Genomic DNA, 144,179 nt, shown 5'->3' on the forward strand with positions numbered 1-144,179 from the left:
TCCTGACGATGCTCTCCTGGCCAAAGAACATCTAAATAACCTTATGTTAGCCATGAATCTTAATGGAGTTGCACATTAAGATGTTGTAATTAGACTCTTCCCTTATACTTTCCAAGGATCTGCTGGATCTTGGTATTTTTCCCTTCTGACAGGTTCAATAAGGGACTGGGATACTTTTCAAGAAGTATTTCTTGCAAAATTTGGTTATGACAGGACCATAGCATCCTTGATCAATGATCTTTCTAACTTAAAAGATAATTCAGATGAAAAGATCAAAGAGTTCAAGTCCAGATTTAATAATTTGTTAAATAAAATCCCACCTGCCTCAAAACCTGTCGTAGATGTACAAATAGAATGGTACATATCGTGTCTTCGTTATAATATTGCAACCTTTGTAGATAGATCCAATAAGGCTACCCTTGTAGAAAACATGAAAGAAACCCTATCTGAAGAAAGAAGGATTATAACTTTGGAAAAGATATCACCAACAGAGAAAAGGAAGTCAAAGAAAGTAACATTTAAAGATGATTCCAAAAATAAAGATTCAAAGGACCCTTTCGATTTGGAAGGCCTTCAGAAAGTGTTAAAAACAATGTCTAATGAAATGCTCGAAATCAAGAAGCAAGTCACAGAATCCTTTTCCCCTAAGGAACCTTTTCGCTCATTTAAAAGAAATCCTCCTTCTGCATCTCAACCCTAGAACAACATTTCAAATGCCGAGTCTGATTAAGAAACATAAGAAGAATTGCCAGCCGAAGAGGAATCCAAAATAGAAGAAGAAGTTGAATTAAATGGAATGTGGGATTTCATCCTCCCAAACGAAGAAGAGGCACAAGCTATGCCAGTGACTACTAGAAGTAAAAACTCTTCTGACATGTCTATCATAAATTAGAAACAAAAAATTGATGCTCCTGTAAAGGAGAAAAAAGTAACTAAGAAATCTAAGACTAGTCAAACAGATTCTATTCCTCCACATCCCCTAAATACTTCCAAAACGTTAGTAATTTCACATACAATGGAATACAACATAGTTGAAGACACGAAAAATACTAGAGCAAACATCTCATTGCATAACTCACTAAACTCAAACAACAACAATTTTTTTTATGAAGAGAGTTAAAATAAGTTCCTGTATCTCCTCTTCCATCTGTTGTAGTTACTCAAGCTGTCTACGATATGGGAAATCCCCCATAATCTTCCAACAAATTAGATCCTTTAGATTTAGTTCTAATTGGTGATAGGTCTATTTATCATATTCCTCTATTTCTGCTCACTTACGAAATTTTTAATAGGAATGTTCATAATTGTCTGGTTGATTCAGGAGCCTCTTCAAATATTATGCCAAGGGTTGTGAGCACCAAATTGAATATTACACCTAAAAAATCTGTAGTAAACATAGTTCAATTAGACAAGATGAAAGTACAGGTACTTGGAGAATAACATAATTTTCAATTAGGCTTTCCTCTAATCCAAAAGTTTCCCAAATAATTGATATTTAGTGGTTGATATCTCTGAATTTTATGGTTTAATCCTATGTACGGATTGGTCTGAAAAGCTGCATGGTTACTTCACAACTAAATGGTCTCACATGTGGTTGCCACATAATAGTAAACCAAACCAAATCAGGGTAGACCAAGAAACGTTCATGAAATATACAGTCACTAAAATTGAGGGAAGTAATGAACCTGTTGCCTTCACCAATAACATCATTGGAAATTACTCGGCTGAGTCATTTTTGGGATCCTTTAATGCTCAAAGGTATCCCTTTCTAGATAATTTTGTAGTGTCTCAAATGGAAAAATTTTCACAAACAGATGCTTCCAAGAGTGTAAATTTAGTAGATAAAATTTCAAATAATTCTTTGTTCTAGACTCTCTATTTTGACGGTTCCAAATCTGAAGACAGATCAAGCACAAGATTCATTTTGATCAATCCACAAGGAGTGAAAACCATGTTAGCCTGCCGACTCGAATTTCAGTGCACTTATAATATCTTTGAATATGAAGCATTTATCCAAGGACTATATAAATCCATTGCTCTTAAGGTCAAATATCTCCAAGTCTATGGCGATTCTAAAATAATTGTGAAGCAAGCTAGAAATACGATTCATTGTGTCTGTGGGCACCTTAAACACTATCAATCATGAGCCCAGAACCTAACTTCTAATTTCTATGCTTTTAACATTTCTTCAGTTGCAAGACTACAAAATGCAAGCACTAACTTACTTTCTAATGTGGCAACCAAGCTTATACCGTCAGAAGATTTCAATCCAAACAAATTCTCAATAGAGTTAATATTTAGGCAATCTATTCCTAATAATGTAACGAATTGGAGAATATTCAATAATGATGCAAATATAGTTAATTTCCTTACATCTAAAGGGTGATATCAAGAACAAATCATAGATTAACAAGAGCATGATCTTCAAATAAAAAGTGATCAAATTCAAAACCCAATCCCAAAGTCTATAGTTAATATGGAAGATCTTTATGATCTAAAGGCTAGATTTAAGAAAGTTACTAACTCCAAAACTCAAAGTTCTACTTTGAGATTTGAAGTAGTAAACTTAGGATCAACCGAAAAACCTCAAAATGTCAATCTTGGTCTTGGCCTATCATCAGAAGAAAGAATATCATTCATTAGACTGTTGAAAACATACAAAGGTGTCTTTTCCTGGGATTATGCAGAGCTAAAAACCTATGATACCTCTATAATTCAACACACCATACCTATGACTTCGAACGAAAAGCTAGTCGAACAGAAGCTTCGCAAAATTCATCGAAACCTTTAGAGTCAAATCAAATATGAATTGAACAAGCTTTTGAAGGCAAAAACAATCTTCCCTGTTAGACACTCTAAGTGGGTATTGAATATGGTACATGTAAGGAAAAAGAACGGTGATATTAGGATTTGTATTGACTTTAGGAACTTGAATAAAGCTTGTCAAAAGGATAACTTTCCTTTGCCTACCATGGAACAGATATTGCAATCAGTTGCAGGTTCTAAATTAATGTCCTTTCTAGATGGATTCTCAAGATATAATCAAATTCTTATGCATCCATATGACAGATTAAAAACAACATTCAGGACCAAGTGGGGAACATACCACTATCAAAAGATTCCTTTTGGAATCATTAACGTAGGTGCCACATCTCAACGTGCTATGGACATTTATTTTAAAGGTCTAATTAATAAATTAGTTGCTATTTACATAGATGACATTATAGTCTTTTCTAAGGATGGGAACAATCATTTGAGTGTGTTATGAAACCAGCTCAAGAAAAGATAGAAAAGATAGATCAACGCCTTAGAATTCATCCTCTTTGAGGGGCAACCTCCTTTACATTACAGAAATGAACAATCATTGGATGATTCAAATGACAAAACCTCCTTTCTATATATAGGAGTCTAAGGAGTTAAAATATAACCCAACCGCCCTAACAATAATAATATAAAGCCACAAAAATAACAATAGAGGGATTCTATGGGGCACAATAATAAAAATATGGGGACAATAGGGGCACAACAATATTAATAAGGGATACAACTACAATAGTAATGGGTTAATCACTAGTATTATAGGGACCTATCATGCCCCTCTCCTTTAAAAAAAAGTGTTTTCCTAAACAATTGAGTAGTTCTGGATGCTTCTGTATAAAATTCTCATCCTCCCATGTGGAATCTTCAGTGGATAAGTTTTTCCACCTGATGAGATACTCTAAGATTGATCGATTTCATAGCTGTCGAGTTCTTGTTACTGTGACTGCTTCCAGTTTCAATATAATTTTTCCTTCTTCGTCAAGTTCTAGCAATATTGTTTGAACTGGGAGCTTGTCACCTATAACCTTCTTTAAACATGAAACATGGAAAACTAGGTGCACTCGATACATTGCAGGAAGCTCCAATTTGTATGCCATAGTACCAATCTTTTACAACACCTTGTACGGACCATAATACTTTGGTGATAATTTATTATCCTTATTAGCTTGCTTGAGGGACATTTGTTTATATGGTGTAGCTGTAGGAATACCCAATCCCCTACATCAAAACTTCTTTCACTGTGATGTTGATTGGCCTATTGTTTCATTCTATTCTATGCCAACACGAAGTTATACTTTAAGAGTTGGAGAACTTGTTGTCGATGTTCAATGTGATGTTCCACTGCTTGAACCTTAGAATTTTCTCTTAAATATGATGTGATGGATGGTGGCTGATATCCATAAAGTGCCATAAATGGGGTAATTTTTGTTGCTGTATGGAAGGAAGTGTTATACCACCATTTAGCCAGAGGCAACCATTTGACCCATTGTGTCTATTTATCAGATACAAAGAAATGAAGATATCCTTCCAAACATTTGTTTACTATCTCAGTTTGCCCATACTATTGAGGATGATAAGATGAGCTATCAGCTAACTGAGTACCAAGACAAGAAAATAATTCTGTCCAAAAATTTCCAGTGAAAACGGGATCTCTGTCACTTACAATAATCTTTGGGTTTCCATGTAGCTTTTGAATTGTTTCCATAAATGCAGTAGAAACTGTACTGGATTTTAATGGACGTGATAATGCACAAAAGTGTGCATACTTGGTAAGTATGTCAACTACCACCATGATGACACTCTTTCCCTCAGACTTGGGTAAACCTGTGATAAAATCCATTGAAACATCCTCCCAATGTTGGCTTGGAATGGATAAAGGTTGTAATAGACCCGGGGTCTTAATTGTTTCAACTTTATTTTGTTGGCAAACCAAACATTCCGCCACAAACTTTTGAATATCTGATTTAAGGCCATCCCAAAAAAATTCCTTCTTAACCTTGTGTATGTTTTTAAAAATCCTGAGTGCCTTCCTAAGGGAGAAGTGTGCAATTCCATAAGAATCTTTTGTTTGAGTTGCGAATTCTTACAGAGGTATAAGCGATCTTTGTACCATAATGAATCATTTTGCCAGCTAAATGTATCAGATGTATTGGAATCTTGTTGTAATTTTCGAATAGGTACCCACACTTCTTCATCATTCCTCCACTCCTCCCTTGCTTCATTTATCCAATCTGGTTGGATAATAGAAATGGCACACAACAACGCTTCCACATCCTCATCCTTTCTTGAGAGTGCATCTTCCACCACGTTTTGCTTCCCTTTTTTGTAGATGATTTCAAAGTCATAACCCAACATCTTTGTGACCCACTTTTGTTTCTCTTCAGAGGATAATCTTTGTTCTAAAAAGTATTTAAGGCTATCATGATCTGTTTTTACCTTGAAGTGTCTTCCCATTAGGTAGGGTCGCCATTTCTTAAGTGCATGTAGTATTGCCAACATTTCCTTCTCATAAATAGCTTTGTGTAAAAACTTTCCCTTGATTGGATGGCTTTCAAAAGCAATGGGTCTTTCATCTTGCATTAAAAGAACACCAATTCCATTTCTTGAAGCATCACATTCCACAATAAAGGTTTTTGTGAAGTCTAGTGTAGCTAAGACCGGTGCTTGGCACATTGCCTCTTTAAGATGTTCGAAGGCCTTTGTTGCTTTTGGAGTCCATGAAAATGCATCTTTCTTCAAAATATTGTTAGAGGTATTGCTATTCTCCCATAATTCTTAACAAACTTGTGATAATACCCTGTCAACCCGAGAAATCCTTGCAGATGCTTTATGGATGTGGGGATTTTCCATTCTTTAATGGCTTTAATTTTGCTAGGGTCTACCTTAACTCCTTCATGAGATACAATATGACCCAAATATTCCAGCTCTTGTACTCCAAAGAAACATTTGGATCTTTTTGCATATAATTGTTTCTCCTCCAATAGTTGTAGCACCCTGTCAACATGTTCAACATGATCCTTCCAAGACTTGTTGTAGATTAATATATCATCAAAAAATACTAACACAAAATTTCTAAGGAAGGGTTTGAAAATGGAATTCATCAAACCTTGAAATGTAGAAGGTGCATTGGTAAGGCCAAAAGGCATGACCAAAATTCATAATGACCCTCATGAGTTCTAACTGTTGTTTTTGGAATGTCTTCAGGCTTAATTCTGATTTGATGAACAAAGATCCAACTTGGTGAAGTAAATTAATCCATGCAATTCATCCAATAATTCATGAATGACAAGAATGGGAAACTTATCTTTAATAGTGAGCTTGTTGAGCTCCCTATAATCCAGACACATGCACCATGATCCATCCTTCTTGTGCACCAATACTACTAGAGTAGAGAAAGAACTTTGACTAGGTTGAATTATACTAGCCTCTAGCATTTCTGCAACCATATGTTCAATTTCACTCTTTTGGGCATAGGGATATCTGTACGGCCTGATCTTTGGAGGAACACTTCTTGGAATCAGATGAATAGCATGATCATGATCACAAATAGGTGGTAGGCCTTTGGGAGTCTCAAATACCTTGGAATGATTGTCCAAGAATTTTTGGAGATCTGGAGAAATAGATGATTCCGATGTGGAAACATCTAGCGAACATAATTGTGCAATTACACCTCTTTTTTCCTTTTTTAGAAGCTTTTTCATACCGTTAGAGCTAATTATGTTTCCCGGTTTCCTTGCAATACCCCTTAATTCAACTTGCTTTCCTTCCGCAGAAAATTTCATGAAGAGTTCTTGAAAATTAAAAGCTATTGTACCCAAGGATTGTAGCCATTGGACTCCTAGTACAACATCAACACCTCCCATTGGAATGGAAAGCATTGGGCTAGTCAATACATATTCTCCCATCGATAGCTTGATATTATGGCACTTTCCAGAGAAATATATCATTCCTCCATTTGCAATCATCACTTGACACTCTGGTGCTGGATATAGGAAGCAATTCAATTCCTTTGCTACCTTATAATGAATAAAATTGTGGGTGCTTCATGAATCAATCAACACTATTACCTTTTTCTTCTTGATTTGCCCTTCTATCTTGATGGTTTCAGGAGTGGTAATTCCAACCAATGCATTACAAGATATGGTCAGATTCATTTCTTCTTTATCTAGGCTTTGTTCCTGGAGTATATCCTCTTCCTTTGACCTTTCTTGCTCCTTTTCTTCTTCCTCTTCACAATCTATGCAGAATAATTTCTTCTCAGCACACTTATGACCTTTAGTGTATTTGCTATCACAACTATAACAAAGCCCTTTTGCTCTTTTTTTCTTCCAATTTTTGTGGTGTCAACCTTATAGGTTGTGGAAGGCTAGGGGTAACAACACTTCCATATTTATAGTTGTGACTGGTATGCTTCCTGGTTGCCATAATTTTTCTTTCCATTTTTCTTGCTAACCTGAATGCCTTTTCTAATGAATCAGGTTCCCAAAGGCGAACATCATGTTGGATATTATCCTTTAAAGTCCCTATGAATACATCAATCCTATGCTCCTCTAGGATATTTTTTACCCTTATGTTCAATTTTTGGAACTCCTCAATGTGCTCCATTATTGAACCATTTTGTTTGAGACTTATCAATTGGATAAAAAAAGTGTTGCTTTTTGTATCCTCATAATGCGCTGTCAATTCTTCTGTAAAAACTGCCCAAGTGATAATTTGTTTATGAGAGAAAAGCCATTGACACCATACAAATTGATTTGGTTTCAAATATAAAGTTGCAATACGTACCTTTTGTGTGTTTTGCACATTATTGAGATCGAAAAATTGCTCCATCTGTAATATCCATGTTGCGGGATCCTTGCCATCAAACTTCCTCATATCGATTTTTGGAATATGGTGGATCCTCAATCCAACATTAGGGTCTATGTAATCATGATTAACATTTCTTTTGTTCTCATCATTCATTTACTTTACTACCCTTTCACCATTAGCGACCGTTTCTTATAGCAACTTATTCATATTTATCTTCAATTCTTCCATGTCTGTCTTCAAATCTATCTTCAAATCGTCCATCTTAGCTTCCACATCATTCATCTTAGCTTCTATGTCTTTCTTTAAACAATCCATCTTAGCTTCTATGCCTTTCTTTAAACCATCCATCTTAGCTTCTACATCTTTCTTTAAACCATCCATCTTAGATTCTGTTCCTTTTTGTGCAAGTGACAATTGTTGCACTTGGTCTCGTAATTTTGATATATCATGCTGCATTTCTTCCTCTTCTTCATGAGTCATGCTAGAGATTTCAGGTTGCCTACTAGGTGTTTGCATTTTCCTTCCTCGGGGCATCAATTACTAATAATAATGCTTTAATATTCCCTTTGAATTCCTTCAACTAATTTTTCAAACCAAGCTTATGCAAAAATTTAAAAAACAACTACACACCTTTTTTTTACTTTGTAGGAGCCTGATATTGAATCTGATGTATCTATGTAATTTCACATCATCCAATTCTGAAATTGCGATCTGTAGTATCCCTTTGTGTCCTCTCTCCAAGGCCACCAGTCTGATCCAAATTGAATTCTCCAAGAAAGAGTTATGCACAATCTCCCACAGTGACATGATTATAGACTAGTTCAGTAGAGCGAACTTGTATGACAGGCCGCAAGTCACTGTTTTGACTTTTGGCTCTGAAAAAATATCTACAAAAAACTACAGTCCGTCCTCTTTCTGTACCCTCTTACGAAATTTCAATCCAATGCTCAGAAAGAAAGTTATGACGATTTTCCCCAGGTCACCTGTTTGGAATGTAATTCAGGAGTCTACAAAAAGACCAACTTCTTGAGATTCAACGTGATTTATTCTCAAATGGGTTTTTTTTTAGCTTCTGAAACATCGTAGAAAAAAATTTATAGCAAAAATGCCACGATGACCTATTTGGAGCAACGAAACCCTAGAATCCAAAGCTCTGATACCAAATGTTATGAAACCAACTCAAGAAAAGATAGAAAATATAGATCAATGCCTTAGAATTTAGCCTCTTCGAGCGGGCAACCTCCTTTACATTACATAAATGAACAATTCTTGGATGATTCAAATGAAAAAACCTCCTTTCTATATATAGGAGTCTAAGGAGTCACACTATAACCCAGCTAACCTAACAATAATAATAATATAAAGCCACAAAAATAACAATAGAGGGATTCTATGGGGCACAGTAATAAAAATATGGGGACAATAGGGGCACAACAATATTAATAAGGGATACAACTACAATAGTAATGGGGTAATCACTAGTACTATAGGGACTTATCAGAGCGACCTGAAGAACATTTTTGAAAGATGCAAGAAATATGGCATTTCATTAAATCCACAAAAATCTTATTTTTCTTTACAAGAAGGCAAACTCCTTGGGTTTATAGTGTCCAAGAAAGGGATTTACATTGATCTTGATAGAGTCTAGGAGAGTGAAAAAATCCCTCTCCTGCATAAAAAAAAAAAAAAGACAATGTAATTGTTCCTAGGCCAAATTAATTTTGTAAGGATATTTGTTCCATACTTTTCATAGATCGTCCTACCCCTTCAAACAGTGATATGAAAAAACATAGTTTTCAAATGGGGAAACAATGAAAGGGAGTCATTTGAGTTAATTAAAAAATCCATTGTTTAGTAATCTTCGGCAAAATCACATAATCAATCTTATGTCGACGCGTTTCGAACCAACCAGTGTGGTTCATTGTCAGGACAAGTTGAGGAACTAATCTGGCTTAGCTTGAATAAATAGAGTGTGCAGAGACTCCAACAGCTATATTGCAATATAGCCGTTGGAGTCTCTGCACACTCTATTTATTCAAGCTAAGCCAGATTAGTTCCTCAACTTGTCCTGACGATGAACCACACTGGTTGGTTCGAAACGCGTCGACATAAGATTGATTATGTGATTTTGCCGAAGATTACTAAACAATGTTATGGATCACAGAAGTCTAAATTCCTTAAAAAAGCCATTATTAATGCTCCTTCACTAACAACTCATGACTTTCTCAAGCCTTTTGTATTATAGACTTTTTCATTCAATACATCATATGCAACAGTTTTAACACAGCTAAACGATGAAAATATCGAGGCACCCATCTCTTTTTTCAGTTATAACTTGCAAGGTGCTGAGTCAAATTATTCAGCTATCGAAAAACAAGCATTTGTTGTCTTTGAAAATTTGAAACATTTCAGATCTTTTCTTATTAAAGCCCATACAAAGATAGTAGTACCTACCCTGCAATAAGACAATTACTAATCCAAAGAGAAGTAGGGGAGAAAAGATCCAATTGGGTTACTGCACTTCAAGAATATGATGTAGAAATTCGGCCAACTAAAATTGTCAGGGGCCAAGGTTTTTGCAGGATGTTAATGCAAGCTTCTGAGTTACCACCAAAAGAAGATCAAGGTAATGAAGTACAAATATCAGAGGTAATCCTCAATGATACACAATCACAATATGCTGATTTGAAATTTTATTTGAAAAATGGATATGCTCCTATGCATCTTAGTTATAAAATGAAACGTGCCTTAAGGTTGAAATCAAATCAATATGAAATAGTCAATGATGTATTGTTTAAAAAAAAATGATTCAGTATTGCTAAGATTTTTGGAGAAACCTGAAGCTGAAAAGCTCATGCAAGAATTACATGATGGACTAGCTGGAGGACATTTCAGAGGAAATACCACAGCTCACAAAATCCCACATGCAAGATATTATTGGCCAGCGATATATGGATGCACATGAATATGCTAGAGAGTGTCCAACTTGTCAAACCATAACTGGAAGAGAAAGGAAGCTAGCATTCCCTTTACAACCAGTAAACATCCAACAACCATTCGAGAAATGGGGACTAGACATAATTGCTGAGATTGTTCCTAAATATTCCAAACTACATAGATTCATCCTTACAACTACTGATTATTTTACCAAATGGGTAGAAGCTATCCCCTTAAAGGTAGCCAATATAGAAACCATTACGAAGTTCATTGATTAGTACATAATTAATAGATTTGGCTTACCCTCAACTTTTATATTTGATAATGCATCTTACTTTTCTAGAAATGCAATGGTAGAATTTTCCCTAAAGAGAGGTTTTAAGTTAAAATATTCAACCAACTATTATCCACAAGGCAACAAATTAGCATAATCAACAAATAGAAACCTCATCAAAATGATCAAAAGTACTATTGACCAAAATCATAGGAATTGGCAGAAAGCATTGACATTTTCTCTATGGGTAGATAGAATTACATAGAAGGCCTCTAACATTTCTTCTCCTTTTTCTCTAGTTTACGGAAAAGAAGTTATTCTTCCCACAAACGTAGTAATTCCATCTCTTGCCCTAGTTCAATTCATCAATGAAAACCCTTCCTCTTCTCTCCAATCTAGACAGTTTTAGATTCTCAATCTTGAAGAAGATCAAGATAAGTCCAGAGCAACCCATTTCCATCATCAATAATTAGTCAAAGCCTCTTTTGATACAACCTCTGCTAGTCAGAAAACTTTTGAGGTAGGTGATTTAGTTTTGAAATGGGGCAAAGCACATGAGGAAAAAGGTAAACATACCAAATTTCAAAGATTATGGCTTGCCCTTTTCAAATCATTAAGAAAATTGGACAATCAATGTTTCTTTTACAAGACTTATCAAAGCAAGAAGGATTCTTTGCCCGTTAATGGGAAAATTTTGAAAAAATACTTTTCTTAGAAGATAACCTCTTCCAATTTTGTAACATATTTCTTTTAAGAATGTTAGGAAAATAAAGGTTAAGTATTATTTACTTTTGGCTTTTCAAAATAATATATTTGATAATATTTCTTTCTTTTCACTTCTATAAGTAAGAAAGAGTTAAAAGAAATAATTCGGACATTTGAGTACCAAAGTAAACCTGATTTCTTTGGAAAATTTTGATCTTGCTAAAAAACATTTATTCTATGAACAAACTCTTATCTATTTAAAATATGAATATTTTGTTATCAGTCAAGAAAAGAATCTTTAACCTAGTAAGGAATTTCTACGGATGGGTATCTTAAAAACTCTATCATTATCATCCAAAACTCTCAAAAGAGCCAATGATTCACCCCATCTGATAAAATTTTCCTTTTTAGAGTGTAATTATAAAATACACAAAACTTAGAAGATAAAAATTCTTTTTACGAATTTGTTTACCATGGTCATAGGGAAATAATTAAACTGATATTACTAATATTTCATATCAAAACAGGGTAATAGCTAATGATCTCCTCGATCAGAAGATAAGGGGTCTCATCAAGAGCTAGCTTGTTCAGTTTAGTTACAACCAATGAATGGCATTATCATTGTTAGTTTACCAAGCCTAGACAATGTCTTTCAAGAGACCTAAAACAAAAGATTATATTAAAAAGGAAAAATGGACAAGATCCGAGATTCAAAGCAAGTGAATATCATTTTGAAATTTGAAAATCGCTTCAGATGGGACAATGAATCATTGTTGGTTAAAAGATAACCCTGTCGAGGCTATGAACACTTGCTGGCAGTAGAGGCTCTATCTATGATAAATGAGTAAACACCAAAAAACTAATCTGCAAAAAATACCTGCTATATCACTTATATAAATCTTATTATTGGCTGATGAGAACATTTATATTTTTATCATTACAAGAGTAAAGTAATTCAATAAGTAGACTGAGTAAGTAATGATGATTCTAGAAAAATATTGTTTACTTTATAACTCATGTAGTTATTATTCCTATAAATCTAATTACTTTGAAAGTTTTAGAAATTTCAGAAAACTACTTAGAGATAACTAGTTCTCCCAAGTGAATTGCCAATTGTTGTACTACAAAACAACCCCCCCATTTAAGAATAACAATAACTAAGGATAGAGATATTAATGGGGAACCTTTTATATTTTAAGGCTTATGATAATAATACCTAACTCTAAGAAAATACCTAGAGAAACCTTGCAAAATGACCTAAGGATGAAATTCTCATCGCAAATTGCAAATCTCACTTTTCCATGTGAATATCATAAAACACCTTTAATGAATTGCGATGAGTGATCAAATCTCCCGATGTGATATCCTGATCAACGACACCTTGTCATTTTGCAAGTCGCACTTTGCACTTTGCAAATTTCGCAAGTAATATAGCTATGCCTTTACGATGTCCATTAGAGATTTGCGAAATGCGATATTGCGATTTTCGCAATCACATTTCTCTTTATAGATTTGGTAACACTATATTTCATCCATTTAATGATTGAGACATGCGATTAAGAGTAGTAAAGCGTGTGAAATAATTACGTTTTAATATCAAAATGAAAAAATTGACAAGTTAATAAATATTTAGTGGCCCAAGGAAAGATAATCATTTTCCGAGTTATGGGTAGTCAACGTTTAGTATCTGATTAAACCTTTCTCATGATTCAAAGTAATTTCAAGGAATATTTCACTCTTAATTACCCAATACCATCTGTGCTGATATATCTTGTCTATTTCAAGCAAGCTACAAAAGACATGTCACTAAGGAAGGTGATGCAGAAATAGAGCAAGCAAAGAATTGTTGAATCCAAGTTTATAGAGATGGCTCCTATTTTCTCTTATATAGTCTGCAATGCTGCCAAAGGCACAAAAACTTAGTGGGTCATATACAATAGGCTTGAGGATGAACGTCCTAAAATCACTGTCACGAGAGCAACAACTGACTCAACAGTGCCTTCGGGACTTGAATTCAGGGATGCTTCCTATTCTTTCCTTCATAGGATAGGAGAAGGAGCTAAAATATTCCCATACCCGGATATGATCAAGTGGGTGATCAAAAACCTCATCATTGAAGATAGGAAATTCAAGAATTCAAGAATGAAGCTCATAGGGTTGTTCAGAGTAGATGACTTGAAGAAAATGTACCACATACCTGACCCTCAATATATCTATGACAAGACATTTGTGGCCAACTTCGCAAAGAAGAACCCGAACCCATTCAAGTTGATTTAGGGTTGGAGAGTATTGAACAACAAATTCAAATATGACAAATCAAGTATCTATGTTATAACCTCTTTGGCAAACCCCTACAACTATGCAACAGCTATGTTATGTAGATTAAATGGGTTACCCAATAATACTGATCTGATAATGAGATCTAAGACAATTAATAAGGTATTACAGACTCATGTGCATGGATTTTTCTATGTTATTTTATGCAATGGATCAATAATATTGTGAAATACACGGATAATGAAGCAGTAAAGAAGTATAATAGACAACACACATAAACACAACAAGTTTAATAAGAAGTTAATCGATTACTCTTGGGCTACATCTCCTGGTCCAGCCTTCAGTGGTGGCCTCTCTATTATGTCTTCAGAACAAAGTTTTACAATAGTGTGAGCTCAACTTGAGTCTCAACACACAACAGATACAACAATAGTTTGCTTAAACCTCTCAAGATGCTCTGAGTACATAGACTCTCTCCATCACTCTCTGTCTCTGTCTTTGCTCTCTTTCTTGGCACTGCCTTCAATACTTCCTGCTTCTGTTTGCTCTCTGTCTATGGCTTTAATGCCAATATGGGCTCCCTGTTCATTTCTCCCCCTCATCCTTCTGTCTCCTGACCTCTATCCACTGTTTCTTCATAATTTTGGCTACCGATAGTGTTTTCCCTATTTTTGAATGTTCTTCTCATGTGATTGTTTTGGTTTTAAATAATTTTAAGAAGATTTCAAGGCTTAGAGAGTATTCTGGGATCCATTTGGATCACGCCTTCCCACTGAAAAGGCTTTTGGGCCACCAAAAGTTGGTTTTCAAGCATCGCTCAAGTGAGGATACACCTCCCTCACTTGCCCAATATCTATCCATTTTGCACTGTTGGGTTTTGAACCTTTAAGTCCAATTCTTAGGTACTCAACATCCCCTCTGTGTGTGGTTCTTACCTTCCTATGTAGAATTGTTCTTCCTGCAACTCATTGAGATATTCAGGCAACAAATCATCAACAGAAGGTAATTGACATTGCTCTTCGGGATCTTCAATTAATGAAGGTTCAAACAATCTTAAATTTTCTGCATTTACCATTGAATAGATGTGCATGTAAGCTGGCAAATCAAGGCAGAAAGCATTCTCACCAATTTTCTCAAGTATATTGAAATGCCCATACCTTATTGGCTTCAGCTTCTTTCCTTCACCTTGCATTCTGTCTTTGCTGATATACAACCAGACTTGATCACTAACTTGGAAGCTATGCTCCATCTGATGCTTATCATGCCTTGCCTTGTACTTGGCTTGGCTCTTTCCATCTTTTCCTACACTGCTTGGTCAATTTCTTGGATCTATTCAATGAGCCTAGTTTCTTTGTCCACATCGCTATGTCCATCAACCGCTATGTCTTTTTCAAAGAAAAAATCCAAGGTAGACCTTGGTATAAAACCAAAACAAGTCGCAAAAGGAGATCTTTGTGTAGAAGAATGCTTAGCACGGTTGTAAGCATGTTGCACATAACATAAATCTTCATTCCAAAGCTTGGGATGCTTGCTGCAATAACCCCTAACCAAATGGATCATTGTCCTGTTGACCACCTCTGTTTGTCCATCTGTTTGTGGATGAAAGGATGTGCTCTTCTTCAATCTGGTGTCCATCAATCTCGACAGACTTGACCAAAACTTCCCAACAAATCGGGAATCTCAATTAGATACTATGGAAGTGGGTAACCCAAAATGCACCTAGACATGCTGAAAGAACAATTTCGTTGTTTATTCAGCTGTAATTTGTTTGTTACAAGGTATTAAAATCAAGGATAATTTTAGGGGCGAATGTTCGCCCTTTGGCGAAATTAAGGGGTTTTAAATTTTTAGTGGGCGAATATTTTGTATCATAGTACATTTTTACAAATCACCTCAAATAGCCCACCTTATTTTAAGGGAGAGGGTAAAAAAGGTAAATTTAGCCCTTGAAATTAGGACTTACAACCTTCCATTCACCCATTTTCAAGAATAGGTTTTATTTAAGTGAATCCTATGGGCCAAATACCATATTTATAAAAGAAGTATGGTAAATTAATAAAAATATAAATAAATGAGAGGTATGGTAAATAAATAAAACATTTTTTATATTTACTCCATAAGTCACCTTATATACATGTAAGGGTGTAAACAAATAAAAATATAAGTAAAGTGGAGGTATGGTAAATAAATAAAACGTCTTTTTATACTTACTCAAAAGGTATGGTAGATAAATAAAAATATAAATAAACTAGACGTATCGTAAATAAATAAAACCTCTTTTTATATTTTCCATAACCCTCGTTCTATTTATGAAGGCTTAAGAAAGAGGTTTTATTTAAGTGAATCCTATGGGCCAAATACCATATTTGTAAAAGAGGTATGGTAAATTAATAAAAATATAAATAAACGAGAGGTATGGTAAACAAATAAAACATTTTTTTATATTTACTCCATAAGTCACCTTATATTTACGAACACTCAAAAATGGGTTATATTTAGGTGAAACCTATGGCCAAAATACTATGGGACAAATACCATGGACTAGATTGTTATTAATACCATGCAAAAAACCATTATTAACCCTAATATTAGAATTAATAAAAATAAAAATGGCACATGGTATTGACCCATGGTATTCACCAAAACGGCAGACCCATGGTATTCACCTGGAATGTAGCCTATTTAAATGGGGGAATTAAACCAGCATGTAGCCTATGCTAAGATTCACTAGGACTTTACAAAGTTTTATTATTTAGTGAAAGACTCGCCAAGATCTTACAAGATTTTATAATTGAGTAAAATATTCGCCATGCCTGGTGAGAGATTCGCCAAAAAATTATATATACATATTATATTATTGATAAAATCGCCTTCCATTTTTCCTATATACCATGGAGATTCACCCATTTATTATATTTATAAATTTAGGGGGGGTTCTTAAAATTTTCCTTGATTAAAATACACATTTTGCTAAACCTGTCCACAATAACATAGAAATAGTCATGACCTTTTCTAGATTTTGGCAATCCCCCAACAAAATCCATGGAAACACTTTCCCAAGGATGAGAAGGATCTGCAAGTGGAGTGTACAAGCCTAGCTTTCTATTTCTAGGCTTTCTTTTAGCACACATGGTACACCCTTTTATATACCTAGAAATTGTTTCATGCATTTTTGGCCAATAGCAGAATCTTTGCAGCTGTGCAACTGTTTTACTTACACCAAAATGACGTGATATCAGAGAGTATGTGCTTCCCTAATTATGTTGACTCTTTCACTTTGTGGAATGCATAGCTTTCCCAAGTGATATAAGAGTTGTTCCTTAACACAATAGTCCAATTCTTCTACTTCTTTGCCATGACATAAAGTTGCATATACATCTTCAAAATCTACATCTTGAGCATACTGTTCAATGTAGCTTTCATGCAATACTGATTTTATGCTTTGATGCATTTATAATTGGTCTAGACAACATATCTGCAACTTTATTGTGTGCGCCCTTTTTATATCTAATGACTAGATGAAACTGTTGTAGGAAACCCATCCACCTATAGTGTCTTGATTGCTGCAATTTAGTTTGTGAGTGAAAATACTAAAGTGGTTGATGATCAGTATGTATAACTGTTTCTTTGCCCATTAAGTAATGTTTCCACTTTTTTACACTCTGTATTAATGCATACAATTCTTTATCATATGTCGGATAATTAACTAATGCAAAATTAAATGTCTGAGAATGATAAAATATGGGTTTACCATGTTGCATCAACACTGCTCCCATGGCATAGTCACTGGCATCTGTTTCGATCTCAAATGGTATTTGAAGATCTAGCAATACTAGTACTGGTGTTGTACTAATTTTTTTTTCAAGGTGTCGAAGGATTTCTGCTATTTGCCTCCCCACTGAGACACCTTGTTCAATCCTGTTAAAGCATGTAAGGGAGTTGTAATTAAGGAAAAGTTAGCAATAAACTTTCTCCAATACTGTGTTGCTCCTAGGAAGCTTCTAACTTTTGTAAAAGATTTGGGTTTAGGCAAATTTACAATGACTTCAACCTTAGAGGGATCTATCTTCAATTTACCACCCCCTATTATATGACCCAAATAATTCAAAGATGTTTTGCCAAATTCACACTTGATAATTTAACATAGAGATTTTATTTTTTCAAAACATCTAGAGTTTGCTTTACATGCTTCAAATGTTCTTCCCATGTTTTACTGAAAACAAGAATTTCATCCAAATATACAATTACAAAATCATCAATAAAAGGCCTGAGTGCACCATTCATAACTCTCAATGAAAGTGGCAGGAGCATTAGTTAAGCCAAAAGGTATAACTAGCCATTCATACAGCCCTTGCTTTGTTTTGAAAGCAGTATTCCATGCATCTTGCTCTGCTACTCTGACTTGATGGTAACCACTACACAAGTCCATCTTGGAAAAGTAAATATCTTCTTTCAACTGATCCAATAGATCATCAATGCGAGGAAGGGGATAATGATTCTTGATCGTTATTTTATTCAATGCTCGGTAATCAATGCACATCCTCCACAAACCATCTTTCTTTCTCACCAACATGATTGGAGATTAGCATGGTGATGTGCTTGGCCTTATGAACCCTTTTCGAGAAGCTCCTATACCTACTTCTTGATCTTTGCATTCTCTAAAGTGGATAAAATTTTATTCTTGTGGTTGTGATTGTTGTTTCATCACCTGATTCTGACCCCAAATCTTTCTGTATAGCAGTAGCAATCTTCTTCTTCTTGCCATCGAACTTCTTGGGTTTCATCTCTGGATGGAAAGACCAGCAATGTTCATCATCATTTCCATCATTCTTGCAGTGAGTGCATGAAGGTTTGGCCTTTTGTACAGTATTTGCCTTCCTCTCTTTCCATTTCTGCTTCCTCTTTTCCTTCTTCTTGCTTGCAGTGGGTTTGGATGATCCCCCAATCTCTAGGTTCACATTCTTGCCTCTAGCCTCTCGATGTGTAGCTTGAACAAATACCTCATCTATGCTAGTAGGGTTAAACATTAGAATGGTGTGCCTCAAATAGCTGTGTAGACCACCTATATACTTCAGAAAATTTTCAAGTGAGTCTAAAGAAATGCCTAGAATTAAAGATCTTTTTCTAAATTCTTGGGTATAGCTTTGTACACTTTTCCCTTTTAATTCGTGAAGATTTTTCCAACTCATAATAGCTTGTTGCATATAAGCTAGCGAATAGAATTGTTTTTTAATGGCAGAAACAAATTCACTCAAGACAGAAAGAATTTTACCATGCTTCCTCAAGTCAACTTGTGTCCTGCCTTCCCACCATACCAAGGTAGTTCCTCCAAGGCGTAGGCTATCCAGTTGAACTTTACTCCTGTCTGAATCAATATTCTGCACTCTGCAATACACATCAATCTGTATAATCAAGTTATCTAGCTTATCTACATTTAATTCTCCATCATATATTGGCAAATCAAATTTAACATCTAATTTAATCAAAGATGTTTTCTTCTTTTTATTTTCAAGGCTATCAGGAGGTGTGGATAGAGGAGCCTCTTTTCCTTTCCCTTTGCCTTCAAAATGGCCATCTAGAAGAGATTCCTCTATTCATTTGTCTTGTTTGGAGGTTGAATAATCTTCACTTCAACCTTTCTTAAATTCTTGATACATCTCTTCTACCATGGCTCTCATGGTCATGAAACTATCCATGAACTCAAAGTCTGATTCCAAGGGATTTTCTTCTGCCATTTTCCTCCTAGGATATAGTCTTCCTATTTCTGGGTTAGCTTCAACTAGTTATCCTTCTCCTAATTTGAGCTTTAACCTAGTTATCATTCACCAATCTAGAACAAGCTTGTCTAACCTTACTAAACCTAAAGCTCTGATACCACTTGATCTGATAAAGAGATATAACACAATTAATAAGGTATTACAGACTCATGTGCATGGATTTTCCTATGTTATTTTATGCAATGGATCGATAATATTGCGAAATACACAGACAATGAAGTAGTAAAGAAGCATAATAGAAAACACACATAAACATAGCAAATTTAATAAGGAGTTCACCCAATACTCCTGGGCTACATCTCCTGGTCCAACCTTCAATGGTGGCCTCTCTATTATGTCTTCAAAATAGAGTTTTACAACAGTGTGAGCTCAACTTGAGTCTCAACGCACAACATATACAACAACAATAGTTTTCTTGAACCTCTCAAACTTCTCTAAGTACACAGACTCTCTCCATCACTCTCTGTCTCTATCCTTGCTCTCTGTCTTGGCACTGCCTTCAATACTTCCTGCTTTTGCTTACTCTCTATTTGTAGCTTTAAAGCCAATCTGGGTTTCCTGTTTGTTTCTCCTTCTCATCTTTCTATATTTCAGCCTCTGTTCGCTCAAATCCCTCTTGTAGCATTACACAATCATTACATAACGCATTAAGGGGAGGTGGCCACCTATTCTGCAATGTAAGAGTGCCTTGGGCCTTTGTAACCCCTGAAACAGCCTCTCTCTATTAACATAGAGAAATGTATTCAAAACTGAGAAAATCTACCAAAACACTATGTATCAGACTTCAAAAGTCCTCAAATCCAGTCTATACTCCTATCGGGTCACCCACAAGTCACTGTTGCATATTGCAATGGCATGTTCCTTTGTATTTAAAAAAATACGTTAAAACTATGAAAATAACGTAAAATTGGCTTCCCCCGAACTTCAAACAATATACATTTTCATTCCCGAACCCCTTCGGGTCCAAGTTTTATCGCATCAACGTTGTTTCTTTGTATTTCAAAATACATGGAATTACATTAAAATTGGCAATCAACGAATCCGAAACATTATAGCATATCATGTTTTAATACTATTTGGTCTACATGTCGCCTATAAATATGTCTGCCCTTCTGTATGGCTCCAATGCAACTTTGCGACATGACTTGTCATAGTCGCAAGTCGCATGGGCCGTGGGTCGTGGTCAACGCTGCTATTGAAATCCGCCAATGCGATATGGTGGTGCAACGTGGGTCGTCGATCTGTGCACTTGATCAATAGTCCTTGTTGACCCCAGCGTATCGCTATCACAACATACATATGGTCTCCACCAATTGCCACTACCAATTGTGATTCTTTGATCAGATCTAGACCGTTGATCGACCAGATTTGATGGCTACTGTGCAAAGTTGCTGATAACCCATTTTTTCCACTATTTCTTCATAATTTTGGCTGTTGATAGTGTTTTCCATATTTTTGAAGGCTCCACTCATGCGATTGTTTTGGTTTTAAATGATTTTAAGAAGATTTCAAGGCTTAGAGAGTATTCTGGGATCCATTTGGATCAAATACTAAGTTTTCCATAGAATCGATCCGTATCATTAATGCCTGCATTAATTCCCACATCATGAATTGGGCCTCCATCCTAATTGATAACCTAGCCACCATGATTACTGAATATCGAAAGAAGAGAGCCTCCTCTCCAAACAACCTTCCTCCATTCTATTTTAGTGCCTACATTATGGACGCCATCTGGTTTTACACGAAATTTTAAACCATGTGTTGGAAATGGACCTTATAGGACCCCTACCCAATTCATCTTAGTCATAAGCAAATATGGGAATCAAATTATATACCCCACTTCTATAAAATAAGTCATGTTGTTGTTTCCCCCTTGCATCAAATAATTTTCAATAAGAAAGCCCCAGGCTTTCCCAAGAAGCCACAAAAAATGTGCTAGCTGTAAGAAAATATTTTATTGAAGAATGGTTCATCTACATTAGGGTTTTTGGTAGCACATCTGACCCACATGTCCTTCCTTTATATGTTTATGATAAATTATTGGCAAGAGAGATTGCCTACCAGACTGTGGGAAAAGGGCTAACTAAAGTTATGAAAGACAACAAGAAGTTATTATGGCCCTCTTTTCCTATCAAGTGCGGTTATTTTTCTTTAGCAAATTTTTTTCATGCTACTGAGGAGTCAGCAAACATGGAAGCCCTTAGGCTTCATACATTTCCAAAAAGGAAATTTGATCCAGATAAGGTGGCATATAACATCACTACTACAGTAAAGCTCAAGCCATACAACCATGATGATAACGATTTTGAAGATTTATTACAGTCGGCCCAATCCTTCGGACAAACATTCGAATGGGCTAAAGCAAACCTAAGTCCTGAAGGTTTTTATAAATTTAGGGAATTTAGAAATAAAAGGATTGAAGTAATCCCAATGCACTTATTAAAAGTTGAAGATAATCCCACACCCAGTGTGACTGTTAATAGTGAAGGACCTAGTTCTTGGGTATATTCTCAGATAAATATTGATAAAACACTAGATACAAAGAAGGCCCAAGACACAAAAAAAATAGTTGAGTCCAATAGGAAGTCAGTTGAGAAACAAGTTATGAGCACCCCGACTACAAAAATCAATTCAGAGGTGAAAGGCAGTCGTATGGAGCAGGAGTGGGATCATTTTAATCAGAAACTACAAGACACTCCCAAAATGACAAATACCCAAGAAACAGCGGAGTGTAAAACTCCTCTGCATGTTCAGGAGAATACAAAGCCCAATTCTTTGGATGAGCAGTCCAAATCCATGGATGAGTAGTCCAAGCCTATGGATGAGTAGGCAACAACATCCTAGCAGATTGTGATTATCCTTGCTTTGTCTACATCATAGGTTGTCTTTAAGGTGACCGAAATTCCACCACTTGATGTGTTCTATAGCTCGCTCCACAAGGCTATGGTTAGAAGAAAAAGGAAAAAGAAAATGGTAGAAACACCCGAGCTCCCACCTAGAAACAAGCCAATGGACATTGTTTGGAGGGAAATTCCTTTCAACCTAGTTGAGAACTTGAATAGATTGCCATAGTTCACAGGAGCATATGCAATAGCCACCATGGGCAAAGCTATTGAAGTCTCTACTTTGTTAAGGGAAAAGGAGGAGAGGATGGCATAGCTTGAGCAACAACTCAAAGTAGAGAAGAAAAGTGAGAACAGACAAGCAGCTGAGTAGCTTGCCCAATTACAACAGAGTATGGAGTTCCTCAAAATAAGCTATGAAGCTGATATATCAGATAAAACATGCAACTCCAAGAATTACAGCAAGCCATGGAAAGATATAAGGATGTCCCTACAACTGAGGAGTTCGTTAAAGTGGCACTGGAACTAAATTCCCTCCTGATGAAACAACAAGAACACTTCTACCAAAAGATGTAATGTATTACTTTTTATCTAGCTACTAGTGATCAGCTAACAAACAAGGCAATTGACGAGAGAATCAATTTCACTGATCTAAACACCAGAATATCCGAGTTCATTGAATGGTAGGAGATAGAGGATGGAAGGAAATCCAATCTGCCTGAGATAGAGGAGACACACAAAGACATTCTCTTCATGGATTAGGATGAAAGAATCAAGCAAGTTGAGCTATCAGTGGCAGGGGCAGCCAACGTGTCAAAGAATATAATCAAGGAAGTGAGCCATACTCTACTTTCCACCAACCTATTAAAGGAAGGAAATCTAAAAGAAATTCCCGATTTAGGCGCTTTGCATAAAAGTAGGCAGGAAAAGGAAGAGGCTCAAAAACAGGCAATCGCAAAATTGACCATGAGTGATTGGGATTCATATTGGCAATACCTTGAGAAGCCGCATAACCAAATAATGACCCTTAACTTCTCAATTCATTCAACTCAGTGAATGTTCCACCTCTCATCAATGCGATTTCGCAGGACAGCTCAGGACACATTTTGTGGCACCTCCTTAACTCAAACCAATGACTGATATATGTGATTTGAAGGAAAAGCTGGTAGACATCAAACCATTTTCTTAGCTCCGATCATCAAACCACTGTTTATTTTTAGAGTTAGTTATCTAGTAGGGAGGAAGGTTGTTTGAAACCTCCTCAAATTTTGTATAATCTATTTTTGCACATTAGTTAGAATAGTATTTATACCCTTCTCATGAATTTCGAGAAGGGTCCAGAAAAAATGTAGTATTGTAAGTTTGTTAATGCTTTGGTGAAATTATGGAACATGATCATTTATTTTAGATATCAAACTACTTTCCTTTGTTGAAGCACTATTGTGTTCTTGGGATATAATTTGATTTCATGAAAGGATTTGATCCATGTCATTACTCAAATGTGCATAACATCGCACATATGGTACTATTATCTTGTATGATTACTTCTGCTTTTATTTAATTAGTGAAAACACTTTATTCTCATGAATTGTATGTGAGATTTATCCTTTTCGTTAATCGTTAATTGCACTATTGTATGATGCCTAGCTGAAATTGTTGATTTTCATATACAATTCATCATATATGCGATATATTTTATAAATTTCTTTGACTAACTATTTAGTCAAAGAAATTATCTTATACGTTATCACCTCTATTTATGTGTGATTGATCTTTATTATCACATGTTAAGCATATATGTTTGTAGATCGCATACCATACGGAAATACCGGGCTTTATATTAGAATAAGTTAGTTAAAGATTTGCATAATAGAATATATCATTTAGATTATCATTATTCTATTGCAATCACTCATGAACCACCCACTCTCATTTTAAAACCCACATTGGGAAACTGATCCCATTATCTCCAGTCAGAGCCACCACTTTAAACGAAAAAGGGGTTGTCTTAGGGTTCGGACTGGGTGGTTATCACCCATATTGGGGCAACCGAAATATGAAGCCACAGCATGTTCCTAAGTTGTTTTGAATATTTTGTTTCAGTTTTTGAATTCCTCGGATAGAGATGATAGAGGTATTCCCATATAAAATCATAATCACTCCAATACAAAATTTCCATTCAAATTATAGATGCAGAGAATTTACATTCTCTTCATAACTATTTTCTACCATTGTTGAACTCTTTGCAATAGAGTCTACATAAATTTGGGCATTTTATCTATAAGCAATTTACAGTTCACGGGAAATAATAAGGCCACAATATTGGGGTGATACACAGAGTAGCTAATCGACAATTTTCTTTTGATTTCGTATGCACAATGTGGAGCTTATAATAGATGGTGAGCATGCATATGAAATGTCATGGTGTCCACAATATTCTAAATGGCTTCGCATGCTGATAAAGGCGAAGATGATACCAAAAAAAATGTTAAAACAAACCCTATGCAACATTTATCTTCAAAAATTCATATTCTGAGTCAATTAATAATTATCAAGACTTCTAAGGTAGCAATCAATTTCAAACTAAAACCCAATAGAAAAACCCATTACCCTGCCCTGCAATTAAAGAGAAACCTTCAAAGGTACCTACTTGCATGGGTATGCATGGCGTAAATCTAGAAAAATCTCTAGTAGTGATCACATTATGATTATCCCAAACAAGAATAAGTTAAATGGTTTTTATAACCACAAGCTAGCACTACTTTGTTTTTGTTGGTGAGAGGAGAATAGATCGACGTTGTTGTTAGTGTGAAACTCTTTTCAATAGAGTCTACACACTTTTGGGCATTTTTTTTATAACCAATTTACAATTCACAAAAAATAAAAAGGCCACATTATTGGGGTCATACACAAAATAGCTAACATACATTTCTGTTTTTGTTTGCATATGCATAATCTGGGGCTTCTAATGCATGGTGAGCCTGCATGTGAATTGTCATGGTGTCCACAATATTTAAACTTGTTGGGTGAATTTATACAGAAACATTTCTGGGAAAATTTTGATGAGATTTGTAAAGGTGGAATTTAATACTTTCTCAACCTCTATCCTTTTTGAAAATTATTTATATTACTTAAAATTTTCAGTATTTGATGAAATTAATTCTAAATTTTATATTAAAACTAAAGTTATAATTAAATTTGGAATTTGAAATTCATATACAAATAAATCGATCATATATATTGTATTTAACTAAAAATTTATTTAAAAAATAATTATAATTCCAAACTAAAGAAAACGAAATTGAAATGATAAAATTGAAAGTATTCAAATTTAATTTCTCCTAATAGATGACACTTAAAACACAAATTCTAGGAGAAAGACAAAGAAACGTTCATATAAAAATTACAAAAGTTTTTGTGTGGTGAGAATTCATGTTATCGCACAAGAGAATATAATATCACACATCACAAAAATACTAAATTAAATGATTTAGTATTTAGATGATTCTTTTGACAATATAAAGAATAATAAAAAACAAAAACAATGCATTAATGAAAAAGACATTGGAAAGTGGTATAAAAAATAATTTAAAAATGGTGAAGATGTACATTTCAACAAAAACAAAGCATTGATAAAGATGGAGTAGGTTATGTGAGAATGGGATTTTTAATGTGAACATACACCAATGTGAATATAAGATGAAGTATATCCATATCAAAGAAGATAGAGGTAAACCAAACCTCTACCTGAACCAATTAACAAGGTCAAGGTGAACATCAACTATAATTAAACCAACGAACATGATGGTCAAGATGGGCACAACTTCAACTTTGATGGGATATGCGTTACCTAGAATCCACATTCCACAAAAAAGAAATAAACATTAGAAACACCAATTGTATATAAAAATATACATCAATATGTTTTATAGTCTCATTCATAAGGCATGCATTAGTCGCAACCTATATTTTAGAGACTATAAATCAAAAGTAGAAAAACTAAGGATATGCTAAAATGTAAATGGATTTAATGTGTTTTATAGTCTCTCATTTATACAGGTATTTGTCTTAAATACTATATTAGTGTAAACACACACACACACACATATCAAAAGGAATTGACAAAAACTTCCAATATTTTCCTTGATGTTTTAAACATTAAACTCGTCCATTATCTGCAGAGTCAAAAGTTAACATAAATTTATTTGTATAAAAAAAATAACAATCAGGATGCATCTCCATCTAATTTGACTTAAACTAACTTGTCTTGGATTAAAAACTCACTAGGATAAAATATTTTGCACTTTTAAATAATTCAAATGGAATCTAAAAAGTCTCGTACTCTTAACTAATTCTCAAAGTTAACAAGGAATCTTTCCTTGTGGAATGTGACTAGATATACTACTACTACTTTGAATGGGGTCAACATGAATCCATTGTCCCTATAAATTTTCCAATTGCATGTCTACTTGACTTCTTATAAGGAGATATTTGTATTCAATTAATATCATTACTTTTGGTGAGAGATCAACATGAATCAAATGTTGACAAATTCCCCGCAACTAATTCCACTATTGGAGAGAGATGGTAACAAATCAAATGTCAACAAATTCCCAGGAGGAACAAAAGAATATGTTGAATATTTGTAAACAACATGAAAAATATAACTATAAAATACCACATTTCAATAAAATATGTACTTTATAGGCACAATTTGTTGCTTTGATTTACAAGAAATTATATGTGCATATGGAATGATTTAGATAAATTCCATTATTTGAGAGAGGTTGATACAAATCAGATGTCAACAAATTCCCCAAAGGAACATAAGCTTATTTTGAATATTTGTAAACAGGTGGAAAAATATAACTATTAAATACCAAATTTCAATATAAATATCTAATTTATAGGCAAAATTTGTGGCATTGATTTACAATAAATTGTATGTGCATATGGACCAATTGAAAGAATAAATCATCAATATGTTTATACTAAATTAAAACACCTTAACTAAGCATGGAATAGCGATATATTGTGTTGAAATATGCACTTTCACCCATTTCCTCAAACATTTATCAAACCTTTTTAAAACCAAAGAGATCAAATAAACATCCATACAACTTGTATACACTCATGGAACATTTCAACCACTCCGTGGAATATATATCAAGGCTTTTAAAGTAGATATATCTGATAAAAATCCATATAACTTGGATACACTCATGGAACATGGAGGGATTGTCTTGAAACCTGCAATTTCCACCATTCCCTCAAGATTTATGAAACCTTCCAAAACAAAGGTTAGAGGTCATATAAACATATATAGTTTGATCACATTCAACATGTGGATAGGTTTAGTCATAGATAACCAATATCACTAAGTCAAATGTTCAATCTTGGAACAAAATCACATCAAGGCTCCATGTAGATAGTATCTACAGTTTCTGAATAACATAGTTGACATTTCATGGGCCATCCAAAAAAGGTGTGAAATCTTCCCGTGGAAACTTTGAAATAACATGAAAGATATTTTGATTCCATGAGATATGCAATTACCATGAATTGAGGCAACAAATAGCCTAACTCTTTGTAACACTATCGTTATTCATTGTACAATTTGGTTGTACATTCATTTGAACCTGAACTAGAGGTAGCACAATTGATGATTGATGTCACACCAACATTGTTGTCCAATACCAATCTCCGCAAGTGAAAGGCATAACAAAATATGGGAAAATATCTCCCTCTGATCTAGATTAAAATGTTTGAACCCATCATAACACACGAGTAAAATTTAGCCTCCTCAGAATAAATCTCACCTATAACGTAGAGACAAGTGAGGACTATATGATTTTGGATTTTTTCACCAACAAAAAGATTTTTTGGCCAAATATTTGATTTTGTTATTTAAAATGTGTTTTTAACAGCATGTATGGATTCAATAGCATGAAAAACCCTTGGATCACTCTAACTTGTGATTCCAACAAATACTTGTGATTCTGGGAAAATTAAACCGAAAAATCCACTAAAAAACCCTCTGAAACATATAATGACATACCTATCACTCTCATTTACCATAAAATTAGTTTTTAAGTTATGAATATAAATTCACAATCACTCAAATACAATCATTCTATTCAAATTATAAATGAAAATACTTTATATTCTCTTCATAAACATTTATTTCCATTGTTGAACTCTTTGCAATATAGAGTCTGCACAAATTTGGGTGTTTCCTCTATAAGAAATTTACAGTTCAGAGGAAATAAGAAGACCACATTATTTGGGTCATACATAGAGTAGCTAACAAATTATTTTTTTTATTTTTTTTTTTTTTGCATATGCAGAATGTGGATCTTATAATGGATGGTAAGCCTGCATATGAAATCTCATGGTTTCCACAATCTTCTAAATAGCTCAACATGGTGATAAAGGTGAAGAGAGAACCAAAACAAACAAAAAATTAAAACAAACCCTATGAAACATTTATCTTCAATAATCGATATTCTCAGCCGATTGATAATTCTCAAGACTTCTGAGGAAACAATAAATTTCAAACTAAAACCCAACATAAAAACCTAGCTATTCCTGCACTGCTATTAAAAGGAAACCATGAAAGGTACCCACTGGAATCGATAAGCGTGGCGTAAATATCAATAAAATTCTTGTAGTTATCACAATATGATTATCTCAAATATGAATAAATTAAATGGTGTGTTTAACCACAATCTAGTACTACTTTGTATTATTGGTCAGAGGAGAATAAATCAGAAGTACTACCATTTTTGAACTCTTTGCAATAGAATGGGAAAAAATTTGGGTGTTTTATGTATAACCAATTTATAGTTCACACAAAATAAAAATTCCATTGTAACACCCCCTCCTCCCAGGTCTACTCAAGAAACCGACCAGCCGAGTTAAACATGTGATGAGAGAGGTCATTATAAGGGATTCAACCTCCTTAGTGACCTTAAGAAAATGGAATCGATGGAACATATCAAACAAACCCATCCACATCAGCAACAACACCCTTAGGAGACATGTTAATCACTCATACATCCTGCTCCTCAGTCCCACTAATGTTTTAAGCCTTTTAACCAATGGTCGCTCTCATGCTATATGCATTACAGCATCCAAAACCCAAATCCACTCTCACAGGCCTATTAGCGTACATCCCTGCACTCCTTTTAGTAGACCTGTGTCAGCACCCCCAATATTTGAGCCACTTCTCTATCCCAGAATCCCGACCTCTGCCTAGAGCTCGTTAATACTTCTAGAATCTATCAAAGACATGATAACAAGATAAAAAAATTAAAATTCAACCTCAATACTAGGTCTAATCATCCCGAACTGGAACTGACATTTTGTCAAACACTTCGCATCAATGAAACCTACTGGTCTAGGATACAAGACAAAGCATAAATGAATGAAACTACTTATTAAACATAACTAGAAGGATCACCACCTTCTCCATTGAACTGTTATAACATTAATTAGGTCTTTCATCCATCCATTTAATATTTACAAGTAAATACATGAAATAACCATGACATGAAATAGTCATATAACCATGCTTACAACCGACATAAAACAATATAAATATCAGAGATATGACAACCATTAAATCCACATATAAACGAGTGCAAAAGTAAGATAACTTAGCTTTTATTAATCATAATCAAATCTGACTGGATTCGGGAGTTCCACATACCACCTGACCATAGTCATGGCTGAACCAAATGTCTCTTTCATCTAGTCACCCTCATGCCATATTCCAAGCATGAATGTGGGATCTCATAGACCAACCAATCCAAGAAAAACCAAGACAATCCAGAGGTTAAACCACCTCCATCCTTGTCAAACCATGATCACACCAAAACCCGGTGCTCCGATCACAACTGAACGAAACTTGGAATGCCATGCAAAATCCATCACTATCATTGAGGAATTTTTCGTGTCCTTGTCTCTTTGGATTTACCGCAATCCAATCTTGGATCACTATGACCTAATCGTAGACCAGTCCCTTAAGCTTTATTGCAATCCAAACCTAGATCACTAGGCCCTAAACTAAGACTTCTCCCTTAGTATTTACTGTGTATGCCGCCAAAATCGGTCAAGGGATTCCTAGGCATTTGTGAATAAACCTTCATAGCACCTTTGCCCTGGATTAAAAAGTCCATCTGGCAAACCAAAGATAACAAAATGAGATAAACATCCCAACATACCATGGCATCCAGAAGAATTAAAGGCTAGGCTAAAAACCACTTTCATAACCTGGCAAAACCATGCCACCGACAACAAGAGAACCATACACCAACATGTGAAGCCATGCATGTCCAAACGAACTAGGAAATCAGACATGCAAAATTTATCTACAATTATTCTTGGTGAAGCTACTTGATCCTGATTTTCTTCCTTGATCCTTTATTTCCTACCTTTCCCTTTGCTTGTTTTTCCTTCCTTGATCCAATGTGAGAGTGCTCCAAGAAAACTCTAAGTGACCAAGAGTGAGAGACAGAGAGAGACAGAACAATGAGAGAGCTCCAAACTTGAACTGAAAAAAGGTTAGCTAAAGCTTTCAAACTCATCCTCAAAAGAATTTTTATTAATGAGGCCCCTATTCTCTTCATTTTCAATTATTTTCCTTCATTTCCTTCTCACATGCAACCTATGACCTTTCACCTTACTTTTCTCCTAATTTCCTTTATTTTCATAATTAAATTTGCCAAAAATTCCTTTTTTCCTTTAAATTCCTTTTCCTTAGAATTTTCCAATTTTCCTTAGCCAAAACACACATTGAGTCATGCCTACTATGATATCTTTGCCCAACATTCGGCTTGGAATAAGTTTCCCTTAATGATGGTCTTGTTTTTCCTTTATTAACTTTTATTACATGGAATTTTCACCAGGGTTGTTAAAGAACCCTCCACCTTGGGGAACACTGTCCTCATTGTTAAACCACACCATGAATTCAACAAAACTGATGAAAATAAAACATACTACCCATAGCACTTTATAACTTATCTCATTCTAGTATTTACAATGAAAGACCTCCTCAAAAGAAAAACATCATGACAACATGACAAGATAACAACCATAATAACATGACACCCATACCTCTTATTGGAGCTTTATAACTTCACTCATGGTGGTATTTACATCCATATACACATACATGCATATACCAAAACAACAATACAACATATGGCAAACATAAACCAACATCAAACCAAAACTACTTTTCCTCAACCAGAAAATAATGAAGGATATAGGGCCTGCATGTGATCTAGCATCTCCCGTGTAGCTTCTTCAGGCCCAAAGTGCTTCCACTGCACTTTAACTTTCTCTATAGCTCGATTCTTGAGCATGTGATGCTTCTGATGTAATATGTACTAAGGCTCTAACTAAAACTCTCCTTCTTGATCCACCTGCAATACAGACCAATCAATAACATGATCAACATCATTTATATACTTCTTAAGCAATGAGATATGGAAAACACCATGGAATTTCACTGTTGTAGGTAGTGCAAGTTGATATGCCACTGGTCCAATCCTCTCAAGGATCTCAAAAGGCCCGCAATACCATGGTGCCAACGTGGGACATGATCCAATACTCAAAGAATTTTTCTTGGGCTTGATGCACAAACACACATGCTCCCCAACATGAATATCCTTGAATACCCTATGCTGATCCACATAACTCTTTTTTCTATCTTGTTCTTCCTTTATTTTCTTCTTTATAACCTACATTTCCTGCTCCATATCTACCGAAATATTAGGTCCAATAAGTACCATGTTCATTGGATCACTCTAGCTAATGGGAGTTTTACAGATCCGCCCATACAATGCCTCAAAAGGAATCATCCTCAATGAATCCTAATAACCATTATTGTATGTGAACTCAACCAATGGAATATACTCCTCCCATTTCCTTTACTGGTGCATCACGTACGTCCTCAACATATCCTCTAAGATCATGTTGAGCCTCTCTGTTTGTCCATATGTATGTGGATGATAAGTTGTACTAGAGGCCAACTCTATAGCCAAACTTGAAAATAGCTCCTTCGAAAACTTGGAAGTTACCTTTGCATCCCTATCTGACACAATCTTATTTGGAGCACCATGCAGTCTCACTATCTCTCTGATGAACACCTATGCTACCTCACTAGTTGAATATGTAGTCTTCACTGGAATGAAATGAGCTAGTTTTCTCAACCTGTCACGGGGGATTCACTACATTAACCTTTGACATATCACATGTGTTCATGGCATACTAAACAATACCCATAATTTGACTACATATTCGAAAATACCTATAAAAATCACATTGTTTAAGTCCCTACTAATACGAACCCAATACACCTTCCCAATTTAAAAAACCGCTACTTTCACTAGATATTGTAGGTATCCATTTTTTAAACCCTTTTATACTTTTTCATTAACTTTAAGCTCCATATTTTATGCCTAACGATATAAAAACCCTTTACCCCCTATTATATGCTCATAATATTATGTCACTTTTCCCTCAATATATATCCCCCAATATGAACCCACGTGGTATGTTGTTGCTTCCCCCCAGTGAAGGCCCCATGCAACCTGTCAACCACGACCATAATAGAATCATGCTAACTCACTTTCCTCGGAAGACCTGTAATGAAATCCATGGAAATTACCTCCCATTTCCATTCAGGAATTAGTATTGGTTGTGGTAAACAACCACGATGCTTACATTCCACCTTTACCTACTAATGTTCTAAACATCTAGATACAAACTTTTCCACTTCCTTCTTTAGATTCTGCCAATAGTAGAACTTCTTTACCACCATCAACGTCTTCTGATCCTCGGGATGACTCGAGTATGGCTTTGCATGAAATTCCCTCAAGATAAGCTTCTTGAGCTCACTAAAATTAGACACATAGATCCTGTCTCTAAACCTCACCAAACCATCTATCGTGAGACAATGGTATGCATCCTAATCACCTGTACCTATGCTCTTATGTAACTTGTGCATGATCTCCATGTATTTTTCATCCCGTTGTCTTGCCTACAAGATCCTATCCTATAAATTTGTTCCATAAGAGCTCATAGTTTCTCTGTAATTAACATGTACCTTCCTGCTAAGAGCATATGTAACCCAATTATCCTTCCCTTTGATGTAACTTAACTCGAAATTGAACTTACTAAGGGTAGCCAACCATCTAGCTTGCCTGGCATTTAGCCATCTAGCATTGCTTCTATGGTAGCCAACCATCACTCATCAATGTAAACTTCCTACCCAGAAGATAGTGCCTCCACATCTTCAATGGATGTATAATCACTGGTAGCTCAAGATCATGCGTCAAATAGTTCTACTTTTTCTCATTTAGTTTTCGTGACTCATAGCTCATTACCTATCCTTTTTGCATGAGAACTCTACTAAGTCCTCTCTTACAAGCATCTATAGACACTACAAACCCCTTGTATGGATATGCAATATTTAGCACTGGTGCATGTGTGAACAACTTCTTAAGCTACTCAAAACTAGCCTCACATTCTTCTATCCATTTGAACTTCTTACCTTTCATCTGCAATGATGTGATAGGATATGGAATGTGTGAGAAGTTCCTGATGAACCTCCTATAGTAACCTGCCCATCCGATAAACGATATCACCTCATCCACATTCTTAGGAGCTGTCCACTCCATGATAGCCCTTATCTTTTCTGGATCGACTTCTATGCCATCCTTGGAGACAACATGCCCCAACTAATGTACCTTAGTCTAAAATAAGCTTCACTTGCTAAGTTTAACATGTCAGTGATGCTCTCTTAGCAGTCTTAACATTATCGCTAAATTCTTGACATGTTCTTCCTCATTCTCAGAATATACCAATATGTCATCAATGAATACAATAACAAACTTGTCCAGATAAGGACACAACACACTATTCATAAAACACATAAATGTATATGGAGCATTAGTCAAACCAAATGGAACAACAACAAACTCATAATGCCCATACCTAGTCCTGAATGAAGTCTTAAAGATATCCTTTTCCTTGATGCATATGTGATGGTATCCCGATCTCAAGTCGATCTTAAAGAACACTGTTTCTCCCTTCAACTGATCAAACAAATCATCAATCCTCAGCAAAGGGTACATGTTCTTTATCATTACTTTGTTCAACTACATGTATTCAATGCACAATATAAGAGTACCATATTTCTTCTTTACAAGTAACACTGGTGCGCCCCAAGGTGATACACTTAGCCTATTGTACCCCTTGTCCAACACTTCCTTCAGCTACAACTTTAACTCAACCAATTCATGAATGCTCATCTCGTAAGGTGCTTTTCATTCCAGAGCTACCCCCAAACCATCTCAATAGAAATTTCTACCTCCCTGTGAGGTGGAAAATCTTTAATGTCCTCAGGAAATACATCCTGAAACTACTACAAAATTGGTTACCTTCTTAAAACATCTACATCCTCAACTTCCTTACCCTTGTCACTAGAAATGTGTATTGCAAACATCACATAGCCTTTTTTGCAACTATCCTTAGTCTGCATAGCGATAACCATTCTCACTAATGTAGGCTTCTTCTTCCCTTGCAAAATCCTCTTTTCCCCACTATCATCCACACACTCAATGGCCCCATAGAAGCAATGAACTTTGGTTTTGTGAAGGTATAGCCAATCCATACCCAAAAGCATATTATAAGATCCCAATGGAGATACATTCAAGTGTGTTGCTGTAGGCATACCATTTAACTCAAATGCACAACATCTTAGCCAATGGTGAACTCGCTTCTTTTTACATGTGGCCAACTATACCAACGAAGATTTTGCATGCACTTCTTTTATGAAAAGTCTTTTGGTAGAAATCACATAACATAATTTTTTGGCTGACATGTTTTGAGCCAACCAATGTGATTCATCATCAAGACCAGATGAAGAGGCAAACCATGGCAACGACTTAAATAGAGAGCAATGTAGAGACCATCATTTCAAATAACAAATTAAAAAAAAAAAAAAATTATGATATTAACAAATATTATTAAGAAACAACTGTATTAAATGGCTAGTTTTTGAAAACTAATATTTATATTAATTTATTAAAATCAAATATTATTAAAAAATCTATTAATGAGAAATAATCGAAAAATATAACTAACAAAAATAAAAAAGTCAATAATATTTAAATTGTGATATTAATTTATTTGCCTCGAAGAAATTTGGAAAATAAATCAGTCCAAGAAGTTCAGTAAGCTCTTGAACAAATTGATATTGAAGCCTAATGAGTGTAGCTTCTTTCGTGGTCTTTCTACGAGAATAATTAATTCTAATCAAACCTCTTCTCTCAGATCATGGGTTGATTGTGTTTCTCACCCTTCTGCCATTGAGGGTGAAGCTAGAATTTTCTCGTGTTTCGGCTATAATAACTCTGCAAATTCACCAGGTCAGATTCCCTCAAGTTCGTTGTCCATTCATTCTTCTTTGGTTTCTGTTGGTTTCAAAAATAGTGGAAGTGGTTCTATTAATAATAATTTTTGTAGTATCCAATTGAATAATAATAATAATAATGACAATGACTATATTTTCAATTCAGATAGGAATAATAATATTAGGAATAGAAATAATACTTTATGTTTGGATAATAATAATAATAATATAATTGGGCTTAATATTATTATTATTATTATTATTATTAATGAGGTTAGTGACTCTATTTTCAATTATGATAATAATAATAATATTAGGATTAGTAATAATACTCTAGGTTTCGATAATAATGTTTGCTCCAGTTTTTCTTCCTCTTCTAGTAATATAGTTTTCAATCTCTCTAGATTTTCTTTTGATCCCCCTATCTTTAGTCTTTTGGAGAAAGGTTTAAATTTTTCTCTTCATCCTAGAAAGATTGGAGTCAATGATATCATATGTGACATTGAATATGGTATTAAAGACTTACCAGATGTCACTAAAGATATCATTCATCAAGACTATGTTGTTGTCCTTAGAAAGGAAAAGCCACCCAAGAACAACATCATCAAACCTGAGTTTGATGCTCTTAAATTGTTGAAAAATAATAAGAATATTGTTTTTCTCAAAGCCGACAAAGGCGGTGTTGTGGTTATTATTGATAAGGATGATTATTGTAGGAAGATGTTGGACCACCTCCATAATAACGGGAGCTACATGAAACTCAACAAGGAACCCGTAAAGAAGATTTCCAAAAGTGTGGCTCTTGTTATAAAGGTCGGTACCTCAATCATCTCGTTCAATCATAAGCTTATAGAGATTTTCCCTCTTACCCCTAGAATCTATGGCCTGCCAAAGATTCATAAGGAAGGGGCCCCTGTAAGACCCATTGTCAACATGATAGGAGGGCCAACTTATCTTCTTGATAAATATTTAGCCCAGAAGATTAATCCCCTTGTTGGCCATACAAAATCCTTCATTAAGGACTCTGCATCGTTTGTGAATGAGTTAAACAGTTTCAAGCTTGATCTGGATGACAAGCTTGTGAGCTTCGATGTGGTATCCCTCTACACTAATATCCCTATCAATGAGGCCATCGAAGTTATCAAGCACATGATGGATCTTGATATGGATAATTTAGTTGGTATTTGTCTTACTTCTACTTTCTTTTCATTCGATGGGGAATTCTATGAGAAAACTAGTGGTGTTTCCATGGGTTCCCCCTTCTGCCCTGTGCTAGCTAATCTATTCATGGATGATTTTGAATCAAAGACCTTATTTTCTTCTCATCTTATGCCTAAGATGTGGAAGAGGGTTATGGATGACACTTGTGTCATCTAGTCCCGTGGTAAGGAAGAGTTGGAACTATTTTTCCTCCATCTTAACAATCAATATAGTTCCATAAAGTTCACCATGGAATTTGAAAGTAATGGTAGTCTTCCCTTTCTTAACATCCTCCTCTCAAGGAATGATGATGGCTCTTTTTCTCATCAGGTATTTCGTAAGAAAACTCATACGGAACAATATCTTCATGCTAATTCTCGTCATTTCCCAGCTCAAAATATTAGTGGTCTCAACAGCATAGTGACTAGAGATTTAAGAGTTTCTAATGACAACCATCTAAATGAAGAGAAAGCACATCTCCTTAGTGTTTTCTTTAATAATCGGTGTAGTAAACACCAATGTACTAAGGCTTTCCTCATAGCTCAAAAATGTCTGAGGGCTAAGAAAGATACCAAGGATCAATTTTCTGGTGCTCATATTCCTTTTATCCTAGGGGCCACTAGCAAGATTGCGAAGATTCTAAGGAAGCATAAGCTGGCTTCAACCTTTTGGCCTTCAAATACTATCCAGAGCTCCCTTAGATCTGTAAAATACCCAATGGACCCCAAAAATATGAAGGGTGTTTACGTTATCCCATGCTCGTGTGAGAATCCCTACATTGGTGAGATTGGTCGCTCGATTAATCAGAAGATTCGTGAACATACCACTAACATCAAGCATGGTAGGACTTGCTCCTCTTCTTTGGCAGAGCATGCAGATAAATCTAAGCATCACATCTGCATTAAGGAGGCCCAAGTCTTTGCTATGGTTAGCAATTTCCATCATCGTAAATTGAGGGAGGCCCTAGAAATCGAAAAAACACCCAATAATTTGAATAGAGATGATGTTTGATTATTAGTAGAAGTTGGGTCCCTATCCTATCCTCCTAGTTTGTTAGGTTTCTTTCTTTTTGAGTTTATTTTGTTTGTTTATTTATCTATGCAGGTATTGGTGTCCTTTTCATAGTATTTGTTCTTGGTTTATTCTTCATTAGAGTTTATATTCTTATTCCTTCATGTCTTCTTAAGTATTTTATTCGTTCTTAACTCCTTTAGTATTTTTGTTATTTGTTTAATGGACATCAACCTTGTATTTTATTGTTGAATATATATATATATATATATATATATATATATATATATATATATATATATATATATATATATATATATATATATATATATATATATAATTTTATTTTACTTGTGTATATTTTTGTTTTATTTTATTTATTTTCTATTAATTATTAATGGGAAATAATCGAAAAATATAACTAATAAGAAAAAAACAAAGTCAAATTCCAAACAAGGAGGGAAGTCAAAAATTATAAAAAGGAGTCAAGACCCTAATCAAGATAAGATCATATAACAAATAAACTTATTATTGACTTTTTAAACTAATTTATTTATTTATTCTTGTTATATTTATTGATTATTTCCCATTAATAAACTTTTTTAATAATATTTCATTTTAATAAATTAATTATAATATTAATTTTCAAAAACTAACCATTTAATATAGTCATTAGTTAATAATATTTGTTTTTAATAAATTAATATCATAATTTAAATATTATTGACTTTGCCTTTTTTATTCTTGTTAATTATATTTTTTGATTATTTCCCATTAATAGAATTTTTAATAATACTTTATTTTAATAAATTAATTTAAATGTTATTTTTCAAAAACTAGTCATTTAATATAGCCGTTAATAAAATTTGTTAATATCATAGTTTAAATATTATTTCAAAATAGTCGTTATTTGAAATTTTGGTCTCTACATTGCTCTCTATTTAAGCTCTTGCCATGATCTGTCTCTTCATTTGGTCTTGATGATGAACCACAAAAGTTGGTTCGAAACACGTCAGCCAAAAATTATGTTATGTGATTTCTACTCAAATACTTTTCGTAATTCATTATGGATCACAGAAGCCTGAATTCAAAATACACACTTCTTTTCTCAAACCACAATTATCTAGCAAGTCAAGATTAATATAACAATAGTTAGATCCAGGATCAATCAAAGTAGAAAGAACTTCACCACAAAGCTTACCATCCATCTCAATGATCGATGCCTAATGATTTTCTTGCTTATTATTTAGAACTACATAGATCCGAGGAATGTTATGACCAACATCATCAACTATATGTGCCTCCTGAGCACTATAAATCTAGGTTCTACCACAACTCTGATATTGTGGAAAATCCTTCTTACAATGATCCTGACCACATATCCAACACTGCAATGGTTCCCTACCACCGCCTCTAGCCCACTACTTTGCATGTCCTTTCTTAGTTGTATTGAACTTCTTGCAAGGAATTGAATTTTCTTTCTCACTTGCATCTTGAGGTCTTCCTCCCTTTGGTGTCCATTTTCCTTTAGCTTTCTCATTTCTTTTCAAGTCATTATTTGGCTCCAGTTTGCATTTTGAATACTCATAACAATGCTTTAACTCTCGAATGGCCTCCTCCAACGATCTAGTCTCATTGAACTCAATCCCATCTTTATATACCACTAGAAATCCATTGATGAATCTCTCAACCTTGGCCTTCTCCTCCCTAAGATAAGGCACATATCTCAACAACTCCAAAATGCTAGGATACTCATCATCTATCATAGAAGCCATCCGCAACTCATAAAAATCCTTAGCACTGTCATCATTGTACCTCTCTAACATGTACTTATTCTTGAAGAGCCTTTCAAACACATGCCAAGTCAAATACTCCTCATATATACGTTTGACATTCTTCATGTATTCCCACCAAATATCTAGTTTACCTTTGATACTAAAAGTGGCTATCTTTTCTTTCATGTTAATGAATAGTCATGTGATCAGAAGAATTTCTTTATACCAAGAAACCATGCCTCTACATCCTGTGATTTCTTCACGTCTCCATCAAAGGTAGGTGGCTTCTCTTTCTTAAACTCATCCAGAAAGTATCCCCTATCACTCCTTCTATAAGGATCATAACGATGCCGATCATTCTGCCTGTCAGAACTAGAACTAGAATAGTACCTGTGTATATCATCTCTCCTATCCACAGTGTCCAAAAACCTACCATCTCTAATCATTTCAGATCTATTTTACCTATGTCTACTACGAGACCTACTTCAATATGCCCCATTAGTTTTGTCCTCATTTCCATGGCTGATCCGAAGTGGCCCTTGTCAGCGCAATTATGAAAACTCTAAAGAAGTATTGAATTTAGCTCTTCTTGTTTCTCTTGTGACTCCATGATTTTTCATTTTCTTATTTGGAACTCCTTATTTCTTCCTTCAAGCTTCTCAATCTGTCTGCCAAATCAAAAGAGTGTGCCACACCATGCTACCCATCTGATGCATATGGAGATTCTATGTAGTCTACGACCTTGCTAGCCATATGATATCTTTCCTACAAGGCATAATATGTCAGCTAAACCAAATCACAATAAACCAACGTGCCTTAGCATAATTCAGGGGGGATACCTTATCTGCAAGATCATCAAATAAACATGATACATGTATAACATAAACATTACAACATATAGACATATATCGAATAAGTGCATAAATGCATAAACATCGTTCTAGCTAGGGTCTGGTAATTAATGCAAGGCAATATCAACAATGCATGCCATGAACTCATGCAGGAAAATAACCATTACTCTAATGTCCACATTTGCACATGCAACTATAACATGCATAATCAATTCCTAATCAACTACACATACATATGAATACATGTAAGCATAAGCAATCAATTATTTTAACAAACCTACAAGGCTGATACATGTAATAAAACAACTAATAATACAACCTAACATAAAAGGATGTAATCAAGATGTATATAATCATATAACTAGGCATATACTTTTGACAATGCATTCCACAAAATTGACATCAATTTCCTCATGACAAACTTACTACAATCATGATCAACATGATGCAATGCAACAAGCACATGGAATGCAAGTGTAAGAATCACACATGCAATTGGCATGCATGCAGGACTAGCACATACACCCAAGGAGATCACAACCAGGCTTTGATACTGATATGTAATAGGCCCTCCTCCCAAGTCTACCCAAGCAATCGACCAGCCGAGGTAAACATGTGACAATAGAGGTCACTATAAAGGATTAAACCTCCTTGGTGACCTTAAGGAAATGGAATTGATGGAACATATCAAACAAAACAATACACATCAACAACAACACCCTCAAGAGACATGCCATCCACTCAGACTTCCTATTTCTTAGCCCCACAAATGGTTTATATCTTTTAACCCCTAGTCGCTCTCATGTTATAAGCATGACAATGTCCTAAACCCAAAGTCGCTCTCACAGGCCTATGCACTAGTGTCCCTTAACTCTTTTTAGAAAACCTATGCAAGAGTCCTCAAGATTTGAGCCAATTTTCTAGCCCAAAGTCCCGGCCTCTGCCTAGAACTTGTTACAACCTCCAAAATACATCAAAAACAGGATAACAAGATAAATAAATCAAAATTTAACCTTGGGACTAGGCCTGAACATCCCCAATAGGGACTGACATTCTATCAAACACTTGGCATCAATGCAATCTATAGGTCTAGGATACAAGACATGGCATAAATGACTGAAAGCACTTATTAAACAAAACTAGAAGGATCACCACTTTCTCCATTGAATTTTAATAACCATTCTTATAACTAGCAAATAACCATATAAATATCATTGATATTAGATACATTAAATCCACATATAAACTAGTGAAAAAGTAGGAGAACTTAGCTTCTATTAACCATAGGAAAATTCAACTAGGTTTGGGACTTCCACGTACCACCTGACCATATACATGGTTGAACCAAATCTCTCTTTTAGCCAATCACCCCCTTGCCATATTCCAAGCATGAATGTGGGATCTCATAGAACAACCAATCCAAGAACAACCAAGGGAATCCGGAGGTTAAACCACCTCCACCCTGATGAAACCATGATCATAGCAAACCTGGTGCTCTGATCACAATTGAACTGAACTTGGAATGCCATCTGGAATCGATCATTATCCTTGACAAATTTTCCATCTCCTTGTCTCTCAAGCTTTACTGCAATTCAATCCTAGATCACTAGGCCCTAATCTAAGACCAGTCTCTCAGGCTTTACTGCAATCCAAACCCAGATCACTTGGACCTAAATCGAGACTACCCCCTTAGGCTTTACAATGTATCCCACCAAAATAGGTCAATGGTCCTAAGCCTTTGGGAATGAACCTTTAGACCACCTCCAACTAGTTTTTGAAATCTATCTGGCAAACCAAAGCTCAAAAATGAGATAAACATCCCAACATACCATGGCATCCAAAAAAAGGCAAGGCTAGAATTAAAATCACTGTCATAACCCAGAAAAACCATGCCATCGATAAGAAGAGAACCATACACCAAGATGCGAAACCATGCATGTCCAAACTAGCTAGGAAATCACAGATGCAAAAGGTTACCTACAAGTATTTCTTCTGAAGCTACTTGATCCTTCTTTTCTTCCTTGATCCTTGATTTCATTCCTTTCCCTTTGCTACTTTTCCTTCCTTTATCCAAAGCTATAGTGCTCCTAGAAACTCTAAGTGACCAAGTGTGGGAGAGAGAGAGAGAGAATAATGAGAGCTCCAAAATTGAATTGAAAAAAGGTTAGAAAAATCTTGCCAACTGATCCTTAGAAGCCTTTTTATTAATGAGGACTCTATTTTCTTCACTTTCCATTATTTTCCTTCATTTCCTCCTCACATGCAACGTATCACCTTTCACCTTACTTTTCTCCTAATTTCCTTTATTTTGATAATTAAATGTGCCAAAAATGACTTTTTTCTTTTTAGTGCCTTGGTCTTAGACTTTGCCAATTTTCCTTAGACAAAACACGCATCAAGTGATTCCCATTAGGATATCTTTGCCCAAAATTAAGCTTGGAATAAGTGTCCATTAACCATGGTCTTATTTTTCCTTTATTAACTTTTGTTACATGAAATTTTCACCAAGGTTGTTATGGCCACATTATTGGGGTCATACATATAGTAGCGAAGAGACAATTCTCCTTCTATTTTCATATGCAGAATGTGGGGCTTCTAATTGATGGTGAGTCTACATATGAAATCTCATAGTGTCCAAAATATGCTAAATGGTTCCGCATGTTGATAATTGAAGACGGTATGTAACATTTATCTTCAATAATCGATATTCTTGGTCGATTGATAATTCTCAAGACTTCTGAGGCGACAATGTGGCCAACATCCTTGGTTACTATGCCTTGTGAGGACTATACTATTCTTCTCATTATCCTAGGCAACATTACTATCAAGTTCCAAATATTAGCAGCAAGATATTCAAAAACAACGATGAGGTACACCAGAGCACCAGACCCGACACACTCTACATACTTTCAGCCTAAAGGAACCTAATGATTCTTCGTACCAGGAATTACAAGCTATCCTTCTGTGACCTAGACATGAACTTTGTAGACTTGGCCTTCCCATGACTTCCTCTTGTAGAAAAATAGCTCATTTTTCCATAGATTTAGACTCAGGATCCAAACCTCATATTTTGTGTTTCCTTGTTAGATTGGCACTAATCTCTGTTTCTTTCCATCACCTCTTGGATATCCTAAAATATTAAAAAAATTGTTTCACTAAAGCTACATTAACATCACCTTATGCCTCATTGGCAATCCTACTAAGGATAACCTTATTGAGCCATCAAAGAGTTAGTCAGTGAAGGTATGTTTCTTAAGTGACAATGGTGATTTTCGTAGTAGTTCTCTATGGGTTTGTGCCTTGTGGATTAGATATTTTATCATCCAATACAATTTGAAGTGTAATATGCGTGAATGAATATGAAGAATGCATACCACATGGAGAAATAACCTATGTGTAATAGTTTGACATTGTGATAAAATATAAAAAAGGAACCACAAAACAATTTATAGATTTCTTAAGGTACCTTGAAATAAAATGATTTTGAATGTAGGCTATGTAATTATTCTTAGATAGAGTTTTGCATCCAAATTCATCTTCCAAAAATCATCTATAACCAAAATAATATTTTTTTCTACTACTTTTGGAAATTGTTATGAAATTGGTTTATACCAAACAAAAGGAAGTATTTCCTTCCATTCACAAGATAATGGATCAATTGAGGTATAAAATTTCACTATGATTCAATCATTCTATATATTCAATTAGAAACATTGAAAAATATAGAATGCCAACATCCCATGTCTACAACATAATTACAATCATTAAATATACAATGATATACACAATGTGATAAGCACTTCACCTTTTGAAGCATGTCTTGGATTCTTGTTCAATAATGCATTATCTATTTTGAATCTTGGGGTTCATATTGGATGTGAAAAGGATGAGTGAAGTCATTACAAAATAAAATGTAATAAAGTCCCTTGCCCAAATCTAAGAGATTCATAATCAAAATAAAAAATCTTAATATAATAAATGATAATTTACACAAAAAAATAAGCTACTCGCCTCCTCAACTAAGAGTCACATTAGAAATTAATAAAATAATGACCCATGATGATGTAATTATTTTCCCTGTGATCTCCTTGAATGATGAATCAATTTTCTAACCTAATATTGTTTCTAAAATTATGATTATATACACTTATTATTACAATATCATATATTTTTGAAAATAAAGTTTTTCACTTCAAAAGCAAAAGCATGAACTTAAATCAGGTAAAAGCATCATAACCCTATGGATTTTGATAACTTTTCCATTAGTTTTCTCGTACATCTCAAGCATGCAAAATTAAATATAACTAATAAATATGAATACATGAAGTTTTTGTTGTGGTAATTTTATACAAAGAACAATGATAAGATTATTAAAGGAGAGGGGCCCGTACCTGGGCTACAAAGGATAAAGTGTCTATTTTGTTCTTCCTCATGCACATTTTGACAAAATAATTCTATGGAAATCCTAGAATTCTAACAAAATTTGGAGAAATTTTGGAGAAATTTTCAACTTGAATTAACTTTGTAAGGTGCCACTTTCCTGTTATTTGTCATTCTGATAGCGTGTGTTCTCTGAAAGTTCTCATTAATTCATATGAGAGTTGGAAAATCTATTTGATCATGGAAAATGAACCAGGGTAGAGTCTATTTATCCTTTCAATGTGAAATTTGGAGGACATAATACGCTTTTGGGACTTCCTCCTTCGGCAAACAAAATCATTCAACACTCCAAAGTGCTAAAATTAGAAAACCAGACATGGTATATCAGATAGATATGCCTATTTCCCACCCAAAAGAAGCTTTCATGGCCACATATGTGTGTTGTCACAGTGCTAGATTCTGCATGTGGGAAAAACACATCTAGTTATGAATCTTGAAAGCAATTCAATTGATCTCTGAAAATTTTGGGCTCCACAATGTTTACAAGAAAACATTAGTCTGAGAGTTTGATGGGATGGCAATGAGGTTAGCTCTCATAATTACTTAGAACAGAGAGGATCACTCAAATAAGTTTGGAAACCAACAACCATATGAGTGGTGGTATTTCCTTCATGAAACCGTATTAGGAGGCAATAATTGATCGAACCCGCACTGCTACACTCAAGCTAAATCTACACTTTTCGCTTCCAAAAATGACAACAATGGGTGGGGTGAGAGTGACCCCCGGCTTTCATAATTGATCACTTACATTTTACAAATCAACAAGCAAGAAAATGATTCATAGATGTAATTTAAAGAATGAACAAATCAAACATACACATCATCGTAGGGATCAACGAGATTCATTTCATATCCATTAGAAATAAATTCAGCGAATCCATTATTCACCCCAAGAAAAGGCTAAGCCAATATATTTGTGTAGTTATTAAGAAAGGCATTCACTCATGGGAACAATTACTACTTACATAGCATATGAAAAGCTCCATTGGTTCCCTTTCAACGAGGGGTTTAGATATGATGTCTACCTGGTTGAAGCTTGCGGGGGAAACCTTGAAGGATTTATGAATAGATATTTATGATGTGAACTGGGGACTAAGAAGACTTCCTGAGAACCCCAAGAAGGATGCTAGTATAGTGAAAATCACACTTGTCAATTGTGATTCCATATACCAAAATCTAGATACAACAATGCACACAAAACAACTAACCTTGGAAATATGGTAACATTACCTCTTGAAAGGGATCCCCTTATGCGGTGCATGGCTACGTTCATCCTCTCTCTATAGTTAGGCTCCCTGAATAACAACAACTCCTTTGTTAGCTTCTATGTGGGCACAAATGATATGGGAAAATTTAATATATCCATGTGTAAAGCGACAAATTCTGAAATTCAAAAGCCCGAGGAGTTGGTTCCAAGCATACCTAAACTTGTTGTTGAAGAAAAAATGGAAACCAAGACTGTTGAAGAAGTTGAAGAGCTGGAGCAGCACCAAGTCGGTTTATAATGGTTTAACTCAAGTGGTCACTTGGTAACACCTGAACATAAGCATTCGGTTCATAATTCAAATAGGATTTGGTGGTGGTATCCAACGGCCAACAATTTTTCAATAGTCTAAAGTTGGATCCAACACTGCAAACTAGTACATAGTGGCAACTGGGTGAGTTCTTCTCAAAGGGGAATGCTTTACGGTGTAAATAATAATAACAATAATAATACCAAAATTAATAAAATAAATCACTTAGATTATTACTATGAGATTTTTTTTTCCCCAAATAAAATGCAATAAAATGAAATGGAACAAGTATATCAATTAAGAAAAATGCAGACTAAGGTGTTATTATAGTTTTTCATCAAAATCCGTTTAAAATTTTTACATCAAAATCCATTTAAAGGCATTCCAACACTGGACTACAACATTTTAATTATATATATATCTGAATTTGACATATTTATATAATTGTAGGTGAGAAAACCTGACGTTGAATTCTAAATTTTTTTATCTAAATTGGGCCAAAAAACATAGTCAATCTACCTTTACATATGGAAGGGAAGGAATCATCCCCACTTCATCTCTAGCAACAAATCATTTATATAAATAATTATTTTTTAATTTCATGTATAAAATTAGCATCTCTTTCATCTATATAAGTAATTATATTTTTTTATTCCATGCAAAAACTTAGTATCTCTTTCATCTCTATAAATAATTATATTTTTTGATTCCATGCACAGACTTAGTATCTCTCATAATGTTTTTTTTGTCTAATTATTATTCTTTTTATCTATATATGTTTGTTGATTATAAATTTTTAATTCTATACACAAAATTTTACCAAAAAACTACAACATGTGACCAATAGAATGTTTCTAAACAGTGGGGAAAACTTATATCTGCAACCTATTGTGCAAAACGTTTTAATATTTAGGAGTTTTGTTATATACCTTAAACATGAATAAGATTTTAAAGGAACATATAAAATGGTTACACTCAAGCAAAAAGCAAAGGTGGATGTAAAATCAAAGGAATTTGATCCATGTGGATATTGGTGGCCACCCACCTATTCCACTTGGACCTCGACCACCATTTCTTTTAGTTTTTTACTTTCCTTAATTATAGCACAGTTTATTATTTTTGGCATTTTTTCGGGTCCTATACTTCCAAAGCCATTTTGAGGCCTTAACGATTTATTTTTGGAAATTGGGAAAACATTAGCCTTTCACTAATGTTTGTAGTCGAAAGTTGTAGTCCTTGAATAGATCTTTATAATGAGGTATTGTTCACGTCAAATAGAGATCATACGACAAAATTACGACCCCATGAAGTTGTTGTACCAATTTACCCAAGTTGGGCCCATAGTTTTGGTGCTTCATCTCCTAAGGTTATGTTTTAGGATATCTATGGTTTTCCATTTTTTCTCAATAATAAATAGGCCTTCAAGCCTCATTGTAACATAGTTCAGAAGCATGTAGCCACCACATCTCTTCTCGGGGATGAGCTACCATCACCCGAGCTAGTTTATTTACATTCTGTATGTAAGCATATTTCAATTATTCGATATTAATGAAATGAAGTTTTATTCTGCTGCATCTCTCTATTTAAGTTTATATCTGTATTCTATTACATTCTTACATAAGTTTGGATCAATGGTATTAGAGCAGTCTGCTCTTTCTTTGTCTTTGTTTTCATGTCCCCATCGAGGTCAGGGTATAAGGAGTTAGGGATCGAACTAGTTGAACAATTGTAAGACCAGCCTCACTAACCTTGAAAGCCTCCCATGGCAGAAGAAAATAAAGACGAGGGGGTAGGAGATCCGTTGAAAATATTGCTTGAAGAAGCCCTCTAGTGACGAAGGAATGCGATGATGGACAAATTTGCCCAGATCCCTTGGCGAATGACCACAGGAGATGCATCTCCATCCGGCAACCACTCTGGAGGCACCACACCCTTCAAGGTATAAGTCAACTTTGATATTCCCATATTTAAAGGCTAGATAGATGTAGATGTTGTAGATAGATAGTTAAATCTATTGGAAGGGTATTTTTTAGTTCGTTAATTTTTCAATAGGGAAAATATTACTTTTTCTCTCCTCAAAGTTGCCCCCCACATCAAGGACTAGTGGGAAACCCACTGTGAGCAGAAAGATGAGAGGAAACCTTCATTGCTTTTAGTTTCACCCACTTGGAAATATTTCTGAGACACCATCAAGGAGTAGTATTACCCTATCAGGAGATACAAAGTTAAGTACATAAAGTGGACCACAGTACGGCAGGGAAGGGACAAAGACGTGTTGAAGTTCACAAATATTTTTCATACCCTTCACACAAAGTTGTGTATCAAAGATTCTGAGCAACATCTGGTACTTAAGTACCATGGTTGTCTACACAAATACATTGAATAAAAGATGGACTTCCTAGACATATCCTTGCTTGGTGTCACCTATCGATACCCTATCAAGATGAAGAAAATGTTTAAGAAGAAGAAGTGAGACTTTGGATCTGTGAATCTAAAGTAAGGGAAAGGTGCCCCAAAACTGTAGAAGAAAGGACAAAGCCAAGGCAGGCTGACCCAGGACAACCTGTCAAAGCCGTAAGAATAGTAAAACACCATGAATACAAGGAAGGACATAGTAAAGTGGTGAGAGTTCCATAAGAGCCCCACTCACAACACAAGTGAGTGCTGAGCCAAGCAGTCACTGGTGGCCTGGCTCAAGGCTTCAAAATCAGATGCATGTTCTGACCCTGAGTCAGAACTCGATAAGGGGAATGACAAAGGGAAGAATATTATTTATGCGGAGCCGGGTGCCATTTTTTCCACCACCAAGATCCACAATATTAAGGTCGAAGATCTAGAGGAGGGGGAGCATATCTTGCACTCATAGATGTGGGTGAAGCATTTTCCGTTGCAATTAATTGTCGACAACAAGAGCCAAAAGAACCTAATTTTAGGATAGATCATGAAGCAGTTATGATTACTATCCACATCACACCCAAAACCATACACCATCGGGTGGCTTCACCAAGGAAGAGATCTTCACGTCAACCAGCAGTGTCACCTTCCCTACAACATTAGACCCTTCACAGATGAGGTATTGTGTGATGTTTCTCCTCTTGAAGTTTGTGATGTATTACTAGGAAAACCATACTTGTGGAAGTGTCATATTGTATATGAGTCGAGGCCTCAAACTGTTTTTATTTATTTGGGTAATACGTTATGCAAGATACCATAGGTATCCCCGTCTAAAGTTATCTCTTTGATCTCTACTAAGATATGCAGTAAGATCATCTCCTAGAATGGGAAATTTGTTTTCTTTCTGATTCACTCTCAAAGTAAGATGAAGATCATGGCTGCATCCATGTCCCTTGAGAAGGCTTCCTCCATGTAGCATAAGAAGGTGGATAAGGTCGTAGAAGAATACAGGGACATCTTCTCCTCACCAACAGGGGTAACCTTGCACTATCAGGTCAAGAATTCGATCGATCTGACTCCTAAAGCATATATACCCAATGGGATAATATATCAAAGGTCCATTCTAGAAAATGAAGATATCAAGAAACAAATCTAGTAGTTTATACAAAAAGGGCACATTCGACCAAGTTCCTTGCCTTGTGGGAGCCCGATTGTACTTTTACAGAATAAGGATGGGACCTTGAGACGCTGCATTGATTATCTAGAACTAAATAAAATCACTCTCAAGAACAAGTATCCAATCCCATGGATTGATGACCTTATGGACCAACTCAAGGGGGGGAATTATTTTAGCAAGATCGATCTTAATTATGGCTATCACCGAGTTCGAATAGGTCACATAGATGTATGGAAGATCACCTTCAAATCCAAGAAGGGTCTTTTCGAATGGTTGGTTATGCCCTTCAGATTGAATAATTCCCCTTATACGTTTATGAAGCTAACAGATGACATTTTGTGTCCCTTCAACAACTCATTCATGGTTTTTTATCTAGATGACATCATCATCTTCAACAAGAGTTTGGAATAACACTTGCAACACATTCAACAAGTCCTTCAAAACCTGTGCCAATGGAAATTATGTGCCAACTTAGAGAAATGAACCTTTGGAATGAGTCAGGTCCAATATCTGGGTTACATCATACATGAGCAAGACGTGCATGTGGATCCAACTAAGATCTAAGTCATTCGGGATTGGTTAGCCCCGACCACTCTAGCAGAGCTTCAAAGCTTTTTGGGCCTTGTAAATTTTTATCGGAGCTTCATGTTGGGATTTTCCCATATCACTTGGTATTTTAGTTAGATTACTAAGGGTGGAGTGAATGAAATGTTTTCCTAGTCTAAGTCCCAACATAAGGTGTTTTTTGAGTTGAAACATTGCCTATGCTCTGCACTAGTACTCACATTGCTAGAGTTGCAACAACCATTTGAAATTGAGACAGATGCTTCCAAATATGCTATTGGTGTAGTCCTCACCCAACATGGGAATCGAGTGGCCTATCATAGTGAGAAAATTTCCGATACAATTCAAAAGTACCCCCCCCATGGTAAATATATGTATTCCATCATGTAGGCTTGCTTGAAAACAGAAGCACTACATTTCGGGGAAGGATATGGTCATCAATACCAATCTCCAACCTCTTCATTTTATACAGACATAAGGGAAGTTGGAGAATGATCAGCATGAGAAGTGGTCTACATATCTGCAACAATTTCGCTTGAACATTAAATACAAAAAGGGTAGCACTAACCATGTTACAGACTGCTTGAGCTGGCACCGAGTTGCAACACTAACTACTATTCTCAACTCTTATGGCCACGAGACCTCTAGATGTCTGCAACTTTATAAAAATTATCTAGAGTTCACCTCCACATACCAAATGATAGTAAATGGAAAGAAATTTCCTAATTTCCACCTCTAGAATGCATTATTATGCTACTTGGGCCATCTTTGTGTTCCTTCAAGAGAGCATGCCAAGGTGATTTGGGAGATGCACTACAGTTGGGTCGCAAGACACTTTGGTGTGATGAAAAATGTAGTCATAGTACAAAAGTACTTTTATTGTCCAAGACTCCAATAGGGTGTTGGGAAATATATCAAATCCTAGACTACCTCTGTCATCACCAAGACAACCATCAAGAAGCAAGGCTTGTACACTCTTCTACATACTCCCAGCTAGACTTGGGAATCCATCACTATGGACTATCCTCTTGGCCTCCCTTCTACTAAGCATGGTAATGACTTTGTATTTTCCATTGTGAACAAATTTTCTAATATGGCTATATTGGATGTCTGCAAGAAGAGTCTCATAAGAGAAGATACTAGAAAATTCTTCTTTGGACAAGTATGGGTACATTTTGGGATCCCATAGACCATTATATCAAATTGGGATAACAGGTTCCCGAGCACATTTTTTCCGAGCCTGTGGACACTATTGGATAACAAGCTCACCAAGTCAACTCCATTCCATCCCCAAACTAATGGCCAGATATAGATCGCTGAATTTAGGCTTCTGTGATCCATATCAATTTTATGAGAAAATTTTCAGAGTAAATCACATGAAATTTCATTTGTCGACACGTTTCGAACCAACAAGTGTGGTTCATTGTCAGGACAGGTTAAAGAGATAGATCTAGCTTTTCCTATTAAATAGTTTGAGCAGGACCTCCAACGACTATATTTCTTGACCAAGCAATGGCTATATGGACTAACGGCTAAATTTGACCGATAAATGGTTAGTTGAATAGGATTAAGGGCATGAACTCTATTTTTATAATTCCAATGAATATTAAATTGATAGTTAGTTATATAAAGGTTAAAAGGACTACAAATAATTATAACTATAACTTAAAATAAATAATTTTTAAAATAAATTGATCAATAGTTAGTTAAAAAATTATTAAATATATAAATAATAATGTAATTACTTAATAAGAGATGTTAAAATATAGTTAGTTATATTTTTATTAAAAAGTTAAAGGGACATATTTTATTAACTTATAATTTGAAATATATATTAAAATAAATTAATTATAGAATAAATCTATCTTTAATTAGTAGTTATTTACAAACATTATAGAAATTTTAGGGGGTTATACAAATAATTATAACTATAACTTAAAATAAATAATTTTTAAAATAAATAAATTAATAGTTAGTTAAAAAATTATTAAATATATAAATAATAGTGTAATTAATTATTAAGAGATGTTAAAATATAGTTAGTTATATTTTTATTAAAAAGTTAAAGGGGCATATTTTATTAACTTATAATTCAAAATATATATTAAAATAAATAAATTATAAAATAAATTTATTTTAAATTAGTAGTTATTTACAAATATTATAGAAATTTTAGGGGGTTAGAAAGAATATTTTAAAATTATTATATATCTATATATATATATAGATATATATATAAACATATTATCCTAGATTGATTTCAATAAATAAAATTATTATTAGAGTTTTGAAAGGAATAATTGTATTGTTACTATCAATATAATAGTGTTACCATAATACCCCGGATGCGGGTGGTCGCTAGACACATGGCGCATAAGGCTCGTCCAAAGGGCAGGTGTCCGCCCGGACGAGCCACGCATGACAGGAGGACACACCATAAATTCATCAACCCGCTGCATTTAAGGAAGGGAGTTAAGGGAGTTGACAGAGGCGTCCTGTCGACATTCATGGCGAGTCTTGAGAAGCGTAACATGGCGCTTCATAACCGCATTCTCTCGGACATTCTCCCGCAATTCCTATCTGCAACTGTTCTGATCTTGCCGGAGGTGACGGAGGTTCAGCCCTTCGACTCTCAGTCTGGCCCTGAATGTGATTGTGAGTGTTTAGCTGCTGCAGAGTGGGGCAATTGGCAGGCTCACAAGCAAGCCAGTGGTGACTCTGAGAATTTGGCAGTGCTTACTTACCCGCGTCTCTCGTTGGCTCTTGTTCTGGTTTCGATAGAAGTTGTGGAGGTTCAGAGTCTCGGCTCTCATTCAAGCTTTGAGAGCGAGGGTCAAGGCTCTGCAGCCACAGCTTTGGGCAATTGGGAGGCAAGGATCCGGTCTGGCAATAAACCTGTGCCATCAGTGGTGTTGCGTTGCGGAATTGAGCGCTCTGTTCAGAGGACCAGAATGCAGCGCAATCGTGGAAGGGGCAACAGTGGTAGGGGAGGTCACAGTGGTAGAGCCCCCTCGACTTCTTCCTCAATTGAGGAAACCTCTGAGTGCAGAAGGCCGAGGGGAAGGCCCCCGGGCAGAGGTAGAATGGGGGAACCTCCAGCGCGCATGGACTGTGGGCATACGGAACACCCAATGGTGAGATACCGCATCCCCTGCACCTTAGCCAATTCTACTTTCTTCGTGACTGTCTCTGTGGAGCACTGCAACAATCCCTGGGAAGATGAGGATGGTAATCCCCGGGCCAACCCTCTGCGTGTTCCTGGGATTGTTCCTACGATGGAAATGGAATTCCCTGCTGTTGAGATGATGCGGCCCATACATGACCCGGGAGCAAGCCTGAGAGAACCTATTTGTAACTATGGCGCTGGCCCAAGTGACCTTGGAACGCGCAACTCTGGTAAAGCCATCCTCCAGCCTCCCTGCTGCAAGGCGGAAGATGAACCGCAGACTACTGATGAAGATTAACATGCCCAGCTCGCGCTCCAGGTTCTACAGCAAGAATTTTTCTCTGTCAGCTCCCTATGCGGTTATATATGAGTCTGTCACTCTGTCTCTATGTAATTGTGTCGGTTTTATGTTATCTCTGTTCTGTGTCGATGTTCTTCAAGTGTTTTTGTCCATGTGTCAGCTACATGAGTGTGGCTCTAAGTCTTTGTCCATGTGTCCTATGTAATACTGGCATGAATACTCAGGTGTCTACTGTCTGTCCTCGGACAAATCTTACAGGGCCGCGGCCCAGTTGTAATTTTGATAATGTAACTTTGCTCTTGCTGTAATATAATAGTTTAGCTTTACTTAGAAAAAAAAAAATAGTGTTACCATAATAATATTAAATTAATTTATTAATGAAGTTGTATACGTATCACCTAAATAAAAGTAAAATAACCCTGAAAAGTGACTAAGAGGCGAGGGTCGGGACCCAACAACTCAAGATTATCCAAAACTAATGAAGGCCAAAGAGAGAAGGAAATGGGAAATCAAGGGGAAACTAGGACCAAGAACAAGCTAAAAAAAAATGGAGGGAGGGAAGAAAACGACTAGGAAGAGAGGGCTGGGATCCAACAACTACTTGTCTTCCATCTGTCCTCTCTATTGAGATTGTTTAGTTGACAAATGAAATTTCATGTGATTTATGTCGAAAATTTTCTTATAAAATAGATAAAGATCGTCAACATGATGATAGTATAGATACTCTGCATGTTCAAGTGCAAGTATCCATGAACCTGGGATGATAGACTTCCCTCAATGAAACATAATTATAATAGAGCTCTCCATAACTTGACTAGTCTCAATCCCTTTCAAGTTGGTCTACGATTTCAACCATTGTTTTTTATTGATGTTGTCATGCCTCATGCGACTATAGAGACAAAATCCACACATATATTGTCCAAGGTTGATAAAGAAACCAAATTTATTGAATGCATCCAACACATCTACTAGAAAGTTCACAACATCTTGGAGAAGTCCAATGCCAAGTACAAGAAGTGACATGATCAACATCGGGTGCCACACAAGTTTCGGGTGGGCAACAAAGTGTGGTTGCATTTGGAGAAAGAACGCCTTACTAGAGCCCATCGGAAGCTCAAACCACTTGAGTATAGCCCTTACACAATTACCTAGGTTGTTTGAAACAATTCTTTTGAGCTCAACATTCCCCAATTTCTTGGCTTGTACCTAGTGTTCAATGTGGACCTCCTTCAACCATACCTTCCACCATTACTAAACACCTCCGACATTACAAAACAAATCACTCCAACAGAGTTAAACCAAAAATACATGGAACAAACCACAACTGATTGGATCATGGAAATACATGTCAATAATAATCGCCAACAGAAGATCCAAGTGTCTCAGGTTGTCAAAATTGCCCAACTCCTACACCAAGGTAAGTGGCTCACCAGGGACCAAGTTCAACCGATGTTTCGCCATCTCATGGAGGCACTTAATGGAATGGGGACCATTGCTTCCTAGGGGGGGAAGGGCTGATCTAGGTGGATATTGGTGGCCACCCACCTATTCCACTTGGACCCCCACCACTTTTTCTTTCATTTTTTCAATTTCCTTAATTGTAGCATAGTTTACTATTTTTGGCAGGCTTTTCGGTCCTAAATTTCTAAAGTTGTTTTGAGTCCCTAAACAACGTTTTCTTTGGAAAATGAACAAGCATGTGGATTTTATTGATGTTTTCAACTTAAATTTGTAGTCCTTGGATAAATATTTCTAACGGGGTATTCTGCACGTCAAAAAAAGATCTTATGCCAAAGTTACAACCTTGTGAAGTTGATGTACCAATTTACCCAAACGGGGCCCATAGTTTTGGAACTTCATCTCGTAGGGTTAGGTTTTTGGATTTGTAGGGTTTTCCATTGTTTCTAAATAATAAATAGTCCTCCAACCCTCATTATAACACATTTTAGTGGTATGTAGCTTCCACATCTCTTCTCAAAGAAAATCTACCATCACTCGAGCTAGTTTATTTCCATTTTGTATGTAAGCATATTTTAGTTATTTGATATTAATGAAATGAAATTTTATTTCTGCTACATCTTTGTGTTTAATTTTATATCTGTATTTTGTTGCATTCCTACATAAGTCGAGATCAAATTTAGAGATTATTATTTCTGAAGGTGATTTCAAACCTTTAAAGTTCAATGAAAATGATTTAATGTGAATCTCAATATGTAGAAACTAACATTATTTTAGCATTTTTAAAAGTACTATGGTAGGTAAAAGGGAGACAATACAAGTTAGAAGTTTTTATATGTACATTGGAATATAGATCCACCACCTTCACTGTCATCATGTATAGGTAATTGAATTAGAAAGGAGAGATTGCTACAATTATGAGAACAATCACCCTTTCATGATATGTGGTGAATCAAACCCTTTAAATGTCCCAAAGTGTCCATGTTAAATGAATTTATGAAATCCAACAATAATCTTCAATGGAATATTATTTTATTGATTCTTGAACAATTTTTTACAGCTTTGATGGTGAATGCAATAGCATCTTAAATTAAATCTATCTTACAACTAGAGTATTTTAGGTTTATTAAATCAACTCCCTCTTTCATATAGAGGGATAAATGATTTAGTATATGAAACAACTTTTCAATCTAGACATGTAAAAATATAAGAAGATGGCATATCATCTACTATTTATATAAGTCTTTATTAATAGTCTCTACTATTAAAATAAGAAAAAAAATACAATAGCTTATCAAGGTAAAAAATAAAAGAAAAAGTAAAATTTTAATAATCATGTTCATATTTTTATGTCAGATAGTTTCTTCATTTGAACATTTAAAGAACATGGATGTGGGTGAATACTTACCAGATTAAAACATAGATAGTCGAATAATTATGGTCACTAAATGTCAAATAAACATGGAAGAATTGACAAATTGATCACTCCATTGCAATGGTTGTTTAAATAGTGGTGGAATGGATTTCATATCAACACCCAATTCCTATAAACTCATGATTCCATGTTCCATGAAGTTTCAGATACATTTTACTAGAGAAAAAAACAAATTCCAATAATTTTGGGTTAAGAGAAAAATATAATATAGTGAAAATAAATTCCACGAGGAGAAAAAAATCCAAATAGTTGGTATTTCCATAAAAATTGGATGAAATATACCTTGATACTTTCCATTACCATAAAAATTAGGGCGAATGGGAGAACGTAGTTTGAATTTTGGAAGGTGAAATAACTTTTTAAAGTCTCCGCATCAAATTCCCACGAGCTAACAGTTTACAACTATTTTTTTTTTTAAATAAATATTGGGAAATGCATATTCAAATCACTATTTGTAAAAAAATTACCCAACCAAAATAAATAACCCCCTAATTTCACCCACGAGTGAAATTTCTCCCTTAAAATTTTCTGTGAAGAAGTGGCTATTGATTTGTGTTTGAAAATGGATGAAAGATGGATCAGAGATGTTAGCAAGTGGTAGCTTGCATTCCAGGGGTAAGAGTTCTTTTTAGAAGTGTTTGATAAACAAGAAAGGGAAAGAGTTCCTTTTACTAGTGGTCGATAAATTAGTAGGGGCAGAAGTCACGTTTAGCAGTAGTTGATATGTAAAAAAGCAAGGGAAAGAGTCCCTTTGAGCAATGGTTGATAAACGAGAAGGGGCAAGAGTCTCTTTGAATGAAAAATGATAAATGAGCAAGGATAAGAGTTCCTTTTAGTATTAATTGATAAACCTAGAAGTAGAAGTTTGTGGGGAAATGATGTAATCAAGTTGATGCTTGTATTTTCCAAAGAAATAAAAAGAATATTGATGTCTTATGTATATGATGCACATGTGCTTGATTATGATAATGATATTAGGTTTTACATGATTGAGTTGTGTTGTTGATTCATGAGTGATTTCTAAATCGATTGAAAATTGTAATTTGTGAAGAGTTGTATAATTTTGTCACGCTATTGATTCACCGTCTCCCCACCCACCCCCCCAGTAGTGTCCTGGTTTCCATTGTTTCTAACAATTGGTGTGATAGCAACCAGATTCCTTCAAGATGAGTTTAACAATTGGAAGAAAGAGGTCAAGGATCATAAAGAACCAGATTTGGATTACCTCTGATGGACTTCCATTTTTAGATTTTTTAAATTATACAAATTGAAAGGTAAGAATGAGGATCTACTTTCAAGCTCTTGATTTGGATTTATGGCTATATATGGAGAATGTATTAACAAAATATGTGGTTGATGATCGAGCTAGGGAGGAAATATTTAGAGGGTCATTGATCCAAATGGAAAGTGCCATCCACCCATGGTATTGTAAGTGGCCTCAATCGATGGTATTCATTCATCCATGCTATTTATCCACCCATGGTATTCATCCACCCATGGAATTTACCCATGGTATTGTAAGTGGCATCAACCCATGGTATTCATCCACCTATGGTAATCTCCCATGGTATTGTAAGTTACATCTACCCATGGTACTCATTCACCCAAAGTATTTACCCATCCATGGAATTTACCTCTGGTATTACAACTGAAAAAGGATATAAGTAACAAGACGCATTTTGTAAAAGGGCAAATAGTCCACCACAATGTAGCTTTTACAGTTATCCTCTATTTTAATAAATAGTTTCTTTAGGGTTTTTTTTTTTTTTTTAATGTGTCTTCTCCTTTTTTCTTCTTGCATTTCATTTTTTTAGATCTTGGAGTCCTTCCCCAAATATTTCGTTCAGTGGTATAAGATTCAGGTTATGGCTCCATGGGAATGAGGAATAATGTAAACGTTGAAACTGGAACTATAAACTCAAAATGGGAACTCTGGCCAAAAAACCCCATAAAAATATCAAAAACAGTGCTAAAAACGAAAAGTGTTAATGCTGGAATAACGCCTTTTTTTCTAGGGTAAATTTTCTACATGTTTTAAAAGTGGCGGTGAAAAACAATTTTTTGTGCAAAAATTGTCCAAAAAACACCCTCAAAATGAAAAGTGTTGATGTTCGAATAACACTTTTTTTTTTCAATGGTAAATTTTGTGCAAAAAACACCCTTAAAATGAAAAGTGTCAATGATGGGATAACACTTTTTTTTAAGGGTAAAATTTCAACATTTTGAAATAATGGCATAAAATATTTTATCATCACCCCGAAAAACATTAAAATTTCAAAAAAATAATGAAAACATAAAATAAAATAAAAAGTAAAAAGATTATAACAAAGAAAAAATACAAAACAAAAAAAAGTTTTTAAAAAAATAACAAAACATAAATTAAAATATATACTAAAAACAAAACATAAAATAAAAATAAAAAACAAAAAAAAAATCAAATATATAAAAAAAAGACAAAGAAATTCAAACATCAAAAAACAAAAAAATCAATCACAAAAATATAAGAAAAACAAAATTAACCTATAAAAGATCAGAATTAAAAAAAAAAAAAAAAAAGAGTAAAACAAACTAAAAGATTATAAACAAATAGATAGTAAAAAAACCATATCTAAAAAAAATATATATATATATATATATATCTTGTAAACCATAAAAAAAATGGCAAAAGGGAAAAAAAACAAAAAACAAAAATATGGAAAAGAAAAAAAATTAAAATAAACTATAAAATTAAGTGGGTTAAAATAGAAAAATTTAAAAAACATTAACAAAAAACTAAAAAAATAAAATGAAAATTAAAACCAAACTAGATAAAAATAAATAAGTAAATAAATAAATAAAATACAAATAAAAAACTACTAAAATTAAGATTAAAATGTTGATTACTTAAAAATAAAAATAAAAATATATAGATAACATACAAAAAAAAAAAACTTATCTCGTAAACCATAAAAGAATTTGGAAAAGGAAAACCAAATTTTATATATATATATATATATATATATATATATATATATATATATATATATATATAACTAAGTAAGTAAAAATAGGAAAATTAAAAAATCATCAACAAAAATTTATTAAAAATTTTAATTTTTTTTTAAACAACCTTTTTTTATTAAAAAAAATTTTATTTTTTTTTAACAATTTTTTTTTATTATTTAAAAAAATAATATTAAATGTTTTAAAATGTTTTTTTAAACAATTTTTTTATTTATTAAAAAAAAAAAATCCATCGACCTCCCGTGGTGGCACAGGCCTGGGCTCTGCTGAGGGCTATGCCACAACAGGCGACCAGAGCAATTTCTTTTTTTATTTTATTTTAAATTGTTTAAAAAAAAATAAAATTAAAATTTTGTAATAATCTTTTTTAATTAAAAAAAATGTTTAAAAAAAATTATAAATTTTTTCTTAAATAAAACAAAAAATTGTTTATATATATATATATTAAATTTAATAATTTTTAATTTTTAATTTTCTTGTTTTTAAATAAAAAATGTAAGCTTAATAAATTTTTATTTTTTATTTATTTATTTTTTTAAGTCAAAAAACATATTTCTTTATAAAATTTAAATATTTAATTTTTTTTTGAAAAGATATATAGATATATATATATATATATTTCTGGTTTTTCATTTTTCATTTGAGTTTATTTTTGTTATTTTTCTTTTCAAGTTTTTAATATTAATTTTACTAGTTTTTTATTTTTATTTTTTTTTAATTTTCTCTTTTTTTAATCTAGTTTGTTTGTTTTTTTTTTTTTTTTTTCTAGTTTTTGTTAATTTTTTTTTTATTTTTCTATTTTACTTAATTTTATATATATATTTTTAAAATTTTTGTTTTTTTTTTTGCAATTTCTTTTATGGTTTATGAGATAATTTTTTTTTAGCATTTTGTTTTGTCTTTATATATATATATATATATATATATATATATATATATATGTATATATGTATATACGTATATATGTATATATATATATATATATATATATATATATATATATTTATATATATATATTTGTCTTTTTAGTAATCAACATTTAAAAAAAGAAAAATATAAGTGATCATAATTTTAAAAAAAATGGACATAATAAATTTTAAATTGTGAAAAGTAAGTCCTCTAAAAACAAGGTATGTTGTATCGACACGTTTCAAAATTAGCATAAAAATCAGTAACATTTAAAAACAAATATTTATATTCCATACATAAGAAAATTTAAATTGTCAAAATATGCTCCCAAAAAAAAGAATTGTATTTTGCATCACCACTTTTCAAAGTCGGGTCACGTTTTTACTAGCCCTATGAAACGGGTAATCATATCAGTTATTTAAAGTGCCAAAAACTATGTTCTAAAAAAACTATGTGTGTTCTACATCATCCCTTTTCAAAATCAGGTCAATTTGCTGCTATCTCTATGAAACGGGTAATAGTATCAGTTCCCATTTCAAAGTTTACGTTGTTGAGGGTTTGAAGCATATTTCAATTTCAAAGTTTTGCAACAATATTCAAAAAAAATTATTCAAGTTATAAGTCCTCCACAAAGTATTTTAGAAGGTAAAAAATAACTCAGTTTAAAGCATTTTCTATTAGATAAAATGTGTTTTTTATGGAATTTGATTTCTTTTCTATGCTTGAAAGATATGAGCAATTGAAGTTACACATGTCTAGAATGTTGCACAACCACATGTACCATGAGTTTTTGGAATCATTTTCTCACTCCATGGGTTATAAATTTCAAGTTTCTTATATCAATAGAAATATTTCTTAAATACCTCAAATGGGTCTTTGACAAAATTTAGTTTCGTCACATGTAGTAGAAGTTATCAATAAAGTTGCAGCAAAAGGTCTATAATGTGAAAGAAGTCATTCCAACATCTCATTATATAGGAGAATCTACCAGAAAAACCACCATGCTTTTACCAAGTAGACTGAGAAGTATCATGGTTATGGGTTGCCCATGAACACAAAGTTATGGATCAACAACACAGAGCCCTTGTCATTGAAGTCCATTTTCTAGGTGGCACACTGTTAGTATCACAATTGGTCACAAGCATTATAGGGTATCTCTATCTTTGAATCTTCATTTGTCATGGTTAAAGGTCATCCACAAGCCCACACTTCACCAATGTTTATAAGTATGCCACACAGTCCCAGTATCACAATTGGTCATAAGCATTATAGGGTATCTAAATCCTCGAATTTTCATTCATCACGGTTATGGGTTAACCACACAAAACCCTCCTCTTCAGTGGCTATTCATATTCAACAAAGGCTTCTCAAGAGTGTAATTCATGCACTGGAGGCCATTTCTTCTTAAGGGGGGAGGAATGATCCGAATGGAAAGTGGCATCCACCCATGGTATTCATCCACCCATGGAATTTAGCCATGGTATTGTAAGTGGCATCCACCCATGGTATTGTAAGTGACATCTACCCATGATTTTCATTCACCCATGGAATTTAAACATGGTATTATAACTAAAAAATGTTATAAGTAACAGGTCACATTTTGTAAAAGGACAAATTGTTGAGAACAATGTAGCTTTTATAGTTATTCTGAGTTTTAATAAATAAAATATATGTGGTTTTGTTTATTGTCCATTCTCCCTTTTTCTTTGGGGATTTCAACTTTTCAGATCTTGGGGGCCTCCCCCAAAGATCCAGATGAGTTGTCCAACTCATATATTGAGAAATAAATATGGCATAATATAGCTAAATATATATGTCATGAGTTTTTGTCCATCCGTGATATAGACATACAAGTTCCATGTGATGTGAAGAGACTTTCCCTGGAGGATGGAGTAGTCAAAGGTTGAGAGAGTATTGAAGATCATGAATCAAAGGTATGATTCTTTTGTATCAATATGTCAAGTTTTTTATCAACACACAAAGGATTTAGAGGAGTTGTAACCTATAAGAAATTTATTCTTCTGTTCTTATTTTAGAAAAATAGGCCATTTATTTTCAAGTTACTCACCTACAACTTCTCGTGAAGGAGAGAGTTTCTCATCTTGTTGTCATCAAGAAGAAGATACCTTGATAGAAATAATAGGTCTAGATATTGTTCAAGAATTTAATCTGTGCACCTATGGGAGAGGAAGATAGGAAGTTTCATGTGTCATCAGAAGAATCCCAAGAGTCAGCAAGAGAAAAATTTCTTGAATAGGTTATTGGTGAAATAGACACATGTTTTGAATCTAGTAGCTCCTCTATTGAGTTAGAATATCTTGAAGAAAATATATGTTTGAAAAGGAAGATCATAAAATCCCTTTATGATATTAAGAATATTAGCCATCAATCTTGAGATGGAAATAAAGAATAGAACATTAAAGGAACAATTGACAAGGTTTCATAATTTTGAGGTTTTGGAAGAGATTCAAACCAACCAAAGTTCCCATCAGGTTGAGAGAATATTGGAAGTTGAAAGTGACTTAACAACAACATCAATGGGACCCACCATCTCTATTAAGGAAACACCCAACAACACTGAATTAGAAAAGAAGATAACACTATGACAAGGAGACAAAAGGACTTCCAGGAATCCATACAAAGGTATGCAACCCCTCATCTTATTTTATTGTATTAACGTAGGTCACTTTGCCTCCAAGTGTCTAGAGAGTAAGAAGAAGCTTCAACAACATAGGTGGAATGCTTTATTTTAGAAAAAACCACGAGATTCCCATATCAATTAAAATAACCATGCACAAAGAGCATTTTCCTTGAAAGGAAAAATTATCTGAGGCTCAAGAACAACATGAGAGTGAGTATCAGTCTAAGAAATTGGAAGAGTATAAGCTTCCATAAGAATAATTCCTTTTCCCCCTTCAATAATATTGGATGATATAGGTGTACAAATTTTGGGCCCAAAGTAGTTGCATGCAAACTCGGAAAGAATTCACCTCCTTTCAAAAACATTGCAAACAGAGCAATGGATAATGTCAAGAGCCAGCAAGGAGAATTGTGCAGGAGTGATTTCAACACTAATAATAGAAGCAGGTCGTATGGTGAATAGAGGAAACAAAAATATGTATTTGGATTTAAATATAATTGGTATAGAATTACTAGATCATAGCATAAAATTCCTACGGTTGATCTCTGTTATATAACCTGCAATAAGAAGAGACTCCAATTAGACAAAAGAAGTAACAATTTCACTAGTTCTTCATTGCAGAAGGGAGGAACAAAAAATTAGAGAGAAGGGAAGAAAGTAACTTGAATTTTGTCTTTAATTGGAACAAATAAGAGGAATGATTAGTGGATTTTTTGCTAAGGCTATGTTAGGAAGTCACTCAGAAATGTAAGAGTACTAGATCAACACATGAAATCAACTCATGATGTTGACGAAGTAAAAAATCAGCATACCCATGTGTGGAAGAAAATGGGAGATAATTTACTCGAGGGAGTAGATTCCTTGTTCCTTTTCACTAAAAATAAGGGGCTAACTTCAAGAGAAGTCTAAAAGGATAGATGCAAGGATCAGAAATAAAAATGCCAAGTAATGCATGCGAAGGATAAGAGATGTTTTCCCCTTTTCCTTAGTTTATAAATTTTTGAAGAAGAACAATGTTGTTGATTATTGTGGTTGATTTAATATTGTTTTTAAATTATATTGATAGTTTAAGAATGTATAGATGTTGATGATAGAACAGGGATGATGAATTGTTTACTGTCAAATTTTCCTTGTCTTGTGTAAGTACATTTATAGATTTCTAATGCAAAGAGGGAGCATAACCATAGCGGGATTATATTCAAGTTAACATTTGAGTATCAGTTTATTCCACTAACAATTCGTATCATAAATTGATATCAATTGTTTTCTTCTTAAGGAAAAGCATGGACGAGAGAAGTCACTGATGTTTGTTGCGTTGTAAGATTATTTCAATGATCAAAGGTTTGTGTTGAAGATATGACAAATGGTATGATTGTTGTGATGCTTCCAAACTATTATATTAGTAATTGGTATTAGACATCATAATATTGGTTAAAAGAGCATGATCATAGGGAACGGACAATCATCTATTAAGTCTTAAACAATTGGTATTAGTTCAGCTATTTCTATCATTGATATCAAAGGTATTAACAATTGGTATTACTTGTCATTAAGTTTTGTCATAGTATGGTATTCATGTTGTTAGTATGAGATTGTTTGTCTCGGTGTTGGTGAAAGAGTCCTTATTTGAATGCTCCTATTGTTCATGATGATTCAAATTTATCATGGTGAGTCTGTTGTCCTCATAATTCTATCATGTATATTATATACCAAGCTAGTGATTTAAGCATGCATTATCACTACTATGTATGACTTTCTGGCTCTTACTGGACTAGCACCGGCTGGCAATGATCAACCTTAGCAATGACAAGAGAGTAGCACTGACTGAGTAGCTTCCACATGTGACTAGAGCTTCACGCACTGAGTATAGGTTTGATGAGTAGGGAATTGTTCTAGATTGATTGACCAGAGTTCTTTCTCTAACTTACTAGCTATTATATTGTTGCCTATGGGGCTATGTGATTATCACTGAAACCTAGGATCACCTCTTGGATCGACGAAGACTCTTGGATTGACTGATCGAGTAGCACATGAAGTATAGCAGCATCGACTCTTGTCTCTCCTATTGGTGGTTGTTCCAGGTATTTATCTAATGGATCAATTCGATCAACTGGCTATGTTGTTGCTTACCTTGCTACTGGTGATGCTTATATACATGATTATGCTGCTACCTATGCTACTGATGGCTTAGATGTTGGTCCTAGATTTTATGCTTTTGCTCTTTTCTTTTCTACTCGTGCTATCAAGGGCTAATATAGAGATCTCCCCATCGAGATACAATCTATTATCCCCATTGAGGAGGTCTAATCTAACTCCTCCCAAATACACATCCACCCAACACAGGAAGAACTACAGAGCGGTACACAGGGAAGGGGCCACCCCACATAGCCAACATAGCCCCACTAAATGAGCATAAACACAGCCCAACATACAAGCTGAACATCCCCACATAGCACACCTCATATTGAAAAACAACCAATAGCCCCTCATTCCCCACCGGTCACTGACAGTTGATACCCATTGAACCTCATTGTCGTATATCATTGACGAGAGTTGAGAAGAGCCCATACATTGGTCACTACCAAGCAGCCGAGAGCCCATCAGTCCCACAAGGTGCCTGTCAGCTGAGAGAACCTAAGTCATAGGAGGTGTTGATAGAAACATGAAGGAGGTCCCAAGAGATAGGAAGGAGGCCTTCCCGAGAAAATAACCTCATTCCCCAATGGTCATTCCCAGTAGGTTGGTTGGTTGCCATAGGGGAGGGAATTTCTTGTGGTCACCCAAAAGGAGGTGGTACTTGATAGGAGGTGGTCACAGATAAACAGTCTCATTCACAAGGGGTGGTCGCCCATAAGGAGGTAGTACTTTTCAATAGCCCCTCAGTGCCAATCAGTTCCATATAAGCAGCTAGACTTATACCCTATACCCTTGACCTCGAACTAGACCTCACTTACCCCTAAGGAACCTTAGTTACTACAGCATACGCCCATAAACAACAGATATTAACAGGAGCTCAGGCATTGCCAGAAAGTAACCCAATAACCGGTGGTCGATGATAAGGAGGTGGGATGATGCTTTATAGTTCTTGATTGATAAATATTCTCTATAGATGGGCGCACCACAGGATGGCCATTGATTGATTCGATTGATTGCCAACAGATACAGAGGTGGAGTAGTCCAACGGATGGTATAGATGGTACAGGCCGAGTGAGTTAGTCTCAGTCATAGGGTTCCAATTGCTGCCACTACTCGATTCAGGCTTCAACGCAATCAATACAATAGTTGGTAGTCGATGCTGGTACTTGATCATCGATTGACAAGTTGATGGTGTTAGTCATGCATAGGATGGATTGTTGTTATTTTTGCTAGAAGTGAGGTGTATTTTTTCAGGGAGGAACTATTATGAATGTAAGCCTAACTAGGACTTAGACCAACACACATTATTTTTCTCACATCTCAGTTGTATAAGCATGTGTTGTTTTAGCAAGAGATCACTCTTGACTACTTGAGGTAAATATTGGGAGTAATTACACCTCTCCTTTCATCTCAATATTCTCCACATGATAGAAATAAAGTTGCTCAAACCATATCATATATATCTAATGTTTTCAGCATAAGAACAAGCAGTTGATAGGTCCACAAGATCAGGAAGATAGAGGGAGATAGTCTACAAGGGGAGTATGTTGGTATCTTTTCTATTGATTTCAAAGGGGGAGATGTATATAAAAAAAAACAAATACAAAAGAGGGATATTTATTGATAATCAAATGAGATAACTATTGGTGATCAATTTAGAGAAGAAGTCCACCAACTGAACTATACCAAAGAAACTGTTCATAAAGAACAAGAGACAAAGAAGATAAGTACACTTATATTTCCTTGTTTCTTTATGATGTTTTCTTATTTGTCATGGTGTTTCTATCAATGCCAAAGAGGGAGATTGTTGGAAATATGTTTTCATTGATGGCAAAGACAACACAAATGATGAGAGGTATCCATATTTTGTTGATGTCTCAAGTGTTAATGGTGTTGTATCTAGATAAAATGTACTACAATGGAACAAGTAGAGAAAACTACAAGAATAAGGCCCGATAAGGACATGTATGGCATAGGTGTTGCAAATCTCATATGTTTCAAAGAAAATTAGTGAACAATAGTTGTGGATCTATTTCGTAAAGGTACGGGACATGTGCAGCCATTTCTTGTATGAAAAATAACGTCAAATTTAGTTGATACCCACTTAGATGGAAAGTTATCTCAAAGATATTTCTAGTGGTATATGGAAGACCAAGAATGACCTCTTCGATTGAAAGGTATGGCTAGTCAAAGGCAGGACCCATAGAAGTCAATCACTGTAGAGCTAAAATAGTTGGAGGACTATTAGAGTTAAGTTTATCACATTTCCAAACATGGAGGAGTCTTTAGCAAAGAAACCAAACCAAAGACTGGGAAAAGGTGGAATACAAAAACGCAAACAACAAAGCCTTTTATTGGCCATGGAAAAGCCCATTTAACATCTCATCTTGGCAGAGTGTAGCCCAGAAAGATTGAAAAGGGTACAATAAAGGAACACTTGAATGATGTTAGCACAAGCGTAAGTGGACTAGCAACAGTAGTGAAAAGGGAGTTTATTCAAATATTTTTAAAACTAGAGGTCCCCACTTGATAGGTATGCCCGCGAAGGCTTCCCTAGAATAAATTTAAGTGTGCATAAGGGAGCACTATGGATTATGTTAGTATGGTAAAACATGGCTCTAAAAACAGTGGTGAGAACCGTTTCTTATTGACCCACAATGGAGCCCACTTTATAGATCATCCGAACAAGTGTTTCTCTCGAGGATTCAAAAGAGTGTATAAAGGTTAAGGAGGGGATGGCATATTTGTAGGAAACGTGGAACGATGAGAGTTGCAGCAAAAATGGTTGAGACCTTTATATAATTTACAGAGGGAATGATCACAGAAAAAAATCTTAGGACCCTTTTTCTCTCCTCTCTAACATATATGTGATGTAATTTTAGTCGATGACGACATCAGCATGAGGTTAATACGTAGGAAACGTGTCACTCATATTCAGTGTTTTAAGTTACCCTAGTGGGATAAATATGGGTGGCATGTGTCACACTTCGAAGGTGCAACATGCAAGAGATAACATAAGCATGATGTCATCCCATAAGTTTTACCTTGGAAGGATTTGAAGGTGCACAAGAAAAAATAATTGGGATGATCGAGCGAACGTGGTAGTTTTCATTGACAAGTTTATCTTGACCTGTTATTATTTTACTGTTGAAAGGAGAAGGTGAACCCACGAGGACACATTATCCTGAACCTTTGACCCCAGAAGGATTATAAGATCACAAAGGAGTAACCTTAGGGCTCATAAAGAATCAAGATGAGTCAATGACTTTGTGTCAGAGAAATGACCAATGAGAAGGGGCACAGGGCAGCCCCACACAATACGTAATCCTGAAAGGAAAATCTTGGAGGGAAAAGAAAGTGCATAAAGGAAAATGAATGGGATGATAGGACTAAGAGATGGAAATATTGCCAACAATGATGTTCCGTCAAGTAATGGAGAGTGTGTCGAGACATGATTTTATGGTAGTTCGATGTTTATTATGATCAACGGCCTTCAGGCTAATTTCAATGAAAAATGTCACATGCACGTTAAAAAGGCTTAGCACCTTAAGATGGAATAGGTTAGAAACATGCATTTTGGTGTTATTCACCACATTTCAATGGATGAGTTGGCAAATTGATTTTTTTCATTTAGTGGAGTGTTGTGGAGTTAATGATATATATATATATATATATATATATATATATATATATATATATATATGTATATATATATCTATATATATATATATATATATATATATATATATATATATATATGTATATATATATATATATACATATATATATATATATATATATATATATACATATATATATATATATATATATATACATATATATATATATATATATATATATATACATATATATATATATATATATATATATACATATATATATATATATATATATATATATATATATATATATATATATATATATATATATATATATATAGATATGGCAGTGTTTTTGCATTATATTCCATATTTTAATGTTGAAAATTATTCCAAACATAACAAGAGTACTAAAAATCCTAATAACGACTCATGAATGAGTTGGAAGTGAAATAGTGACATGAACAAATTTAGTGGTAGATTTAACAGTTTCTCGAAATTTGGAGCTACATAAAAATAGAAGACCTATGCTAAATCCTATAAAAAATTCTAGAATAGAAAAATTTAGTAGTTAAACTCATTAGTACAAAGACAAAAATAGAATATTCATTTAAGAATTCAAGAGAAAATTAAGAATCATGTAAGCATTCAACAGAAAATTAACTAAGGATTCAATTTAAAAAATATATGTCCAAATTCCTTTATAGGCATAATCAAATTTGCAAAGTGGACTGTGAAAGTGGTGTGCAAGGGAGAAACCATGTTGCTTGGAAGAGGTGTGTGAAAGGTTGTTGGTGCAACCTGATGCATAATGTGAGTATGCATCAGGGGTGAATTAGAGATTAGATTTTCTAGCTAAGAGGTGAAGAATGAATCAGTGATTGATGTTTTGGTATATATTTTTTCTTTTTGACATAATCGGATGCTGTATTATATTTCAGAAAAAAAAAGAGAGGAGGTTGAACTCTTGTGGTACAAAAAGTTATGCCAGGAAAGGAAAAGAGAGCAAATGTTACAAAATGGGCAAAATTCCTCTTTGTTCATGCCTTTTGGACTTTTGAAAAAAACTAGACAAGAGTAGATCCTAACAAATTGGATCAACAGAAAGAAACATTTACAAAACATGATCAATCTATGTTGATGTGGCTAATTTTCCGAGCAATAGATTCCTTAGGCTTGTTATCAATGTCAGCTTGCTTGATGCTTAACGAACCTGTGTGAACTGCATTTCCATTTTCCATCATATATTTAAGAATTTCAATGGATTCCTCTGCATGATTGCATTGGTTGGAGAGTTGATTGAATTGTTCTTGCAGCGAAGAATTTCTGTGGTGGAACAAGTGAAGGTCAGCCTCATATTTTTCACTTATGAAACAGTTGTGGTTGTCTATCTTGGCATCCAAGATCTTTTGGTGGGCACGAATTTGCTCCAACTCGGACTGAAGTTCGGCGCAGTGGAGATAATCCTTGCCATTGCTGCAGAAAGGAGGTGATATTTGGAGCACTGAAATTACCAAGGAACTGATAAAGGACTCTGCACTTGGAAGCGCGCTGCGGGCACAAGAGAAAACATGATACAAAGAAGAAAGGCCAAAAATTCAGGGGCTGCTCAGAGTCTTTAGTGCATGAAAGAGGAGAGAGCGAATGCAGGAAGGAGGACTCAAAACAAGGGCTCAGGGTGAAAGGAGGAGAAGATAGCAGGATGCGAGAAATGGAGGGAGAAGGGGAGTATAAGAAGAGGGAAGAGCGCAAAGGGCTCATCAATGGAATGAAGGGAGGAGCAGAGATGAAGTGTGAGATATCACGGATGAGGGAATGTCGAGGTAGGAAGGGGAGGGCGAAAGGAGGTAAGGCGGCTAGATGAATGATTGCGAGCAGATTTGTGAGGTATTCTAAGAGCTGCCGGATCTCAAGGCAGATTTTGGTAGATAAGTGGATCTGATGGATCTTTGACCAATCACATATGTCAGAATTCTCTGAGTTTCTGCAAGTCTGATTGAAACATAAATATTTTTTTGTTATGGTAAATGGTGCTGGGTTTCTAGTGCGTTGCAGAGGAGGCTACCCAATGGTCTGGTACAAGCTCTGTTGGCATGGAAGTCGGCTTCCTTGTTGAGGGTGTGGAGGACGTGGATGAAATGCAGCTCTGTCATTGTTTGGCCCATAATTTGACATTGACTAATGGTCTGTTGGAGGAAAACATTGGTAGATTTTCTGTTATGAGCCATTAGGCTGATGACTAGAGCCGAATCACCGAATATCAAAGCTATACTTATGCCAATTTTACTGAGCTCGACAAGTACTTGATATAGAGCCAGGGCTTCGTTCCTATTGTTGGAGATGGGTGCAAGTCCCCATTCATAAGTGAATATGCATTCCCCATTGGTGTTGAAAATGACTCCTCCTGCTCCTGCAATTCCAATATTTGATTTTGAAGCTCCATCAAAAAAGAGATAATTGTTGTTGCAGTTTTTGAGCCATGTTGAAAAATCTTCCTCCTTTAATCTTATTTTCCAATTATGACTTCTATTGTTGTGCCTGTTGCTAGTGATGTTGTAATTCTGGTTACTATTATTTTTGTCTAACAGGTAACCAATGAAGTTGCGCTCTTCAATGTTGAGATCAGTGATATCAATATTCCTTTTATTTTTGGTAGAGATGGCTTCTAGAGTGAGGCTTCTTTCCTTGTTGCAAATTTTTCTTGTGGTCAATTCCTTATCTATGAAAAATTTGCAGTTTCTAGCCAGCCAGATGTTCCACAACATAGTATAAGGAAGGGTATCCCAAACCCTTTTAACTATGTTATTCTTCTTATGATGCCAAGGATAATTATTTTTGCGTTGATGCAAAACTTCTCCTATGGTGTTCTGTTTATTCCAAGGAATATGTTCGGTGTAAGATAAATCTCTTTAGTAGGTGGTAGCAAAGGGACAAGCAATGAAGAGATGTTGAATGGATTCTTCAGCAGCTTGACAATTGGGGCAGCGTGAAGGGCCACTAATGCCCGCTTTTGCAAATTTTCTCCAGTAAGGATTCTCCCCTTAAGAAAAGTCCAAAGAAAGAATTTAATTTTAGGAAGGGCCTCAGATTTCCAGATAGTTTTCTAGTGAGTCCAGATGGGCGTGGGATGGTTACTGTTGCAAATGTACTAATTGGTGGCTTGGATAGTATAATTAGATCCAGATAGTATAATTAGATGGAGAATAGAGAAGCTTTCCTTGTGATCATTAGGGATGGGTGGAAAGGACCACCCTAACCATAATTGGGACTGAGGATCCCACTGGGAAATCTGATCCAAATGTTGGATGCCTATGTTGTCAAGAAAAGAGAGAATTGGATTGACTTCGACATGACTGTTCATAGGTGGCTAGCCCATAATTTTATCAGACCCAATTTTAATATTAGCACCTCCCTTGGGGACTTTAGAAGTATTCTGAACCATGAAGGGAATTTCTTTTTTACACAATCTCCAAATTTTGGATCAATCTCTATTATGAATGTTGTGGTCAAGAAGATGCTACCTTGGGAAGTTTAAATATTTAACTTCCAACACCCTTTTCCACCAACCAGAAAGGTCGGTGATAAATCTCCAAGCAATCTTTCCTCCAAAAGCTAGATTGAAGAATTTGGGATATTTAATTCTAAGACCTCCTCGGTCTTGGGACTGAATGAACTTCTTCCAATTAACCAAATTGAACTTTTTTTTGTTATTTTTCCCTCCTTGCCAAAGAAATCGGTAGAGGATGGCTTCCATTTTATGATGAAAAGAGGCCGGAGCTTGGAGGAGAGTAAATTGGTATAAGGGCAGAGAGGAAATACCCGATTTCAAAAGGATGAGGTGACCAACTAGGTTGAGCCAAATGGAACCCCATTGCTACACTTTTCTTTTCATCTTGTCAATTTTGGTATTCCAAACTTTTGCCTTTAATGGACCTGCACTCACTGGCATGCCCAAATAAGTGAAATATGTCCAATCATAATTGCAAGAAACTCCAAAGATATTGGCTATATTGTGAAGAACTTGAGTTGTAGCATTCCATCCATAAATGCAGCTTTTCAGCTAGTTGACCATTCCTCCAGTGTATTGCATATATTTATCTAAAATAACTTTGAAGCACCAAGCTATTATGGTGGAAGCTCCTCCAATTAGCAAAGTGTCATTAGAAAAATGTGAGTGATTTATATTATTGACCCCATTTCCAAATTTAATGCCTGTGATGAGGCCAACCCTCCGATTAAAATCCAAAGCTTTGCTAAAAGATTCAACGATCAAAATAAAAAGATAAGGTGAGACAAGGCATCCTTGTCTTAGACCTCGAGATGATTGGAAAGCATTTCCAGGTCTTCCATTGACAAGAGGGGAGATCCAGGGCCCAGAGATGTAAGCTTTGATGAGGTTTAAGAAGACCTCATCAAACCCCATCTTCTTTAGAACAACCAGGAGGAAAGAGTGCCTGACTCTGTCAAATGCATTAGCCAAATCAAGTTTAAGAATAAACCCTTTCTCATTTCTAGATTGACTTGAATGAATAGTTTCTTGGACGAGGAGGATAGAATCAGAGATTTGTCTATTGGCCAAGAAACACCCTTTGTTTTCAGAAATGAGTGAAGGGAGGAGGGATTTGAGGTAGGAAGCAAGGATTTTGGTAAGGATTTTGTTAGATGAGTTACAAAGGGAGATGGGCCAAAATCGAACAAAGGATGAGGGTCAATTTTCTTTGGGAATGAGAGCAAGGTGAGTGGCATTGGTGAAGCCCCCAATTTTACCCTTGCGTTGTACCCATCTGAGCATTTTGGTTAAATATTTTTTAATAATTCCCCAATGAGCTCGAAAGAAGCAGATGGGGAAGCCATCTGGGCCTGGAGCTTTGTCAAGTTGGAGGGTCCAAATCATTCTTCTTATTTCTTCCTCATCAATCTCCTTGTTCAAATTGTCATTCATTTCCTTGCTGATCCCACTGGGAAGATATTGTAGCAGATCTAAATAGTCCTCTTCTTCTTTTATTTCAGTTAGGAGAGCTCTGTAGTGATCTGTGGCTACCTTTCATATGGCAGCTTCTGTGCTCTGTTGATTGCCCTCAGCATCCAAAATGGAGCTTACATTATTCCTTATTTTTCGAGTGGTGGTCTTCTTATGAAAAAAGGTTTAATTCTTATCTCCTCCTTGTAGCCAAAACTGCCTTGACTTTATCCTCCATTTAAGTTCCTCTTCTCTGTTTATGCGACACAGTTGTAAATAAAGATCGCTTTCTTGTTCTTTGCTCTCCTGGGAGAGGCCGTGCTCTTCTATTATTCTATGAATACAGTCTAGTTTTATCTTGATCTCCTTTTTTATCTTCTGAGGCTCCTTATAACAATTTTTTTCCCATTCCTTTAGGGCTTGCTTGGTTTTTCTTAGCTTGGTTTCCGAAATGAAACTAGGGGACCCTTCAACATGTTGGCACCAAGTGTTTTGAATGATTTCTTTCACAACTGAAATGCAGTTCCACAGGGAACTGTACTTGAAAGGAATGGGTCCGAGAGAACAGTGGGTTTCCAGAGTAAGAGTTATTGGATAATGGTTAGAGGCTGAGAAAGGAAGGATGGTGGCATACGCCATTGAGAAGGAGGAGAGGAGCCTAACATTGATTAAGATTTTGTCAAACCTTTCAATATTGTTGCCTTTTCCTAACCTGCGATTGCTCCAAGTATATCTTTAGTTTTTTGTAGCTACATCAATGAGATCATGATCTTGTATAATGTTTTCTAAGTGATTTTTGTAGGGATCGGGGGAGAAACTACCCCCTCATTTCTCATTGGAGTGGAGAATAAGGTTGAAGTCTCCCCCTAAAATGATGTTATAAATTCCTTCTTCATCTATGCTGGCTTTGAGATCATCCCAACAATGCTCCTTGTCTCTGTAGTGATTAGGGGCATAGACATTATAGATATCTATGATTTGATTGTCTGCTTTGTTTCCTAGTACAGTTTTGATCCAATGTTGATTAGTAGTTTCTGATATGTAATTCCATGTGCTGTGGTTCCAAAGAGTTGTGATTCCTCTGGAGGCTCCTCTTGATTCACTAATGCTGCCATTATATTGCCTTTGTCATTCAATAATTCCAATCATTTCCTGTTGGCTCTGTTTTGTTTCCTGTAACATAAAAATTTCTGGTTTCTTGCAATGAATAAGATCTCTTAGGGCTGCAACTTTGGAGGGGTGCCCTAGTCCCCTACTATTCCAAGACAGAAACTTCGTCATTGATTATGTGGAGTACGGGGAGGTGCTCGCCCCCCTTGGTCCTTATGGACTGTCTCTTTGCCATATTGCCCTAGAATATAAGATTCTATAGGGTTCTCAATTCCCATTGCTATATCTTTTTAAGCGTTCTCATCTCTATGTTGCTTAGCAGATTTCCTACCCAGCCTAGGTTTTTTATAAGAATCACTGGCAGCTCCATGATCTTTGGAGGAACTCCTTGTTATCCTAATAAGAGGAGGATCAAGGGAAGTCTAAGAGGAGATAACCAGAGGAAGAGAGGATTCAATGGCTTTTATTTGGATCAAAGGAGGGGGGAGGAATCCGGGGGAGGGATTTTGAGAGGAGATAGAACAGAGAAGGGATTGGATGAAGATGGAGGTGAGGGATGAGATAGAGGTGGGAGGGTCGAAAAGGCAGGGGAGGAAGAGGAAGTGCGAGCTGCATTGGAGACTGAAGGGCCTACTTCGGGGGGAGCTTTGGCCATGGGGGCAGACTTCATTTTTCTTAACTATTTCCCATTGTTCATCTTGTGAGCCATTCTCAAAATCAACGCATTTAGTACAACAATTGGTAAAATGGCCATATTCATGACATACCTTACACTTGAATGGGATCTGCTCGTAGTCCAGCTGCTGAATATGGCTCCAGTCGTCCACTTTGATTCTGATGGCTTCGGGAAGGCCTTTTCCTAGGTCCACTTCCACACAAATACGCACACAGGCTTGCATATTATCTTTTGGCTCATTGCGATCAATGAATCTGCCAACTGCATTTCCGATTGCTCGAACCGATTTGTCTCCCCAACAATGAAGAGGGAGGTGAGCGAGACGAACCCAAGCTGGAACAACACTAGGGACGTCCAGTTCAAGGTCGAAATTAGGGGTCCATTTATTGAGATACAAACCTTTGGAATCCATGAAATAAGGCCCATTCCTGAAGATTAAGTCCTTCTCTTCTTTGGATTCGAAATTAAAGGTAAAGTACCCCTTCCCACAAAATCTAATGGATATTTTTTGTTGAATTTTATCGGTCCAGTTTCCTTCAACCCATCTTTGCACAATCTTTGGAGATGCCCAGAGGCCCATGAATTGACCAATGAGTCCTTTTTTTTCTAGAGAAAGGGTAGCCATGCGGGGAAGGGCTAGAGGTAGATTAACTTCCTATAACACATCCAACATTTTTACGAACATGGAAATGGCTGGACGAGGGCATTGTGGAGGCAAAGATTTAACCATATCAGAGAAAGCTTGTTGAGCATCAGCCACCTCCAGTGTAGCGTCTGGAGGGGCCATGGCATAGAGCCAAAGGCCAAGGCAAACACGCGGCTGGATAACCTAGCGGAGGCAGAGCAGGGTGCACGTAGTAGGACCTAATATTATATTTTGTCCTTGATTGATGTTTTGATATATTAAAAAAGGTAATTTTATGGTAATTTCTAAGGATTGATGTTGTTGGTATAGTTGGTGATTTGTTCAGTACTGAAAAAAATGTTGAAGGCATTTTAATGGTGGTTTTGGTGACTAGTTGAGGTGAGAAATGTATTTGTTTGTTAAAATAAGTGGCCCATTGATTTGATTTTGAAAATGGATGAGTGATGGATCAATGGGGCCAACAAGTAGTATATTGCATTCCTGGGGCAAGAGTACCTTTCAGTAGTGGCTGATAAATGAACATGGGAAAGAGTCCCTTTTAGAAATGGTTGATAAAAAAGCATGTGAAAGAGTCCCTTTCAGTAGTACCTGATAAAGAGTAGTCCCTTTCAGTAGTGGATAATAAACGAGCAGGAGTAAGAGTCCTTTTTAGCATTGGTCGATAAATGAATAGGGGTAAGAGTTCTTTTCAGAAGTGCCTAATAAAAAAGTAACAAAAAGAGTCCCTTTCAATAATAGCTAATAAATAGTAGGGGAAGAGTCCCTTTCAGTAGTGGTTGATAAATAAATGGGGGAAAAGTCCCTTTCAGTGAAAACATATAAACGAGCAAGGATAGAAGTTCCTTGTAGTAGAAGTTGATAAACCTACAAGTAGTAGTTCATGGGGAAATGATGTAATCAAGTTGAAGCTTGTATTTTCCAAAGAACTAAAAAAAAGGATTGATGTCCTATGTATATGTTTCACATGTTCTTAATGATGATAATGACGTTATGATTTACATGATTGAGTAGTGTTGTTGATTCAAGAGTGACTGCTAAAGTGATTGAAAGGTGTAATTTGTGGAGAGTTGTATAATTTGGTCACACTATTGGCTCACCCCCCATTAGTAGTGTCTTATTTTCCATTGTTTCTAACATTAAATTGATCTCCAACCAAGAAAGTAAAAGAAAATTTCCTAAAGAAGCTTGGAGTGGCATGAAACCTAGTATGTCAGATTTTAAAATATTTGGCTATGTAGCTTATGCACATGTTCTACAAGAAATTAATCTGGAAGAATTGAGAAAGAAGCTTGATGAAAAAAGTGAAAAATATGTATTTGTTAGCTATTGTGAGAAACCTTGTAGTATACCTAGGGGGGATAGTATGGGGTACAAAGGGAGGTACCCAAGGGAAAAATGTAATAATGAGATGGAGTTAATAAATAAAGTGGTTAACCCACATCACGTAAGGGACCACAAGTAGTTAGAAATAATGTGATAAACCCATGGTATTAGATATATGGTCTTGAGAGAACCATGGTAATGACCCATGGTATTATATGTATGAATCATATATAGAAGCTAGGGACTCCCCATTGAGAGTGTTAAGGAATATTGTATGAAAAAGCATATGGATTGTGGAGTGTTCTCCTTCCTAAGGAGTGATTTTATGTTGTTACCCTACCTCAAGGGTTTGATATCAATAAATATCTGAAGTTTATCTATTTCTATCTTATTATTTCTGGGTATATTTTCTATTTTTATATATTTGCAAATCAGATCTATTACAAATAGTATACCTAGGGGGGATAGTGTGGGGTATAGAGGGAGGTACCCCATAATATCCCTCCAGGTATAATACAAACCTAAATCATATAAACTATAGAGTCCCATTGGTAAGAAGTTTATAATAAGAAGTGATATTAAATTCGAGGAAGACTAGTCATGGGATGATCAAGTTAATAAAATAGAAAGAAGTTAAATTATTTTTCTAAAATAGGATTATACAAGACAACAGGCTCCACCATTATAACATTGAAGGTTGTAGGTAGAAATTGAATCTTCCAAGAAAAAATTATCAACAATTAACAATGCTTCTTTGAGAAATGATTAAGATTCCATGATAGCGTCTCTCGGAAAGCAACAGATTAGAAGATTGAGAAAACATTATACATGATATGATGATGTGGATTGGGAATCACATTTTTCCCAATTACCATGTCATCCTATGTCCTTTGAGGAATAAATTAATAATATTAAGAAGGAATAGTGGGTTCAAGCTACGAATGAAGAAATTTATGTAATTTAGAATAACCACATATTGAAAATTATGGATTTTCTGATATGGAAAGCAAGCATTGGAGTAAAATAGGTTTACAAAATAAAAGTTGATGAGATAGAAAATTTTAAATATCATAAACGCATTGCAAATGGGTTACTAAAGAACTACATAGGGTTAGACCGTTTCTCCAGTCATAGGGTTAGATGTAGTTATAGTAGTGTTTGAAACTGTATCCAATAGTAGAAGCATGATTCACTAATTGATGTTAAATAAACTTTCTTAAATGGTGTTTTAAAAGAGGAAGTATATGAAAATCAACCATCAAGATTTGAATTAAAGGGTAAAGAGTACGTATTTTATAAGATAAAGAAAGCATTTTTTGGTCTCAAGCAAGGTCCACAAGCTTGGTATAGTAACATTCATTGATATTTACTTAGTAATTGATCCAATAGAAGTAACAAGGGGAGCTGCGACGCAGCGAGTCCCTGCGTGAAGTTGAGCCTGTAATATATAGTCAATGCAGCTTGCAATTTACAGATAACCCTACTATAGTAGCCATGCTATCTCAGGAAAAATGAAATACTTATAACCTTTTAGGGAGAACACTGGATTAATTTTCACTGCTCATGACTGTACTATGTTATAGGAAGCCGGAAACCATAATAGAAGGTTCAATGGAATCAAGTTTTATGTAATCAATATTAACAGCAACAACTAAATACACTAAATAATTTTTTCCGAAGTTCAAATTTTGATTAAAGAGTAGATATCGCTACATATATTATATTGCAGTACAGCTATGCGTCTTAAACCTGCAATTGCTTTGCAGTATAAATTGAATAATAAGAGTTAGCAATCAGTCAAACACTGAACATAATGCGCTGGCAAGGCTTGCACGACCATTCGGGAATCACCCTATGTAATCATATGCCAACAATAAAACTCTAGAAAAATCCCTTTTATCCGACGTGAGTGATGTTTTTTAAGAACTCAAGCGAGAAACAGACTAGGAACCAAATCAAAGGTGTATGTGGCACGTTCAAATGACTCATTAAAACTCCACGCGTGAAGCCCTTTCAGAAGTAGCTCTCCACGCGTGAAGCCACTCTCCACCCGTCAAACGATGATGTTGATGGTGGTAAGTATTTCTCTAGCACTGGATTCACTGATATTGCCTCAGGCGTGCGAAACGGCGAGGCAGATTCCACTGGTGTGGTCGGTGGACTTGGAGGCTACGGCCACTGTCTTCTGAGGGCGCCGCAGACTCATATAAAGGACTACATTTTGTTCGCCGAATTCGAATCTGGGGCTGTTCCAGTTCCTGCTCCCGAACGAAGGTGCAGGCGAAGGCGATGGCGATGACGCTCCGGGTGTCTGAAACCTTGATCTGTTGTTCTTGGAAGAATCCATGGAATTCTTTCGCTGGTGACTTTCAAGCTTGAGGACTTGGGAGAATTGGCGATGGAAGCAGTACAACATCAAGAAGCTTCCAAAGATCGCTGGTACGATGCCGATGATACCGTCGCTGGAACACCCACTGTGAAAGATGAGAACCCGAGGCTGAGCCATCCAGGTTCAGAGAAATCTAGAACAACGGAGCCGATATCAGACGAGCTTGAAGACGCAGATCAGGATAAGCTTGGCGACAAAGAGATTAAAGGTCCTGCAGGTCTTTCAGATGAACCGCAGGCTTCAAAAGTCCTGCAAGAGGCTAGCAGCGAAGAGTTTAATGAAAAGCCTGGTCGATCAACAGCTTTGGAGGATGCCACTTATATTGAGGGATCGAAGGATACAACTGCAATGAATTTGGGAGTTACAGGCCAGGATGAAGAAGGGGGCGGGGATGACGAAAGTTACAAGGAGAAGATTCATGACAAGACATCAACAGAATATGGCACCAATTTTGCATCAAAGCGTGGAAATGACGAACAACAATCTATCCACGAACCGCCCTATGAGCCAGATAGAATGGCAGAGAAAGAAAATTATGAGAACAGCGAAGAAGGTAAAAGTTACGGAGACCAGATCTATGACAAAGATCCCACAGAAAAGATTGAACCTTCATCCAAATTCGGACTTGGCGAACATCAAGAACCTCGGCAGGGGGAGACTGAGAACAGCGAAGAAGGCAAAAGTTACGGAGACCAGATCTATGACAAAGATCCCACAGAAAAGATTGAACCTTCATCCAAATTCGGACTTGGCGAACATCAAGAACCTGGGCAGGGGGAGACAGAGAAGAGAACAGAGCCAGATAGAATGGCAGAGGAAGAAAATTATGAGAATAGCGAAAAAGGTAAAAGTTATGGAGACCAAATCTATGACAAAGATCCCACAGAAAAGATTGAACCTTCATCCACATTCGGACTTGGCGAACATCAAGAACCTGGGCAGGGGGAGACAGAGAAGAGAACAGAGAGGGTTAGTACAGATGATGTAGAAGAGGCGAATGAAGAAACTGGCAAAAGTAAGTAACAGACGATTTCGTTAATTTCGAAATTTATATCCAATTAGAAAAGACTCTTCTTTTGCATGTATAGGTAATATGATTCTATCAACGAAAAACAGTGATCAGTACTCACAGACAAGGTGAACACATTTGAAATTAGGTTCTGTGAACACATTTGAAATTAGGATAAACATATGAAATTTCATTATTTGCGGAATAATCAGATGAAAAGAAAAAATAGAAAAAATAAGGACGCCACTACTGATTGCTCTTCGAAAAGGAACATTTACCCAGAAAGGGGGTTTTTCACGCCTGATGAGATCAACATTGGTCCAGCAAGATTCATCAACGAAGTCCATGTATTCGCCCTTGTCTTTCAGGGGAGATGCTGCGGTTATGGACGAGGTGTAAGTGCAAGCGCTCAGAATATCCAGACTCCCATTCACCGCGGCTTGGATAACACCAGTCTGAAGCGCAAAAAAGGGAAAAAAAAAACAGAAGTTAAAACCCCATACTCACAAAGTTGAATGGGAACCCTAAATAATTATTTACCTCTTTACCTCTGGATCTTTGGTGTAATCCGTGGGAGTGGCCATGTGAACCACGAAGTCACAGCCATGAACGGCAAAATCGAAGCTGCCCTGTGCATTAATGTCAGCTTTGAAAAGCGTAAGCCTCTCCGTGGCTCCCGGCAGCGACAGAATATGGCGAGTTGAACAAACCCCAGCAAAACCCCAGCAGAAGCTAACATGCAACGGAATGCAATAAAGAAGGAAGACCAGGCACAGGGCCAAAGGCAGCATAGTACAGAAAAGAGGATGAGCTCGGTTGACTGCTTTGCTCGACTCATCCGGTTCAGGCGTTCCCTTATGCAGCAAGGGAAAGTGGGCGGGGAATCAGCATCTGTTGTGCATGCAGAGTGACACCTCCCACCATGCAAACATTGACCATACGGCCGACACCTGCGAAAGAACAAGCACGTTAGCAGCGAAAGAACAAGCAAGTTAGCAGACAACGAATTGAACACTTAACATTAAACATTAAGGGATTAATGTCAGCATTAAAACTAAACCGCACACCGTCAGGGAGACTTGAATATGGGTAAGTATCAGTTTAACATATGGTCCGGCCTCTTCCGCCTCGGGAAGAGGCCAAATAAGATGGCCAACAGAAGATTGGCTGCAAACTTTAGCATATAAGTGATAATACCACTAAAAAACCCCGCGATTTAATGCTATCTCCCCGCCGAACGGTTACTATAGTCCCTGCTGGATGCCAGATGGCAGGGACTAATAATGAGGTCAAACATTATACCAAAAAAATTAGTAGGCCAATATTCATAAAAAAAATCATTCTGTTGATGATATGATATACGTAGGAATTTTAATGGTAAATGATTTAATTCAGAAGCACCATGAAGACATAGTTTGAAATGATTGATCTTGGCCTTATGAAATAATTTTTTGGAATTGAAGTTGAGAAATTTCAAAATGGTATTTTTAACTGCTAGAAAAAATATACCAATTATATTTTGAACAAGTTCAAAATGGATAAAAGAAAACCATCAAATACACCAATTAAAATAGGTTCAAAGTTAAGTAAATTAGATAAATGATCAATAACTAATTCTACTATCTACAAGAGGCGTGTTTGTAATGTCATGCAGCTTGTAGAGACTAGGCTATCTATCATGTATGGTGTAGACTTAATTTCCATATTCATAAATTCTTCCAAACACTCTCGATTGAATATTGATAAAATAACCTTAAATACATTAGAGATACAATAGATTATGCAATTTTGTATTCCACTTGCAAATGAAATAATGTTGTTAGGTACACAAACAATGTTTTTGTAGGCAATATTGATGATCAAAATACCATATTTCATTATGAATCCCATTTAGGAACATGTTCGACCTCATAGGACTCTAATAAACAACATTCTACCTCCTTATATGTACTAGGAATTACTTGCAATGAGCCACCAAGGCTGAAAATGACACTTTTTCAAATTTCAAGTTCAAAAGCCTTGCACGACAATTTTTCCCTTTCTAGTTTTCTTCTCTATGCAACTTTCATACCCCCATGGGGGTATTATAATAAATAAAATTATCATGATGAAATTATGTATTAGAATTAACTCCCTAGGACATAGTTATTAGGGAAGTTAATGTACATTGTTTTTCTTACTTCGTTAATTTTTTACTTTTGCTTTTAGCAATTAATAATTTCCTAATACTTTTCACTCATACCTTCAAATTTGGAGTATATCTTAAAGGATAGGCCGTGGTGGTGTTTTCCAAGTCTATATTCAATGTATATATAAAATGTTGTACCAGGAGGTTTCATATTCCTTAAAAGTACATTTTTTCTAAATCTGGGTACCCACTTTACCTTAAAACCCCACCTTTTAGAGAAAATGCTAAGCAATGGCAAAATGTTGGTGATTCAGACTATCCAAGACTAGGAAAAGAACCCACATTCTTCCCTTTTGTTGAAAAGGAATATAAAATCTTTCCCTTTATTTCAAATGGAGGCAAACCTTCCTAAGAAAATATTTTAACCTTTAGGGAGCTTGTGGTAGTCCCCTAGGAATCCCATCCCCCCTACCCGAGAGGGTTTGAGTTTTATCTAGTTACTTAGTTTTCTTATATTTTTTTTCTCTAATTCAATTAAAATTAATTTATAAAATAAAATAAAAACCATTCACCACAAAAGATTTCCTTTCCTAGTTTAGATTTCATTTAACTTATAGGTTAGATTTTAAATGTTTAGATAGATTTATTTTTTGCAAATAAAGTAGAGAAATGTTCTCGCCCATGTTCCTGTTAGGATTTTGGCCATCGCAAGTGAAAGATTGAATTTTATCATGATTCAGAGAGGAACATGTGTTGTTCTAAATAGTTTAATTAGGGAAAACATTTCAACTTTTATTTCAAGTTTGGTGACACTTGTTGTTGATTTGTGAAATTAGGGGAACACCATGAAACCAAGTTTATTCTTATTGGATTTGTAAGGGGTGAATTTGTTTTCATTCAAAGAATAAAAGCCACAAAGGAAGTAAACCATATATTAACGTATTTTTCTTGAAATCACATGCAAATCATCATATCTTCCCTTTGATCCTGCAATCACTTTAATAATTCCAAGTGAAATCTACCATAATATAAATCACCAAGAGAATTTCTCGAAAAATTTTAATTGCATACTTCATTGGGCCACGATGACATTTTCCTAGGTTCCTTTTTGAAAATGACAAATATTTACTTTTGGTACTAGTCTTTCTTGTTATTTAGATTTTTCATTTAATTGTGTCATTTTTAGTCATATAAATTATATGGTGTTGGTTAATGTGTTTTTGTCAAATCAAATTAATTTCTAGAATAATTTATTTTTTTGTTATAGCTTAATAAACATTAGTTATTTGTTAGGGACTAACCTCAATGGCTTTGGGAGGAGTTAGCCTAGAAAAAGGAGTTGAGATAGAGTGATAGTAAAATTGACTCGAGATTCACCACCAAGGCCACATCGAGTGGATCGAGTACTTCTTCCACATGACACAAAGTGTGGGTTAGGAGACGATAACATTTTGGCATCATTGTTGAGGAGAAATACTTTTAGACCCAAAATGTGATTTTTTTCTTTTTGCTTTTAATTTGTTTTATTTATGAGTTTGGTTATTACAAATTGATTCAAATCATTGGGTGACCTCATTATTAAAAAAAATTGTAAGGTCTTTACAAGAACAACCCCATAATGTTTGATTGATTCCATTCCTGAACTTAAAAAGGTTATTTGAAGGAGATTGAAAAAATGTGCTTCTCATAGAGTCCTTGGTAAACTCAGAGATGAATAAATGTCTAATATCCATTTTCTTTATTGTTTAAATAATTTTCAATTAGAGATGGGTTATCATTATGACCCTACTAATTTTCTGCTATTAATGGTTATCCCCATGATCTACATGACAAAGACTTGGAGAAATTACCATCTTTTCAAGCGAATAATGGAATAAGTACCAAAACGCATCTCATAAATTTCAACCTAAGTGTTAGTAAGTGATGTATTGCACATAACCAAAAGGATATGAAGATGAAGTTGTGTGTCATGTCTCTAGAAGAAGAGGATTTAGATTAGGTCATGGAACAAGATCACAATAAGTTCACAATTATCAGACAAATCACATATGCCTTTAATGAGAGCTGAGGGGGTAAGAATGAATGCTGAAACTTGTTGGCCTCACTTAGCACGATAAAGAAGAACGAAAATGAGACAATGAAGGGATTTAATAAAATATTCAAAAATTTAATGAAAAGTATTCACACAGGCATTAAACCTTTTGGCACCTTTATTCTAATTTATTATATTAAGGCCTTCAGTGGTGACATGATATATCACCTAAAAGATAGGGAACCGACAAGTATTAAGGTTATCCAAATAATGCCTATGAATATTGATAGGAACACATAGACCTTGGGTAAATCAAACCTGTCGAGTTTCATAAGGTGAACTCCTTCAAAGCCTTAGGAGCCCAAGAACAAAGCAGTTAGTTCAAAAAATAAAGAAGAATCTAGTAACCCTTTAAAAGAATTGACTCAAATAATGAAGTCCATGGAAGCCAACCATGCTAGTCAGATGAGTGCCTTGCAGAATATATTATATTCCACCAAAATATTACAAGAAAAGATATTATATCCCGAACAAACTAATAGGTAGAAAAGAGAGGGCCTCCCCAAGATGAGGTGCGACGTTACCAGTTGGAAACCAAAAATGTATTCGAGCACTGAGCTCCTCCTTTTAGGAAAATTTTCAATGAATTTCATGAAGAATCCACTTGATCGATTTTGTTCCAAATCATTTATGAAGGCCCTATGGGAACATGTGGCGTTAATGAGTATCAAGACAAGATAAATATGGTGGGTAGAATGCATACAATTTTTATGGATCATTAGATACAAAATATGGAGAGGAGTCAAAGTACAAATAATCTTACTATTTCTTATGACAATGTTACTTGAATTTATGGTGAGAAGCCCACACATAAAATATTCCTTTATATAGCAAGGCATAAGGGAGTGAATCATCATAAAAAATGGAATAAGGATCAAAATAAATCTCATATGAATATTCCCAAAACATTCACTCCTCCCACCACATACTTAAGAATTGATTTGGGTGGTTGGATAAATAATGTTGAAGTATTAGTCCCAGTGGTCAAACTCCCCAATATACCCTCCCACAAAATCCATGGAAAAAATAATTTTCTAAAATCCATAAAGGGTCTTCAAGGGAAAAGCAATGAAATTTTTTAGAGGAGACAAATCAAGATGCACATGTCATTTTGTAGAGCATCGATCGAGATGGGGGCAGTTAAAAGCATCAACCATTATTTAGTTATTTTGTTGTGAATGGTTATCTTTTACATCATTGCATGCTAGGCTTAGATGCCTCCTTAAATGTTAGGACTAAGAAGGTCATGGAGCCAATAAATTTAAGGACATCAAGATGTTACCATAACATTTATGTCATAGACTCAAAGAAAATAGAAGTAGATGGAATAGTAAAGGATCTTTAGTCACACCTTGTAGTATAAGCATATATTTTAATTCTAATGGACATCATAGTCATCTATGTGGCAGATGCATGGGGCACATTTTTGTCTAAACAAATGTACTGCCATTTTTGGTGGTAATATCCAAATGGATCTATCATATGCTATCATCTCAACCCTTGATAAGAAATTTGTTAGACTCAGTAGAGAGATGGAAAAGAAAGATCATGTTGAAAATCCTAAGAAACCAAACAATTAATTGATCTATGAAATAGAGGAGCTTGGGAGATATTTTATTTTATCAAACTTTTTAGCATTTCTAAAGATCAAGTCAAGGAATAAAAGAATGATGAATTTTAGCATATGAATTTTGATGTGGCCCATTCAAAGTTAGGTAAGGGTGCTAGTATTGTCATCAATTCCCCTTCAGGGAAAGGCATCAACTTTACTTACAAGTTAGAGTTTGAAGCAACTAATAATGTAGCAGAATATGAAGAACTCTTTTTGGGATTAGGGATTTCTAAAGACATGGAGATCAAATTAGTGAATGTTAAAATCAACTCCGATTTAGCAATCCTTCATGTAAAAATTACATTTTCTCGCAAAGTTGAAAGGTTAAGAAGCTATACAAAATGAATCTCGGATGCCATGGAATATTTTAATTCAATAGATCAAATAGCATTTTCCATGGAAATGAACAATAGAGTAAATATGTTGGCAGTGTCATCTTGAATGTTTCAATGTACAAAGGAACCATAATGTGTGGGTTAGGTGGAAACAACAATTAATGCCTTGGGGGCATCCATTGTAAAATATTTCTAACCCTTTCCCTTGTATTTTATTCATTCTTTCTTCTCTTTTCAACATTTTCTTCCTTTTATTTTATTTCTTATATTCTATCAGATAGGATATCAATAGTTCTATATAATGCATGTACTACTAGTATTCCTTTGGGTGAGACATTTGTGATTTTACAGATTACATATTATGGAGTTCTAACATGCTTTCTTTTACTAATATATCACAAATATATCCATATGGATCCATATGTTACCACCCCAATGTACTAAACATGATTCACATTGATCTACCAAGGTTGAACAAGACACTTATTCAAATTTCAAGTTTAAGAGCCTTGCATGACAATTTTTCCCTTTCTTTTGGTATTTTTCTCTATGAAAATTCCATAACCCCATGTGGGTATTGCAATAAACTATGTTAGCATTGAAAAATTATGTAAAATACTACAACTTACTTATTGGGGAAGTTACTCTAGAGCGCTTTTTTTACTTGGTTAATTATTGGCTTTTTTTTTTTCTAACAATTAATAATTTCCTAAAATTTTCACTAATACCTCCAAAGTTAGAGTATGTACTAATTTCTAGGCCTTCGTGGTATTGTAAAATTCTAGACTCAATTTATATTATCATGCTACTCATTATCCATAGCCTTACAGAATTGCACATATAATTTTCAAATATTTTTTTCATGATTAAAAATTCTGACAAACAATAATTTTCCATGTAAAAATTATAAAATAAATAAATAATTAGTACTAGATGGTCTCATATTACTTGGGGGTACTCATTTTTTAACTAAGAGTATCCGTTTTACCTTAGTACCCCCATTTTTGAGAGAAAAATCTATTTTTTTCCTCATGGAAATTAATTATCCACTCTTAATGGTGAATACATTAACTTATTATTTCGTTATTGTTTCGATCCTATTTATTTAGTTAAAGAGTTTCCACTTTTTCTATGTTAAATAACTTCATATTTTTTAGTTAAAAGGTTTTTTAAGAAGTGGAAGAGTTTCCACGTTTTCTAGTTGAAGAGTTCCTATGGAAACTATTCTTTGGAAACACCTTCCTCTTGTTCTATAGAAAAAAAGAATGTCCTCCCTATCAAAAGATGTTAGTGGTGGAATGGAAGAGATTCTTGGTTGCATTTGTATTGTACTCATCATTAAAAAACACAAAGGAGTTGGAGGCAAATAATGGTGCACAAGCTTTGTGTGGATGTTTGATTCTAATGCGTGAGGTAACCTGGCTTTCTTTGTTATAATTTGATTTAAAGCTTTGTTTACAACTGTGTCAAGGGGTTTTGTTACCCATTAGGAGTAGATTTATAAATTTTATTTTGGTGAAATCTATTTTCTTTCTCGCATTTAGAAATTGAAGATTATATGTACTTCCTTGTGCTTGGCATCCTCTTCAGGTTTATTCAGTAGGAAGGACCTATATTCAACAAAGTTTCTTAGAAATATTTTTTAAGCTTTATAAACACCTTGATTTGAAGATGTGGATCACTTTGGATAGATGCTTCAAGAACTTGAAACTATAAGAAACAAAATCCCACCGTGCTCCAACAAATACTCCATTTCCCAAGGATTCCATTTAGAATCTCTCTTCTTCTCCTTCTTCAAAACTATTTTCTTTTTAATCCTTCCAATTACTTTATTTTAAGCTGTCAATTAATTTATTTGTAAAATGAGAATAAGAATATAAATGGCAATCAAGAAAATATATCTTTAGTTAGAACTTTATTTCTTATTTAGACAAGCCTTTCAACAAATTTTTACTTGGACTTGTTTTTTTGGATTTTAGACTAACCTTTTGGATGTTCCCAAATTCATCTCGGTCATATACTACCATTAATAGCTTGTCAATTTTTCTGATTTATTGAATAAACAAAGGAAGTGTTTCCGGCATTTTGCTGATTCACGCTACCTCAGACCCCAAAAAGAACCCATATTCTTCCCTTTTATTGAAAAGGGGGCCCCAAAAATTTCCTTGTATTACAAAGGGCTGCAAACCTTATGAAGCAAAGATTGTAACATTGAGGGAGCTAGTGGGAGTCCCCTAGGCATCCCATTCCCCATACCCCGGGGGGATTTGTCTTAGGTCTCAATTTGTGGTTTCCTTGTTAAGTTTTTCTCTAATTCGATTAAAATTAACATAAAAAACAAACTCAATCACCACAAGACATTAATTTTCTTAGTTTATATTTCATTCAATTTTTTGATTGATTTATTTCCCCAAATAATATAACAAACTTTTAGTTTTCCTTCCATGTTCTTGTTATGCTCTCGGCCATCGGAAGGGAAAGATCGACCTTTCACATGATTTAGAGAGGGACTTGTGTTGTGATGGAGAATTTACTTACGAAAACTTTCAACATTTATTGTGAGTTTGGAAACACTTGTTTCGACTTGTAGAAATCAGGAGAATGCCATGAAACCAACTAATTTTTCCATTGGATGTCAAGTAGACTCATTTATTTACATTCGAATGATAAAAACCACAAAGTAAACCACAGACTAACTTGGTTTTCTCGTAATCACATGCCACTTCATTTTCCACTCACTTTAATAATCCGAAAGGAACTCAACCATACTAAAAATTACGAAGAGCATTTTGCCAAAGCATTATACTACATACTTCATTCGCCGAGGATTACATTTTCCCAATTGATTTTTCAACAACACAAGCATTTAGTCTTGGAATTGGTCTACCTTGGCTGATGTGCTTTTGTGTAATATATATATCTTAGGTTAGTGGAGGAATAGTGACAGTAAACTCCACTAGAGAATAGCTAGCACCCAAGACCACACCTAGTGGATTCAAGGTTTCTTGGGCATGACAGGAGGTGTTGGATTCAAGGTTTCTTCCGCATGACACGAGGTGTTTGTTAGACAGAGACAACATAACCTATTGGCATGATATCTTCAATTGAAGTAAAATATCCAGTAGCTAGATTAAAGACATGTCACACTATATGGTTCAGAAAACCATTCAGTAATCTTGCACATAAAGAGAAGCAAACAATACAAATAATTTGTGACAATAGTCTAGCCATTAACAAGAAATAATTTTCAATTCAGTAATCCAATTCTTTACAGCAAAAAGTCAGTAGTCTAATTCTTATTGAAATTGTAGATTTTCATTAATCAAATCACATTTGGAATGTATAAATAGAATCATTCTATGAAAAAACACTTTACAAACACCCTACCGTTCACACCTACAAATACTTGGGCATTTTCAAATAAAATTGACCCAAACCAATACACCCAAACAAGTCAAAGCATAAAAGAGGTATACTATGCGTTTTCCTTCATCACTGACAAACCAGATGGGAAGCAACATCATAGATTCTTTACTATGCGTTTTATTTCGTCAGTGACATGCCAGATGGGAAGCAACATCATAGATTCTTCTATGATGTTGCTTCTATTTTTAATTATAAGGTTATAAGGAGTGTTCAGTTATGTTATTAGTGTCTGCCTGTCAGTACTAAACATGAAATTCTAATGAAAATGGACATCGAAAAATGGGATTTTGGAATCGAAAATGACATTCTTTCCCTCGTGATGTACCTGGAATAAAATCCAAAATTATTTTGTATTTGGAATGAAAGATTTTTGTAACAATGAGGCGCATGCATTCACCGCACATGCAAGTATATGTTTCGGTTAGTGTTTCCAAATTACATGTTAGAAATATGTACGTTGAATAATTACAAAACAAGGTTTCCCGGCTTATTGTTCTGCGCGAAACTTTGTAATCACGTGAATATATTTGTATTTTTATCCCATCATAGCCGTGCCTATTTGTTGTTGTTTTTAGTGAGTTGGATGGAATTGATAAATTCGGTCGAGCAAATGCAGTCCTGAACTACGAGCAGGACTGTTGTTGGTCAAGAATTTTTGGGTTACCTAAAATACTTTGTCTTACCCTTTGGATTTTAAAATTTGAAAAACATTGAAAGGAGAGAGAGTGCTGTTTTTTTTTCAACTTTGAACAGACTTGTGATTAAATAACTTTGAGTAGCGGGCTTGCAACGTGCAACAACGGATCTTGATTCCAAAATTAATTCACGACTGTGGACAGAATTAATATAACTGTTTTGGCATGGGATTAACTGTTTTGGAGTGTAGTGTTTTATCATTATCCACTAATAGTACTCCATCGGAAGTCTCTCTTTGTTAGTAAATTGATGTAAATAGTAGATTGGTGTTTACAAGAATATTGAACAAATAAGATTTGTGGTTTCTTCTTTTTAAAGGTTTCCACGTATAGTGGTGTTCTCATATGTTGATTAATTCTTATATAATTTACATTTTTTTATTTGTTTAAAATTGTAATTATATTGATTCACCCCCTCTAAGTATAATGATAATCCCAAGAAAGAACTAGTACTATACTCACTAATTATATGCACAAAACATTTCACGCATAGACTACTCCTTGTTATGGAATCATAGATATGGTCATTTATCCTTTGATAGCCTTAGTCTTTTAAAAAATAAATGTATAGTTGGAGGCATCTCCATGATCATTTTTTAGGATAGCTATGGTGAGAGTAGAATCCAAGCTAAACAACATAAAGATGGTTTTGTAGTAGGTACTTCTTACGAGGCCGAGGTACCACTTGAATTAGTACAAATAGATTGTTGTGGTTTGACACAAACAAAGTAAATAGGAGGTAAGTTCTATTTCCTAATATTTATGGATGGAATCATAGATATGGTCATTTATCCTTTGATAGCCTTAGTCTTTTAAAAAATAAATGTATAGTTGGAGGCATCTCCATGATCATTTTTTAGGATAGCTATGGTGAGAGTAGAATCCAAGCTAAACAACATAAAGATGGTTTTGTAGTAGGTACTTCTTACAAGGAGGTACCACTTGAATTAGTACAAATAGATTGTTGTGGTTTGACGCAAACAAAGTAAATAGGAGGTAAGTTCTATTTCCTAATATTTATGGATGATTCTAGCCAAATGACCTAAGTACATTTTTTCAAAAGTAAACTAGAAAATTTTGGGAAATTTAAAGAATTTAATGCCATGATAGAGAAAAAAGTGGAAAAGAAATTAAGGTATTCATATTATTTGAATGTGGTGAATATGATTGAAAATAATTTGTGAAATTTTATTATACCACAAGGAATCACAAGGATGTTTATTGTATAAATTTATCAAATGATTATCTGTTACAAGTTGTAACTTGTTTAATTTATATTTAAATTGATATTCAACTAAGAATATGAAGGAAACATTCCTCAAGAAGCTTGGAGTGGCATGAAATCTAATGTCACGTTTTAAAATATTTGGTTCTGTAGCTTATGGGCATGTTCTAGAAGAACTGAGAAAGAAACTTGATAAAAAAAAAGTGAAAAAGATGTATTTATTAGCTATAGTGAGCACTCTAAAGCATATAGACTATAGAGTCATATTAGCAAGAAGTTTATAATAAAAAGGGGTATTAAACTCAAAGAAGACTAGTCATGGGGCGATAAATTTAATTAAATAGATAGAAGTTAGATTACTTTTCTACAAGTAGATTCTTCCAGAGAATTAGCTCCACCATTAAGACTTCCAAGTTTACAAGTAGAAATAGAATCTTCCAAGACAAGAACAATATGCAATTAAGAATCCTTCTTCCAGAAAGGATTAATATTCCACAATAGCTTCTCTAAGAAACCAAAAGATGAGAAGATTTAGATAAATTTATGCATGATGTGATGATGTGGATTTGGAAGCACACTTTTATATATTTCCATGTCATCCAATGTCCTTCGAAGAAGCAGTTAAGAATTTAAGAAGGAATAGTGGTTTCAACCTATGAATGAAGAAATTTATGTTATTGAGAAGAGCCACATAATCAACCTTATAGGTTTTCTATAGGAAAAGAAAGCATTGTAGCAAAATATGTTTACAAAAGAAACATTAATAAAAAGGGAAAAGTAAAATACCTTAAAAACATTGAAAAATGGTTTCTCAACCACCACATATTGATTATGGAGACACCATTGCTCCAGTAGTAGAGTTAGACATAGCTATAAGAATTTTGGAAATTGTATCCCAAAGTAGTTACACTATTTATCAATTGAAATAAACTTTTTTAAATCGTGTTTCAAAAGAGGAAGTCTATGAAAATCAACAACCAAGATTTGAATTCAAGGGTAAGTAGTACAAATTTTATGACATAAAGAAAACCTTGTGTGGTCTGAAGAAGGCTACACAAGCTTCATATAATAAAATTCATTTATATTTACTTAGTAATGGGTTTGGTAGAAGCAATAATGAGCCGACACTCTATACCAAAAAAATAGTAGGCTAATACTCATAACGCTTGTTATTATGATGATGATATGATATACATAGGAAATTTAATGTTAGATGATTTGATTCAAAGAAATGACGAAGACATAGTTTTAAATGATTGATCTCAGCCTTATGAATTTTTTTTTTTTAAATTGACGTTGAGAAATCTACTCATGGTCTTTGTATTTGTTAGCAAAAGTATGTCAATCATATTTTGAAAAGATTCAAAATGGATAAAAGAAAGCCTACAAATACACCAATTGGAACAGGTACAAAGTAATGTGAATTAGATAAATGATAAATAGTTGATCTTACTTTGTATAAGAGACTTGTTGGTAGTATCATGCATTTTATAGCAACTAGGCAAGCTATTATGTCTGGAGTAAGCTTGATTTCCATATTCATGGAGTCTTGCATACACTAGCATTGGAAGGTTGGTGAAATAATCTTAAATACATTATAGGCGCAATAGATTATGGAATTTTATATTCCACTTCCAAAGACAATATCCTTGTTGGGTACACACACATTATTTTTATAGGAAAGATTGATGATCAAATGACCATTGTTCATTACACATTCCATTTAGGGACATGTTTAATCTCATAGGAATCTAAGAAGCAGCTTGTTACCTCTCCATATGTGGCAAGAAGGACTTGAAGTGGGCCACCAAAGTAGAGTAAGACAATTGTTGAATTTTTAAGTTCATAAGCCTTATAGGATCATTTTCCCTTTCTTCTAGTTTTCTTGTCTATGCAACTTCTATACCCTGATGTGAGAATTATAATAAATGATGTTAGTATGATGAACTTATGTAAAATACTTAGCTCCCTAGGACTTAGTTATCAGGGAGGTTAGACTACAATTTTTTTTTTTTTACTTGGTTAATTATTTTTTTTCCTTTTAGCGATTAATAATTTCCTAACTTTGTCACTCACACCTTTAAATTTGGAGTATGTCCCAATGGATAGGCTTTAATCATGTTGTTTATTTCTATATTAAATGTATATTACAATGATATTCATTATATAGAGAATTATGGAATTGGATTTAGATTTTTCTAGGATTTGTTTTATAGAAGTTAAAAATTCCCACAAATGAGAATTTTCCTTGTAAAATTTATGTAATAATTAAAAAAGAGGTACTAGGAGGTGTCATATGCTTTCGAGGTACTTTGATCTAGGTCGATATTGGTGGCCACCTACATATTCCACTTGCACCCCCACCATTGTTTCTTTTAGTTTTTCAGGTTCCTTAATTGTAGCATAGTTTACTATTTTTGGCATCTTTTCATATCCTCAACTTCCAGAGCCATTTTGAGGCCCTAAACAACATTTTTTCGGAAATATTCCTTTGGGAGAGACATTTCCAACGAGGTATCATACATGTCAAACGAGGATAATATGATCAAGTTACGACCCTCGAAAGTTGCTTGCCCATCTAACCCCAACAGGGCCCATAAACTCTTGGTGTTACTTCTCCTCGGGTTATGGTTTTAGTTGTTTAGGGTTTTCTCTTATTCTTCAATAATAAAAATTCCCTTGAGTCTCAGTGTAACTCAATTCAGAGGAATGTAGCCACCACATATCTTCTCAAAGATAAGCTACCATCACTCGAGCTAGTCTCATTTCCATTCTCTCCGTAAACATATTTCATTATTTGATATTAATTAAAGAAGTGTTATTTCTGTTGCATCTCTGTATTTATGGTTATATTTGTAATTTATTGAGTTCTTGTTTAAATTCATGTCAGTGGTACCAGAGTGATCTGCTCTTTCTTCTTTTCCTTTGCATGTTCCCAACGAAGTCAGGATATAGGGAGTTAGGGCTCAAACTAGTCGAACCGTTGCAAGACCAGCCTTGTAAATCCCGACAACCTCCCATGGGAGAAGAAAAGAAAGATGAGGGAGCAAGATATCCTATAAAAATATTTGCTCGAGGAGGCCCTTGAGAAATGAATGAACGTGATGATGGACGACTTTGCTCGTATCCTTCAACGATTGCCCACCGGTGGCACATCCACATCCAACAACCATTCTGGAGGCTCCACACCTTCTAAGGTACAAGTAAACTTTGAGATACCCATATTTGAGGGCCAAATAGATGGAGATGCCATAGATAAATGTTCGAATCTACTAGAAGGATATTTCTTTGTTGATGATTTTTCCAACCGAGAAAAGATTACTTTTTCTCTTCTCAAAGCCACCCCCATGTCAAGGACTGGTGGGAAACTTGTTGTGAGCAGAAGGATGAAAGCATGACCTCACTATTTTTAGCCGCTGCCACTTGGAATTCATTCCGAGACGCCATCAAGGATTAGTACTACCCTGTTGGGACCTACGAGGACAAATACATAAAGTGGACCATGTTGCAGTAGGGAAGTGACCAAGATGTACCAGAGTTTACCAATATTTTTCATACCCTTCGCAAAAAGTTGGGTATCAAGGATTATGAGAAACATTTGGTACTCAAGTACTGCGGTAGCCTACATAGATACATCTAGGATGAGATGGAGTTCCTGTAAATCTCCTCGCTTAGCATGATGTACCGATACACTGTCAATATTGAGCAGAAGTTGAAACAGAAGAAGTGAGACTCTGGATCTGCAAATCCAAACTAAGGAAAGGTGCCCCGAAAATGCAAAACAAAGGACAAGGCCAAGGCAGGACAACCCAAGACAACTCGCTAAGGCCACAAGTAAAGGAAAACTCTATAAAGGTGAAGAAGGACATGGCAAAGTGGTGTGAGTTCCATAAGAGCTACACCCGCAACACAAGTGAGTGTCAGGCCAGGTAGTCACTCGTGGTTGAGCTAAAGGCTTCAGAATCATATGCGTATTCCAACTCTGAGTCTAAACCTGAAAAGGGGAATGACAAAGGGAAGCAGATTATTGATGTAGAGCCTAACGCCACCGTCACCACAACAAAGATCTAGAAGGAGTAACCCGAAGATTAAAAGGAGGAGGAGCGTCTCTTCCACTCCCAAATGTGGGTAAAGGGTTCCTTGTTACACTTCATTATTGATAGCAGGAGCCAAAAGAACCTCATTGGGGTAGAGGTCATGAAGCGGTTGGCTTTACCGACCACAACACACCCACAATCGTACACCATCGGGTGGCTTCACCAAGGATGGGATCTATGCGTGAGCCAACAATGTTGCCTTCCATATAACATCAATCCCTTCACGAATGAAGTATTATGTGATGTTTCTCCCCTTGATGTTTGTGATGTATTATTAGGCGAACCATACTTGTGGAAGCAATATGTTTTGTAACAGTCAAGGCCTCATGTTGTTATTGTTACAATGGGAAATAATTTGTACAGGATACCGAAGGTAGCACCGCCTACCTTCATCTCTCTTGCTACTGCAAAAAAATGCAGTAAGCACATCTCAAAAAAAAGGGAAATTTATTTTCCTGATGATATGACCTCAAGGAAAGAAGAAGACAATGGCCACAACCTCCAGACTGGGCCCCTCCACATGAAACCAATAGATGGAAAAGGCCGTGGAGGAGTACGAGGACATCTTCACCTCCCCTGCAAGGGTGCCTCTACACTATCAAGTCAAGTACTCCATCAATCTAACTCTAGGTGCATCGTTACCCAATGGACTAATCTATGGGTGCTCCATTCTCAAGAATGATGAAATCAAGAGGTAAATTCAGGAGCTGTTGCAGAAAGGTGACATTCGACCGAGTTCATCACCTTATGGGAGCGCAATCATGTTCATAGAGAAGGATGGAAGTTGCAGAACCTATATTGACTATTGGGCGCTGAACAAGATCACTATCCAGAATATCTACCCGATCCCATGGATTGATGACCTTCTCAACCAACTCAAGGGGTCAAAATATTTTAGCAAGATCGACTTGAAGTCCAAATATCACCAGTTACCAATTGAACCCTCTAATGTGTGAAAGACGGCCTTCAAATCCAAGGAGGGCCTTTTCAAATGGTTGGTTATGCATTTCGGGTTGAGGAATTCCCCTACAACTTTCATGAGGTTGATGGATAACATCTTGCGGCCATTCACCAACTCATTTGTAGTGGCATACTTGGATGACATCTGGATCTTCAACCAGAGTTGGGAAGAGCACCTCCACCACATTTGACAAGTTCTCCAAACACTGCGACAACACAAGTTGTGTGCCAATTTAGAGAAATTCACTTTTGGCATGACCAAGGTTTAGTATCCGGGACACATTATTGATGAACAGGCGTGCGTGTGGATCCAGCCAAGTTCCAAGTCACTCCGGATTGGCCACCCCCAACTACTCTGATAGAGCTCCATAGATTTCTGGGTCTTGCCAATTTCTACCACAGGTTCGTGTTGGGGTTCTCTCATATCACTTGGCCCTTGAGTCAAGTCACCAAAGGAGGAGCGAAAGAAAAATTATTTTGGTCTGAATCTCAACAAAAGGCATTTGCAGAGTTGAAACATCGCCTCTACTTTGAACCAATGCTCACATTACCAGATTTGTAACAACCATTTGAGATCAAGACAGATGCCTTTGACTATGCTATTGAGGCAGTCCTTACTCAACAGGGGCATCCAGTGGCATATCACAATGAGACACTTTCAGACATAGTCTGGAAGTATCCCACTTATGAAAAAGATATGTATTCCATTGTGTAGGTATGCTGACAATGGAAGCATTACATTTTGGGGAAGGAAACAACCAGCCACATAGACCCTCGACCCCTGCAGTTCATACAGATGCAAGGGAAGTTGCAAAATGATTATCATCATAAGTGGTCCACATACTTACAAAAATTCCATTTGAATATCAAGTACAAGAAGAGTAGCACAAATAATGTTGCAGACTACCTCAGCCGACCACTGATCATGGCGTTAACCACCATGCTCAACTCTTATGGGCACGAGACTTATGATTGGCCACTTCTCTACAAAATCGACCCAAAATTGGGCTACACATACCATATGCTCTTGGGGGCTCAGAAGTTCCATATTTTCACCTCCAGGATGCTTTGTTACACCACCTGGGACACCTTTGTGTTCCTTCAAGCAAGTGTGTGAAGATGATTTGGGAAGCGCACTATAATCGAGCCCTTAGGCATTTTGGGGTCGAGAAAATGTTGGCAATACTGCAAAAGTATTTCTATTGGCCAAATCTTCAACAGGATGTCAGGAAGTACATCAAATCCTTCACTTTCTTCACCATTTCCAAACCGTCCATCAAGAAGCAAGGTCTCTATACTCCATCGCCTACCCGTAGTGGACCTTGGAAATCCATCTCCATGGATTACATGTTAGGCCTTCCTTCCACTAAGCATGGAAATGACTGTGTTTTTGTGGTCATCGAAAGATTCTCAAAGATGGCCATTATGGCATCCTGCAAGAAGAGAATCACAGTAGAAGCCACTGTTAAACTCTTCTTTGAACAAGTGTGGGTACACTTTGGGATCCCATAGTCTATCATTTCGGATTGGGATAGCACGTTCCTTAGTACATTTTGGTCCAGTCTCTAGTCAATGCTAGACACCAAGCTCACTAAGTCAACAAATTTCCATCCCCAAACTTATGGCTAGAGAGAGGTCAACAACTTTCCATCCCCGAACTGATGGCCAAAAAGTAATATTCAAAATGGTATTTTTAACTGCTATAAAAAATAGACCAATTATATTTTGAACAGGTTCAAAATGGATAAAATAAAACCATCAAATACACCAATTAAAATAGGTTCAAAGTTAAGTAAATTAGATAAATGATCAATAACTAATTCTACTATGTACAAGAGACATGTTTGTAATGTCATGCATCTTGTAGAGACTAGGCTAGCTATCATGTATGGTGTAAACTTAATTTCCATATTCATAAATTCTTCCAAACACTCTCGATTGAATATTGATAAAATGACCTTAAATACATTAGAGATACAATAGATTATGCAATTTTGTATTCCACTTCCAAATGAAATAATCTTGTTAGGTACACAGACAATGTTTTTGTAGGCAATATTGATGATCAAAATACCATATTTCATTATGAATTCCATTTAGGAACATGTTCGACCTCATACGACTCTAATAAAAAACATTTTACCTCCATATATGTACTAGGAAGTACTTGCAATGAGCCACCAAGATTGAAAAGGACACTTTTTCAAATTTCAAGTTCAAAAGCCTTGCACGACAATTTTTCCACTTCTAGTTTTCTTCTCTATGCAACTTTCATAACCCCATGGGGGTATTATAATAAATAAAATCATCATGATGAAATTAGGTATTAGAATTAACTCCCTAGGACTTAGTTATTAGGGAAGTTACTGTACAATGTTTTTTTTTTACTTCGTTAATTTTTTGCTTTTGCTTTTAGCAATTAATAATGTCCTAATATTTTTCACTCATACCTTCAAATTTGGAGTATATCTTAAAGGATAGGCCTTGGTGGTGTTTTCCAAGTCTATATTCAATGTATATATAAAATGTTGTACCAAGAGGTTTCATATTCCTTAAGAGTACATTTTTTCTAAATCTCGGTACCCACTTTACCTTAAAACCCCACCTTTTAGAGAAAATGCTAAGCGATGCCAAAATTTTGGTGATTCAAACTATCCAAGACCAGGAAAAGAATCCACATTCTTCCCTTTTGTTGAAAAGGAATGTAAAATCTTTCTCTTTATTTCAAAGGGATGCAAACCTTCCTAAGAAAAGATTTTAACCTTTAAGGAGCTAGTGGTAGTCCCCTAGGAATCCCATCCCCCTACCCCGAGACGGTTTGAGTTTTATCTAGTTACTTAGTTTGCTTATCTTTTTCTTTCTCTAATTCAATTAAAATTGATTTATAAAATAAAATAAAAACCATTCACCACAAAAAATTTCCTTTCCTAGTTTAGATTTCATTTAACTGGTAGATTAGATTTTAAATGTTTAGATAGATTTATTTTTTGCAAATAAAGTAGAGAAATGTTCTTACTTGTGTTCCTGTTAGGATTCTAGCCATCGCGAGTGAAAGATTGAATTTTATCATGATTCAGAGAGGAACGTGTGTTGTTCTAAATAGTTTAATTAGGGAAAACATTTCAACTTTTATTTCAAATTTGGAGACACTTGTTGTTGATTTGTGAAATCAGGGGAACACCATGAAACCAAGTTTATTCTTATTGTATTTGTAAGGGGTGAATTTGTTTTCATTCAAAGAATAAAAGCCACAAAGGAAGTAAACCATATATTAACTTATTTTTCTTGAAATCACATGCAAATCATCATCTCTTCCTTTTGATCCGACAATCACTTTAATAATTCCAAGTGAAATCTACCATAATATAAATCACCAAGAGAATTTCTCCAAAAAATTTAATTCCATACTTCATTGGGCCACGATGACATTTTCCTAGGTTCCTTTTTGAAAATGACAAATATTTACTTTTGGTACTAGTCTTTCTTGTTATTTACATTTTTCATTTAATTGTGTCATTTTTAATCATATAAATTATATGGTGTTGGTTAATGTGTTTTTGTCAAATCAAATTAATTTCTAGAATAATTTATTCTTTTGTTATAGCTTAATCAACATTAGTTATCTGTTAGGGACTAACCTCAATGGCTTTGGGAGGAGTTAGCCTAGAAAGAGGAGTTGAGATAGAGTGGTAGTAAAATTGACTCGAGACTCACCCCCAAGGCCACATAGAGTGGATCGAGTACTTCTTCCACATGACACAAAGTGTGGGTTATGAGACGATAACATTTTGGCATCATTGTTGAGGAGAAATACTTTTAGACCCAAAATGTGATTTTTTTCATTTTTGCTTTTAATTTGTTTTATGAGTTTGGTTATTACAAATTGATTCAAATCATCGGGTGACCTCATTAATAAAAATAATTGTAAGTTAGTTTACAAGAACAAACCGATAATGTTTGATCGATTTCATTCTTGAACTTAAAAAGGTTATTTGAAGGAGATTGAAAAAATGTGCTTCTCATAGAGTCCTTGGTAAACTCAGAGATGAATAAATCTCTAATATCCATTTTCTTTTTTGTTTAAATAATTTTCAATTAGAGATGGGTTATCTTTATGACCCTACTAATTTTATGCTATTAATGGTTATCCCCATGATCTACATGAAAAAGACTTGGAGAAATTACCATCTTTTCAAGGGAATAATGGAATAAGTACCAAAACACATCTCATAAATTTCAACCTAAGTGTTAGTAAGTGATGTAATGCACATAACCGAAAGGATATGAAGATGAAGTTGTATGTCATGTCTCTAGAAGAAGAGGATTTAGATTGGGTCATGGAACACGATCACAATAAGTTCACAATTATAAGACAAATCACATATGCCTTTAATGAGCGTTGAGGGGGTAAGAATAATGCTGACACTTGTTGGCCTCACTTAGCACAATAAAGAAGAATTAAAATGAGACAATGGAGGAATTTAATAAAATATTCAACAACTTAATGAAAAGTATTAAACCATTTGACACTTCTACTTTATTGTATTAAGACCTTCAGTGGTGACATGATATATCACCTAAAAGATAGGGAAGCGACAAGTATTAAGGTTATCCAAACAATGACTATGAATATTGATAAAAACACACAGACCTTGGGTAAATAAAACCTATCAAGTTTCATAAGGTGAACTCCTTCAAAGCCTTAGGAGCCCAAGAACAAAGTAGTTAGTTAAAAAAATAAAGAAGCATCTAGTAACACTTTAAAAGAATTGACTCAAATAATGAAGTCCATGGAAGCCAACCATGCTATTCAGATGAGTGCCTTGCTAAATATATTATATTTCACCAAAATATGACAACAAAATATATTATATCCCATACAAACTGATAGGTAGAAAAGAGAGGGCCTCTCCAAGATGAGGTGCGATGTTACCAGTTCGAAACCAAAATTGTATTTGAGCACTGAGCTCCTCCTTTTAGGAAAACTTTCAATGAATTTCACGAAGAATCCACTTGACCGATTTTCTTCCAAATCATTTATGAAGGCCCTATGGGAAGATGTGGCATTAATGAGTATCAAGAGAAGATAAATATGGTGGGTAGAATGCATACAATTTTTATGGATCATTAGATACAAAATATGGAGAGGAGTCAAAGTATAAATAATGTTATTGTTTCTTATGACAATGTTACTTGAATTTATGGTGAGAAGCCCACACCTCAACAATTCCTTTATATAGCAAGGCATAAGGGAGTGAATTATCATAAAAAATGGAATAAGGATCAAAGTAAATCTCATATGAATATTCCCAAAACATTCACTCCTCCAACCACATACTTAAGAATTGATTTGGGTGGTTGGATAAATAATGTTGAAGTATTAGTCCCAATGGTAAAACTCCCCATTATACCCTCCCACAAAATCCATGTAAAAAATAAGTTTCTAAAATCCATAAAGGGTCTTCAAGGGAAAAGTAAAGAATTTTTTTAGAGGAGACAAATGAAGATGCACATGTCATTTTCTAGAGCATCGATCGAGATGGGGGCGGTTAAAAGCATAAGCCATTATTTATTTATTTTCTTGTGAATTGTTATCTTTTACATCATTGCATGCTAGGCTTAGATGCCTCCTTAAATGTTGGGACTAAGAAGGTCATGGTGCAAATAAATTTAAGGACATAAAGATGTTACCATAACATTTATGTCATAGACTCAAAGAAAATAGAAGTACATGGAATAGTAAAGGATCTTTAGTCACACCTTGTAGTATAAGCATATATTTTAATTCTAATGGACATCATAGTCATCTATGTGCCAGATGCACGGGACACGTTTTTTTCTAAACAAATGTACTACCAGTTTTGGTGGTAACATCCAAATGGATCTATCATATGCTATCATCTCAACCCTTGATAGCACTTTTGTTAGACTCAATAGAGAGATGGAAAGAAAGATCATGTTGAAAATCCTAAGAAACCAAACAATTAATTGATCTATGAAATAGAGGAGCTTGGGAGATATTTTATTTTATCCAACTTTTTAGCATTTGTAGAGATAAAGCTAAGGAATAAAAGAATGATGAAGTTTAGCATATGAATTTCGATGTGGCCCATTCAAAGTTAGGTAAGGGTGCTAGTATTTTCATCAATCCCCCTTCGAGGAAAGCCATCAAATTTACTTACAAGTTAGAGTTTGAAGCAACTAATAATGTAGCAAAATATGAAGAACTCTTTTTGGGATTAGGGATTTCTAAAGACATGGAGATCAAATTAGCGAATATTAAAAGCAACTCTGATTTAGAAATCATTCATGTAGAAAATACATTTTCTTGCAAAGTTGAAACGTTAAGCAACTATATAAAATGAATCTAGGATGCCATGAAATATTTTAATGCAATAGATCAAATAGAATTTTCCATGGAAATGAATAATAGCGTAAATATGTAGCAGTGTCATCTTGAATGTTTCAACGTACAAAGGAACCTTTTAAAATATTTCTAACCTTTTCCCTTGTATTTTATTCATTCTTTCTTCTCTTTTCAACATTTTCTTCCTTTTATTTTATTTCTCATATTCTATCTGATAGGATATCAATAGTTCTATATAATGCATGTACTACTAGTATTCCTTTGGGTGAGACATTTGTGATTTTACAGATTACATATTATGGAGTTCTAACATGCTTTCTTTTACTAATATATCACAAATATATCCATATGGATCCATATGTTACCACCCCAATGTACTAAACATGATTCACATTGATCTACCAAGGTTGAACAAGACACTTATTCAAATTTCACGTTTAAGAGCCTTGCATGACAATTTTTCCCTTTCTTTTGGTATTTTTCTCTATGCAAATTCCATAACCCCATGGGGGTATTTTAATAAACTATGTTAGCATTAAAAAATTATGTAAAATACTACGACCTAGTTATTGGGGAAGTTACTCTAGAGCGCTTTTTTTACTTGGTTAATTATTGGTTTTTTTTCTAACAATTAATAATTTCCTAAAATTTTCACTAATACCTCCAAAGATAGAGTATGTACTAATGGCTAGGCCTTAGTGGTATAGTAAAATTCTAGACTCAATTTATATTATCATGCTACTCATTATCCATAGCCTTACATAATTGCACCTATGATTTTCAAATATTTTTTTCATGATTAAAAATTTCGACAAACAATAATTTTCCTTGTAAAAATTATAAAATAAATAAAAAATTAGTACTAGATGGTCTCATATTACTTGAGGGTACTCATTTTTTAACTAAGAGTATCCATTTTACCTTAGTGCCCCATTTTTGAGAGAAAATTCTATTTTTTTCCTCATGGAAATTAATTATCCACTCTTAATGGTGAATACATTAACTTATCATTTCATTATTGTTTCGATCCTATTTATTTAGTTAAAGAGTTTCCACTTTTTCTAAGTTAAATAACTTCATATTTTTTAGTTAAAAGGTTTTTTTTGAAGTGGAAGAGTTTTCACGTTTTCTAGTTGAAGAGTTCCTATGGAAGCTATTCTTTGGAAACACCTTCCTCTTGGTGTATAGAAAAAAAGAATGTCCTCCCTATCAAAAGGTGTTTGTGGTGGAATGGAAGAGATGTTTGGTTGCATTTGTATTGTACTCATCATTAAAAAACAAAAAGGAGTTGGAGGCAAATAATGGTGCACAAGCTTTGTGTGGATGTGTGATTCTAATGCGTTAGGTAACCTAGCTTGCTTTGTTATAATTTGATTTAAAGGTTTGTTTACGACTGTGTCACGGGGTTTTGTTACCCATTAGGAGTATATTTCTCAATTTTATTTTGGTGAAATCTATTTGCTTTCTCGCATTTAGAAATTGAAGATTATATGTACTTCCTTGTGATTGGCATCCTCTTCACGTTTTTCCTGTAGGAAGGACCTATATTCAACAAAGTTTCTTAGAAATATTTTTTAAGCTTTACAAACACCTCGTTTTGAAGATGTGGATCACTTTGGCTAGATGCTTCAAGAACTTGAAACAATAAGAAACAAAATCCCACCGTGCTCCAACAAATACTCCATTTCCCAAGGATTCCATTTAGAATCTCTCTTCTTCTCCTTCTTCAAAACTATTTTCCTTTTAATCCTTCCAATTACTTTATTTTAAGTTGTCAATTGATTTATTTGGAAAATGAGAATAAGAATATAAATGACAATCAAGAAAATATATCTTTAGTTAGAACTTTATTTCTTGTTTAGAGAAGCCTTTCAACAAATTTTTACTTGGACTTGTTTTTTTGGATTTTAGACTAACCTTTTGGATGTTCCCAAATTCATCTCAGGCATATACTACCATTAATAGCTTGTGGATTTTTCTGGTTTATTGAATAAACAAAGGTAGTGTTTCCCGCATTTTGGTGATTCATGCTACCTCAAACCCCAAAAATAACCCATATTCTTCCCTTTTATTGAAAAGGGGGCCCCAAAAATTTCCTTTTATTAAAAAGGGCTACAAACCTTATGAAGAAAAGATTGTAACCTTGAGGGAGCTAGTGGGAGTCCCCTAGGCATCCCATTCCCCATACCCGGGGGGATTTGTCTTATGTGTCATTTTGTGGTTTCCTTATTAAGTTTTTCTCTGATTCGATTAAAATTAATTTAAAAAAATAAACTCAATCACCACAAAACATTAATTTTCTTAGTTTATATTTCATTCAAGTTGTAGATTATATTTTAATTTTTTTAGATTGATTTATTTTCCCCAAATAATATATACTTTTCCTTCAATGTTCTTGTTATGCTCTCACCCATCGGAAGGGAAAGCTCGACCTTTCACATGATTTAGAGGGGGACTTGTGTTGTGATGGATAATTTACTTATGAAAACCTTGTTGGAATATTAATTCCAACTGTCGTGCAGCGACAACAATTTGTTACTTCACGGAAATACTCTATCGGGAGGCAAAAACACTCCAGAACCATCAAAAATCAAAAATCGCAGGCTTAAAGGTTCGATTCCTATCAGTCGTTGGATCTGGCCGATCAACGATCCAGATCGCGTCGGCAGATCGCAATCGGAGGAGGCATGCAGCAGCAGCGACGCGGGACATCGCCGATGAGCGATCGCCGATATCGCATCGGCGAGTCGCAATGGAGGACTTATAAAGGAGTCGGCGTATCGGCGGTAGCATTGCGATATCGCATCGGCGCTCTCAAAAGGTGGCAGGCCCTTTGCACAGATATGTTTGCGATCCGATAAGCCGGACCCGACGGGCATATAGCATTGTGCTGTATAATATTTCAGTTCCGCCAGCGGCCAACTTTCTCGTGTTTTTTAATGTTTTTTCAAGCTTAAGTTAAAATGCATCACATCGATGCATATCGCATTGGCGGGTCGTAAATCGGCATTTCGCTATGCGATGGTGCGATATTGTGATAAGCCTGCATTAAATGTAGATAGGATATTTTCAGCCGAGTAATCAATGCTATTTACTGCGGTTGGTAAATGCAGGTAGGATATTTTTCTTCTATCTTATCACTTAGAATCAGATATGATTTTAACCTATATAATGTGTAATGAACAAAAGTTCTGTCTCCAAGTGAGTAAGAGTGTGTAGAATTAGAAAAGGAGAGTTTTTCTTATCACTTAGAATCAGATATGATTTTAACCTATATAATGTGTAATGAACAAAAGTTCTGTCTCCAAGTGAGTAAGAGTGTGTAGAATTAGAAAAGGAGAGTTTTTCTTTTGCAATGCACAGTAGTGCTGAAATTGTAATTTTCTGAGATAGTGAAATTAGTTTCTGAAACTTGAGCGTTCCTGTTGTAAACCCTCTTTAGAGGAAGACTATTTATGTAACAGTCTTTCTTTTATATGATTAAAGATCCTGTATTGAAGACAGAGCGTTGTTCTCTGTGCAAGTTCTTTTGTATTTAAAATTATGAGAAATTTCCAACAAACCTTTCAACATTTATTGTGAGTTTGGAAACACTTGTTTCGACTTGTGAAATCTGAAACCAAGTAATTTTCCATTGGATCTCAAATAGACTCATTTATTTACATTCGAATGATAAAAACCACAAACTAAAGCACAGACTAACTTGATTTTCTTGTAATCACATGCCACTTCATTTTCCACTCACTTTAATAATCCGAAAGGAACTCAACCATACTAAAAATTACGAAGAGCATTTTGCCAAAGCTTTATACAACATACTTCATTAGCCGAGGATTACATTTTCCCCATTGATTTTTCAACAACACAAGCATTTAGTCTTGGAATTGGTCTACCTTGGCTAATGTGCTTTTGTGTAATATATATATATATATATATATCTTAGGCTAGCGGAGGAATAGTGACAGTAAACTCCACTAGAGAATAGCTAGCACCCAAGGCCACACCTGGTGCATTCAAGGTTTCTTCCGCATGACACGCAGTGTTGGATTCAAGGTTTCTTGGGCATGACACGAGGTGTTGGATTCAAGGTTTCTTCCGCATGACAAGAGGTGTTTGTTAGACAGAGACAACATAACCTATTGACATGATATCTTGAATTGAAGTAAAATATCCAGTAGCTAGATTAAAGACATGTCACACTATATGGTTCAGAAAACCATTTAGTAATCTTGCACATAAAGAGTAGCAAACAATACAAATAATTTGTGACAACAGTTTAGCCATTAACAAGAAATAATTTTCAATTCAGTAATCCAATTCTTTACAGCAAAGAGTCAGTAATCTAATTCTTAGTGAAATTGTAGATTTTCATTAATCAAACCACATTTGGAATGTATAAATAGAATCATTCTATGAAAAACACTTTACAAACACCCTACCGTTCACACCTACAAATACTTGGGCATTTTCAAATAAAATTGACCCAAACCAATACACCTAAACAAGTGAAAGCATAAAAGAGGTATACTATGCGTTTTCCTTCATCACTGACAAACCAGATGGGAAGCAACATCATAGATTCTTTACTATGCGTTTTATTTCGTCAGTGACATGCCAGATGGGAGGCAACATCATAGATTCTTCTGTAAAGGTTGCCGATTAGTTCGTATGCTTTTATAAGGTTATAAGGAGTGTTCAGTTATGTTATTAGTGTCTGCCTGTCAGTGCTAAACATGAAATTCTCTGAAAATGGACATCGAAAAATGGGATTTTGGATAGGAATCGAAAATGACATTCTTTCTCTCGTGATGTACCTGGAATAAAATCCAAAATTATTTTGTATTTGGAATGAAATATTTTGGTAACAATGAGGCGCATGCGTTTACGGCACATGCAACTATATGTTTCGGTAAGTGTTTCCAAATTACATGTTAGAAATATGTACGTTGAATAATTACATTACAACGTTTCCCCGCTTATTGATCTGCGCGAAACTTTGTAATCACGTGAATATATTTGTATTTTTATCCCATCATAGCCGTGCCTATTTGTTGTAGTTTTTAGTGAGTTGGATGGAATTGATAAATTCGGTCGAACAAATGCAGTGCTGAACTACGAGCAGGACTGTTGTTGGTCAAGAATTTTTGGATGACCTAAAATACTTTGTCTTACCCTTTGGATTTTAAAATTTGAAAAACATTGAAAAGGAGGGAGAGTGCTGTTGTTTTGTCAACTTTGAACAGACTTGCGATTAAATAACTTTGAGCAGCGGGCTTGCAACGTGCAACAACGGATCTTGATTCCAAAATTAATTCACGACTGTGGACAGAATAATATAACTGTTTTGGCATGGGATTAACTGTTTTGGAGTGTAGTGTTTTATCATTATCCACTAATAGTACTCCATCGGAAGTCTACAAAACTTGTCCGTTGCCAGGCTCGTACTAAGCATCGCCGTTGTGGTGGAAACATGGGAAATATGAAATGGTGTTTTCTTATTAATATTTCTGGGAGTGTTTATTTGGAATGGGTTTGCGGATTCTCTGAATATTATATTTTAGATCTCGTTAAACCATTGACCTCGTTCAGAAATTTAGATTCCAGAATATTTTAGAAATTTGCCATCCACATAGGTTTGGAGATTTAGAATCTGGTGAAATAAGTTTTTTTAAATGATATTTTGTTTGTTATTGTTTAAAATATTTTTTATTATATATATGGATTTAACATTCTAACACAATAAAATTGTAGAAAGTTAATAACTCAAATTTATAATTCCAATAAATGAAACATCATTTCTTGAATATTAGAAATATGAAATTTAGTTTTCCCACTAACCTATTACTTTTGTTGAAATTTACTAATTTTTTTTGTTCGATGATTTTTTTATTGTTTAAAATACGGATTCAACATCTGAAACAATAAAATTGTAGAGAGTTAATAACTCATATATGTAATTCCAACATATCTCTGAAAAGCTCTTGACGCTATACTGGTAAAGTCTTAATAAATCAAACTTTTAATTACTTTGAAAACCTCCAAAATTTATAAGAATAGAATTTATAAAAATAAATACACATTCAGGACGGTAAGCCAATAAAATTGTAAAGAGGTAATAACTCAAACTTATCATTTCAACCTGAAACCATAAAATTATGAAAAATTAATAACTCAACCTTATCATTCCAACCTATCTCAAACCTGTAAAAAAAAAAAAAACCTCTTAAACTTAAAAGAGTTAAACTAACGCATACAAAAGTTTATTATAGTTTGAGCTGTTTGTACTACAGTGGTAGTTTGATATATTAAAAAGTTGATACATTCTGCATATTAACGTTTATCGTAATTTGAAGTGTTTGTACCACAGTAGTTTGAAATGTTAAAAAGCTAGATTATACATCCCACATATGATTGGTAACATATCTAAGAGAGTCATTTTAAAACCGAGAAGAGTCCAAGTTCTTCGAAATGGTAACAGCCGGTAGTTTTAAGTCCAAAAGAATTCTGTTAAAGTAATGTTATGGTTGGAAAATAAATCTTATTCGTAATTTTACACGGGGTTAAACTTTTCACAGCACACACTTGAAAATTGAAACTAACTTTTGGTCAAGATTTAAATTAGATTGAACATTTCCTCAGAGATATTTTGGGGTTAATAGGATTTAAGAAAAATAGTTAATGGATGGAAAGTTATATATATATATATTTTTAGCAAAAACATTGCATAGGTCAGTGACATTCTAGAAAAGAGATGTAGTAAAAGGGTAAAAAGGAAAATGGCATTGTTATCACCTGGATTGAACTTCAGGTGGAAGGAAGGCAATGCCAGGGTAACCACAAACCAAGCTTAGCCAAGTAGCTAGCCCTACTAGGCCGACAGAGGACTTTCTCTCTAAAGATCTTAGCTGAGATGACTTGATCAAGAAAATGATTTTAGGCTAGGTATAGTAGCACGAAGTTTTGGTTTGATTTTGAAGGGGTTTTGCCGGATACAAGGAGCTTGACAATTTAGGGCTAGAGAATTAGGTCGGAACTGCAAGGTGTTCAATGGGGCAAGGTAGGCATAGGCTTTAACACTTTAGGGCTTGATTGGGTGAGATGTTTAAGACTCGTGAGAAGCTAAGAAGAGCATGTGAAAACCATGGATCCTTCCTAGACTATAGAAAACAAGAAATGGTGAAGAGTTTCTGAAGGCAAAGCAATGATGTAATGAATTATGCGTATCAACTTGAAAACATTCAACTAGATGCAATGAAATGATTAATGGAATACATAAAACACATTAACATATGATCATAGAAGAAGAAACTATACCAAAACTCTATACCACATGGATCCCATAAAAATAACTACAATTCATATTAATCTCCTACTAAACTCGTACAAATGGTGTACAATCAAGGTCTGAGCATCCAGCTGAAACCAACCCTTTACAATCAGAAAGAAGAAGAAGATATAGACATGAATTCAACCTTCTCCCATCCTAAGGGATCGAATCCCTAAGATGAGGAGCTAATCTAACTAATACTAAACAAGAAACAGGAATATAGGCATCTCAACAACTTGCGTCTAAAAGTGAAAAACTTATTCATTTGAGCTCAAACTGACTTCTAATGTAATGAATCTACCCTCTACTACTAGTTATTCATCATAGTTACATGCCAAGTCATCATTTACAATGGTAAAACATCCTCCATGAGAGAAAATCCATGAACGCAGTGAAAAAATGGAAAACTAGCAATCCTGTGCAAAAACGACTGTGCGCCACTCCACCACTTCTCCAGAAGCGCAACGTCACCCTCTAGAAGTGCAACGCTACCTCTCCTTTGCTCAAAACTCACTCAAACTTTCCTCTTCTTCTCACTTTTTGACTCCTTGCTTGCCAAATGAGAATGATGAACTTGAAAATGAAATGTGAGGCCTTATATAGGAATAAATTTTGATTCTTCACTTGAAAACCCACTTTCTAATGTTTCTTGCCCTTCTTCAAAACTATGATTTTAATGTCTTTTCTTCTTTGTGTCTTTTCAGGTGGATAGTGCTCAACTTGAACTGATTTTTGTAGTGTTTCTTTGTCTTGCAGCAAGGAGAGATGCTTTGGTGCAGCTGGAATAATTTATTACATATAGTGGCTTAAAATTACATAATAAATACAAATTAACTCAAAAATATTTTGTTTTCACCTCAAAAAAATGTTTTTGAGGTGAAAATTACATTAGGTTAAAAGATAATTATTCAGTGGGTATGACTTACAGGCCATCATGCTTGACTTATTTATCATCCTCATAGCCTTGCTGCCATTTATTTACACTTCTAAATCAGGCTCTTGACCTTGGTGATGAAACACTAAGACCTAATGAAAACATGCCCTATGACCTAATGAAAGCATGATTGCAAATTGACCATGGAACCATAACTGAAGATAACCTGAAGAAGGGTCAGCAAGTATACTCTATGAGGGAGAAATTAGATTTTTAGAAGAGAAGACAACCATCAGTGGATCAGTTTGACATGACCTAATGAAATGATGTAAAAATTTCAGTATGGGACCCCTAAAATGAAAATGCAAAGAGAAAATTTTGATCCCTGATGGAAGGATGCAGAAACTGACACTAACATTGGCCTTATTGGGGATGGCAGCTCCTTGGAGGTGTCAAAAAAATCGTACACCAAGTGCCTCATCCATTGGGCAATACGGTCAAAACAAAAAAATTGAAAAATGACTCAATACAAACTGAAAAATGACTCACAACCAAACCGACTCTAAACTTGACTATAAACCAAATCAACCAAACTTAACACTAATCATTCAAACATTATAGCCTTAACTTTGGGTCCCAAGCTCAAATGACAGTGTACTTGAAACCTTGCAAGGAAAATCAAACTAGTATATACAATGAAGGTGAAGTAACTTCATGGAACAACCTCAAAAGTAGTAGTGCTTCAGGAGCCTATCATTCACTGGCCCTCCTAAACATTCCTGACCATACATTTCCTTTAACAAAAATGCATTCTGTCCTCGATAAGTTGAGATTTTATATGGTCCTTTCCATAAATTGTCAAACATACCATGCTTTCCCTTTTCCTCATTCTGTGCATCCCGCTGCAACACTACATCTTCTAGCTGAAACTTTTCTGCTTTGGTTTTACGGTCATAAATTTTCTTTATCTTCTCTTGTAGCCTGAAAGTGTTTTGGGAAACCTCTTCCCTTGTTTGTTGAAGGTGAATCATTTGATTAATTTTGCGTTGAATATCATACTCTTCGTTGCCAGCTTCCTGTAATAATCTCATGACCGGGACTGCAAGTGATGTAGGAAATACTGTATCAGTACGATAAACCAACTCAAAAGGTGACATACCTATGGATTTCTTGTTGCTCACTCTGTCGGCCCACAAGGCATTAACAAGTTTACGATGCCAATTCTTCTTATTTGCCTCCAACATTTTCTTGATAATGTTCACCAAGGATTTATTTGATGATTCAGCCAATCCATTGTCTTGCGGGTACTATGCCGTGGAATGACCCAATGTAATATTGTACTTGTTGCAAAACTCAACCATCTTCTTGGACTTAAATGCTGATGCATTATCTATTATAATCTTATGAGGGAAACCAAAATGAGACAAGATATTAGATTCTAAAAATTGGATAATTACCATGTTCCTGGCTTGCCTTATGAGAATGGCCTCAATCCACTTGGTGAAGTAATCAGTAGTTATCAAAATCCATCTTTGTTGTGCTGATGATGTGGGATGGATTTCCCCTACGAAATCAAGTCCCCACTACTGGAAATGTGCATTTACTTCAACTGGCTTCAAAGGAAGAGGAAGCAGCTTCATTTTTCCTTGAAAAACATGGCATTCATGGTAGCCCATCATTGTATTATATAAATATGAAAACAAAGTTGGCCAATAATATCCTGCTCTCAACGCTTTGTTAGTTGTTGTTTTCAAAAACAAATGACTACCACAATCACCTGTATGAAAATGATTCGTTACCTGCTGAGCTTCATCTTCAACCAAACAATTAAGAAGAACTCCTCCAGAATTGTTCTAATAGAGAGCACTATTTAAAATGCAGAATTTTGCAAACTTTAGTTTTACTGATCTACCTTTACTTCTCAACATTCCAGGAGGTGGCGAAAGAGGCTGAAGAACCTAAACTATATCAGAATACCACGGTGATTTGAGAAATATTTCCGGTACCTGAATGAGCGAGCTGCCATATTCATCCTCTGACATTGTTGCAATGACATTTATGTTTAGAGCATGCATATTTGATTCAGCCATTAGTTTTACCAAGCCCTGTCCTTTGATCCATTTAGTAGGTTTAATCTCAAGATCATACTCCAACATTGTTACTATCCACTTAACTCTTCTTCCCTCCAGATCAGTTTGCATGAGAACATCCTTGAATGCTGCGTTAGGAACATAAGCTATAGTATGTGAATGCAGAATGTATACTCTGAAATCATTCAATGCTTTTATAAGAGCCAACGCTTGTTTTCAATGATATTGTAACGCAAGGCAACATCTCAAATAGTCCCACTAAAAAAAGAAATGGGTTGCTCCACCTAATCCCTCTTTTGCATCAATACCACAGCCATGGTGTGCTCAGATGAAAATGAAAATGTAATGAAATCATGAGTATAATCTCGACTAATCAAGAGTGGGTTTGTGGTTAAATCAAACTTTGCCAAATTGAATGATTTCATGGCATCCTCAGTCCATTTCACAGTGTTGTCCTTTTTCAACATATTAGTTATTTCACGTAAATGTTCAACCAAATTTGGTATAAATCTAAGTAAGAAATTCATCTTACCATTGAAAGCCTGAATCTCCCTTTTGTTGCACGGAAAATCTATGTGTTAGATTTCCTCCACCCTTGAAGGATCAATGCGAATACCATCTTTAGAAATTATATGACCAAGGAGTTTACCCTTGTCCATGGCAAAAGGACTCTTTTTCAGGTTTAGAGAAATCTCAAACTTCCTACATTTCTAAAAGAGAATCCTCAAGTGGTGCAAATGCTCATCATCAGAACTAGAAAATACCATCAAATCATCTAAATAAACAACCAAGAAAACATCCTTCCCATTAGCACAAGCTATATCCATTGCCCGCTGAAAAGTGGCTCTCGCATTCTTCAATCCAAATGGCATTTTGGCATACTAAAAAGTTCCCCAAGGTGTTGTGAAGGCAGTTTTGGCTTGGTCTTTTTCATGCACCAAGATGTGATTATAGCCTGAGTAACTATCAAGTAGTGACATCCGTGATGCTCCAACTACTCTTTGTAGAATATGGTCCATGCTAGGAAGAGGATAATTATCCTTTAGGGACACTTTATTAAGGTTCCGGAAATCTATACACAACCTTATTTCTCCGGTATTCTTTCGTACTGGGGCCAAATTTGAAATCCAGTCAGAAAATCTAATTGGAACAATGATGCCAGCTTTAAATAATCTATTTGCCTCTTCCTTGACGGATGGCAACAGTTTTGGATTGACTCTTCTCGACTTCTGTCTCAAAGGGTTTTGATCTAGATTGATAGGAATAGTATGTTGAATGATATACTTGTCATACACCTTCAAATCTGAATAATCCCATGCAAAAACATCAGAAAATTCAGAAAGTAATCTGACATACTTAGCCTTTACCTCAGAAGACAATGCCTTTGATAACATTACAAGCTTGGGCTTTTCAGCTGTTCCAAGATTTATATCTTCAACTCCTTTGTCCGTAGGAACCAAGCTTGGTTTTCTTGCCACATCGTCCTGATCAAAAGGCTCCTCTAAAGGTATGAGACCTCTAGGAATAATATTATCCTTCAGTTGTAAAACCTCCATCTGATTTACCTCAATCTCTTGTTCATCAGAGTCAAAAACATCATCAATGGAAGCATTCTTAAACTTTCCTTCATTTTGGAAAAAGGCATTAATTTCATTATCATCCCAAAAAAGTTGTCAATACCTCGAATTATCAAGAACAAAAAACCTATGTTTGACATGAATTTCAAATTTTTTGCTAGAATTCATTGGAATCTTCAAATTGTTAGCTGCAGTGGCGAGTGAATCTGCAATGATGTTTTGAGTCCGAGGTACTGTTGTCAAGGTATATTATGGAAATATCCTCAAAATATCCAAAACTACATTTCTGTAGGCTCTCATCTGCAGATGTTTTGCTTGATATTCTCCCTTTACCTATTTAATCACCAGCTCTGAATCACCATAAACAAAAATCCTTTTCACATCGAGCTTCTTCAAAATTTTAAGACCTGTAATGAAAGCCTCATACTCCGCTTCATTATTAGAGCAATCAAAAGCTAACTTATAGGAACATACTCTAACATTACTTGGGACTTTGGCAGGCTGGAGAGCAGGGCTTCGAATCCAAATTCCAATACCAGCACCATCCTCACCCACAGCACCATCGAAGTACATGCTCCAAAGGTCGGCTTCATCTTCTAGATGCTGAAATTTTGTTTCCTTCTCTACCTTACCTTTGCTGATTACTTCATTTTTATGCTCTTTACTGACCTTTCGCTACTGTGTAGGCTGCTCAGAAGAACTTGCTACTTTTTTTCTTGATTAAGCACTTCTCTAAAATTCTCATAAATTTCTACTACATCATCTGCTTCTACAAGCTGAATATCTACATCATTCAATCCACTATCAAAGTACAAAACAAAGGACTCTAAATCAGTATGTACAGCATTTATTGGATGATTCACATGCTTCTCTTTAATAGTGATCATGTACTTCATTTTCTTTTCTCAGTACAACTTCCTCAATTGACTAAAAATAGGGATGGTAGCATAAGTGAATTCAAGTTGTAAAGTGCCTTTGAGTTTAGCAGCCCACAATCTAGATAAGAGCATAACAAATCGAGGCAGTATATCAACAACTACCACATCCATCAAGACATTTTTGGCTAGGATTTGATCTAAGGAAACCACCAAATCTTTGATGAGACCAATGCAAGGAACTCTACCAGAGTCAAAGGAGTACAAATCATGATATTTTTGGGTGATATCTAGGCCCAACTTTTCCATAATGTCTTTAGGAATCAAATTGTGAGAAGCTCTAGAATCTAACATAGCATTATGGAGAATGTACTCATGCAGTCTAAGACTCAGATAAAAGGGAGGAACTTCACTATCTTCAGGCTGGCCTTCTATGGATGGACAAAAAATGAGTTCAGGATGATCATCTTCGACATTCACCATGTCTGACAAAGGATCAATTTGCAATATTCTAGATACATGGTGTTTATAATTGCTATTCTTAACTAGCTCAGTCAAAGGAATGGATGCTTTTAATTTAGCAATTTCACTTTCTAAATTAAATGATGAAACTTTTTCTACATCTTTGACACCAATGTCCTCCTTATCTACTTGCTATTTTGTTATACTATCTTTTTGCAGATTATTCTTCTCGTTTGCAGTGATACTTGTTGATGGTACCTTGCTGGAACTCAGATCAGCAAGCTCTTTCCCTTTCTTCTGAATGTTTGAGGAATCATTCTTGGATTGCACATCCTTTCTTTGCTAAATGGGATTGATTGGTACATCTCTGCTCCTTAAAGAGTACTACCTCTGCTGTGCAATCAAAGCATTCGTATAACCACATTGATAATCATCAGATTCAGCCTCCAAAACCACATCATTTGCTAAGATGTAGTCTTCATCCTGTTATCACTCAAGTTGTCCTTAAGCTCTGGAAAAGGATACGGCCGAGGTAACCACAGACCAACTTTGGACTGCAGGTTCTAGCCAACCTGCAATCAGAGAGGGCTCTCTCTTTAAGATTTAGCTTTGTTTGAAAAGGATTTTAGGCTAGGTCTCGAGTTCAGAGGGTTTTTGTTTTGTTTTTGGTGGGAAAATTGATGTTTTCAGACAGAGAGGCAAGGCATATTCTGGAAGTTTCAAACCATTGGGCGTGGAGTCGAGGAGGATAATTGCTGGTGCGTTTCTTTGATCACAAGAGAGGGAAAGTGGAGCAAGATAGCTGAGCATGAAACAATATTTCAGGTTTAAATGATGGGAATAGTGCTAAGTAATGAGAGGCAGTTAAGAATCTCTCAATCAGCTTAACAGAGGAGGTAACACAGCGCTACCTAGGGGCAGTAAAGAATCCCTAGATAATTATCCCTAGATAATTGGCAAACACAGGTGAATTCGGGTAAACATGAGCCAGGAGGAATTCATATTCATAACCAATTCAATCAAAGGAAAACATAAAGAAATAACAGAAATTGAGCATAGAGAGTATTTAAACTAATTCTAGGCTATTCTTTCTTTCTACTATTTAGATAGTGGTAAACAATAAACAGAGGTAAGATGCACTTATTGCTTCAGGCTGCAGCACAAGAATTCCATCTTCATATCTCCAAAAACATTCATTTACAATAGTCAGTTTGCTCTCCAAGATTTCAACAATCTTTGATTATAGAAAAAACTCAGGTATACAATGCGAGTCTCTAGTGAAAATTCTCAATCAACCAACCCTTGAAACAATGTAGAGGGCGGTATATATAGGGAAAAACTATCTACAGAGTTCCTTTATTACATCTTGACCTAATCAAGTCTGAAAGAAAGATGATTACTTAACCTAATCCTATCCAGAAATAAATGCAAAAAATATCTCGGGCTGCGCTCAGGGTCGCCGTATCAAAACTGAGTAAATGATGTTGTCCTTGGTGGCTTTCTGCAGTGTTTTCTGAAATAAATGTGTATGGGTTTCTACATCTCTGATGTCTATCTGCATTTAAAGCTTTAACTGTGATTTGAGGGCAAGGATGGGCTTACGCCTCCTGATTTGACTTTCTGGGGGGGCTCATCAATGTTCAGGTGCTTCGAGCCCCTAAAAAATCTTCTGCTGATACTCTTTGGCTTTTCTTTTTCCTCTGATACTCTTTGGCAATAAATTGATGTTGTTCTAATGTGCTGTGGGTCTTAATCATCATTTAATGGCCGTTGTTCGGCCTCTACATCCTTCAAAACTATTTTTGGTCCTCTCGGCAAGCTTCGCAAAGAAAAATGGTTCATTCGGTGCCTTTCGGGCCTGCTGGGGGCCGCAGAATGAAAAGATTCCCTAAAGATTCCCCATTCAGGCCCAAAGAATCTAGCGATGAGAGATTTGCCTAGGCGCAAATCGTTCATCAAAAACTGCCTCAGAAACTGATTCCGGGGCTCCGAAGTGCGATTTTTTGCCCTTCGTGCCAAAAAGTGTTGATGACGTCAGCATGACGTGACGTTGTCCGGCGGGTGACATCAGCAATGAAGTTAGCATGATGACGTGGCAGTATGACATCAGCATGATGTCATCATGTACGAACGGTGACGTGGCATGACACGTGGCAAGGGACCACGCAAGCAGATGACTCGACATGTGATTGGGCAGGGGGGTGACGTAAGAGGTCACTGTGCAAGGGGGTGACGTAAGCGGTGACGTCAGGGGCAGGAGGCAGTAAGTGGTTTTGTGGCGCACCACCTCTGGGGGGGGAGTGGTTTTGTCAGAGGGGGCTCTGCCACAGCCCAGGAGCTGACGCGTGGCAGGAGGTACGGCGGTAATACCGCCCATCTCCCAGATGCTAAAGCTCGGGCATTTTGGAGATGCGACGGCCCACCCACCGTCGATCTGCGGGGCGGACGATCAGACGGCTAGCGGGAAGGACGAGGCGACGGCTGGTTAGGGCGGGGAATATGCGCAGAATATTCCCTTTTAAATATAGCGCGCGGGGGGTTTAAAACTTAGGTTTATGTGGGTTACGGGGGTTATATGGGTTTAATACACGCGGGGTTAATGTATTTGTGCACAAAACTTTGGTTTAGGGGTGGAAAAGGGGGTTTTTTGAGGGTTTAGGGCTAGGGGAGAGGTTATTAATCTGGCCAGGTGTCGGATTAATCCCTGCTTGGACACGGATGGGCTAAAAGTAGCCCCAGATGGACCGTTTTTTCCCAAACTTATAAAAATATGGCTATATTGCCAGGGAGGGGATATTTACATAGGGGAATTTTATATACAAAGTTTTAATAGGGGAATGGGGAAAACTGATAGGGAGTTATATAATACTGTTAGTAGTTAATATGAAGGTGACCAGCAAGCGTTGAGGTCAGGGACCTTAGGCTAATTTTGGGGAAAAGATTTTGAAAAGAAATAGAATCCTTGAGTGAAGCAGATCTTCACCAAGGCAACTGATATGGATGATGATGAATCTAAGAGGAATCAAGCAGATCTTGACCTCTTTGGGAAGTTAGTAAGGGACTTGGGGAATTAAAAGAAGGGGGGAGTTAGTGATGTTCACCTTTGAGCTCCTTTGCATGAACACTGCCTGCACTGTGATCTGTAAAAATATAACACTTTGTAACACAAAATTGGTCATAAATTATCATTCTGCAACCACACAGCTACCTACCTGGCCTACTCACCTAACATTTTTTCTTCTTTTTGGTTTGGGTGCACTTAGACTTGTAGACCCAGATTCAAAATTTTTTCTTTTGAATTTTTCCTATCTAAATCTACACTTATTTCTGCCAGGGCCTAGTTTAAACATTTGAGTCCCTTTGATTGTCTACCTATCTACAGATCTGCCAAGTTTAAACTGTTTGGACAGATATCATTCTTTATATTCTAAAACAGGAAATTGAAACCTAGCGAGACCAAGATTAAACTGTTTGGACCTCCCCTAAATGAAAAGTCTTCAAAACTGGAACAACTCATCAAAAATTGGAATCAGCAGTGGCATTTGGACTAGCACACTTCATGTCTTTCTTCTTTGGTCTCTTCTGGAAATATGGAACACTGCAGCTTGCAAAGTATGACATATTTGGTATGTAAAAATGTCGATCATGAAAAATGATACCCTGTTGCAACAGGAGGCTAACAGTGGCTCCACTTGGGGATGGCCTTCCCTTGCGGAAGGCCAAGAACAGCAGGTCAGATTGCCTTGATCTTCTGTGGTTGTTGTAGACTGGAAACATTTGTTCTGGCTGCTAGAAATATAAACTTGGAACTATAAACAACCTCCTCCTCAACTGAATTACTTGTGAACTGTGTAGCATCGCCTGCTTTCTTCTACGTGCTTGATAATTATGTACGACATTGTTTGAGTATTATGCCTCTGAAAGTCATGGGCCAAAACTGATGTGTCTTCTCTAACCTGGTCCTGAACAGTTATTGACCAATTTCTTCTTCCTTGTCAACACTCTTTTGGCTGAAGATTACACTCTGCAACAGCTTGCCTTTACCATGATATATTGTTTGAGCATTTTTAAAATTATAATACTTGCATTGGCTGGATCTTCACAGTTTTACTGCTGCTTCTTGAACAATCGACTTGCTTATAAAAATGAAAACAAAGTGCTGATATATACAAATAAGACTGTACACAGATATATACAAAACTGCATTGTGTCCCTTTAAAAGGGGTCATGGTAATGCTTCAGCATACGGCCATTGACAGGGCCTTCTTCAGCAGAACAATCCTCTACAGATCTAAGAAAATAAGTGTTATTTCCCTGAACAGCAGAAATAACCAATGGACCTCTCCATAGAAAATCAAACTTGGCATGTTTGCCCTTGTCTTCCCTTCTTGAGTCCCATCTTAGAACTTTGTCACCAACATTGAAATCCTCAGCCTTAGCTCTCTTATCAAACATCTTCTTGAGCTTTTCTTGCACAATCTGAGCTCTGTCATAAACTTGTTCTCTGGTTTGCTGCAGATGGATGGTTTGCTTGATTCTTCTTTGAATGTCATTCAGTTCAGCCTGAATCTCTTGTAACGGCTTGATAGTAGGAATGCCCAGGGATGAAGGAAATCTGGCCTCCATGCCATATACTAGCTCATAAGGGCTAATCCCAATGGATCTTTTGCTCGACAATCTGTCTGCCCATAGGGCATTTACCAGCTTTTTGTGCCAGTTCTTCTTGTTTTCTTCCAACACTTTCTTTATGATGTTGATGAGGCTTTTGTTAGATGACTCAGCCAAGCCATTGCCTTGAGGGTAATAGGCTGTGGAGTGGCCCAAGGTAATATGAAATCTGTGGCAAAAATTGATCATCTTTTTGGACTTAAAGGCAGCGGAATTGTCAGTGATAATTTTCTCAGGGCAGCCAAATCTGGAAAGGATATTGCACTCAAGGAATTGGATAATGATGGTGTCATTGGCTTGTCTACAGGGAATGGCTTCAACCCACTTGGTGAAATAGTCGGTGGCTGTTAGGATCCATTTGTGCTGGCCTGAGGAAGAGGGATGGATTTCTCCAATGAAGTCAAGACCCCATTGTTGAAAAGGTTTTTCTGTGGAGATGGGTTTAAGGGGCAGGGGCAACAGCTTTCTCTTGCCCTCAAAAATTTGGCATTTGTGACATGACATGGCAAACTTCTTTATGTCTGCAAAAAGAGAGGGCCAATAAAAACCAGCCCTTAGAATTTTATCAGCAGTGGACTTCCAATATAGATGTCCTCCACAGTCACCTGCATGGAATTCTTTCATGACATTGTTAGTTTCATTCATGGTTAAACAATTAAGCAATATACCTTCATGATTTCTCCAAAATAATGCACCATCTATAACACAAAACTTTAAGGCCTTCATTTTCAAAAATCTTTTCTTGGTTCTGGACAATCCTGGGGGAGCACACAAGTTTAACAATACAAAGAATATATCAGCATACCATGGGGATTGTAAAAAGATTTCACTGATCTGTGGAGTCACCAGCTCCGGTTCATTGTCTAGCTGGTTAATCTCTAATGCTTGAAAGTTTGTTTCGGACATCAGTTTAGCCAAACCTTGTCCCTTTATCAGCTTGGTTGGTTTTATTTCTATGTCATATTCAAGGATGTTTGCAATCCACTTGCCTCTTTTGCCTTCTAATCCTTCTTGGGTCAATATGTCTTTTACAGCAGCATGTGGGACATAGGCAATCACGTGTGAATATAATATGTACACTATGAAATCCTTGATGGCCTTAACCAGTGCATAGGCCTGCTTTTCCATTATTGGGTACTTCAAAGGGGCGTCTCTTAATGCTCGGCTGAAAAAAGCGATTGGCTTTTCAGCTCCCTGTTCATCCTTTTGCAAAAGGACAGTGGCTATAGTATGATCAGATGCAAATGAAAATATGATAAAATCTTTATCAAACTGTGGGCTAGTTAGGACAGGGGTTTGTGTTAAGGCTGATTGGATACTCTCAAATGCTTGCTTGGTTTCAAGAGAACATTTTACCTTGGCATCCTTCTTTAACATGTTGCTTAACAATCTTATCAGCTCAGCTAGATTTGGAATAAATCTTCTCAAGAAGTTGATTTTCCCAAGGAATGCTTGTAGCTCTTTAATGTTTCTTGGAAATGGGATTTGGAGGATGGCTTGTATTCTTTCAGGATCAATTCTGATCCCATCCTTTGATATGATGTGGCCAAGTAATTTTCCTTTTTCAAGGCCAAACAGGGACTTCTTGGGGTTCAAGGAAATGTTGTATTTCCTACATGTCATGAAAATTTGCCTGAGATGCTTGAGGTGTTCTTCATCAGATTTGGAAAATGGGGTTAAGTCATCAAGGTAGACAACTAGGAAGTCATGTATTTCTTTGGCAAAAGCAATATCCATTACTCGTTGGAAGGTAGCACCAGTGTTTTTAAGACCGAATGGCATCTTTACATACTTGAATGTTCCCCATGGTGTAGTAAAAGCAGTTTTGTCTTGGTCGTCCGAGTGAACAAGTATTTGGTTGAAACCTGAAAAACCATCTAGCAAAGAGATTCTAGATGATCCCACTACTCTCTGCAAGATGTGGTCCATTTTGGGCAAAGGGTAATGTTCTTTTAGGGAGACTTGATTTAAATTTCTGAGATCTACACAAAGTCTGATTTCACCTGTCTTTTTTCTCGTAGGAACAAGATTGGACACCCATTCGGAAAATCTGATGGGTGCTATGATGCCTGCTTCAAACATCCTCTTTACTTCCTTCTCAATCGGGGGAAGAAGCATAGGGTTAATTCTTCTAAGTTTTTACTTGAAGGGTTTCTGGTTTGGTTTTAAAGGAATGGTGTGTTGGATCACCGAGGTGTCATAGGATTTCAGATCCTCATAGCTCCAAGCAAATACATCTTGGAACTTTTTGAATAAATCAATATACTTGGGCTTTTGATCGGGTGGTAAGCTTTTGGACAGTTTGATCATTTTTGGCTTTTCTACTCTCCCGATGTTATGTTCCTCTATCTCAGTGTTTATGGGCTGCAATTTTGGCTTTCTGGGCACGTCATTAGCATCAAACATATCTTCTAATGGGGTTAGGCCAGCAGGCAGAAAGTTATCCTTTAAGTCAATGATGTCTGCCTCTGTTTTGGCTATATCTTCCAAGTGTATTTATTTCAGCTGTTGTATGTTTTCTTTGTCAAAAATAGTTGGTTTCAGGATTTGCTTGGCTGTTGCAGCTGTTACATCTTGCTGAGTTTCATTTGTTTGGTGTTCTGTATCTGTCATAGCATCTATGTCGATGTTAATATTCGAAAACTCATGCTCAAGGGTGAGGAAATTGTTAATCCGGGCATCATTTTCGAATACTTGCCAATCTTTAACGTTATTTGGGACTGCGGGCCTATGTTTTATTTCAGCTTTAAAGTGATGGTTTGGGTCAAAAGGAAGCTTGCATGTACTAGCAAAGGTGGCTAGGCTGTGTGCATGAATGTTGTGATTTCTTGAAATCTTGTCAAGCTTGAATTCAGTGAATGCTTGGAGTATATTAGTAGCAGTGGTCCTATAGGCTCTCATTCTATTGTCGTTGGTTACAAAATTGCCTTTCATCTGTTGTATTATTAAATCAGAGTCTCCTAAAATAGACACTTTTGCAGCTCCTAGAGTTTTGAGGAGTTTAAGGCCTAAAAGCAGAGCCTCATACTCTGCATGTTATTTGTGCATTTGAAGTTCAGTCTGTAGGCATGTCCTTCTGCATGGTTGTTATGTGTGTTGTGAATCCAGGCACCTGCCCCTGCTCCTAACTTGTTGACAGAGCCATCAAACTCTAAATACCATGTGATTTCTCGCTTATGGTCAGTATCAAGAGATTGAGATGTTTTAGGATTGGGCAGATTTAAAATTCCTGTTTGGGGAACTTCTTTTGGTAGGCTGGTTGCATCAATTGCTGTGACAGTTTCGTGGGTATTTGCAACTGACTCTTCGTTGATTTGTGCTTGTTGCTCTAGACTGAAGGGCTCATTATCAATTGAAACATTTGTATCATCATTAACAAAATAAAAGAATCCATATCAGAGTGGATTGAGTAAATGGGAAAATTTTCAGGCTTACTCTCACTACTTACCACATATTTCATGAGTGTTTCTCTATACAGTCTCTTTGGTTGCCCAAAGACTGAAATGGTGGCATAGGAAAGGTCTAATTGAAGGGATCCTTGGAGTTTTGCTCCCCATGATCTTGACAGGAGCATACCGTACTTTGGTGGAATGTCAGCAACCACTACATCCATGAGGATGGTCTTGTTTGGGTATTGAACTAAGGAGACACACAAGTCTTTGATGAGGCCTAGACATTTCACTTGACTTGAGTCAAATGAGTATAGATCTTTGTAAGGTCTGATAACATCAAGATTCAGTTTTTCCATTACTTCTTTGGGAATAAGATTGTGCGATGCCCCTGAGTCAAACATAGCATTGTGCAAAACCTTATCATGTATATGCAAACTGACATAAAAGGGTGGAACAGGTCCATGTGTTGATTTTCCGTTAACTTCTGGGCCAAACAGCAGCTCTGGGGTGTCATCTAAAACATTTACATCATCTTTGACCTCTAGCATTTGAAGTGATCTTTGAATTTGCTGCCTATATACATCATGTTTGGCCAATTCTGAGAGGGGAATGGATATTTTTAACTTAGATATTTCTGCTTCTAAATTAAATGGTTTTTCCAGTGGAGTCTTGGTGTTGATAATGGCAGTTTTTTCTGTTTCATTTGAATTGTCTGCGTTTTGCTCTTGTTTATCACTGCTATGGGAAATTTTTTCTTGCGGTTATTCAACTTCAGGAAAGTTTTTTGGAACCCTGTTCGAGCTTTATTTCAAGGAGGAAGGTGGCAAAGGCTGATATTTGGAAGGCTGTATTTCTGTTATGTCTTCTACAGTCACTTGATGTGGGTTTGGAATAGCTATATCAGCTAGTTCTGTTATGACAGCCTTGCCTTTAGTCTTGCTGGGTTGTTTGCCTTCCTTTGTTTTACTCGGTTCAGAAATGTCAATGGTCCTAGTTCTCAGCTTATATTGTTTGTGTACTTCATAGACAATGGTATCATAACCTTGTTTAAAATCAAAAGACTCGCCAGACCTAGTCTAAAACTGATTATAATCAGGTTCATTTTGGTCTTCTTGGGACAGGACAGTTTGGTGCTCACCCTTTAGATCCATTAAGTTCATGTGAGTGTCCTCTATGGGTTCACTAGATGTAGATCCTTCAACATAATTATCTTGGAAAGGGGGTCTTATATCATGGTCTTGGTTAGGCCTACCAGCATTTGTGTTCTGCGTTTTTCTAAAATTTGGGTTCCTTATGGTATTAGACTGTTGTCCTTCCTAGGATGCTTTTCTCTCAACATTTTCTACTCTTTCTCCCAGCCTTTGCAGGCCATTGATGATAGCATCAAGCTTTTGGTCAAAAGCTGAGGGTTCTTCCTTAAAGGTGGTTCTTCTTTCCATTCTAGCTCGGTTTCTTTTGGCAATTAAATTGGCTTCTACGTTGACAGCAACATTTTTCATGTCCGCAAGGGTTCGAGGAGCTCTTTCTTTTAACTAGTATGCCATATCCGGGTCGAATCCATCGGGAAATTTGTACAAGGCCAGATCAGGTGGAGGCCTTAAGTTCTGTGGTATTGCGTTATATACATTATTGAATCTTGCACAGTACTCCAAAACAGTCTCTTGAGGACCTCTTTTGATCATATCATATTCAGCTAGTATGTGCAAGGGGTCTTTCTTTTTCTCCCATCTGTTGGTAAAGGATTGGTAAAGCTCATCTGGGGTGGTTATGGAATTTGCAGCAAGTGATCTGAACCAAGTTCTTACATCACCTGTCAAACTCTGAACAAAAATTCTCATTCTTACACTATCATCGTCTATCTCATAGTCTTCAAAATAGTCTTCCATCTTTTTGGTGCGCTGAAGTGTTGTGAAAGGATCGGTGGAATCAAAATATGTGATTTTCGATTGGTACTCTTGAGGTAAAGCCCCAGCATTAGCAGGTAATTGCAGGGGTGCATATCTATTAGCCATATTGGCATGTATAAGTGGAACAACGGGGATAAATGGAACAACTGGAGTAACGGGGATCACAGGAGTAACTGGAACGCTGGAAACAACAGTAGTGCTAGTATGTGCAGTGAATGAAGGTGTGGAAGGAGTACTACGGGATGTAGATGATGAACTAAGGGAAATAGGGGTTGAATGGAACAAAACCTTGACAGGAGTCGAAATACTGCTAGGGTAGGCTGTTTCAGGCCTCAAATCAGCAAAATTTTCCAGTCTTTCTTGGTTCCTAATGATTTTCGAGATTATATTAGGGTTTTCAAAAACAGCTGGAGGGTTGGGATCTGGATTTGACCTTGTATGTCGTGGATTTTTCTTGGGAGCCAGCTTCTAAATTGTTTTTCAGGTAATTTTCTGGGGAATGTTTTTGTAATCAACAAGGGACTAACTAAAATATGAGACAGCTTGTTCGTAACTTAAAACTAGCATGAAGATTGACTGAAGCAGCATTTATTTACTCCTGTTAATGCAAAGCAAAAAACAGTCTCAAAGGCTTTCTGGCTGACATTCAGGCTTCATATGTAGTTTTAAGAGATAAACAACAATTGGAAAGTTTGATTTATGGTCTCAGCATATCTTTCTTACCTTCTTCGTGAAACTATCTGAGGAAGTTCCCCAGTGGATTCGCCATTATGTTATCACTCAGGTTGTCCTTAAGCTCTGGAAAAGGATACGGCCGAGGTAACCACAGACCAACTTTGGACTGCAGGTTCTAGCCAACCTGCAATCAGAGAGGGCTCTCTCTTTAAGATTTAGCTTTGTTTGAAAAGGATTTTAGGCTAGGTCTCGAGTTCAGAGGGTTTTTGTTTTGTTTTTGGTGGGAAAATTGATGTTTTCAGATAGAGAGGCAAGGCATAGTCTGGAAGTTTCATACCATTGGGCGTGGAGTCGAGGAGGATAACTGCTGGTGCGTTTCTTCGGTCACAAGAGAGGGAAAGTGGAGCAAGATAGCTGAGCATGAAACAATATTTCAGGTTTAAATGATGGGGATAGTGCTAAGTAATGAGAGGCAGTTAAGAATCTCTCAATCAGCTTAACAGAGGAGGTAACAGAGCGCTACCTAGGGGCAGTAAAGAATCCCTAGATAATTGGAAAACACAGGTGAATTGGGGTAAACATGAGCCAGGAGGAATTCATATTCATAACCAATTCAATCAGAGGAAAACATAAAGAAATAGCAGAAATTGAGCATAGAGAGTATTTAAACTAATTCTAGGTTATTCTTTCTTTTTGCTATTTAGATAGTGGTAAACAATAAACAGAGGTAAGATGCACTTATTGCTTCAGGCTGCAGCACAAGAATTCCATCTTCATATCTCCAAAAACATTCATTTACAACAGTCAGTTTGCTCTCCAAGCTTTCAGCAATCTTTGATTATAGAAAAAACTCAGGTATACAATGCGAGTCTCTAGTGAAAATTCTCAATCAATCAACCCTTGAAACAATGTAGAGGGCGGTATATATAGGGCAAAACTATCTATAGAGTTCCTTTATTACATCTTGACCTAATCAGGTCTGAAAGAAAGATGATTACTTAACCTAATCCTATCCAGAAATAAATGCAAAAAATATCTCGGGCTGCGCTCAGGGCCGCCGTATCAAAACTGAGTAAATGATGTTGTCCTTGGTGGCTTTCTGCAGTGTTTTCTGAAACAAATGTGTATGGGTTTCTGCATCTCTGTTATCTGTCTACATTTAAAGCTTTAACTGTGATTTAAGGGCAAGGATGGGCTTACGCCTCCTGATTTGACTTTCTGGGGGGGCTCATCAATGTTCAGGTGCTTCGAGCCCCTAAAAAACTTCTGCTGATACTCTTTGGCTTTTCTTATTCCTCTGATACTCTTTGGCAATAAATTGATGCTGTTCTGATGTGCTGTGGGTCTTAATCATCATTTAATGGTCGTTGTTCGGCCTCTGCATCCTTCAAAACTATTTTTGGTCCTCTCGGCAAGCTTCGCAAAGAAAAATGGTTCATTCGGCGCCTTTCGGGCCTGCTGGGGGCCGCAGAATGAAAAGATTCCCTAAAGATTCCCCATTCAGGCCCAAAAAATCTAGCGATGCGCAAATCGCTCATCAAAAACTGCCTCAGAAACTGATTCCGGGGCTCTGAAGTGCGATTTTTTGCCCTTCGCGCCAAAAAGTGCTGATGACGTCAGCATGACGTGACGTTGTATTGCGGGTGACGTCAGCGATGACGTGGCAGGGTGACATCAGCATGACGTCATCATGTACAGATGGTGATGTGGCATGACACGTGGCAAGGGGCCACGCAGGCAGATGACTCAACATGTGACTGGGCAGGGGGTGACGTAAGCGGTCACTGTGCAGGGGGGTGACGTAAGCGGTGATGTTAGGGGCAGGAGGTGGTAAGTGGTTTTGTGGCGCACCACCTTTGGGGGGGGGAGTGGTTTTGTCGGAGGGGGCTCTGCCACAGCCCAGGAGCTGACGCGTGGCGGGAGGTACGGCAGTAATACCGCCCATCTCCCGGACGCTAAAGATCGGGCGTTTTGGAGATGCGACAGCCCGCCCACCGTCAATCTGCGGGGTGGACAATCGGACGGTTGGCGGGAAGGACGAGGCGACGGCTGGTTAGGGCGGGGAATATGCGCAGAATATTCCCTTTTAAATATAGCACGCAGGGGGTTTAAAACTTAGGTTTATGTGGGTTATGGGGGTTATATGGGTTTAATACGCGCGGGGTTAATGTATTTGTGCACAAAACTTTGGTTTAGGGGCGGAAAAGGGGGTTTCTTGAGGGTTTAGTGCTAGGGGAGAGGTTATTAATCTGGCCAGGTGTCGGATTAATCCCTACTTGGACACGGATGGGCTAAAAGCAGCCCCGGATGGACCGTTTTTTCCCGGACTTATAAAAATATGGCTATATTGCCAGGGAGGGGATATTTACATAGGGGAATTTTATATACAAAGTTTTAATAGGGGAATGGGGAAAACTGATAGGGAGTTATATAATACTGTTAGTAGTTAATATGAAGGTGACCAGCAAGCTCTAAGGTCAGGGACCTTAGGCTAATTTTGGGGAAAAGATTTTGAAAAGAAATAGAATCCTTGAGTGAAGCAGATCTTCACCAAGGAAACTGATATGGATGATGATGAATCTAAGAGGAATCAAGCAGATCTTGACCTCTTTGGGAAGTTAGTAAGGGACTTGGGGAATTAGAAGAAGGGGGGAGTTAGTGATGTTCACCTTTGAGCTCCTTTGCATGAACACTGCCTGCACTGTGATATGTAAAAATATAACACTTTGTACCACAAAATTGGTCATAAATTATCATTCTGCAACCACACAGCTACCTACCTGGCCTACTCACCTAACATTTTTTCTTCTTTTTGGTTTGGGTGCGCTTAGACTTGCAGACCCAGATTCACAATTTTTTCTTTTGAATTTTTCCTATCTAAATCTACACTTATTTCTACCAGGGCCTAGTTTAAACAGTTGAGTCCCTTTGATTCTCTACGTATCTACAGATCTGCCAAGTTTAAACTGTTTGGACAGATATCATTCTCTATATTCTAAAACAGGAAATTGAAACCTAGGGAGACCAAGATTAAACTGTTTGGACCTCCCCTAAATGAAAAGTCTTCAAAACTGGAACAACTCATCAAAAATTGGAATCAGCAGTGGCATTTGGACTAGCACACTTCATGGCTTTCTTCTTTGGTCTCTTCTGGAAATATGGAACACTGCAGCTTGCAAAGTATGACATATTTGGTATGTAAAAATGTCGATCATGAAAAATGATACCCTGTTGCAACAGGAGGCTAACACATCCCTTTGAATGTCTGGAACTTCTACGCATTCTTCATATTTGGTCAGAAATATAGGCATATCATCAACAGTGAAAAAGTGATTTGTTTCAATTACCAGATATTCCTCATCTTCTTCTTCTGTTCCTTGAACATAATTTTGCTGTACAGGATTTCTAATCTGTTGTTGTTGCACTGGTTTCTCTCGTGCCTTTTGTTCTCTCTGCTTGATTCATAATTGGGGTTGTTGTTGTCCTCTAAAATTTGGATTCTGGATTGGTGTTTCAAGTCTATCTATGATGGTTAACCGGTCAACCATCCTTTCCATTGTTCGAATCAATGTATCCATATTTACATCTGAAGTAGATGATTCTTCTTTTATGGTCACTCTTTTCTCAGATCTCATTCTTGCTCTTTTGGCTAGCAAGTTTGCTTCTACACTCATAGCATTCTTTTGCATGTCTTCTAGTGTGGTAGGATCTCATTCCTGCAACTGATATGCCATATAAGCATCGAAACCATTTGGAAACTTGAGCAAAGCCAATCCCTCCAGTGGTTTAATGTTGGCAGGAATAGCATTTTATACTGCATTAATCCTCACACAATAGTCTTGCACACTCTCGCCGACATTTCTCTTGATGTTCTCATACTCGGACAAAATCTGAAGTTGATTCTTCTTCACCTCCCTCCGATATAGGGACTTCCTATGGAGGATTGGTAAAGTGGTGATAGAAGTTGTTGGTAAAGCTTTGAACCATTTTCGAAATCCACCTCCAAAGCTTTGTACAAACAATCTCATTGACACATCTTCAATCTCTAGTTCATGGAGGTCAAAGAAATCATTCATTTTATCAACATGTTGTTGAGTTGTAATGGTTTGAGTGGCATCAAATAAAGCTATCTTGGTTTGATAATCAGTGGGCATGGCACCAAGATTATGATGTAAAACAAGTGGTGCATACTGGGCAACCATAACTCGAGGTGGATTTAAAGCCAGGATTAGGCTACTAGGAGTTGATGGAGAACTAGGAGGAATAGGTGATTGATGGGGAATGAAAGGTTGAAGGGAAAGTGTAGGTATAAATGGGGGTTGGGAATGAACTTCAGAGGTTGAAGGGAATAATGATGAACTGAGGGTAGTGGACACCGGTTCAGAAAGCTCAGGGATCTTAGTAGTAATGAGGGATGATTGAGGGGAATTTAGAATATACTCATCAATTGACCGGTTTTCCTTTTGGACTTCGAGATCTGTAATAAACTCTGGATCTAGAACTATGTCGTCAAGTGCACTTTGAGACCTAGCTCTAAATAGGGAAAGGTCAAATGATAGATCAAAGGGGAGATCTTCTAAAAACAACCACTCATTAGGGCAAGAATCTACTTTTATTGAAGGTGTGGGACTCACTAAACTTTCTTATCTTTTGAGTCTTCTTGAAATTAGATTAGGATAATCCACTAATGGGGTAGGATTTGGATCTAGATTGGCCCTAGTGTACTTTCTCGAAGCTAGTGTGCTGAAATTTTGAAGTTTTATATATTGCTTTACAACTTTTCAATTCAGCCTAGTAAATTATAAAACTCATCATCCATAAGCTTAAGAATTCAAATGAAAGATATTCCCTAGGTGATTATTCTTTCATTCCCCAGTATGGTCGCCACTATGTTATCACCTGGATTGAACCTCACGCAGAAGGAAGGCAATGCCAAGGTAACCACAAACCATGCTTAGTCAAGTAACTAGCCCTATTAGGCTGGGAGAGCGCTCTCTCTGTAAGGATCTCAGTCAAGATGAATGCATCAGGAAAAGGATTTTAGGCTAGGTATAGTAGCACAAAGTTTTGGTTTGATTTTGAAGGGTTTTTGCCGAATCAGGAGGAGCTGGAGAGTTTAGGGCTCGGGAATTAGGTCAGAATTGCAGGGTGTTCAATGGAGCAAGGTAGGCATAGACATTAGCACTCTAGGGCTTGATGGGGTGATATGTTTAAGATTGGTGAGAAGTTAAGAAGAGCATGTGAAAACCATGGATCCTTCCTAGACTGCAGAAAACATGAAATGGTGAAGGGTTTCCCAAGGCAGAGAACTGACGTAATGAATTCTGCCTATCAACTTGAAACATTCAACTATAAGCAATGAAATGATTAACGAAATACCTAAAACAAATTAACATATGTTCACAGAAGAAGAAATTGTACTAAAACTCCATACCACATGGATCGCATAAAAAAAGCTACAATTCCTATTAATCTCCTGCTAAACTGCTACAAATGGTGTACAATCAAGGTCTGAGCATCCAGCTGAGTCCAACCCTTTACAATCAGAAAGAAGAAGTAGATATAGACATGAATTCAACCTCCTCCCATCCTTAGGGGTCGAATCCCTAAGATGAGGAGCTAATCTAACTAATAATGAACAACAAACAGGAATATAGGCATCTCAACAACTTGCCTCTAAAAGCAAAAAACGGATTCATCTAAGCTCAAACTGACTTCTAATGTAATGAATCTACCCTCTACTACTATTTGTCCATCATAGTTACATGCCAAGTCATCATTTACAATGCTAAAACATCCTCCATGAGAGAAAATCCATGAACACAGTCAAAAAATGGAAAACTAGCAATCCTATGCAAAAACTGTCCTACGCGCAGCGCCACTCCACCACTGCTCCAGAGGCACAGCGCCACCCTCCAGAAGCGTGGCACCACTCTCCTTTGCTCAAAACTCACTCGAAATTTCCTCTTCTTCTCAATTTTTTACTCCTTGCTTACCAAATGAGAATGATGAACTTGAAAATGAAATGTGAGGCCTTATATAGGAGTAAATTTTGATTTTTCACTTGAAAAACCCACTTTCTAATGTTTCTTTCCCTTCTTCAAAACTCTGTTTTTAATGTCTTTTCTTCTTTGTGTCATTTCATGTGGATAATGCTCAACTTGAACTGATATTTACAGTGTTTCTTTGTATTGAAACAAGGAGAGATGCTCTGGTGTAGCTGGGATCATTTATTATATATAGTGGCTTACAATTACATAATAAATACAAATTAACTAAAAATTACTATGTTTTCACCTCAAAAATTTTTGAGGTGAAAATTACATTTGGTTAAAAGATAATTTTTCACTGGCTATGACTTACAGGCCATCATGCTTGACTTATAAATATCATCATCATACCCTTGCTGCCCTTTATTTACACTTCTAAATCAGGTTCTTGACCTTGTTGATGAAACCCTAAGACCTAATGAAAACATGTCCTATGAACTAATGAAAGCATGATTGCAAATTGACCATGAAACCATAACTGAAGATAACTTTAAGAAGGGTCATCAAGTATACTCTATGAGGGAGAAATTGGATTTTCAGAAGAGAAGACAACCATCAGTGGATTAGTTTGACATGACCTAATGAAATGACGTAAAATTTTCAGTATGGGACCCCTAAAATGAAAATGCAAAGAGCAAATTTTGATCCCTAATGGAAGTATGCAGATACTGACCCGAACAGCCATTATGCTAAAAATATCTGTTAATTAATATTTTATCTTTGGTAGGTTGGTCTGGTTTATTATGCATTGAATTTCGCCTCTTGGTTTTGCGAAATTAGAAATTTCTTTAAGAATTTCGACAATAATTTTTAATATTTTAATTTTTTAAATATAAATTTGAAAGACTTGAAAAAATTATATATATAAAATTATAATCATAGAGATACAGTGAAGATTAAAATAATAATAAAATCTATGCCTGCATTCAAAGAATAAAAGAACCAATAATGATTTACAAAAAATCAGAGAGGATTAGATGGGCAAACCTTTTTCTAAGGTACAAAGTAGTGACCAGTGATAAGAATGGGAGATTGATAACAATGGGGGAATTCATTGTGAACATCAATGAACATGTTAATATTGACTTTGAGGTTATTAGTGAAGTAGTAATCTTTAAAATTTAAAATTTATTCATTCAAGTTTATGAAATTATATTTATTTTTCAAATTCTAATAATTACGCAATAGGTGTTTCTTTGAAGTAGGTGTTGGTAACATTAGGGTATGGGTATCTCTTTGTGGTTACTGCTAGTAAATTGTGGTTAATGCTAGTAAATTGATGTAATCGTAGATTGGTGTTTACAAGAATATTGAACAAATAAGATTTGTGGTTTTCTCTTTTTAAAGGCTTCCCCATATAGTGGTGTTCTTATATGTTGATTAATAGATTGATTCTTATATAATTTAGGTTTTCTTATTTGTTTACAATGGTAATTATATTGATTCACCCTCTCTAAGTATAATCGTAATCCCAAGAAAGAACTAGTACCATACTCACTACAAAAATATAAATGTACAAAAATACAATCTTTCCATTAGTTATGTGAAACGTTAACTAGTTACAATTATATGCACAAAAAGTTTCAAGCATAGATGAGTCCTTGTTATGGAATCTTAGATATGGTCATTTATCCCTTGATAGTCTTAGTCTTTTAAAAAATAAATGTATAGTTGGACGCATCTCCATGATCATTTTTAGGATAGCTATGGTGAGAGTAGAATCCTATCTAAACAACATAAAAATAGTTTTGTAGTAGGTACTTCTTACAAGGTGAAGGTACCACTTAAATTAGTACAAATAGATTGTTGTGGTTTGGCACAAACAAAGTAAATAGGAGGTAAGTTCTATTTCCTAATATTTATGGATGATTCTAACCAAATGACCTAAGTACATTTTGTCAAAAGTAAACTACGAAATTTTGGGAAATTTAAAGAATTTAATTCCATGATAGAGAAAAAAAGTGGAAAATAAATTAAGGTATTCATATTATTAGGATGTGGTGAATATGATTCAAAACAATTTGTAAAATTTTATCATACCACAAGGAATCACAAGAATGTTTACTGCATAAATTTATCAAATGATCATCTGTTACAAGTTGTTACTTGTTTAATTTATATTCAAATTGATATTCAACCAAGAATATGAAGGAAACATTCCTTCAGAAGATTGGAGTGGCATGAAATCTAATGTCACATGTTAAAATATTTGGTTCTGTAGCTTATGCCATGTTCTAGAAGAACTGAGAAAGAAAATTGATAAAAAAAAGTGAAAAAGATGTAAATATTAGCTCTAGTGAGCACTCTAAAGCATATAGACTATAAAGTCATATCCACAAGAATTTTATAATAAAGAGGGTTATTAAATTCAAAGAAGACTAGTCATGGGGTGATAAAGTTAATTAAATAGATAGAAGCTAGATTACTTTTCTACAAGTAGATTCTTCCAAACAATTACCTCCATCATTAAGACTTTTAAGTTTACAAGTAAAAATAGAATATTCGAAGACAAGAATGATATGCAATTAAGAATCCTTCTTCAAGAAATGATTAAGATTCCATTATAGCTTCTCTAAGAAACCAAAGTATTAGAAGATTCAGATAAATTTATGCATGACATGATGATGTGGATTGGGAAGCACACTTTTATTTACTTCCATGTCATCCAATTTCCTTTGAAGAAGCAATTAAGAATTTAAGAAGGAATAGTGGTTTCAACCTATGAATGAAGAGATTTATGTTATTGAGAAGAGCCACATAGTCAACATTATAGTTTTTCTAATAGGAAAACAAAGCATTGTAGAAAAATATGTTTACAAAAGAAATGTTAATAAAAAAAGGAAAAGTAAAATACCTTAAACACATTGAAAAAGGGTTTATCAACCACCACATATTGATTATGGAGAGACCATTGCTCCAGTAGTAGAGTTAGACATAGTTATAAGAATTTTGGAAATTGTATCCCAAAGTAGTTACACTATTTATTAATTAATGTTAAATAAACTTTTTTAACAGGTATTTTAAAAGAGGAAGCCTATCAAAATCAACGGCCAAGATTTGAATTCAAGGGTAATTAGTACAAATTTCATGACATAAAGAAAACATTGTGTGGTCTCAAGAATGCTACACAAGCTTCGTACAATAACATTCATTTATATTTACTTAGTAATGGGTCAGGTAGAAGCAATAATGAGCCCACACTCTATACCAAAAAAATAGTAGGCTAATACTTATAACACTTGTTATTATGATGATCATATGATATACATAGGAAATTTAATGTTAGATGACTTGATTCAAAGAAACCATCAAGACATAGATTTAAATGATTGATCTCAGCCTTATGATTTTTTTTTTTTTTAAATTGACGTTGAGAATCTACTCATGGTATTTGTATTTGTTAGCAAAAGTATGTTAATCATATTTTGAAAAGTTTCAAAATGAATAAAAGAAAACCTACAAATACACCAATTGGAACAGGTACAAAGTAATGCGAATTAGATAAATGATAAATAGTTGATCTCACTTTGTATAAGAGACTCGTTGGTAGTGTCATGCATTTTATAGCAAGTAGGCCAACTATTATGTCTGGAGTAAGTTTGAATTCCATATTCATGGAGTCTAGAATACACTATCATTGGAAAGTTGGTGAAAGAATATTAAATACATTATAGGTGCATTAGATTATGGAATTTTATATTCCACTTCCAAAGACAATATTCTTGTTGGGTACACACACATTATTTTTATAGACAATATTGATGATCAAATGATCAGTGTTCATTAAACATTCCATTTAGGGACATGTTTAATCTCATAGGAATCTAAGAGGCAGCATGTTACCTCCCCAAATGTGGAAATAAGGACTTGAATTGAGCCACCAAAGTAGAGTAAGACAATTCTTGAGGTTTTAAGTTCAGAAGCCTTATAGAATGATTTTCCCTTTCTTCTAGTTTTCTTGTCTATGCAACTTCTGTACCCCCATGTGAGAATTATAGTAAATGAGGTTAGTGTGATCAAGTTATGTAAAATGCTTAGCTCCCTAGTACTTAGTTATTAATCTCCCTAGGACTTAGTTATTAGGGAAGTTAGACTACAATGTTTTCTTTTACTTGGTTAATTATTTTTTTGCCTTAATTAGGGATTAATAATTTCCTAACTTTGTCACTCACACCTCTAATGTTGGAGTATGTCCTAATGGATAGGATTTAATGGTGTTGTCTATTTGTAGATTAAATGTATATTATAATGATATTCATTATATAGAGTATTATGGAATTGGATTTAGATTTTTCTAGGATTTTTTTTATAGAATTTAAAAATTCCTGCAAATGAGAATTCACCTTGTCAAATTTATTTAATAATTAAAAAAGAGGTACTAGGAGGTGTCATATTCTTTGGGGGTACTTTGATCCAGGTGGATATTGGTGGTCACTCGCCTATTCCACTTGGACCCCCACCATTATTCCTTTTAGTTTTTTAGATTCCTTAATTATAGCACAGTTTACTATTTTTGGCAATTTTTCAGGTCCTGAACTTCCGAGGCCATTTTGAGGCCCTAAATGACGTTGTTTTCACAATATTCCTTAGGGAAATTTCATTAAAATCCAATTTTCAGTTTTATTCCTCAGAGAGATCTTTCCAACGAGGTACCATGTGTGTCAAAAAAAGATAATATGTCCAAGTTACGACCTTGGGAAGTTGGTCGCCCAACTAACCCTAACAAGGCCCATAAACTCTTAGTGTTACATCTCCTCAGGTTAGGGTTTTGGTTGTTTAGGGTTTTCTCTTATTTTTCAATAATAAAAATTCCCTTGAGCCTAATTGTAACTCAGTTTAGAGGCATGTAGCCACCACATCTCTTCTAAGAGATAAGCTACTGTCGCACGGAATGAGTCGATCTTGCGGACAAGATAGACCTTCCTAGAATCTAAGGAAGACCTAACGACAAGCAAACCAACTAGACACTATCTTTCTCTAAATATGCTTTAATAAACAATAGCAAACAAGTGTTTTTAGGGCCTACCTTTGGTCCAACGCAAGCTTGTGGATGCCCTCGCTCCTTTGATCCAAATGAGCTCCTTTTCGCAAATTTGCAAACACAAACAAGGCAAAAAAATTAAATAGCACCTGAAAAACCAATTGCATAAAACATATTTAACATGAAAGTCAAGGAGTCCATGAAACAAATAACATAAGATACTTGTTGAGAAAAATGAGTTTGATTGTATTAATTCAAAAGAAGAAGAACCTTACAACCTTTGCCTTCACGCTGTACAAGCTCCTCGCAGGGTCCAACAAGATGTCTCCTCTACTTTGACAAGTTTCACTCACTCTCCAATAGAACCAAGAGGTATGTGATCTCTCCTCTCAAGCTCAACTAAAGAGTCTTAATTTCACCAGCATTTACCCTCAAAATGTTCAGCTTCTAACTTCTCTAGGCCTCACCCCAATGCCTGTATTTATAGTGCAATGGAGGGAAGTTACTAGGTCCTCCTTCAAAGGGATAAATCCCTCCTTCAAAGGGATAGATCCTTTAGTCAAGGGATTAGCTCCTTCTCTTTTGGGATGCATGAACCACCTGAGAGCGAACAGTCCACGTCAAAATTCCTTCTAGAAAACTCTAGAATTAACCCAAAGTGAGTTTTTTAAGATAAAACTTGTGCCTTTGGACTTTCACAGGGGTCTGCACCTACACCGTTAGGAACAGAGCGGGTAGGTACGTAGCTTTTGTACACAGAAGGTGCGGGACCGCAGGTGACCATGAGAGAAAGTGCGGAACCAGAGTTACACTGATATTTAATGTCTTTCTCCCACTTCTAAAGCTTGATTTGAAGAGCTGAGGTCTTAGACTTGCTTAAGAGGACAGTACAAGTGATGATAGACCCATACTGACTGCAAATAATCATGGTGACGATATTTTTGTGTAACAAATTGCCCCCTAAAGTGCGAAGTCTGTAGTAGATGAGGATTTCATTTATCATATAGGAAGAGTGAAGTACTTTATCATTTCGAGGATCATCTTGTGGAGAGCCCGGTCGGAACCTGTAAAAACATTCAATGCAAGATATATATATGAAATCATATCATCGCTGAGGTAGGCATTCCCATACTCAGATCAAAACTAACTAGAAAACTATCTACTGCTCTGATATAGGAATGATCTTGTAACATCATAAGTATAGACTCGTGTGAACACAGTATGGACGCAGCCATCTGTTTATGAATAGTCCACAACATAATGAATAAAAAATTCCTCGCAGCCTGGATGGTAGAAACTAGATCCATGGTCTTCATTTCTACTTCCCGAAATAGTACGATTCTATCCATGCGAATAAATGTGTTGATGTCGAACATGGTAGAAACCACTTGATTACCAGTCAATGACGTAAACTGTTAATAAGTGTGAGAGAAACCACCAGTGACGTCAATGGCTCTCAAAGTACCCAGTACAATCCATGAGATGTGAGTAAATGTGTTGATGTCGAACATATCACGGAATCCTTCGATCAAAAGTCAATGATGTAAACTGTCATCAAAGGCGAGAAACCTACCATTGAGGCATGCAGATCTCAAGGTACTGACGATTTCTAGATCATCTTTCTAGATAATGAGCTGATGTTGATAGAAAGCGATCCGTCCTAGGCAAGCCCACAACACGAAATCATAGATCAAGTTGAAGAAATTTAGTTGCAAGGACTGACTCAGGGATGGTCAAGATGGATGACAGATATTTTGCAGATGAATGGCTTATTGGCAGCGACCTCTTGAACACATAACGACACGACAAATGGCTTGGTGACAATTGACCCAAAGTTAATACCCAAAAACTGGCTGAAGACTTTCAATGTGGTTTGATCAACTGTTAGGCAAAGGATTTCCCAACCCAGGAGAATAAAAGTGTCATGTTCAAGAGTGGTTACAAGGTATGACAAACACTCATTTTCCTCTCTTTTCCCCCACCATTTCTGGCAAGTACCTCTTTATTTTTGACAAGCTTGAGGAGGATAACATTTGCTTGATTATAAGCTCATCCTTCGGATGAGTCCAACTTAGTTTAGATTCGAACCCTAAGAAGGAGTGGTTCGTTCATGTTTGTAATTGAACAGGTCCTTTACTGTGAAATTTTAACGAGTCCAGTATAGGAGAAACTCGGCGTTTTTCAATTTTAGAGAGTCTGAAAAAACTTAAGAAGACTCCAGGGTTGACCTTTTTCGTAAATTTGTGTCTCCCAAGTTCGAAAAAGTATAAAATAATACTTGAGAGAACCGCTTGATATTTTACGACCAAGGAGTACTTTTCGTTATTAGTGTCACTGATCCGAAAAAGTAAAAAAGCGATCAACGACACGTCGTTTTATAACCAATATCGAATTCGAAAGGACAAAAATCCGGCAATCTTTTCATGTTTTTACGGTCGAAAAAGAGCTGTAAGTGGACCGTCTTTTAATTCCGTTTTAACGAGTGTAAAAGAAACGCTCGGCAATCTTCTCATATTTTAGGAGTCAGAAAAGGGCTTAAAGATGACTCTACTTGTTTTTTCGTTGAAAACGATAGATTTCACCTGAATAATCCTTTATTCTGCACAGAAACACAAACATTACTCATACCTGTTTGAAATGGATAAAAGCGTTGCAAAATACCTTTTGAAAGTGAAACATAAACAAATTTGTGATTTATTTACTCAAAAGACTTATAAAAAGGGCCTTTGTCAATTCATTTTTACCGTTCGAGTTTGGGTGAGAAAATAGTGCTTTTGCTCAGAAAACTTCCCGTGAAGATTGTGGAAAATCCAACCGTCGGAATCGAGCGCCGTCTTCTCCAGGTAAGCCACATCATCCTACTCTTCATTTTCAACCATTTAGTTTTTTGATTTAGTCCTTCATTTCATTTTCTGGGAGGGTTTTTAGGCGGAAAACCCGCGCGCGGGGGTCCGCAGGTTTACCATTGCGGACCCGCGGACCTCGACTTTTTCTCCATTGGGAAAAAGCTCGGGGTTTGCACCTTCCGTGTAGACAAAGTGCGTACCCATGCACTGTGTCTAACTTGGAGGGTGCGTACCCCGCCACAAGGGTTTTGAACCCAAAATTTCTCAAAAATGGACCAATCAAAAAGTTTTCTAGCAATTTAATTAATCTTTATACTTGATGCAGAGAGTATATCATGCTAGATTGGCGTGAACGAGAGCATGAGGACGTGGATACCGCCACATGGAATCATCAGCCTTCACTTGATGCTTTGAGGGCATGCAGACTGTACAAATTCTGGACCATTCCTGGCATGAGGGCTCAGGTGGATTTCTTACAGTGGCTGGTTGATAGATGGAGCATACAAGACCAATGTTTCTTCATTGCTGGGCACCGGCTCGAAATCGAGCCGGAGGACATTTATTTCTTGACTGGTTTTCATAAGAGAGGCGAAGACTTGACTCTATTCAGGACTAGGCCAGGTGGCCAGTCTGTCGATAGCCTCCGGCTAGAGTACTACAACAGCCAGGCTAAAGACAAAGGGATAGACATAAAGACCATATCCCATCCTGAGCTCATGGTGATTGCGTTTACCATCAACAGACTTTGCGGAGCTACCGCATTACATGTTGCCACCGAATCCCAGATGCGTATGGCAGTTGATTGCTTTCGAGGCACCATCTTCAACTGGTGCAATGCTGTGCTGGCCAATGTGAAAGGCCAACTGACCAGGGCCAAGAGTGGATGACTAAAGACCTTTGGTTATGGGGCTTTGGTCGTGAGTTTTGGCCTAGAGAGGGTTCCTATGCTGATCCCACAGCATCTTACTGTTGGAGCTGGGCTTCCTCGAGAGCCCAAACTGACGCGATGGGTCGCAGTCATGGCCCATCACCTATACGAGAGGACAGAAGTTGCTCGGTTCAAACTTGAGTATTTCCAATGGTTGGAAAACCAGGTCTTTTCCATTCAGGATTTCCCTTACGCTGGGATAGATTTCTGTGGTGACCCAGACATGGCTCTTCGACCAGGAGAGCAGTGGGACGAGTCAGGTAAAATCCTTTTCAAATTTTCCTATTTTATTTTCTTTTTATATTTTTCATCGTCTCAAAACTGATAGTAAAAATTTCAAATGCAGATGTGGGTCCACAGCGACCAGCCGCTCTCCAGCCTTTCGAGAGGAGGCAACCAGTTGCACCCGCGCCAGCCCCACAGGACGAATCAGCAGAGGTTTTGGCCGAGTTGGAGGGTCATCTTGAGCGCTTGACAGGGGATATTCCTGAGACCACTATAGATGACATTCCTCGTCGACTTCAGCGCTATGTGATTGGAGTCCCGGGACCTTTTAGGAGGTTCCTTTGCAAGGTGGCCCGGGCAGTGGTTTCTTATAGAGATCATCACCAGTGATAGGATGATCGCCTTTTGTGGGCACATGTGCCATTTTTGTTTTTGTACTTATCATTTTTGCCGGTCATAAGGTGTTTTTCAACCTATGATCGAAGACGATGTATTTTTTGACACACTCCTATATATATATATCACTATTACTGGCTTATCTTGTAAATCATGTTATGGAATGGTTTTAAATTTACATGTATGATTATTGCAAATGTCTATTTAACATTCGAGAAGCAATTGCATCTGCTAATGTATTTAAAGACCTTGGAATATGCTGATATTCAATGTAATCAAACTCACATTCCAAGAGATGCACTCTCAAAAATAATCTTAATAACACTGGATTTCTAATGGCATACACTCTATTAAGCTGTAATACAACGAGTTCAGAATCCAACCTCACTATCAAAC

The sequence above is a fragment of the Pinus tabuliformis genome, chromosome 1_2 (genome assembly GCF_031772625.1).
Source record: "Pinus tabuliformis cultivar Carrire ecotype Pingquan chromosome 1_2, CPIR1, whole genome shotgun sequence".
NCBI lineage: Eukaryota > Viridiplantae > Streptophyta > Pinopsida > Pinales > Pinaceae > Pinus > Pinus tabuliformis.